This window comes from Tachypleus tridentatus, chromosome 10, assembly GCF_004210375.1.
Source record: "Tachypleus tridentatus isolate NWPU-2018 chromosome 10, ASM421037v1, whole genome shotgun sequence".
Classification (NCBI taxonomy): Eukaryota; Metazoa; Arthropoda; class Merostomata; order Xiphosura; family Limulidae; genus Tachypleus; species Tachypleus tridentatus.
Window position 1 is genome coordinate 54,517,891 of NC_134834.1, and position 144,179 is coordinate 54,662,069.

A 144,179-nucleotide genomic window follows, 5' to 3' on the forward strand; every position below is an offset into this window, starting at 1 on the left:
CTCACTGTACAGCTATGTTGACATGCACTTTAACTTCCATGGCTTACAATGCTCACCATTGAAATGGGGTGTTCTGTTAGATCACTTGTAGGTGAATAACCTTTCTCGTTTTGGATTACACCACCCATGAACTGCATGGATAAAGCTGAAAGGGACAGCTGCCTGTCCCTGTCATACTTTGTATTGAATAAATCAGTATGGTCTTCTTTTCAAAATTCAATTTTGTAGTCATCCATTGCACTGTCTGAGGTAATGATACTCCTCTGGACTCTCCAACATGTTCTCACTTCCCCATCCCCTTTTTCCAGTAGAGTACTGGAGACCTCCAGAGTAGAGCAGTGGTGTTCTTCAGGTATGTATGAGGTAAAATACTACATTATGGGTTATACAATCAGAAAAAAAGTGACACATTAAATTGCTGTTTACCACTTCAACTGGGAGCCCTTATTCTACCCCACTGTGGATGCCAGTACCCCGTGGCTAGGTTTTGGATTTAGAGTATAACCAATCAGCATAAACCCTCACACATGTTTATATTTGTCTATATTATTCCTTTGATCCTACTCCTTTTGTGTTGTGGGTCACAGTGGCGGTTGTTTCAGTTTTGTCTTTTATGCTAACTCTCATTGTGTCCTAGGCCAAAGATGTTATTGTTTTTTGGATGGTTTCAGTCAGTTTTTCTGTTGGGGAGGAGTTCATTTCTACACCTTTCAGTACTGGATATCATGTGTCATGCTCAGGAGTTGGTTCTAGATTCTCTCTGGTCCCTTGAAATTGAGTTGAAGACTGTATTATCCTCATTCTATGCTGCATGGATGTTAGTTCCCAGCAGCATGGGGTTTGGATATAGTTGATCTGCCAAGTATGGTTCATTTCACCCTAACTACTCTACACCTAGGGTCACGTTCATTTACTTGCGAACGTCTTTCTCTATGGGATTGAATTCCACATCCACTTCATTGTTGGGGTCACTAACCTGCTAGACTTCTTTCCAATTTAAATTCATTTCTTTCTTTGTCTGCCCTTATTTCTTACACATTTCATGGATGGGGAAAGAATTATGCCTTGGTTTAAAGTGGTGTAGTTTATCTCATCAAAGGTTTGGATTTGACTCTCTCATTTCCATGGGTATCCTTCAGATGCTTTTGTGGGTTACTTCCGTCATTTCCTTGCAGTGGTCCCACCTCCAATTCAGTCTGGGATTCTGGGTAATCTTGTGAGTGGAAGGAAGTACCATATCAGAAGGTATAATTTTCTATACTAAAAATCTATTTTCAATCAGTATTAACTTTAATTCACACTTCAATATCTTCCTTCACTCTTTTTTTTGGTGCTTACATTTTTTGTGAAACTTTGAAGTGATAGTTTGGTAGAGGTATATGGAGGGAGTCACGTGCATCACATCTCACACTCCTCCTCTTGGTGGAGAAGTGATATATGATGATTTACATGAGAGACATGTTGTAATAATTTGTTTCCAATATGAAGGAGCAAAAGACTTGTTGCACAGATGTTGAAAAATTTTTGCATATAGAAAGCAGCACTGGACAAGAATAGCTAATCTTGTGAGGGAAGTTAAGTACGTATTGGAGAATTGTAACTTCTCATCCAATTGTTTGGAAATACAGCACAAAGAAATCCTAGGCCTTTTCCTTATCCATCAGTCTCTTGAATAGTCGAGTAAATCATAACTTTACCTCATACTCATCATTTTTTTAAAGAAAATAAGTTAAGAAATCTTAACATCTCCTCATAAGATAATGTGATCATTTCTGGAATCATAGTAGATTTTCATTGAACTTAGTTGTTGAGATGGAATTATAAATAGTTTATTAAGGCTTATTGCTGTGCTTAGGTTAATATGTAAGGATGAGCATTTTGGATAATTAGAATTGTGGGGTCAATTCAGTGGGAAAAGGTAGCATTTTGTAATGGATGGTTTATATTTAAATATGGTAAGAACTGGCATATTTGCAAGGATTATTAATTCAACTGTAAGAACAGCTTTAAACTAGAACTAGACAGGGCTGAAGTAATTAAAAAGGTAGAGAATAGTATAGCATAGGAACTAAGTACAAGATTAGTTTTAATGGTAGGTTGAACTGTCATTATTATATTGCCCAAAATTTAAGAAATAAAATGGATGACATTAGAGCACTGGTCAGAAAAGAGGATTTGGATATATTTGAAATAACTGAAGCCTGTGTAAGTGGAAACATTTGTGATGACATGAATTTTTTTTTTAAACATGGGGCTGTAGGTTGTTTAATACAGATATAGTACTAAAAAGAAGGGGAAGAATGGTCTTATATGTAAAATGTGAATTAAATCCTTTTAAAAGAAAGGACATCAAAGCTAACAGAAAGAAGGTTGAATTTGTTTGGGTTTCTGTTTGTGGTTATAAGAAGAGAAAGTTTATATTTGGAATTTCTTAACAGATCACAGGATGAGTTAAATCATGATGGAAACAGGGTTTTAGAAGCTTTTCAGGATAGTTCCTTCACCAATTGGTTAGGGAACTTACTAACACTATTGCTATTTTAGATTTATTGTTAACTATTTTTAATACAGAAATGGTTGAAAAGATGAAAGTTTGGGAACATCTGAGTGCAAGCAATAATTTTTCAGTTAAATTTGTTACACATGGAGATTTGTTTCTTTGTTTATAGTTGAGCACAAAGCTACACAATGAGCTATCTGTGCTCTGCTACAATTGGTATCAAAACTGAGTTTTTAGTATTGTAATTTTGCCAACATATTGCTTTGTCCAGGAGGCCCATGTGTAGATAAGGAATAATGAGATTTTTGTTCCAAATTTCAAAAAACAAGCTTTGAAGAGGTGAGACAAGAATTGTATGCTGTGAATTGGGCAAATTAATTAATTAGAAATACTGATCAAATCTGTTTCTTAACTATTCAAGATACACATGTCACTTATGAACAAAAGGGTGGTGTGAGAAGAAAAAAAAAGGAGGTTACAAAATTAAGTAAGAAGTTTGAATGAACTGCAGTGATGAGGGATTTGAAGGATGAGAGAAGATTAAGAAAGGTGGTCAAACAACAAATTTGGAAATAAAGCTGTGTGAAGATAAGGTTGGTTGAATACGTGAAATTAACTGTCGTAAAAAGTTTGAAAAGTATATTTAGGGTAAGAAAGTGTACAGCAAATTTTGTACTTTTCCTCTAGATTTGACCAATATTCTTTCTCCTAAACAGAAAATAATTTAATATGCTCTAAACTTTCACTTTTCTTTTTATCCCAATATGATCATCTGAATTTAGAACAAATTATAAACTTATACTATGGATATTGCTAAGCTATATTATAAATTTATAGTTTTTTTTTTCTTTACTGAGATATAAAAAAGTCAAGTCTATGTACCACTTTCTCTTATCACATTCTACCCTTTAAAAAATGTCAGTAATTTTTGCTTACATTTGCTATTGGATCATTTATAAATAAGAGAAAGAGAAGATTCCAATTTATTGAAGTTATTTGTTGTTGTTTTTTTTAATTTCTCGTGTATCTTTGCGAGCCATCCCTAATTTAGCAGTGTAAGACTAAAGGGAAGGCAGCTAGTCATCACCAACCACTGCCAACTTTTGGGCTGTTCTTTAACCAATGAATAGTGGAATTGGCCATCACATTATAATGCCCCCCACGGCTGAAATGGTGAGCATGTTTGGTGTGACAGGGATGTGAACCCGCGACCCTAAGAATATGAGTCGAGTGCCTTAACCACTTAACTATGCCATAGGATTCAATTCTTATTTTAACATTCTTCTTATCTTAACATGTTTAAAATTCATTGCTCTTAATTTTAATCTTAACAGATAGCTGTTTCTCATAAACTCATTTTTAATTTACTTGTTAACCAAATTTCTGGTTGTAAATTTTTCATTTGATTGTGTTAATATAAATCTCTTAACCTTGTCCATTTTCTAACTCTAAGTTTTTTATAAGCTAATCAGTTTTTCTTCCTTGTTATCTACTTTTTTAATTACCTGTCTATTTTTCATTAAAAGCAGGTTTTTTATAAATTTCCTAGATTTGTCATCTGTGACTTTGTAAATGGTTATCCTATTTTGCTAATTATAAATTTTATTTCATGGCCTCAAAATTATTATATTGTTTTTCATTGTTTTATGATGTAACTTTTTTTAATAATATGCCTAAAGTGTATTATTACATTTCTTTTTTCATTATATCAATTACACATACACATGTAACTAAACATTGTTTCCAACCTTCTGAGGTCAAATAATGATGTTTTTGTAGCTCTTGAACAATGACATATATCACATATCAGTGCAAAGAAAGACAAGAATATATTGATTATCCATTTTACAAACATTTAGTAAAAATTTAAATCATTTAATATTGTGCTCTTAAAGAACACCAAAAATTTATGTATTATATATAATAAAAGAAGCTTTTTTATTACTGAATCATTATAAGTATTATTTTAAGAATTGAGAGAACAATACTTATCTATTAACCCTTTGATGACATACTAGTCAGTTTCTGTGTAAAGTAGAACACAGAGATTGATGTGTTATTCAGTATTTAATACTTGCATTTCAGGGAAGTTGTTTTCTAATTCATTGATATGTTCAGTCACGAAGTTTTTAAAACCAGGTTTTCTTATGTGTTTTTAACGTTGTTACAGATGGGCATGCAGAAAGAGAGATGGATTACAAGCTCAAAACAATTTTATGGAATTTAAACTTCATTGACTGTAATTTATTGAATTGTTACAGCAAGGAATTGAAAAGCAACAAGATACTCTTCAGTACACTTGAGAATATTTTCAACATTTATCAACCTGTCATAAGAAAGGTGAAGTAGGCATAATTTTCTGACATTATAAATTATATATTTGAATATACCCTGCAAAACAGTTCAGCATTAGTCCTTTTTAATATAGGTTTAGTTTGAACTGGTTTCTTAAAACCTGTTGTAGAAAGTGTTTGCTTTTCAAATATCACCATCTAAACAAATGACTTAAATACTAGTCATATACATAACAGAATATAGACCAAATTCCCTAAAGAAACGTCATTAAATAAAAAGTTATCTATGGTTGATTTACTGCCATAGAGAGATGAGGTCTTATTTATTCTGTTAAGCATTTTAAATTCCCAGTAGTGGTAACTGGTAAAAGTTGTTTGTTTATTGTTTCAGAGGCACAATTTCTGTGCCTTCTCCAAGGTGCTCAAAACTCATTATATAGCTATATTCTTGATCCTGTCTACTGATCTGAAATTTGTGAAGTATTCTCTAAAGATGGTGTATCATGCTGGGATTGTCTATGGAAAGTCCTTTCACTGTCTGGTAGTTTTATATAATAAATACTTTGTTATGCTATTTGCATTTAAATACTGTGTAGTAGGTTTAAAAAAATGTATTTGGGCCTTCCATGGAAGTCATTGTAGCAGAGTGTGACTTTATTTTATTACAATGTACAGCTTTTACAGTAAGTCAGATTAGTTTTCAGAACAGGTACAACATAAGCATTTAAAAAATTACCATGTAGTTGTTTTTTCTTCTCCACTGTGAAATATATGTCTTTATGTAGATTGTTTATGTGTTGGAAAATTATTATTTGCTCATCTCAGCAAGTAAAACTGCAAAAAACTCCATTTATGTATCTAAGCTAAAATGCAGGCTTGTATATGGAAGTGACTATGGCATGCTGTTCTATGTGTTGTAAGAAGGGAGTGACCAAAAGTACACAATAATGAATTTCTCATGGTAAGTTCTTCTAATTTAAGAATGTACAAATATTTGTATCGAAAGCAAGTAAATGTAGTATACAGTCGATTAGTTGTTTCTATTTTATGTTGATTCTCTTTTTAGGATGTTGTGAAATAATGTCTACAGTAAGATGTATTGCTTCATGACAAGGGGTTTGAGGAAATATGAATATGACATCAAAGCTAAATTTGATTGTGTTACTATCTAAACTCATGTTACCATAACCAGTAATATAAAACTGAGCTTTAGTCTTTACAAAGTGACCCTGTCTTTGTTATGCTTTAGTTGACTAGTAATATACAGTCACATTTCAATTATTATACATTTTACATGTGTATAAATAATTACTAGTTAGAAATAAGTTATTACACATTTTTTAAATGTAGAACAGTAAATAAAGAAGTAAAGCAAACAATTATCTCTTTTAGCTATAACCTTTGAACTCAGTTGCTCCTTGACATGGGTTGCTGAGACTTTTAAAATTTCACACATCGTAGATATGAAACAAAATTATATTTAACTTTTATATATACAGTTGAATAACCAAAAAACTATAAATTACTATATTGATAGCATATAATTCCTCTATAAGTTATCAAGCTTAGTAACTGAGCAATATTTAGGTCTAAAAAAATATGAAATTTCAGCTGACTAAAGACACGAGCTACCTTTTTGAAATCTTGGTTCAAAAGAATGAGAAAGTCTTCTAAATGATTAAAATGGCTGAAAAAACCACCAGGGAGCATTTCAAACCGTTAATTGGTTATTTGAATATCACATATTGAAGTAATTGTATATAGGAGACCATTTCCAGAAATGGAAAAGATTGAATGAGGCCACTGTGTTTCTTTATACTCTAGCTGTCAGTATTAGTAATTTGAGTTCCTAATTCGTACAAAACTAAAGACTTAGTATTTTGACATTATAAACATATAATTTGAACCAGTGCTGCATTCAACATACCATGTGGCTTACAAAAATCAATATTTAGGTGTGTTCTTTTTATATTAACTTTTAAACTAAGAAATTAACTAATGTATAATACTAAAATTTGAACTATAATTTACAATTTGATGCCAGATTAACTGACATAAATTCATAAAATTGTAGTTCAATCTAGAATTTCATAAGCAACTGTTTGTTTCTGTTATTTGAATTTTGGTCATTAGTTATAATTGCTGATTTAAGATTAATTTTATTGGTTTACAAAGGTTTTGAAACATGGCTTGGATGAAGTATGCTTATGCAAGAATTCCAAATGTTATTAGAGAATGATGATTTAAATTATGTTTTTCTTTATCTGATAAAGATTGAAGTAGACCTAGGACAAAGTGGGAAATTTCATTTTTGCTTGTTCCATATTATGGCAGCAAAGCTCAGAAACCAACCCTCCCATGCAACTCATTTGTGGTCATGTCATCTCTTAAGATGCCTTACACAAGTTGGCAAATGGCAGCAAGTAAGTTGTGGTTGTAATGTCTTTCAAATGGTTTGGTATTTGAGCTTTAGAAGTTTTAGAGATGGAGTAGTTGTAATGAGCTAACAGGATTAACATGCATCTTTCAACAAACTTTAGCCTTGTATTTTAATTCTTTGATGAAATTAATTGTAAATAATAAATATGTTGGAAAAAAGGATGTAGGTGACAAAAGAGATAAAAATAATCTCTCACGTTAGTCATTACTTTTCGAATATTTATTGAATGTATAAAATAAAATAAAAATTCAGATAAAAATAATTTGTTTGCAAATGAAATTTGTCACTTCAGTAGGCTTAAAGTTTCAAACTCAGATTTCCCTTTTTTGTTTTCAGATTATAATGTCTATATTTCGCTGTGAAACAGGAGTGTCACTGTTGCTAAAATGATACATTTTTAGGATAAGTTCTTGATGAAATAATGTTCATTAGATTATTTACTTTTAATGTTAACTTGAGGATATTTATAAATTTTGAAGATTTCTGGTATTACAATGGTATTTATTATTGAAAGCTTGTTTTTATACATATGTAAGTTTTATTGAGTAATATATTCTTGAAGAGTGAATTTCTTCAAGTAGTTTCATGTGAAAGATTAATAATAAAGCTCACTAAGTGTCAAAGTTAATAAATCTGTAATAACAACAGTTATTAACCTATTTTATTTTTAATTTCTCTTCCATTTATTCTTGGGAGTTACTTATGATTCATATTTTTCAAACTACGAAGGGCAATTTTCATTACTGAACAAATAATGCTTGCAAGTTTTGTTGGAAGGATGATGTACCATATCTTACAGAATTGTTCTGGATGTGCGTTTTGGCATACAAAACTTTAAATTTTCATTTGAGAAGTGTGTACAAACAACATTGTTTTTGAAATTTTAAAATAAAATGTTTATAAACAGAAGTGTTTTTGTTGATATAAAAATTTTTTACTGTAAATGCAAATTAACACTGTGTATTGAATATCTAAATTAAAATAGCTATGGTTTTTTCTAATAAATTTCTTTAGCCAAAAACTAGAAACATATCCTTGTCCTCTGTTAATAAAAGGTTTGAGCTGAAATAATATACTGTATGAAATATGCAAATTATTTCATAGTAATAACTTTAAACACAGAAATAAAAACTTCCAGTAAGATTTTAATTAAGATGGGAATTTGGTACTGTACTAGCTAACATATGTTATTCATATTTCTCTACATTGGCATGCAATGTATTTCTTTTCCAATGTTACAGTAGACATTCTTTACTAAAACTTTGATGGTTAAATAGACAGTAATGCAGTTTTATCTTAGTTTTCTATCTTTATAAAGAATGGTCACTAGATTAATCATATAAGATGTGCTTCTACAGTTTATTAGAGCTGATTAATTTAACTTACTTAAAGTGTGTTTATATTTACACTACATTGTAAATCTGGGTTTTTGTGAGGACAGACTTTATGCAAATCAAACTTAAAATCTTCAGGCAACAGTAGGCTATCTTGTAAATTTCCCAAGTATTTCAGCACAAACTTATTCAAACTGGCATTGATGAAAAGGTGATTGTGTTTGTAATAGTTGTATATTCAGTGAAGTTCTGTCAATTTGGCTACTAATCTTTTAAAGATAAAATGTTATACATCTTTAATCAATAACAGAGATAGAAATGCACAACATACCTGAACATGTTGAGCTAATGATTATGTGCATATTACAAGCATTTAGAATAGAGTTTACCACTAGGTATATTTAGTTTTCTTTTTCTATTGAAAAAAATATTTTAGTGTAGTGTGTGATATCTGTGGTAAGATGATAGCTGTTTATTTGAGTGGTAATGTCCATATGCCTTTCTTGAGTTATGTGGCGAGTGTTTCACAATAGACTTTTGCTTGTATTACTTTCACTTGGATTTTTCTCTTTTGTCATTGTAAAACAAGGTTATACTATGTCTATTTTCAAATAAAAATATATGACTAGTTTATTGAACTTAAATTATCATAAGATCATAGAAACTATATTGTATTTGGATATCTATCTTCTGTCTAGAAAGACAGGTTTTGTTGTGCTTGATGTCAGTGAATGCTAACATTGTTTTCAAATTACACAGTATAATCTTTTTTTTATTTTTATATATTGGTTTTCATTCATTGAATAAAATCAAGAAATAAAGGTGTTTTTTTTATCTTCTTACTTAGTATGAAGTACTAATTTCCTCAATAATGCAATTGAGTTTTAATTTATTCCAAAACTGCTGAAGGGTAGTTGTGCAGGATTATCTATATATGAAAATTGTAATTCATTAATGCAAGACAGTACATTTCAAATTATTCAAGGCCATTCTCCCAAATTTAAAGACCAAAAATTAGAGTAATGAATAAACATTAGATTTTTGTATTAAATAGTTTATGTCAGGCTAAACACAAGTTTTTTTGTAATCATTGTAATAAAGTATGTAGAATCTTTTCATTAGAATTTTGCCTGCATCACTGACATTTTTGAGCTAATTTAATACAAATATAGTAATTTATTTTATGACACATTATACTGTTTACTTCAAGAACAATAACAATTTTAAAGACAAAATAGCTACTCATAAAATATAGTCTATAAGTCAAGAGTTAATAGCTACTGTTATTTTTGTTAATAGAAATGTTTTATATGTACCTATAATCATCATTCTTTGTATTTTTGTAGTTGTAAATTAAGAAAATTAGAGTAAAGTTATTTATATAGAAATAACATGGCAACATTATTATTAATATAATTTATTCCTGTATAAAACTTGATTTCATGTGTTTTCCTAGAAAATAATGTGCTCCATTGTAGAATTTGATAAACAATACTTGTTTTGTGCAGGTATTTTGTAGTTAATAGGCCCTTGTGAATACTGAGAACCTTGCCTTACACCTCATACCTGATTAAGGCTTCATGCTGTAGTTATCATTCTAGAGAGTTTATACTTGCATGGCCATGCTCTATTCTCATCTCTCCTGTCATGTGAAAATGCAGTAGTAGTATATATAGGAGTTTGTATAAGCTGGGTGTTAAGTTTTCCTTTCCTATGAGGACTGACATATATAATCCAGGATTTTAGGATACCACACTTAATAGTGTGTTATAGCCACAACCTGTTCCATTTCCTTTGGGTAAAAGCGTGATACTCCACCTATTTACTCCAGAAGTCCAACCTGTTCTAGTATTACCTTGAAGCTGGGCAGTTCTTATATTTATGATTCAAGCAAGTTCTGATATAAAGTTTTATTTCATTATTGTACATATGTGTTTATGTCTTTCCTTTATTCATTTTATATTATTCTAAGCAGTTTCATTAAACTGTTTCATTATTTGCTATACTTAATTTTTGTGTTGAATATCAGACTGTAAAACATTGTAATACTACTAGAACTATAATTAAAAACTGGTAAAACAAAAGAATGTCTAATACTTGTACATTTTGGATTTATACATTCCATCATCTGAAAAGTTCAAAGATTAAACATTTTGTTTTACCATTGTGATCTTGTTGTTAATTAGACTTTGTTTTATACTTAATCAATGTATTTTAAAAGAATTCTGATTCACTGAACATGTGGTAACTTCAACTAGCTGTTTGTGCAAGCTGAAATAGTATCCATTAACAAATAAACATGTAGTGCATTTTCTTATTTTAGAAGTGGTTATAATTTGTATTACTATGAAACTACAGATTACCATCTATCAAAATCTTTTCATTTAAGTATTTCCATTGAAAAGGGTGTTTTTGTTTTATTTAAATGCATAAGAACATTTTAAAAAAAATATTATCAACATTGTTTTGTAGACTTGTATGAAAGTTATTATTTCAAACTTTACACCATCCACTAAATGCATATGATTGATTGATTGATTTAGTGTTTTATGGCACAAAGCAGCTATGCTGTCTGTGCCAAACATCCAGTAAAAAGGTAAAAATAAATTAAATGTAGTAAAATACATAAAAGGGAATGAAAGTAAAACAAAACATCATTGAAAAACAGAAAATGCATAAAATCAATGTTGACACCTAGTCTACAATGTTAAGAGAGAAAGCAGAGTAAGAGAAGTTGTAAAGAACTTTCTCTAGCAAAATGGTAATGATCATAACCCACCAGGAAGATTAACAGGTAAGTACAAGAACCACCGTCAGTCACCTAAAGTTGGCCTTTCCAGTCCTGGTTCCGGGTTACGTTGTCATAACAGCCATTATCAAAAGGTAAAATAAGAAAAGTGTTAAAAGACATACAGCAAAATCATAATAAAAAATGGCCAAATGTCCTGTAAAAAGGTAAAAGTAAAGTAAATGTAGTAAAATTCGTAAATTTTAGTGATTTTAGTGTTACACAAACTGTTTAACACACACAAATAGCACACACTGGTGCATCATTTACAGTAAAAGAAAATGATCAGTTAAAAAACTGTGACGAATGCATAGTCTAGTTAGAATAGCTTCCTCCTTCCGAACCTTACGGAAGCTAGACAGCCAAAGCCCATTATAGGATTTTATTTGAAAGAGCTTGTTGTCACGTTGCTCACTCCAAGTGGACTGCCAGCTGGCACAGAGCCGAGCCTTGAATACAGGACCATAGTCCATGTACGGAACAAGCACAGTGGTGATAGTGCCAGAGCAGATAGATTTAGCTGCCATGTCTGCAAGCACATTCCTGCAAATACCAACGTGGCCTGGTATCCAAAAAAACTGGATAGAAGTAGATGTTAATGAGAAATGGGCCAGTCGGTTTTGAATATCAGCAAGAGCAGGGAGTGAGCCAATGTGAAGTGATTCCAAGGCAAGAGAACTAAGAGAGTCAGTATAAATAGAGCAGTCGTAGTACTGCTCAGCTTCAATAAGTTCCAGGGCAAGAGATATGGTGTACAGTTCAGCAGTGAACACAGAAGATGTAGAGGGCATTCTGCATGAAATCACCGAACCACAACAAACCATGCCAGAGCCCACAGAGTCACCTGATTTTGAACCATCCGTATAAATTGGAATAGAAAAGTTGTTTGAAAGATGTTCAGTAAATAAAAGACGGTACTTCCAATTGGGAGTATCTGCCTTTTTCAGATGGCTTAAAGAAAGGTCACATTTGGGGGCTGTAATAAGCCATGGGGGGATGGACTGACCAGTGGATTCTGCAATGTTATCCAAGGACAGACCCAATTCATCCAATTGTGCCTGGATGCGAAGGCCAAAAGGAACAATGGTAAAATATCTGGCTGGATAAAGCACAAACCATCAAAGAAGGAAAACACAACCCCAGGTGGGATGCTTTAGTAAAGAGTGAAGTTTCAAAGCATATAGTAAAGAAAGTTGTAAATGGCAGAGGTGCAAAGAAGGTTCATGAGACTCTATGTAAAAGCTCTGAACTGGGGAGGAGCGGAAAGCCCCAGTGCAGAGTCGAAGTCCTTGATGATTAATGGGTCCAGCATCTTTAAGGCCGAGGGTCTGGCAGAGCCATAGACTATTGATCCATAGTCGAGTTTTGAACAAATAAGAGCACGATATAGCTTTAACATAGAGCATCAATCCGCTCCCCAACTGGCAGAAGAGAGGACACAGAGGATGTTCAGTGCTTTTGTGCATTTGACCCGTAGCTGCTTTAAGTGTGGTATAAAGGTCAGCTTACGGTCAAAGATAAGCCCCAAGAATTGGTCTCAGGGACCACTGGCAGCAAAACTTCACAGATACGGAGTTCAAGATCAGGGTAGATACCCCGTTGGCAGCAAAAGTGCATGCAAACAGTTTTAGAGAGAGAAAAATTAAAGCCATTCACAGTAGTCCACTTCAGTACACAATTGAGGGCAGTTTGTAGTTGCCGCTCAATATATCTCATGTTCAATGACTGACACGAGATGTGAAAGTCGTTAACATAGAGCCTGTTTGCAACAGTGAGAGGGAGTTGTTCAGTAATGGCATTTATCTTTATACTGAAAAGTGTGACACTCAAAACACAGCCCTGAGGGACCCCAAGTTCCTGTACAAAAGAACGGGAAAGTGTTGAACCCACACGAACTTGGAATCTCCTGTCCATTAAAAAATTTTTAATAAACATAGGTAAATGGCCACGTAACCCATATAATGGAGGTCTCACAAAATGCCATACCTCCATGTTGTGTCATAAGCCTTCTCAATGTCAAAGAATATTGAAACAAGATGTTGACGTTTGAGAAAGGCTTCTCTGATTGATGTTTCAAGTCAAATTAGGTGGTCCGTGGTGGAATGCTGTTGTCGGAACCCACACTGGGTGGGCGAGAGGAGGTTGTTTGATTTGAGGAACCAAACAAGACAAGCATTAACCATCCTCTCTAAGGTCTTACAGAGACAGCTCGTCAAAGCAATTGGACGGTAGTGTGAAGAAATCTTGGGATCTTTCCCAGGTTTAGAGAAAGGTAAGATAACAGCCTGGCACCAGGCATCAGGAAAAACATTCTCCTGCCAAATCCGTTAAAAACAGTTAGAAGAATATCAAGAGAAGCAGGAGAGAGATAGCGCAGCATGTCATAGTGTACATCATCAGGTCCAACAGATGTACTGCCAGACTGATGAAGGGCCATTTTCAGTTCTACCAGTGTAAAGGGACAATTATAGTAAAAAAGACAGTCAGTTTGAAAGGAAAGAGGTGAACGCTCTGCCCGAGTCTTGATGGCCAAGAAGGTGGAGGAACAAGCAGAAGTGCTTGATACCCAGCAAAAGCTTTCACCTAGAGTATCGGTGATGCTCCGGACATCAGCTACCTCTTGGCCATCAGAGAGTAAGATGGAGAGGGGGACAGAATTGTAGTGCCCACTGACCTTTCAAATCCTGTCCCCTATGACCTTGGAACTGGTAGTAGAAGATATGCTAGTTGTGAACTTAATCCAAGATTCCTTCTGGCTTTGACGTCTTACCCACCTAGCATGTGCACGAGCCCATTGGAAAGCGATGTGGTTTGAAAGTGTGGGATATCTACGGAAAGTGTCCCAGGCCCATTTTTTGAGCCTTCTGTGGCAAGCAGGATTCCACCATGGATGAGGATATCATGGAAAACGTGTCGAGGTTTTAGGAATACACTGAGCAGCTGCTTGTATAATACAGTCAGTTACTGCTGCCACACAGTCGTCTATTTGATGGCTGATTCACGATAGCAGGATCAAGTTCTATGAGAGCAGTGAAAGTGGACCAGTCTGCCTGATCCAGCTTCCTCCGGGAACGTGGGTAGGGTGGCATCGACCACGGCCAGTCTCTCTCAAAAGTATAGGAAAATGATCACTGCCTAGTGATTATTGTCCACCCTCCATGAAAAATGGGAAAATAATGAAGGGGAGCAAACCCAGAGATCAATAGAGGTAAAGGACTGACTAGGTGCATGAAAATAAGTGGAAGAACCAGTATTGAAAAAAAAAAGATTGTGATCAGAGAGCATATGCTCTACAGAGTGACCCCTCCTATCAATAACAGCACTTCCCCAGAGGGGATGATATCCATTAAAGCCCCCCAGGATTAGAAATGGAGATGGCAACTGTTCAATGAGAGCATCAAGGTCTGATTGATCATATGTCTCTCCAGGGCACAGGTAGAGAGAACAAACAGTGATGGTATGACCCAAGGAAACACGGATGGCTACAGCCTCCAAGGGTGTGTTGAGTGACAAAGACAGAGTAGGGACATGCTGATCAACCAATAGTGCCACCCCTCCATGTACTCGTTCATCACACAGCCTGCCATTTCTGTACAGAGAAAATTGCCGAATGGTGATTGTATCAGCAGGTTTTAGAAATATTTCTTGTAAGGAAAGACATACAGGATGGTAGGAAGCAATCAGTGTTTTGATATTATCCAGATTATAACGTAAACCTCAACAGTTCCATTGTATCAAGGTGGCCATTTTTAGTGACGAGTAGGCAAAGTGGCTGGAGAACCCTTCTGTTTACGACCACGTCTTTTTTCCTTACTGTCCTCACTCAGAGGAGGTCTATCGACTTCCATAGATCCTGCCCTGGGTCAATGGGGCAGGTCTTTGTTGTTGGAAGGGGATTCCAGTGACTGAAGATGCAAATGAATGATTGTTTTGCATCGTGGGGTTGGAGAAAAAGATGTATCAGAAGAAATGCCTGTATTTGAAACCGAAGGATGTGGATCTTGAGATTTGTTGGACTGTATGGGAGGAACAGAGATGGGTGTAGAAGTCGATTCATCAACCTTTTCAACCATGGAGGTCAAAAGGCTTTTCATTTGTTTTGAAAACAATTCTCTTGGAGGTACAGAGAGATCTGTCTGCATTCCCACTGTAGTTGTGGAACGAAGTGCAGCAGCATATGTTCGAGATGGAGTGGCGGACGGCAATTTCCGAGCCTCAGGATAACTAATGCTATGGGTCGTTTTTAATTGCTGCACCTCTTTTTCCTCCAACCATTTTGGGCAAGAACGAAAGTAGGAAGGGTGGGAACCATTGCAGTTGACACAATGTGGGTCCATGTGACACTCATAGGCATCGTGGTCCTTGCCACCACAACGAGCACATGTCAGGGAACCACGACAGGACGTCTTTGAGTGGCCGAACCTCTGACATTGGAAACATCGAAGATGGTTTGAAATGTACGGCCATACCCTACAAAATAGATAACCTGCCTTGATGGTGGCAGGTGCACGTGGTGATGTAAATGTCAAAAGTAGGATATTTGTCGGCAGTGTAACTCTGTCTTTGCGAGTGGAGATGCACCTCACTGCAGAAACTCCTTGAGTGGAGAGACCAGCAAGAATCTCTGACTCAGGGACATTCTTCAAGTCCTTCTCAGCAATAACTCCTCATGATGAATTCAAGGTAGAATGAGGGGTAACCTCAATAGGTATATCCCCAATTGCTGTTGAATTCAAGAGGAGTTCACTGTGGTGGGTTGTGGATGTTTCAACCAATATGTCTCCAGATCGAAGCTTCTTCAGTGACTTTGGAGTGCCAGCAAGACCCTCTAGTCCCTTCTGAATAAAAAAGGGGGACATTTGCCCTAAAGGTTTTTCTGAAAGAGAATGTTATGTAAGAAAATGGGGTACAGGTGTTAGAGATGTTGAAGATTGCTGCTCAAAGTCTTCAAGACATGGTTGTTTACCTATTGACTGTTTTTTCTCTATTGTATTTAAATTTTTTACTGGAGGATACATAGGAAAAAAGGAAAATTTTGGTACCCACTGACCCCACTCACCATGGAGCCCTACGAGGGGACGCACTACAAGTTCATGCAAAAACATTGCAGCAACGCCAGGGTTTCGTGAGCACTATACCCAAACACCAGCATCAGACACAATGTCCACAACACCCTTTGAGAACTTCCAACGCTGGTACTTGGTTGACTCTAACCCAAGTGGACCACCCGATTGACTCAAGGGGGGCCACCCAAAGGCTGCCTGTCTACAAGAATTCAAGGCCAAAGTGGTGTGTTAGGGTTGGACCCCTCAACCACCAGGATCCTCTTCACGGGTTGCCATGCACAGCAAATTCGTGGGTGGATGTTTAGATCCCAGAGGAGGTAAACTGAAAGAACAGAACCTTTCCTGGGAGGTCCCCTCACCATGTACAGGAATCCACACGGAGGGGGAAATGCACATGAACAAATTGGCAAAATCAAAGGACAGTTACATATTATACAACCTTTCCAGCACAGAGTAAAAGATTCTTGATTTATCAGGTGGTTTATTTTCATCTTAATAATTGTCTTTACTGAGAGAATTTTAACTTTTACTGTAAGATGTAAAGTTGTAGCTTTTTTTTTTTAATTGTAGGTCATTTGTTATTCAGGTTGTAGTTTCATAAATTTGTTTACTTTGTTTAACTTTCTCTTAAGGAAACCTAAAATGTTGCATTTCAACATTCATAATTAAATAGTAGAAACAATTTATGATATCTAAGAAATCACATATTGGATAGTATGATAGATATAAATAAAAAGTTTGAGGATGTTCAAGCTCTTTTAAACTGTAACATTTACACTTCTGATTGTAATACAGGTGAAAACACTGTTTAGCTAAAAATTAAGCAAAATGAAACTTAATACAGAAATAAAAATCAGGATTTTGTACACATACTCAGTTTCTTTTTGATAAAATACAAGTGTTCTTCACAGAGTTTGTTGTTTTTCTTATATTATCAGAATATTTTCATGAGGTGTCAGAGTGAAGCATTTGTTGAAAAAACATTATTCATTTTTAAACCAATTTTATCACAATGCAGTGCTCATTATTTCAGACTACAACCAAAATAAACTAGTGTGACCAAAATGTTACTACGTGAATAAATCTTTGGGACAGATAACATTTATGAACACCATATTGTAATGGTGACTGAATGACAGCTTATGGACAGATAATTGTGGCCTTATTCAAAAAATGCTTTATTCTGACAGTGAGCAACATAGGTGTATAACAAAAAAACATAGGCTTAGCATTACTGTATAAACAATACAATTAAATTATATAATCTCTGGTGTAAATACTTAGAAGCATGGCAGTTCTTGTATTATGTTTTGTTTATAATTTCAGGTTTAAAGTACTTCATTTTTTTATCATCCACTAATAGCTGAACAAGTTTTTACTTTGATGTACTAGATGTATAATCAGTGCAATTAGTACACAAAATTAATTTTTTCTATTAAAATTCTTATTTGTCATCTTGCATCTATTTTTCTGTATCTAGTTTTTGACCTTATTCAGGAATCTACATGTAGCCTAACAGTGGCAATGACTACTGAAGAAGGTCAAAATCTAGTTACATATAAGAAAATTAAAAAAAAATTGGATGCAAGATGTGAAACTATTCTAATTCATTTGCTTATTAAAATACTTTTTAATTGTGTTTGTTTGCCATTCAAATTAAATAAGAGTCTTCAGAGCTACAATTAATGTTTAATAGTAGTGTAACCATGATTTATAGGAAGAGGAGTGAGAGCACATGATAAGTTCTAAGTTTAATATTAGATGCACTATTTACCAGTTAATTATGAACAAGTATTACCCATTTCATAAAAATAAGTGTAAAATGTCTTTCTGAATTTTCATTTTATTGAGTGTAAACAATGAATGAAAAATGACATGAATGTAAGGAACATTTCAGGAATGCCCCCATAGTTACACTAGTGATGTTTTTCCTTGACTTATAACATTTTTGTAAGAGTATACTGTGTACTAAGTAGAAGTTATCACTAACTCAGTTAATACTTAAGTTACACCTACTTGACAATAAAGATGAAAATAAATGTATTACACAGAGCTAAAATGCTTCAGAAATTATGTTAGTTGTCTGATGTCTTTTTACAAATTTAATTTATCCAAATGCTTTGTTGTCATTAAAATTTTAGACATCATTAGCTTGGAATATCCTGAAACTACTTTCTGACTCCTGAAGAAATTCAGTTGTCTGCTACTAAATCCAAACGAAAAGGGAACTAAAAAAATTACCCACTTTGTAAGATACACTATACATAACAGCTTTCATCATGTAGGTTAAACTGAAGTAAATATATATTTACCTACATGTCACATACATATATATTTATTTATATGTATATACATATACACATGCAGATACACACACAAACACAGTGTAAAGCAAAGATGTGTTGAATGTTTTGATAATCACTTACTTTATACACCCTTCATCAATATCAGCAGAGGAAGCTATTTTTAACTGTACAAAATACTCCCTAAAGTTATGGTGTGTTAGATCTTTTATAAAATTGATGGTATAATTGAGGGAAAAGATTAAAGAAATCTCGACCAATAATGTTCTGGCATGTTGCTACACTGGCCTGAATTGCTTCTAAGGGCATGAAAGGTTGCTGAACATAACCCAATAGTGGGGAATGATAAGGGTGCACAGGTGGGTTTATAAACTGTGGGAGTTGGGGATTATATTCCGTTACATAGGCTTTCTTTGAAGAGTCTGTTGCTAGGAAGTTATTTTTTGAAGTTAAACAAGATTTTGATGTTGCATCATTTGGTGTTAGATGTTTTGAAAAATGAAGTTCATGATCAATTGAAGGCTTAATATTTTGGCTGCACACATGATTGGAAACTTTGTTGGGTACATGTGTTGTATGAAACTGTAAAGGGGCTTCATCACTAATGTTAATTTCTTGTGTGATATGACTCATTGTTGGAGTTCTGTTTCTACTACTTATGTATGATTTAGGTGTTTTACTATATACATTTGATGTGTATATTTGCATAGGTGCTTTGTTCTCTATTTGTGTTATATGGGCCTGTGTGGGGACTTTAGTGTCTAGATGTGTTATATGAGCTTGTATGGAGATTTCATTGTTTGCATGTGATTTGCAGTTGTTGACAGGCCATGCAGTGGAGTTGGTCTGAACAAACTGTGAGGTTTTTTCTAAAACAGGGAAATTAGAAGGTGACTTAAACTGGTTTATAATTTCAATTTTCTGTTTTTTCTTTACTGAAAGGTCTAGACAACCTTCTGGCTCAGTGGAAATGGTTGTGACCTTTTTATACTCTTGTACTTTTGTACATGATGGATCTTGTTTCAATGTTGAGGAATTCTTTTTCACACTAAGATCTAGTGCCTGGTAATTGTCATCACTAAAGAATGTAGGGAGAGGTTTAGCAAACCCTTCCTGAGGAATATGATGATGAGAGTCGAGTGGGGGCGATGGAGTTGGGGTTACTGGTGAGATGGGTTCAACAGCTGGACTTATGGCAAGTGCATGGAAGCTGTTCTTGGATTGGTGAGAAAAGGACCCATTTAAATGAGGCACTCTAGTCTTGATGGGTTCATACTGATAATTTGAAGTGGCAAAGGAATGTTTGTTATAATACTGAGTATCGGAAGGTAACATTCCATATGGCAAGGCTGAAAACTGATGTTTTTCTTCATCAAGAACTGTTTTAAAATTTTTAGGAAGAAAATTAGGTTGGCCTGTGTAAGAAACTTTTTGACTAGCTGCACCATCATTACTTGCTGGTGTAATATTCATATGATGAGATCTAGTGGGCCCTAAGGATACCAGTGAGCCTGCTGTAATTGAAGCTGTTGGTAAAGATATCTGATATCCTGTTGTGGAAGTCTTGGGAGAAGAATTCAAATGTCTTGATATAGATTCTGATGGCAAAAACACTGGTGATCCTGTTGAACAAACTGAAGGTAATAAACCAGGAGACACTGTTTTTAAGGCAGGTGTTAGTAATAAAGGGCATTCTGTCTTGGAAGATGTAAACAATGGTGAAAGGGTGTCTTTACATTGGTCTGTTTTAAAAGAAAGTAAAGACATTGATGATACTGCTGTTGAATTTGGAGGTACTGGTGAATGTCTCCTGATTAGTTCTGGGAGTGTCTGAGTCATATGTTCCATTATTTTATTGAGAACATTGGATTCTTTCTTCTCTGCTGGAGGAGGAGATGATGGTTCTGATGCTGGAGATATCCGTTCATAGATAGGTTGAGATAACCAATTATTCTGATCTGGAGGTGGTGATCCTACCTTTTCAGTATGATGAATCACAGATGGCCGAGGAAGAGGCAAGTCTAAAGCTTCCTTTCCCCCAAGCAGTCCCCCTCTAGCTGTTTGCTTACTTGTCTCACTGATAATGTCAGATACAGAAGAATGTAGATCTAAGTCTTGGCCTGTAATTCTTTGTTGAAGTAGAGAAACCTGAGTGTTACTACTGGCTGATGGAACAATGGCTCGAGGAAATGATCTTTTGCGAAATAAAAGTGGAGACATAATACTTGTTTTATAAACTGATTTTGACTCTTGTGTTCTATCTGCTGTGGAATACTCTATTTTTACAGATTGTGAGGAAGGACCACTCTTCATACCACTAGCTACAGAGCACAGTCTAGAAGAGCTTTTTAAAAACTGTGTGTTTCCTGAGTGCTTGGATAGAATTAGCTGTTTTTCAGAATTATTTTCTACTACGTTTTTGTTATTAGAAGGGAAATGTTTCAACTGAAGTGAGTAAGGTTGTTGAGAAATTGATTCGCTGTTTCTGAGGTTGCTATTATTTTGTGTTTCTAAGTGCTGTCCAGATAAACTAGTTTCAGCCTCATTCTGGCTTGATGATGAAGTTGTCCAAGGAATTTTGTCTGCTTCTCCTAAACTCCGAGTATCTGGCTTCACCAGCTGTTTGTACACTACTGAGCTGGACTTGGAAATAACTCTTGATGGTCTCACATGTTTGACCTGAATTGGAAGGAAAGTAGATATCAAAAACAATGTTTGAAAACACATTAATATACAAAGAAGTTATACGTAACAAAACAAAAATTTTGGGGGATTATAAGGAAGAATTCCTTTGCATTGAGCATGGTGCAATATTCATTGAAACCCACCTAGATATATACTATTTATACCTTTTTGTTTTTTAAAGTAATCAAGTTTACAGTTTGAGCAGTACATAAGCCAACTATATGCTAGATGACCATCAAAGTATTTTATAAATGGGTGACCATGAATAATAAAGATATCCTCAACTAAAAGCACCCAAAGCTCCATTTACTGTCATCTAGTTGGACTGGTAAACACTGATATTGTTTAAATCTGCAGTTTTCCAGCTGATGGTAATTTTTTGCTTGATGTGAAGCATTATATTTTTATTTCACTTCATATAAATAGCATAGAAGCTTTAAGATTGTATATGTATATATAAGTATAACACTAATTTATAATTTAAAATAAATATTACTTTATTTCATATAAAGACAATGTTAAAACAGTTTTTAATATTTATAATATACAAAGAAATAACTTGAGCATATTAATGTACAGTAACAAAAATTAACATTCACAAAATCATATATTTTGGGTAAAGCTATAAGAACTGCAAAAAATGTGCTCACCAAGTTACGGCCCACGGCGTTTCTCTTCCTGATTTCGTTCCATCTCTTTTCTTTTTCTAAGAGTATATCATCTTTCCTCTGCTGAATTAAGAGAATTAATGTACTTGGTTGTCTGATAAAATTCAACACAAATATAAAAAATTACTTATTTGGCATTACTCCTTATATATTGATATGAAAACCAAGACTAGTAAGATTTCTGAATACACAAATGGTTAAAAAGTAGGCTATAATAAAACAACACCCTTATCATGTATTAATCAACAATTTTTTTTCATATTTGTTCTTTCTGCAATAAGTTTTTTTTGACACATTCACAGATGCTTATATCTCCAGTTAAAATTCAAGGTAACATGTCCATAAATAAAATTACACTATGTAACAAAATTTTTACTTTTATTGTTCCTGGGCAGAAAGTGTTATTTCCCAATTGCTTATGCCTAAAGTAAATGGAAAAGACCTATTTTTCTCTTCAACCTTTGTTCTGTGAACTGGGTAATGAAATGTTCAAATTTACTCATTTTCAAGAACATTCCAAGTAGATTCAGTGCTGAGTAGCTGACAAAGAATTTTCTCAAACTTACAAGGATTTTAAAAAACTTTCTAGAATGTTGTAAAAAAGGAGGTAGATGTTGAAGATCCAGATTACAATTTCAGAGGTGCATACTACCCCAATCAAAGATATCTCAATGACTTGATCAGAGATCTTGGTCTAACAAAGTTGAATGCCGATCTTTTGACATCTAGGCTCAAGGAGTTGGATTTGTTAGATGAAAGTGTGGAAGTCAAAAGTCAGAGGAAGCCATCACTGACATTTTTCAAACTTCTTTACTCATCAAGATGGGCTCTGCTTCTGCCACAATGTATCCAGTCTGTGCAAGGCAATTGGAATTGCCTGTAACCTGAACAAGTGGTGCCTCTTCATTGATAGCTCATCCAGAAGCATCAAAGCTGTGTTGCTTCATAACAGAAATAAGTATCTGTCTCTTTCCCTGGCTCATTCGGTGCACCTCAAGGAGAAAACATCAATGTCAAGACCTTGCTAGAAGCCTTGAAGTATGATGAGTATAGCTGGGAGATTAATCGAAGACTTCAAAATGGTGGCATTCCTGATGGGTCTCCAAGGAGGCTTTACCAAGTTTCCTTGTTATCTTTCCCTTTGGGACAGCAGGGACACCCCAGTGCACTACAACAGGAAGCACTGGCGACAACAGACTGTATTCTCTGTGGGAAGGCACAATGTCAAGTGTGAGCCACTAGTGAACCTCCAGAAGGTGTTGTTCCCACCACTGCACATAAAATTGGGTCTTATGAAACAATCTGTCACAGCTCTTGATAAAGAGTCTGCAGCCTTCAAGTACCTTTGAGACTTCTTCCCTAAGCTGTCTGAGGCAAAGGTCAAAGCTGGTGTCTTTGTTGGACCACAAATAAAGAAGATTCTGAAGTGCACAGAATTCCCCAAGAAGCTCAGTGGGAAGGAACAAAAAAGCTTGAGGCAGCTTTGTTGCAGTGGTTCAGGGCTTCTTGAGCAATTACAAGGCTGAAAATCATGTGGAATTGGTTGAGGCTCTGGCAAAATAGGCTGCAGGATGTCCCTGAAAGTCCATATCCTTGATGCTCATTTTGATAAATTCAAGATCATGGGAGTATACTTAGAGGAGTAAAGTGAGCACTTCCACCAAGACATACTGGATTTTGAACGCTGCTACCAAGGAGCATATAACGAAAACATGATGGGAGACTATATTTGGGGGCTGATACGTGAAAGTGATTTACGTCACAGTTGCAAATATCGAAAAACTACTCACTTCTAAACATTTTTATTTAACTTTAGTATAAGTACATGTAAATCTTTATTCATATGTTGTTTTATTCACATCTTATGTAAATGAAAATGTGAAAATTTGCCTGTTTTTACATTGAAAATAGGCTAATTTCTAAATTTTATTATCCAGGTCACAAAAGTATAGTTTGAAAGGAATAATAGCCAAATTCTGTACTTTTACAGCATAAGCAATTAATAACACATACTATCGAGGAACAAAATTTGTGTTACATAGCGTTATTAATCTAACTGTACACAATAAAATGGAAATGAATATATATTTATGTGTGTGTATGCATACAGAATTCTCTTATTCTTTTCAACCCTAATAACATATTTTAAGAAGTTGGTTGGTTTACAAACCTTAACATGATCTTATATGTTTTACATTAATGGAAAACAAGCAGTTACTTAGTAAAATCACTACCTAGTGAACTAATGTTGTATATAGAAAAGAAACATTTTTGTTCACAGACTACCTTGATTTTTAAAAAATTTGACATAGGACAATTGGACCTATACACTATGTTGCCTCTTTCTTTCCATAATCATGTAACCTTTTCATAGACCACAAATGGAGGCCTGTAGATCCAAAACTGCTGCTTTAGAATTTTAATTAAATAGTTATTCACTTGAACCACACCTTTAAAGATGAAAAATTCAAAAGTTGCCATGCTTATGATATTGGGAAGAGCTTATTAAGTTACTGTATTAATTCAACTCTTGACATCTTTTTTTACTGGTCTGATAATCTTTCATAAAATGTCAATAAGTACATTAGTTAATTTTTCTCTTTCTTCACTAGTAGAAGTACCAAATTCCAGGTGTATTTTAGCTAACTGTGAGCTCAGAGAATGCTACCAATACCAGTCCTTCTCTTACCTTTTGTTTGGGTTCTTTTCTCCTTCGTGACTCCCATTCTTGCTCTTGTTTTTCAAGATCGCTAAGCCATGAGTTATTATAAAATGAATCATCTTTTTTAATATAAACAACCTGATTTTTTGGTCTTTCTTCCTGGGTGACAGATTCATTATAAGTTGATGCTTCGGACGTGCAGCTGTCATTGTCAAAAACAGTAGAGTTGGATGTTTCTAGTTCTTCTCTTGCATTATTTTTGTTCCTGGTGTTTATTATGAGGTTCTTTTCTGCTGACTGAATTTTCTCATTTTTAGAAAGAGTATTTGAGAATAATGGGTCTTTAATTCCTTTCATATATATCTCAAATGGTAGTAGAAGTCTGCAATTTAAAAATGAAGCTATAGAACTAAATAGTTATTTTGGAAATAACTTCATATTGAAGCTTTTTAATGGGCATTAGAAATATAATGCTTAAAAAACAAAATATTTGTGGAAATTATAACAACACAAGAGGTCAAAAGGAACCTGTCCATATAAATATTTACCTCATTTATACATGTACTGGTGATAAATCAGAACTTTCTGCATTAAAAGGTTGCTTTGAATTTCTCCTGTACGATATCCTGCTAATTTCTATAAATTTATTATTAACAGGAAAATAGACTACAAAAACAAATCATATTTACACCTAAAAACTATTTGTTACAAATACTCCAGTATACCATAATGTTTTTTGACTCTAAAAGTTTGTGTAACTTAAAATAATAAATTCATACATTAAGTATTATAGTATGAAGATTTTCAGTCGTCAAATGTTATTTAAAACATTAACCTTTTTCTTTAAGTAACAAAGACAGAATAAGCAAAATACAAATTGTTTTGTAATTACTGTTTGTTGTTTCTGTTCTCGCAAAACATTATCGCTCATGTAAACAAAAAGATAAACTACCGATTATTTTATTAGACTAGGCTAAACAGATTTGCGAGAGTAAGGGTCGGATAGCATATCATTTTCAATGTTTAAAAAAAATGCCTTATTTGAAATAACTAAGTTAACCTTTAGGGCCTTACTTAAGTTGGGAGATATCGGAGCCTGTTTATATAAAAAGAGAAAGAAAGCTTGTTTTTTTGTTATTTCATTAACTCTGAGATTGAATTTCTTGTAATACATGTGTTAAGGTACCCATTGTCTAGGAAAGGCTTACACATTCATTTGTATAGAGTTTTAAAATGTTTTTACTGCTTACGTACTTTTCGTAATGTCTACGTGTACAGGTGGCAGCACTAGTACTTTCAGGATTTCCTCCAAGTTCATCATATATATTCTTCCACAACCTTTTAGAAGTTATCTAGAAACGGTTAAAACAATAACTATAATATTATATATCAGTAAATAAATTTTAAGCATAGTTTTGTGTTTTGGTAACAGCATATACTTTATTTCGCTTAAGTTTCTTACAATTCGGAAATATGTGAGGAAAAGTAGTGAACATTCATGCATTCTCCATCTTTTATTACTCTGAATATTAATTTATCTTTCCTGCTAGAGTAAAGATATCTATTAAAAAGTAAATGAAATATTTTGCCCTGAAGGCAGACATCTGTATTAAAAATCATACTGATGTATTCCTAATGAAATGCCATTACAAAACGGATAAAGTAACCTAGAACAAGCTAGAATTCCCTCTTCAAAGCGACAGCAAACCTTTTGAACCAACTATTTTAATTTCATCTATGAATTACTTTAAGTATGTACTACAAAAACACAATCCGTGTCCGATTTTGTATTTTACTGGTACATTACATGCCCTTCATATAATGTTTTGTAAATATAAACGTACAAATTATTAAAAATAGGTCAGAATAAAAACTGAAAATAATTAGTTTTCTAAGTTTTGTAGTATTGAACATGATAATTCAATACATACACACACTTTAGATGTTTTTCGTTTATTTTGAACAAGCAGTTTCACCTCTTCCGAACGATCAACGTAAAGAAATATTTTCTAAAGATTGCCAACATTACTGAAAGTATTACAGCATCGTAACCCAACCATAACTTTTCTGGTCAAGAACACAAACACCGTCAGTTTAAATACATTCCGAGTGTCACATTAAAAAAGCAACAAAAGCAGTTCCTAAATATACAATATATCAGCACCAGTTTGACAACTTTTATAATTATTGATGTAGATTGTATTTTTGAGAAGCTTTTGTAATCTCTCTATATAATTGTGTGCGTGCGTGTTACAATACAAATTTAGAAAACGGGACAAGGACGAAAAAAAAAAACAAGCGATAACGGATAATACTAAATAATACTTATAATTTAAAATAAAACTGCTTCCCTCTCTAAAAGGAAAAAAGGTTTTGTAGAATAGAGTAAATGCTTACAGTTTTTATTCATATAGAGTTTCCAATAATTATCTGAGGAACTATTGTGTTGTGGAATTGTTATTGAATTGTGATAAATTACTCTTTACTGTAAGGACTAGATAGAGTCATGCAAATAAATTATCTTTGGATAAATACAAGTTACTCCAGCTCCGATGGCTCAGCGGTAAGCTTGAAGGCTAAAAGTTGAGATTCGATTTCTGCGTTTCACACAGCACAGATAGCCCTTCGTGGAGCTTTGTGTTTAACAAAATAATAATGAGCGAGTGACTTCGTATCTTCTTCTTCAATAGCAATATAATCAGTATATTCATAGAAATTAATTTTTAGAGGCATACTATCACAAAATTATTAAATTTATATATTTTGACATTCATTTTCCATTAAAAACAACTCAGGTAGTTCTTTAAGACAAAAAAAGAGAAAAATCCGTCATTGTTATAAATACAATTTCAACATTTTTGTGTCTGTTTTAGCACTTGGGAAGATGCAGTGGCAGATACAAGAGGTTTTGACGAAGTTGTTTTTAGCATACTTGTATTTGGGGAGGCTGAGTGTCGTAAGCACAGAAGGGGTGGATGTGGGAGGGGACACCCCTAACACCCTACGCATTAAGAATCCATAGAAAACGGCAGGAACGTGAGAGGGCGCAATTTATTGATTAATTTAGCTTCTGAAATTGTTCATTATTTATGAACTACAAAGCGTCTCCTTAATTCAAACTCTAAACACACAGCGCAAAACCTGTATACATCTTACTCAACAGCGCCGCCTCATATTTCTCGCAAAATCAAATACACTATATTTAGAATAGTCAATTTTTTATTGTTGAGCCAGCCAGTTACAGCGTACTTTTCTATAATTCAGAATACTTGAAGTATACGACTGAAATTGACTAGCCTATTTTACATAGGCATTTTAAAGTGCATATCACGCATGACATGAACACACACGCACGCATATATGTTAGCTCATAATTGTATAAAAATCATATAAGCAATCAATTTTCTAAGGGAGTTCGACGAACTCTTAAAACCCTATCTGCATCTTCCATAGAGATGTATCATATAATTTTCGTGAGAAACAACAATTGTGTTATGACATCAAAGTTAGTAAAAGTGACTGGCAACCTGGAAACAAATAACTAAATATCCTAAACATAAAGGTGTTTGTGAATATTTTATTAATATTAAAACTTTAATAAGTGAGTGTGTTATATTTTGTTTCCAGAAAATTAATTTAATGCAATCTTATCTCCTGTTTCCGGTAAAGAAATGTAATGCAATATATTATCTCCTGTTTCTGATGGAAGGTTAAAAATTAATAAATGATTCATAATACTTTTAAAAGTTTCTGAAAATACATGACGAGAATAATAAAAAGATAATCTTTAAGTAAACTTTACTTTGTAATAGTAAATATTTCCTCTTTGTTATATTCTGCTAATTTAACAATATACATCGATAAGTTCTTTTCAAGTTCCTTTTTTTCTCATTCAAACGAACAGTTTATGCACTATTCGTAAATACCCTAAACACTACTGCGTAATTTGATTTTAAAAGTTTTTCATTACTAATGAAATTGACAAAGATGTACAAAGCCCTCAAGAGATAACAAAGATGAAACTAAACAATGGTCTTTAAATCCTTTTTCTGAGCACCTGTCAAATAACGTTTGTAGTACGTTCAGAGATATTGATTTTTGCTCTCCGTGGAATATTCCTGCACATTGAATTTGTCCTTATCCAAACGTATTTTACGCATATCCAAACAACATCACTTAGGGAGATTATATACTTTCTATTATTATTCATAATTCAATCTAAGTCCATGCTCTTGAGAAAACATGGCAAGTTTTTAGTTAATGAGATCTTTACACGATAAATAACTCCCAATTAGCAGTACTCAGATACAACCTACGAGATTTTACGCAATTCGTGAGTGGGCAAATTAAATAAGAGTTTTTTAAGCTTCTAGAACTTTTCCTTTATTTGTTATCAAGTGCAAGTAATAATTTAATAATACGAAATTGAAAACCTACTTAACTCACACACAGTTTTATAAACATAGATGAAAGTTAAATTGTTTCCATGGTAATAAAACTAAACAGATTTGTTTGCTAAACTATAACGTTTCGCCAACATTACGTTAATATCTTAATTAACTTCTGTTGTAAGTTATATTTACGTTTGCCTGAAAATATGTCTTAATACTGCTGAAAAAATATTCCACAGTTAATAACTGAAATACAGTACTAAATAAATGAAAATGTAAATTAATAAAGAATATTGCTGAATATGAAAGATACAAAATGTTTCTATCGATAGTATAGTTTTGTTTATTTACAGAAAATTACAACTTTCTAGATAGTAATCGAAGATGAATTCCATGAAGTTTACCATATGAACACGTACTTCATGTCAACAGCAGAAATCAAAGAGAAACTTGAAAACATGTACCAACACCATGTTACAATGGAGATAATGCTTAATGAACCAGAGATAGTTAACACCCCATTGTGTAAAGAATACAAATAGTTTTCATCCATGTCTCACTTCACAAGAATGAAAATGAACTTGCATCATTTAAAATGAAAATATTTTTAACTCTGTTAAGTCGTATAATTAAGCATTAGGAAAAAACAACTCATATTTGATTTTGACATCATATTTGTATATATAGGTGTTTCAATACTTACCTTTTCATAACCCCCAATCTTTTGAACGCAAGTAAAGAACCAGTACAAGTCTACTGCAATGCAAAGAAGAAGAAATGTTAATGTGAATAAAATACAATTATTTAAAATGTACTTCTACGATTCATGTTTTTCTTATTAAATAATGTATATCTAATAAACTGAATAATCAAACTCACAATAGTTTAAATTCAAAATCAATAATATAAATCGCTCTAATATTCGACAACTAAAACTAAAGTATTTCATTATTGAAAGATTTATGGGTTGTGAGAATATATGGCGTTAGATAAATCTGAAACAATTACCTCGAATTAAAAATATCGTATAGTTTGTTTTCCATTATTCCAGCGGCTAGTTTCTGGGCTAAAAACGCTACACTTCGGGGTTCGGTACTCGCGGATAGCCCATTGTACTGCTTGCGTTAAAACAGACCATATAGTTAAAAAATATATAAAGCTATATTTTAATAATAATCATGTTCGGTATTCTGTGTGTTCACCACTAACGTCACACTTGACTACATGTTCTGAGACGCAGATACGAAGTTCTCTCGTGTCTGTCAATAACACTATTGTTCGTATGAACAAATAGATTGAAGACATCAACTGGATACTTATTTTTTCTCACTGGTCTTTCCATAAACAGTTTTGCGTTATGCTAGTTGAACAATAAACGTACAAAGTTATACAATATTTTGAGACTGTAAGTAGAGCGTCACGACCTTATTTATATATATGGAAATCTCAAGAAAGAAACAACAAGAAACTACGTTAGTAGGTGGAATGCTTGGGGATTGCATTTTTTTAGTACAAAACGCAAATTGTATTTAAATAATATATACTGATAAATATAAAAAAATGGTCTATAAACATTAACTAAGAAATATAACTGATTATCTTATTCTAGAGTCTATTTAAAGTTGTGTGTCCTCTGGTGACTCAGCGTTAAGTTTATGAACTTACAGTGCTAAAACGCGGGGTTCGATTCCCCTTGATAAACACAGTTCTAAGAAACAAATTGGGCTGTCTGCTGTGTCTAGCAATGACCTTCCGAATTTTAGGGTTATAAGTCCGTAAATTCACCGCTGTGCAACGAAGGGCGTATGTGAAATAATATATTATTGGGAACATTCATCTCAAGAAATTATTTATTACCCAAAAATATTATACTAATTATAAGTGATATAGTATCAATTTTTAAAGCTCCGATAATATTACCAGTTACTAAAATGATATATATTTATATAAAGATATAGTTGTTGTTGTTGTTTTGAATTAAGCACAAAGCTACTCAATGGGCTATCTGTTCTCTGCCCACCACAGGTATCGAAACCCAGGTTTTAGCGTTGTAAGTCCGGAGACATACCGCTGAGCCACTGGGGGGTAAAATGGGCGAGCACATTTGTTACACCCGGGATTCGAACCAGCGACCCTCAGATTTCGCATCGAACGCCTTAACCTTCCTGGCTATGCCGGGCTTTCTAAACATACAGATTAACGTTAGTTCTGTCATAAAACCATACATTTGGCATTGTTGTAAGCAAAATTATCCTACGTAATGTAAACTATACTTTAATTAAAGTACAACTGTTTCATTGAAACCAATACGTAAATCTTAAACAAAGCTTTTTTCTTTAAAGCGTTTCTCATGAATTGGTTGGATGAAATATCCGAATGCAGCACATAAACCATTATCGCACTGTTAAGGTTATCATCATTTTTATACACTCTTTATTACGAATTTTTCTAAGCTTCTAGAGATCTCTCTCTAGGAATGAAAATTTCAGATTATTCTGAATTATGGACTCTCCAGGAAATTATATAATAAATTTCAATGCATTATTAAAATAATTTCTCTTAAGGCAGCAAGCATATCTTGAGAAAAAGGTTTAACAAAAACCAACCCATATCATTCACATAAATAAGGACACTTTTTTTTTTTGGTTTCATAAATGTGGCATTCATAGCTTAAGCGTCCAATACTTCATTCTATTTAAATTACCAAACCTCATAAAAAACATAAAATGAGAAAATAAAATAGAAAGTTAAGCCCTCTTTAAAATTCAGTAGATCATCAGCATCACTTAATCAAGACGGTAAAAACATGGACATGCAAATAGATTCTTCATCTATAATAGTGTAAGTAAATAATGAAACTATAGTGGAGCTTATATATATGTTGACAAATTTATGAAATCACACTTAATTTGAAAAATGACAAAATGGAATAATGTAAAAACAAACACAGATTTAATACAGTGTCTGTCCCAGCTGATTATGAAGCCATTCAGTTATTTATCCCGAATGTTAAAAAAGAAAGTCTTGATGGCATAGACTGTCGATCAAATGTTGCAAGTTTGATGTAATTTTTTTAAAATTCAAAGTACTTGTTCTCACGACTGGATGTTACACGTACATATTATTTGTGTGTGTATGTATATATATATATATATATGACATAATTTGTTGAGTATGAAAGCTGCACATGGAAACTATTTCACAAGAAAAGCCAACTCGACTTTGAATACAAAATTTATAACAGTTGAAATTATATATACCAATGTATGAAAATAGACGTTTTGAAAACTTTTAATGCACTAAAAATTTTCAAACAAACAAATCATTAAGTTTCACCCTTATCATTGATTCGTTTCCACAAAATACTTGAATTATCTTAAAAATAAATAAATAAATGATAACAAACTCCAACCAATTCTCTCAATAAGTATGAATTCTTTAGTGAATTACGAATATTTTTTATTAATTTACTAATAGCTTTGTATAAGGGAACGCTAAAGAATTCACGCAAAGATTTCTGCTAAACTGTGTTATACTGAGGTCTAATCAAACATCACACTGTTCTTTAGTATGCTTAATAGTTCTAAGTAAAAACCAGCTTACTGCAAAAAATGTATGATGTATTAGTAGTATAATCGGAAAACTTACATCCATTATAAATTACCTTTGTTCATATATCACATTAAAATGCCTATAACTGAATTAAAAAAAAAACACAGAACTTTAAAAACAGTAATTTATGAAACTAACAGAAGTTCATTTCTATTTTATCATATAAATGTAAATTTGGAAAATGTTTGTTTTTTTTTCCAGAAAAATAGAAAAACTTAAATTGCCTAATATTATATAAAAACTTTCAGTTCAAGAACAATCATTGAAATATGTGGCATCATCTGCCTAATCAAAAAAGAATTTGATGGAAATGTCAGTGCACACATAATAAACATACTATTGTGTAGCTTTGCGCTTAACAACAACAAACAAACAATCCTACTTATAGAATTTTTTTTACTAATGTAACTCAAGAGCCAAATATGATACTTAGTGAAACTAGAAACTTAAGTTTACCATTAAATGTACATAAATTATATAACCAGAATCCTAATACAATGTCATAAATAAAAAAATAAATAAATTTGTGCAGCAGAAAAGTTCTGTACGAAAACTAGTTTGCGCGAAATCTTAACTTAACTCGACCTTAAATACAAAATAATTTATAATAGAGAACGTTATATAAATCATAGTAACTGAATCTTTAAAAAAGAGTTTCAAAGTCACAATACGATCGGTATACATTCTGACAGAAGAGATGAGACTTGAGTTGAAAATGGATTTTAGATTTGATTTTACGTTAATAAATATTTCCTGTTTTTGTTTTCCTTAGTAAAACATTCAATTTGCTTGCCGAATTTTAGCAAAGTTGTTTTAAAATTATTACGTTATGTTTACAATGTCATAATGTTATAGAATTCGTTCTAAAATCGTTTTATAATAAGTTTTTACTTTAATTTTTAAACAATTTCGTAATTAAACTTGAATTCTTCTTCTTTCATGTTTGTATCTAAAGGCAGGTTGTTATGTCACAGAATAAAAAAGGAAAACTATAGATCGATAGCTTTCAGTCTGTTTTAGTACACGCAGAAGTTTTTACATAGTTCTATCACAATAGTATTAAAAAAGGACCTCGTGTTCCAAAAAAGCAAAACGATCAGACTCTTCTCCTGCTATACTTTTCTTCAAGGAAATAAAACAAAACTTTCCAACATAACATTTCAGTAAATCGAACTCTTAAGACAGAAAAATGTAATTGTGGACACGTGTTTGATGGTCACAAGCTGCCTTTAGATAAGAACGCCACCGGTGGGACAACGGTAAGTCTTAGAATTTACAACGCTAAATTCAGGGGCTCAATTCCCCTAGGTGAGCATATCAAATAGCCCGATATGGCTTTGCTATAATAGAGCACACATGCGAAGTAATATCTGAATAAACCCGATAAAAGAAAGATGGGTGGTAAACAATTATTGCTTTAAATATGTCTACAAACTTATATTCACAGAGACGGGGTTTCAATACCCGCGGTAGGCAGAGCACAGCTAGCCCTCTGTGTAGCTTTGTGCTTAATAAGATATAACTCTGAAATCACGTGCTTGGTGATAATGTCACTTTATTTTCATCATAAAGTATAAACTAAGTAAAGAAATGTTCGAAAACAATTCTTAAAAGTTAATCATGCAAAATTAGAAAAAATTATCTTTATTTCTAAATTGGCAAAATATTATTATGCTTAAGTTAAATATTACAAATCCTATGATTAAAATAACTTGCCTACCCATATCTCTAACTCGCCTACTACAAATGTAATTTTTGATATTTCTATCTGTTCTAAATATGGGCTTGTCACTGATACAGTCACTAGGAGAACGTAAACAAGAACAGAGTCTTCAAATCTATTTATTATCTGTATTTCAAGTTAAATAATTTTTCGTTTTCGCTCTATCTTAAATAAATAATAATAAAAGTTCGAGAACATTGAATTCAATTTTTCGTTAATTAATTGACGGTATTTATTTGGGTAATTGGAAATCTAAAACCAAAAAATATAAATTTATGTACTTCCACTTTTTTTTCACCTTATCAAACTGCCATCCATTAACAGAAATTAGCCACTAATAACAATATGATCATTACGGTATAGAAACAAAAAGAAATTCTGAGCTTACTTTGCTTAAAACCGAGATGAGGGACACGATTTATGGGTGTGTTTCTTTCTTGCATGAACTTAAAAAGCTTTTGTAAGAACTCCTGTTCCTTTTTACTGGCTTTCCTTTCTGTTCCATTACTCGTACATTCAATCTTCATCTGCAGTAAGAGAAACATACATTTAATAGCCACCATGCCAAACGTACACACATTCAATAAAATCCAACGAATGTCTTTAATTCACAAGTCAGATTAGCTTATTGGCTAAGCAATCACTCTGACAACATGCCTATACCAATACAGAGTATTCAAAACTTCCAAAAAAGGTAAATGGTAGCTATGACACGTTTCCTTGCGTTTATCGATTATTTTTCTGAACATAGTTTAACACTTCCATAACTCAGCAATGATAATTATATAAATCCCCAATATAAAATATTTTTCGTAACCAAAGACAAAAATTCATGCACCACAGTTTGAGGAAATTAATAGAGCTTTACCTAAAGCCATAATATCATATGACCCATATTCATAGCTCAAGTTAATTATAGTGAATATATCAAATATAACGAGCAATCTGGATATATATATATATATTCATCAAGTTCCATATTATTAATGTTTGTGTCATTTATATTAAATCGCTACAGTGTAGTATTCCCATACAACTTAGTTGCTGCCTTACGTGACTAAACCATACGTAATTGAACACATATAATGACAATTATTTCTTGTCTTCAATACAATACATAAAACAATTTAACATAACCTTTCAGTTAAATATATTAACATAAACATCGTATTGTACTTACCATCAAGTATCTATTATATAACAATTTAATTTTATATTGTAAAAAACAACATTTAATATAATATTATAAAAGTTCTCTACACATCATAAAAGTGTAAAATGTAATTTGACAATAACACTTTTCTATGTATGAAATGTGCAATATAATAAACAATGTCATTCTATTTTTTTTAAAGAAAATATCATTATAACAGAAAACATCAGTATTTTGTCGGAAACTTATCTTATTCTAGGAGTGGCTATTGATATCCAAGTACGATAGTGATCATATGCTCAAACGTTTCTAAACCATTCAATTATAATGAAGGAGAGTACATAATGATTTAATTGAAACTACACCTAACTTTAACCACATGGGTTTTATATAACGTGCACTAAAACTGAATACGTTATACTATAATTATAATTTACAACAGTTACATTCATTATACTGCATAAGAGGCACATTAATCGTGTTACAATACCTATGGTACAATTTCATGATCATAATATTCAAATATAAAGTCTAATGCGTGTATTTAAATTGTATAGGTTAATTAAATACTACACAGGGTAAATATTATGTTATGTTGAAGACAATTAACAACATTGAGATGACTAACTTTAGCATCTCCTTCTTTAGTTTCCTCTGAGGCGTTAGACTCGCTGCTTGGAGAGTTGCTTCTGTTTATTTTGGCTTTCTTTTTCCGAGGTCTGCCTTTGAGATTGGGTGCTGTATCAACAAGAAGAATGCATTATCTTCATAAGGTACTTTAAACAAAGAACTTCATATGATATTTAGCAACAAAACCGTAACATCATAAAAACAGAGTTCTTTCCAAAGATTTGCAACTAAACAACTGTCGAAAATTATGTAAAAACGTTTTTTGAATTATATGTTTTCTTTTGCTCTTCTTAACCACATTCTAAATTATTATTCTCAATTTATTCTGTAATTGTTTCACCAAAGAAACCAAGTTCTTTTATAAAGGCATTAATATACTCTGTAAAATTATTTTTTTTATGTTTAGTGGCTTTTAGCATCTGAACGACATAACACAAAAAGAAAGTAGTTTTGTCCCAGTCATAGCTAGTCCCCCGCTAGTACAGTGGTAAGTCTATGGATTTACAACGTTAAAATCAGGGACTGGATAACCCTCGGTGGACTCAGCAGATAGCCTGATGTGGCTTTGCTATAAGAAAACACACACACAATCATAGCTAACAGTAACTTCAAAATCATGGGAAAATAATTCATACACTACTTAGGAGGCACTACTTAATCATCAAAATGTATAAACAGATAAGTAATCTAATTAATCATATCACTTTTTTTAAATTTCCAATAACCGAAATAAATTACAATTTTGCGACTTTAGCGTGCCAAAATAATCAAAGACGAAATGAAAAGTGATTTCGTGTTTGTGCGAATTGTGCTTGGAACGTCTGCAGTTTAAAAACTTAAATTCGTTTAAGTCATTTTATACAAAGGCTTAAGCATTTGTCTAATTTTTTTACATAAACACAGAAAAGAAAAAAAAATTATTTCAGAGTCTGATCATTTTGACATGCTGAAATCGCAAGACGGTAAATTCTTTAAGTCAGTAACTAAATCCTGAGATTGAGCGTAAGATATAATTTATGTAGATGTTTCCATAATCTATATACAAGAATACTTTAACACCATAGTTATTTTTCTGAAATACAATAATAATAATAATATAATAAACCTAAAACCTTTTAAAAGTTGTTGTTGGACTATGTGTACTGTTGTCCATCGCGTGCACATTGTTGAAAGGTGAGCATTTCTTCCCCAGGAACAAACTTTTCGCATTCTCTGCTTACTTATATATATATATATACAAAATATATTTTCCTGGCTGAAGCAAAGATTGTTATATGCTGATAAATTTGTTTTTCGTTTAGAATGGAAGATATTACTAATGACAAATGTATATCTGAATATCGACTTCGAATGACAGTTCTTCTCTCCCATGCCACGCGATTGTACGTCACATTACAGCCCCTGTGAGTAATACCGTTTAGATTAAATAATGCTATTACTGTTGTCGTGATTTTTTGTTTGTACAGCTCGAAAACAAATTATGTTTTCATATATAAAAGCTTTAAAAATCAAAGTATTTACAGTTAAACATTTGTATTGCAGATAGACATTTACATTACCAAACTTTTTACATTAATTTCATTTCACATCATTCTTAAAATAAGATCCAAGTACACAGATATCATGTCTTGCACTTACTTTCTGAATAGTAAAATGTGGAAGCCACGCGCGTACATATTCAGCACGCACAGAAAGACGAGCTTCCTAGTTTACCAATTATTCTGAGTGATAATAAAGTTAATTCAAATATAATAAATAACTGATGTTAAAATAATAGAATAAATAATAATATGATATATTTACTTACCTTAAAATCTAACTTGAGTTAAATAAATTTGATAATAATTACAATTTATCTGTATAATCTATTTTACACCATAATAGTTATTGTTCATGAAAACTATTGATATAAATATTACCCAGACCGCTACTATATACGACATATCCAAGCTAGCCTCATGAGCCCTAAGGTGTGGACAAAAGGCCTAAGCGGTACTGGATAATAGCAGATATTGGATGGTTGATATATTATAAAATATTCGTCCTTACTTTCACTCACACATTCTTAAAATTTTATAATAAGTGGCAGTAGTATCACTTGACTTTACAAAGGAAACATCTATGTTTTGGACAATCTGAGATCGAGAGTTCAAAAGTCTAGGTCAAATGAATTAATGTTTACTTTTAGATGGCTGATAAACACAGGAGCACTGAATTAACATTTTGTAATAAATATTTTGACATTCTGTTATTATAGTTGCATACTTTATTCTTAACATCAAATTGCAAATAGATAAAAATCATTATACTGAATATTTATATAACTTATAGTTTTAAACATTTTTTCTCTACAGCCGTTAAATAAAAAAACACCAAACACTGACATAGATATACATATATTTCCTTTGAAATATCCTGTGTTTCAACTAAAATATCAATCGTCAAGAGTACAAGTTTAGCTTAACAAAAACGAACACCCAAGACACACGTATTTTAATTTAAAAATTGTAATTTTCAGGTCAAACGTTGAACCTTACAGGAAGATAAATGTTGGTGAACAGTCCACTGCAGTGGCTAAATTATGGGCTGTTTTAATACAAACAGTTTCTGTATTCTGACTTCATCTTTGTGTCGCTCTCGAAGTCACAAAGAACAGTGTGAGGACCACGTGTTTACTACGGTGTGGAGCATCTTACGATTTAATGTCAGAACAAAAACATTTATTGTCTAGTTTACAGTGTAACTTTGTACGCAAAGGTAAGTTTAATACTGTGATTATGCTGTTTTACTTATGAATCATCATTAAAACAAATATATAATACTGAATATGTTCAAGATATATATTAGGTCTCTAACTGACGTTTCAAGATACATAAACTTCGTAAGGATTCGCTATTGCTGTGTTATTGTCCTTTTGGTTTGGTTTTTCTATTTTATATCATCAATATGCTGGTCCGACTGAAATACATTCCATGAAGCAAACAAACACAATATATGATACAATGGAAGCAAGTTTAACTTACCTAAATGATCGCAGTTAGAGTCGTTGTTTGCTAGAGCGTCATGATCAAACGTGTCTCGACAAAAGAGAACTTTTGTTTTTTCATTAGGCAATGTCATTCCTCCTAAGGCCACAACAAGTAAGTTTTTATAACACTGGTCATGCAAGCCATTCAATCGTATTATCATAGCTCGGTAGCGACAGTAACGGGCGTAAGAAAGAACCAAAATAGAAGGTTGTTGGTTACTTAAAACGTCACCATCTGTACAAAAAATATTACAATAAATATAATTATATATATATATACACAAATGGTTCTTACTTAAGATGACTAAGTACTAAAAACAATTACAAAATTAATAAACTTGGAAACTGAAACTTATGCATTAGAACACAAACTTAAACCAAAACAAACCAGCCTTTAAGTTGATCTATTTCACAGTTTGTCACGCATGATCTGTGTCTCCCAACGGTTTCGCTCAACTTGTTCTCTGAGTTTGACTCAGAGATGATACCACAGCCGTTATCAGATGAACGTATTAAATGACTATGTTGTTCTTGAGTTCCGTTTGAAAAATTAGAAACATGCTTATTTCCTGTGCACGATTACTACAAGTTAGTGGTAAAAAATAGCGCAGAATTTTAATTTTCCACATTGCGACCAAATTATTTCGTTGTTTGTGATTTTTAATTGTCACGATTGCGGGTAAGCAACTAATAATCGCATAACAGAAACGCAATATCTTTTTTTCACACACAATTAAATCAGCAAATTTTCTGAAATAATCATGCAAGACTCGTAAATGTCTACAAAATAATGCGAACTTTGGAACCTCAAATGTTGCAATAACCCAACATAATAATTTATTCCAGTTTTGCATATAAATTCAAAATCTATAAGCAGTAGCAGTTTAATATAAAGTTTATAATATTACTGTCATACTAATATTATAATGGTTCGATCCGTTGATGTACTTAACAATGAGCTGATACAGGGGCCTAAAACATCTTACATCAATTGATGTAGTATCTCCCCGTCAATAGCACACAGATGATAATAAGTGTATCAAAGGTTATCTTAATTATAAAAAAGGTAACTTGTGTGCTTCTTTTCTTCGATGACTTAATGTGGAGTTAGCCAAACAGTACTAATATTTTTACCCGCTACAGCTATTTTATTATATGGAGTGAAAAAAATGGTCTATTAATCGGTTAAATACTTGTATCTCTAGACCTGAAAACAATCAGACGTTGTCTTTTGAAAAGTATGAATAAATTATTAATAGTAATAGAATATTTGGAGTTTCGAGATTAAGAAAATAAACAAAAAACTTTGAAGTAGCCAGATCATGCCTTCATAATTGGTAACGGATGTATAACTGATTGTGGTAACAACGTCCAATAGCATAGGTTGGTCCTGGACTTTGGATCTGGCGAAAAAGAGTCGAATCTCTACAATACTACGAAAGATTCTTTACGCTTTAAGCTATGGGTGCATTATAAGTGTGATGGTTAATCAATTAATAATGTACAGTACAGTGCTCCTCTCTGGCTCTGGTTAGCAGTTCAGAATTATGGACGGTGGCAGAATAGCCATAGTAGCTTTGCTCTAAAAACAAATACAACTTCCTTAGGGTAAAAATTACACTATCTTTCGATACTGACGATAAACAATATCATATGTTATTTTTGAATTAAAGGCTTATTCTGTACAGTAACCCTTCATATAAAGAGAAATTTCCTTGAATAGCATCATAAGCGTCGTCTATTAACAAGTAAACTGTAAGCTTGAACCCCAAGGGTACAAAAATGTTATATATACTAAACGACCCTTATAGGTTACTTTCATCTTCAAACAAAATCATACAATTAAAATTCTCGCATAGTTCTTAATTAGCTTTAATATAATTTTTCCCTAACTAAAAAGTTAGATTATTATTCGATTTAGAACAAAAGCTATTAAAGAATTTCAACCACGTACTGACTGACATTACAGCTTCGCCAATAGAACTACTCATTATATATATATTAAAACTAAAGAACAATGATTAAAATAAAAGAAAATAGTGATGTTACCGTTGTTCAGATCTTTTATTATACCAGAATACAGTAACTTGTTTAAATGATTCCAACTACTAATTAGAAGTTAGAATTCGGAAAAGTACATGAATTTCAAGGACTCTCATAAAACAATAAGTTATTATGGTAATTCAGCATTTAGGTAACGACAATACAGAACTAGGAATGTATAAATATTAATAGGGCATATTACAAGTTCTGAATGTTTATCTTATATTTGTGCCAGTGGTAATAGGCTTAACAAGAGAAATGGAACCGGTTTGGCAACTCACTATTCGCTTTGATCCAAATCTTATTATAAGTACAATGCACATGCCCACTGGTAGCTCCGCAGTAAATCTGGGAGCTTATAACGTTATAACTTCGGGTTTCGCTTCTCAGGTGAACTGTTATGTAGTTTTACGCTTAATGACAAATAAACAAACAAAACCAACACACACTGAAAATTCATTCGATATTTAAAGCACGATTGTTTTGACTTCGACACATATACGCATAAAAGTACGGCAACATAAAATACTGTGAAACATAAGTAGAGACGTTCATAGATATGGTGACCATTCAAGGTCTACCATGAATCAAAGTCCGAATGTCTTATTCTTCTGCATTCTTAAGCGTAATACATTCCATCTGATCAAAAATCAGATACCATTTGATGAACTCATACAGGAAATCATTCAAACGTTTTGCCCACAGTGTATCTGTAAAATAACCTTAGTTACAGTTGAGAGACTGCTGACACATCAAACTGATCTTTGTATAACGTAATTTTATGTCAAGTGACTAAATCTGTCCTTCACTGTATTATCTTTTGTACTAAAGATGTCGCCATTCGTGTTCTGCATCCTTCGTAACTGTATTTCGAAATGCCATTACTAAAATTTTCGTAATAATATTTTTAAATTTACTTAATATTGTTCTTAAAACGCCCTAATCAATTTTTAAAGCGTCATTCGATATCTTAAAATACCAGCATTCGTAATCTATGTGCTCTTCCATGTTTTTTATATGTAATATCACATTGTAATATTTTCTTAACTTGTTAACATCTATGCTCAGATAGCCCTCGAGTAGCTTTGCGCGAAATTCAAAAAACAAAAACAAACTTAAAATTCCACTATCCGTTTTCTTAGACTGAAAATAACATTAAGTGTCTCTTACCTATAACATTGAGAAGTTCATATTTATATCTATAAAGTGTTTTATCTGTGGTTTTAAAGTGTCCGTTACCCATGTTTCTAAATAGCCTATATCCACATTCTTAATGTGTTTTTATCCATGTTTTTAAAATACTTTTTTATGGGTATCATTATAATCATTAGGTTTTTCACAGCTTCAGCTTTACTATTCTTCCAAATTTGTTGAAACATAAATTATTATTCTTGAAACAAATGTTATATAATAATAGTCAAATACCTTGTAATCTTTAAAAGTCATAATGTTTATTAAATATTAAATGTTATGAGTAACCGTTATATTTTTACATTATTAAACATTCAATTGTTATAAGATAAAATGCTAATAATATATGGTGATTTCCTACTATTTCAGCTGTTAAATGTTTATAACTAAAAAGTCTCTATTTCTTATTATTAAAGCGCTTTATATCTATATATAGATAGATAAATATACATATGTAGATATACACGAAAGATAACACCCACAGAACAGTTGTAAAATTTTAGTCATTACTTCTCGAAACGCCTGGTATCGAGGGTATGTAGCGTTATATGAAACGAATAAAAACTATATAAATACACGTGGATACATTAGAGTTATTAAACGTGCTCCCCACTGACTGCAACACATTTACAAGTGACATATATATCTATGTGCGTGTGTGCGTAATATGTTTGAAATGCACAAAGTTAAGTAGTTTGCATGTATTCAGTTGCTGGCATGCAGCGCATCACGTGAAAGGGCTATCATTTGAATTTAGCTGTAAGTAATTATATTTACTTAAAACAGAACTTCGAAATTCCCTTGATTACGATTATATATTTAGAAATGTTCTTCATTTGACTTCAGAAGAACATATATCGTTTAATAAAGTTATACATGTACCTAGGGTACGGAATCGAACCAAATAGAACAAACAACATATAATTAAATTAAATACAAATTCATTAACTTACAGGTTAGTGATTAAAATATGTTCAAATTTTAAGAGTACAGAGACAATACTAGACAGAGTTTATTCATTTGGAAATATTTTTAAAACATTTACAGCGCAGTTTTATAGAAAAAAAACTGCGAAAATAAATAAATTATCCTTTAAATGTAACTTAGTTTTGACTACATGAACGTAGTTGTTCTGTCATCGCGTCTTGTGGTTAGAGTACAACAAGCTTGAAAGAATTCTTCCAAAAACAATAATATTACAAAAGCTTTAAGCAATAAATATGACTGAAATAAAAAAAGGACAAATAACATTTTGAATTCAGTTCAGCTTTCCTAATGAAAACAGCATATTAAACTAATAAAGTTTCATCACGCACAAAACTAAAGCCGGCAATAAACCACTCTCCACAGCATCCAACCAAAAAATATTAACCCATCTATTAGCTTAAACTGGTTCTTTCCTAATTAACATTAAAGTATTACAGTAAAAACCACAACAAAGGACAATTTAATCATTAAAGAATGTCTAAAATGTATTTCATACCACTTCAAATAAAACATGTCAGAGCACGAACAGATAGTCATTTTAAAATAAAAAAAACAAAGTCAACTGTTGTAATAAAACCTATGGTTTAAAGATAAGACTTAGCATACAAACTTAGGTTAAAGGCCAGTCTTGAAACAAACTACTTTTAGAATACAAATGATACTCCAAATACACTATTTGTATGCAAGCTGTACTGTAAAACACTTTATATGCATTCATTATTGTACTTCAAAGAACACTTCAAAAACCTAAATATAATGTGAGAAAACACTCCTATAAAACAGATGGAGTTGAAAAATGATACTCAAATAAACTAAAGTTTAATGATCACTCTTTCAATATCAAATATCCTTGAAATACCACTTTCACGCCTTAAAAACTAATCCTAATAATACACACTTTAGTGCTCTTCGAAAACTACATTACGAACGCAAATCGGAATAAAAATCACTTTCAGAATAGTGACGACGTGCACGTTGCGTTGATAACATTAGTTTGATGAAAAGACAAGGCAGACACATTCTTATTTTCTGTAAGCCATGAACAAACCTGATTAGTCCTCACGTATCAGTTTTAATTTATGATTGACTTTCGAGAAATTTGGATTTATTAGAATTTATATAGTCAAACTTATAAACCTATTTAATATTTAATCCGAAGTCAATCACAACTGAAAACATATGCTAATCACAATGCTAAGTTACTATGCAAAAGTAAATTTGAGCCTACGCTACTGAGAAGAACAATGGCTTACTGCCCTTCGTAAAAATATCTACTCTAGTAATTGGATTATAGTTTGAGATATAAAAACATGAAATACTATCGTTTTCAAAAAGTAATAATAATGAATTTTGTTACTGGGAAAGTGCTGAGAGTACAAACATTTAGCAGCGCATTGCAACAGCAATAATAAAAAATAGCGATAAAATAAAGAAAGGCACGAACATTGACGATCGATATTAAAGAAAATTGAGCTCTAAGCAATTTTATCAAGCGAAAAGACATGTAGAGGAAAAGGAATTCGAAAGCATTCAAGCATCTCACGTACAGAAGTAAGTCCGAAAAGCAATGTAGTCAATAACCTTCTGACTGCTTTAGATGTTAGGTAATATAAGTTTTGTAAATATGTCTTGACTGTGCTAGTCTTAATGTTGCTTTGGAGTTAAATTGATTTTACTAGTTGAAAATTATTTGGTAAAATTGATATTTTATTGTATTTATTTTGCGGTTTAGTAATTCTATTTTCTTATTAATTAACTATTTTTTAGTCTAAATGTGGCTTACAGCACAGGATAAATAAATTTTGTATCAAGATAAATGTGACAGTAATCGTTCAAGAAAGATTAATTTGGTTCGATTACATTCAACGTACCTACAATACTCAAAATACAAAACCAAATGAAAAAATATATAAGGACTGTGACAACAACAATCAATAAAACAGAGTACAGTACAGGATGTAACGAGGTATCGGGAAATTACCTCGTACATCTCGATTTACAGGGTAAATGACCTTATTGATAAACATGAAGAAAGTCAAGATGCTATTAAATGTAATTTTCTCACTCATTCATTTCATGAAACTGTGTGAACATTTCATATACCCAATTTAAATTCCATTTCACATGTCCTTATGCGTAACTTCTTTTCTGTGCCATTCAAACCGAGTCCTTTGATTTCAAAACATAACAATAGATTCAAGTCTGATATTTTACGTGTTAAATACTTTCTTAATCCTTAAAATTATTTAGTAAAATGTGATGGGAAACACTTTAAAAAATAACAGAACGAAACCACATGAAACCTGCATGCCAGTTCTTTATCCGTAAAATGATGTTTATAGTTAAACTTCTCAAATCTAAACATAGAGCTATTACATTTTGTAGTTTATTTATTTTATAATTTCTCCTTACTTGCTGGTTAAGCTGAACTGAATTTCTTTATAATTCTTTTTTTTTAAATCTTAATGCATAAAAGTATATTGTTTCCTTTCAATTTTACTCTGTTTTATATTCAACTAATAATTCTATTATTTCTACAATATTCGAATTTTCGAATGTAAGAAATGATTTTTTGTCACAAAAATATACCTTATTGAGATTTGAACGATTAAAGACAATCATGGCTAGGATGAGCTACAAAGAACGATAACGTTATCATTTAGTTCTCGTTACATACACATACAGGAATTTCAATAACAACTTCTCAAATTAACATTAATTTTATCGTTTCCGTATTTCGGCTTAATAAGTCAAGAGTAAAAAAAAAAGCTTTTGTTTCAGCTTTAAATATAAATTAAATTATGGAAAAATAATATTTATAAATAAAATAAGCCCTGGCTGCAGGCATTCTGCATATAAAAAATATATTTCTTTATGGAAAGGAAAATAAACACATGTGGATTATTCTTTAAGAATTGTCTAGCAGTAAGTTCCCCAAAGTATTTTCTTTTTTAACGTGAGGCAATGTTTTGTTGCAATAAATATATTTTTTATGGAAAGGGAAATAAACACGTGGTTTATTCTTTAAGAATTTTTCAGCAGTGGGTTTTTCCCACAAATATTTTATTTTTTTAACATGAGGTAGTACTTTCCTACATACGTACTTAGAAAAAGATTTAGAGTATCTGTTTACAATACATAGTGTTGTTTTGCTTTATTTTGTTTGATAATGATTTCTGGATGATGGGAATGCATGTTTATCTCTAATCCGTTGCTTACAAGATATCAAATAAACCGGAAGTGACATTCTAAATGAGTTGGATTAAATCAACTAACATACTGGTTAAAAGTTTTAAATTCCTCACTGAACGTACATTACTCGTTCCATTTCTTTATTAACCAATATCTTGCTTTCATTTCATTTGGATGTTTTATTTCTTCCTCTAATTCCAAGCGTTGAGCTGAAGTAAAAAAAAAAAAATCTTAATTTACGAAAACTCTGGCTTTTTCAAATAATTTACTTCTCATTACCCAACGAGTGCATTCAAACTTATAAAAACTTATATATGTATGTTTATTTATATATTCTACAAATAGGCCTAACATTTCTGTATGTGTAAGCAGCTTTGAATTTTTCATCTGTGTTCCTAAATTCGAAGTTACTTATTATGTATACTTTACAGCTCCTAGAAGTGTTTTGCAAATTCACACCAAAATGCACCAGATAGCCATCGTGTTACGTTTTAATTCAGTGTAACCTATTTTATAGAGGAAGTTTACAATATGTTTTTGAAGTTAATTAATGGTGAAGAAAAGACAGGGTTTTGAATCCCCGAAATGGTTATAGCCTCAAGTTCAAAATTACCATGAAACATACCGTTACCAAGACTATTAGCATAGTGAGATATTTTTACATTTTTTTATTAATTATCGTTGCTTTGAATATCATGAATAAATTATAATGCCTTTTCGTTTTCAAATTAGTTATGCAAGAATTTTTTCGTACATTTATATTTATATTTACACCCATCAAGTCACTGAATACAGCAAAGGTGCAAGTTTGATTAATTATATAAACTGAGATATTGCTTAAAACAGGTACTATTTGCTTGCTTTAAATTTAATACATTTTAATCTGTTTTGTTTTTGGTTACATTCGAATATGGTAAACTAAAATTTATTTATGGTGTATAACGCCTAGGGTGGCAATAGGTAGTTGGAATGGGATGAGATATAATTATTTATTATACAGGGTGTTCGGAAAGTCACTGTGCACTTATATATTTATTAACAGACAAAACTTCACAGTGACTTTCCGAACACCCTGTACATTTAACTAGCAGGCTTAAGTATAAGCATCTAGTAAGATGATACAAAAATCCTATTCCACAAACAACGAAACCTATAACATATTATATGAATGAGCAAGTAGATCAAAAAGAGACAAAAATATCTGTGAAATATATATATATTCATTATTTCTTATCGAAAAGAAATCTGTAATTTATATTAATAAATGTTTAAAAGTTTCCATGACACAACAGTATATTTATCTGTAATAAAGACAATTATTATTTCAGCGTATCCATTCGCAGTATTTAGGTTAAAAAAAGGGGAAAAACCATTATATCCGACTGATATTAATCAGATTCTATTCGCTCATTATCTTATAGTATCAAATAATGATAAAATCATTTAGAGCACTGTCACAGGAATCATTCCATGCGGATCAAGCATACAATACACGTAATAATAAGGACTTGGCATAACTACGATATTACATGTGAAACAATCATAATTCCTGAAGCGTTCTTTATATGTCCCGAACTAGTTATTCGGGATATTGCCATGAAATAACCAGTTTAAATTGGGTGCTTATTTACATTCAACAAAGATGTATAACGTTTATCAGCTATTATTCTTGCTACAAGTTTCGCAAATATTACTTTTTGTTGAGCTCTTAATGAAAATAATTTCTCTATTCAAATTGCACTTTTGTTGATGTAGGGTTGCGCATTGTGAATCAGTAGTGATTACGTCATTCACTGACTTTTTATTATCCCTAGATGCAACCTTTAAATAGCAGTCTATAAAAATTAGTCACATAACCTTCCAATAAATTAATTCGTCAACAAAATAATCATGATTATGCACACGTAATTGAGTTTATAACCACTTTGCATTCAAAAGGGTGAATGAAAGTTCAATATCAGTATGTTATTATCTATCAAATTTAACCTGTATAAAAGTCACTGAGGATCACATCACGCTGGATTTCTCTTGATTTTTCGAAATAGGAGGAGTCATAAAAGCCTTTATGTATTTAATCCAGATAGAATAGTTCGATTACCGTCTGCCCATTACACTTTCAGTGACGAGGTTGAAAGGGGGTCGTGAGGAGGGGTGTCCAGAAACCTTATGAATGTAGTTAGTGTTGACATAATATGCCTAAAGTAAAGATGCAGTGTGAGATAACCTAGCTTACAGTCAAGTGCATACAATTTATCATGAAAGCAAAATATCGATTGAATTTTTAAACTGAAATCGCTTCTGAATTAAGCTATTTGTTGTTATATGATCAAAGTTTTTTAAAAAATTTCTTTCATCAGTGGAGAGTAAATTAATCAACAAATATATTCAAGTTTTATTGTCTATACATTTCATTTTATACATTCAGCATATACACTAAGAACTATAATAGGTTATGCTTTTGTTGCTGAGCAACATGGCATAAAAAACATTGTTGGAACGTAGTGTTACCTAAACGCACTGGTTTTTCTATATATTAGAAATTATTAATCTATTTAACCTTTGCCAATAAGTATTCCACGAATACGCCATGAATTTTTTCCATGAAGTATCTTAATTTTGATTGGCTCACAAAGGAATTTATCGACGTTTGACTGCCTTGACTAGTTATTCTTCATGAATTTCACCGGTGGGTCAGAGATAAATTTATACGAACTTACAATGCTAAAATCCAAGGTTCAATCCCCTGTGATAGGTGATCAGAGCGAAGATAGCCCATTGTATAGCTTTATGTTAAAAGGACAAAAAATTCTTCCAGAATAAGTTGTTTAGAGCGACAGTTGTTGTTGATGGAGGTATACGGCAAGATAAACCAGTAAATTATTCCTATACTCACAGGTTTGTCCAATTTCGCTCAAAGCTACACGAGGGCTATCTGTGCTAGCCGTCCCAAATTTAGAAATGATAGACTAGAGAGAAGGAAGCTGGTCAACACCACCTACTGTCAACGCTTGAGCTACTTTTTACCAATGAATATTAGGATTGACAGTTACATAATATCGTACCTACAGCTAAAAGAGCAAGTCATTTAACAGGTTTCGAACCCGTGACTCACAGATTGCTAGTCGATTGATTTATCTATCACAAGTTTGAACAAATGATACAGACCCTGACAAAGTAAACATACAATACCTATTCAACATCTGGAAAGTAGAGCGGACAGTACACAGTATAATAGACTGACCACGGAAACAGCTCATCAATGTTCAAAAAAAGTGAAATAAACCCCGTAAAACCATCTACTCTACCCTCATCCTCCATTCTGAAAGAGAAAGTAAAATATATATACAATGGAACTGTAAATAGCAAACCCATATTTGAAATAAATAATTTCTTGTGTATCTCTCTCTATATATATTGAATTAATTTGATTACAATTTACATTATTTATCAAAGAGAAAAACTCTGAAGTGTTTTGTTTGTTACTTTCTGTGCAATAAAACATTTGTTAAACGTTAGTTTGCGGACTGTATATATATGAATTAATGAAAAGTTACAGTTTAATGAAGTTAAATAGTAAAGTCATAAGGAAAGACTGCGTTAGAAACAGCAAATCCAAACCTCTTACTAATTAAATAATTTGTTACTTTTAACTCAAAAACAAGCCAAAACCAAAACAAATTGAACAAAAAACAATGTACCAACTGGGTGGTGGTTGGGAGCTGTACTAGTTTGGACGGCTGGATGGGGCGCTTCATGCTGGTATAGTTTGTTTGTTGTGCTCTCAGTTAGTGACTTTTCACCATATTGGGGGCTGGAATGCTAACATTAATAGGTAAGGTTTCATCTTACTTACCCCCAAATGATAACACCTTATTTCTTCATTTTATTTTTATTTCAATTAATACTTTACTCTGAAGAGTAGTCACCTTCCCACAACTGTCTACAGGCAGTGAAGGGTGAAATAAATGTGGGACGTTGTGGGCTTGAGCACCCACATTTCGCTCTCATAATTTCTATTTTAATTTCTGTTTCTAATTTCATATCTATTGCTATTCTTTATTTCTTATGTGAGACTGGCGATGTATCCCCACATATGTGGGTCCTATTTCCGCAATCACCTCCAAAACCTGGGATACATTTTATAATCCCACATTGTAACTTATATCCTGGGATCTTTTCAGTTAATGCAGCGTTTTTGTTTTGGTTTCGGCTTGTTTTTGAGTTAAAATAACAAATTATTTAATTAGTCAGAGGTTTGGATTTGCTGTTTCTAACGCAGTCTTTCCTTATGATTTTACTATTTAACTTCATTAAACTGTAACTTTTCATTAATTCATATATATATATATATATATAAACTAACGTTTACCAAATATTTTATTGCACAGAAAGTAACAAACAAAACACTTCAGAGTTTTTCTCTTTGATAAATAATGTAAATTGTAATCAAATTAATTCAATATATATCAGGTTTTTATAACAGTATTTCACCCTTCAGTACGAAGTAAAAAGTAACTTAAAACTCTTGAAAAAAGAGATAACAGAATAAGGCATTTAAACTTTTTTTAGCATTATAGTCGATACAGATATTTATCTCTGAAGGGCCTACGATAGGTAAAATGTGTTACGTCCAGATCCTGTAAAAAATTCCACGTAAATCCACACATATTTTCAAGCGCACTCTTATCATAAAGATGACTAAAAGATGACGTCATAGAAAGGCACTTAAATGTGTCACTGCTAGAACGCACGTGAAGCGTGTTCATTAAAGAAAGAGGAAAATATGGGGAACGTATCAAAACAAAGAATCGTTAGTTCTATGACTAATTTTAGAACAAAGGTACGGGAAGACACAAATACAAATTAATTTAATTGGGAAAACTCGCTGAATCTGAAAGATGTTAAACACATCGGCTTTAAAACTGTAAATTACACATAGAGATCTTTAGAACTGAAAATATCAACAGAAAATACAAAAGCAAAAAAAAAAAAACATATATCGAATTTTAATACGCAAATATGAAGCAAACAGAAAAAAAATTAATCGATTCTGAGAACGTGAATATGAAACAAAACAAAATTCATTGGTTCTGAGAATATATGTATTAAACGAAACTTCACAACAAACGCTCATCATTTCTAGGAATATGGATATGGTTGCACGTGGAATAAAACATTCACTGACCTTCAGAATGTATTAAAATTTCTAAAATAATCAATAAAAGTTTTAACATGCACGTTTGTTTTACTGTAATTTTCAAAATCTGTTGTTTTTACAGACTTTAGTATTAATTCTACTGCAATCACGAAGTCAAATTCGAGGTTTTCTTATTAACTAAGTCGATTTCAGTTCCAAGATACCTGCGAAAATAAGTATTAAAAGAAGGAAAACAAACTGCGAAATAGGTGAAAGGAATATAAATGATTATATAAGTAGGAGTTACAATTTAATTACGGGAATTTAATAATAGTAATAAGGAAAATTACTTGTTTGTTTAAATTTAGGAAATTAATTGTGAAAAATTATTTTATTTTTAGCCTATTTACATATTGTTCATTTATTATAGATTTCTAATTTCACATATTTACAACCATATGATTACCATCAATTACAGAATTTTCACTGTTTGTTGGCAAAAGAAAATAAAAACTGTCAGTAAAACTGCTGACAAAAATTATGATAAATTAATTTCCCAAAGTTTCACTTTGTAAATTATAGTAGTTTTCAAAAGAGCCGAAGAGTATATCTAACAATAAGAGCTAAAAAATGGCAAAAGGCTAGTAAAGAAAAAAAAAACTGTGTCGTGTGATATAATAAAACAGACATTGGAGAAACTGGCTCAATACATCGATCAACTAACTTATCTTCCTCTGCACACTGTTGTGAAGGCTAAAGATTTGATAAAACAGGTGGCTGCTATCTCTACTTTTACCACTATAAAGGAATGGTCAGTAGTCATTGATAGCTTAATTTCTTAACACAAAAACTGTTTAATACAATGAAAATCCTTTTACGTATAGATTGCTCACTATCTACAAAAGGTTGAGGACTTACATTGCACGTTTCTAAAGATAGCCACACCCACTGTGTTGTTACAGAATATTTCGTTGGCACTTGACAAATCATGTATTAGCAAGATCGAAAACTAATAGGCATATATTACATAAGGCTTCACTATAATAGCTCGACTTTTTAAACATCAAAACTTACTGAATTATGTTCATTAATAATAATTTCACTTTCTATTGCAGTACTTTTAGTTAATAGAAGATTACGTGTAGTATTTCCAATACGCTTGTATACAACGTATGGAATGTAAAGGATTATAATTTTTGCATGACCTAGTTCTCATTAATCTCAGATCGCAAAAGGTGTTAAATATTTCATTTTTAAAGAGACTTCATACACACAAGAGAAAATAATTTATAATAACTAGCTTTATTTATCTGGTTATCAAGGTCACTAAACAAACGCTGTTATCACGGTGAAACTGCTAGTTCAGGTGATTGAACTTTTATATGTGGTTTCTTTTATTGGGTCTATACGTGGTAATTTATTCAGCTTGTCTTTCTATTAGATAACAATACTATACGTCAATACGAAGTTAACAAATGCTACCATGTAGAAATTCAGATTTAATCGCTATGTTACACTTTGGTTTTCTTTAAAATTCTATTTACTATTATCATCGTTCACTTACGAAAATTCCAATAACCGTTCTCTGCTCACGAAATCCCGACATGGCTTGGTGGTTAGGAGACTCAACTTGTAATCTGCAGGTCAATGGTTCAAAACATGTAGGCGTTTGTTTGTTTGTTTTGGAATCAAGCACAAAACTACACAATCTGTGCTGTACCTACCACGGGTATTTTAAACTCGGTTTCTAGCGGTGTGAGTCAGGAGACATATCGTTGTGCCATTGGTGGGTAAATGGGCGTTATAATGATATGGTTAATCAAACTTTTCGTTGACAAAGAACAGCTCAAGAGTTGGTGATTGGTGGTATTGACTAACTGTATTCCCCTTAATCTATCACTTTTAAATTAGGAACGGCTGCTGTAGAGAGCCTTTGAGTAGTTAGTTCTGTGTGAAATTAAACAAACAAAAGAAAAAACAACAATATTCTCCTTTTATAAATAAGTTTGTAATTTTATATACTTCCAGTGTAAATGAAAAATACTTCTCTGTGTTTACAAACTACACAAAAAGTTACGAGTTTTATCTTTTATAGCTTAAGATTATAAAGCTCACATAAATTGCAGCTGTGCTTTCTTTTTGTATCACTTCAGACATTTTGTTATATACCTGCGTTAGCGACAGTAAAAGCAATGCCTTGCGTCATAGAAATGATATGAGAAAGTGAAAATATATTGATTTTGTTCAGAACAGATAAAAACAAAATACAAAAATTTCGATGTGATATTTCTACCTTTTTTTTACAGCATTTTGATATAATTTATATGACAGACATGATAGATGGAAGTATTAAATCAACAACATGAGTACTGGATGTAGAGGAAAATCAAGCGGTTGTTCACGAAAACGACTCAAACTTATTTCTTAAGTTCGAAACATAAATCTACAAACAAATTTAAACGTCAAGAAAGATATACGTGTTATTGTTCTTCGGGTTGATTTTCTAAAAGGATCTTTCCATTCTTATCGGTTTTAATATTTCAATATGTCTCACTGAAGAATAATTCACGTAATATTAGAAATAATGCAAATAGTTTTAAAATAATTCTTCGCATTATCGATATTATACATGAAATCACGTAGCGGGTTTGACAGTGATAGAAGATATTTGCATTCACTTTTCTTCTGCAGATTTATCTTTAAAACATATCAGTGTGGAAAAAAGTATTTAATGTTCTCAATGAAATAAATCTTAAGGCAGCAGGAAAAGTAATCATGTAACCTTTTAGAGATAATTTTTGTTTTATAACGTGCAACAAGGAGTTTATTAATGTAAGTTTGAACGTTACTTAGTGCTCTGTTACTGCAAAATACTAAAACATTCTCAGTTTTATCAAGATTACTGTCATCAAAGATTTTCGATTTCGAGTTTAATAATATTTGAAAGAGTCTAAACAATTTTAAAATATAATTAATAATTTAAAAACTTCTTAGCGTCCTCCGACAATGGAGACTGAAGATACCTGAATTTTGTTTGTTACGCAAAGTTTTTTAGATTTATATTAGAACTTAACGAACACTCACAAAGTGAAGTTGACACAAATATCCCTTAAAAATGATTTCCTATAATCAGGTAAACCTTTTTATGATACAACAATCTAGATAATACTAGTAAAAATCTGTCAAGGAAAAATTGAACAATATATATTATGTTTGTTTGTTTTTTGAATTTCGCGCAAAGCTGCACGAGGGCTATCTGCGCTAGACGTCCCTAATTTAGCAGCGTAAAACTAGAGGCAAGGTAGCTAGTCATCATCACCCACCACCAACTCTTGGGCTACTGTTTTAATAACGAATAGAGAGATTGACTGAAACATTATAACGCCTCAACGGCTGAAATGGCGAGCATGTTTGGTGTGACTGGAATTCAAACCCGCGACCCTAAGATTACGAATCGAATGCCTTAACCACCTGGCCATGCAGTGCCTATATTTTATGTCATTTTATTGTTTTGTCTCATGGAATATAAACAAGATAAGAATAACGCATGATTAAAAAGGTTTGAAATACAAAAACAAGTGGTGAGTGACAAAAACTCAAGCTAAGGGAATCAGTTACTCGAAATATACACTCAAAATTTGGGCTTATGAGTAAAATGTGTGAAAATGTGCAACTACAGTTAATACCTCTCAAGTAATATAAGTAAATACAACGCGAAATAAAATGCAATGTGGTAGAAATAAAAAAGCCATTGATGACTATTGTATACGTTATTAATCAAAGAGAGAGAGGGTTACGTGATCCTAAAACATACTGATTGTTTCTAAAACTCTGGAAAAAACGTTCTTGGTGGTAACTAATGAATACAAATATAACGTCTGTTGATTTCCACGTTAGAATAGCAAATTAATAATTTCTTATGGCTATTTTTTATTTCTATTAAAAGGCACAAAACAAATAGATAATTCATTTTCCTTAATAAGAAACAATATTTCTAGAAAACTGAGTAACTGTAAAACATCCAATTCCAGTAACTTGTAAGCTTATTCCGTGTAGCGCTGGAAACAGAATAGTGTTTGTTAAAGGTACGAGTAGTTAAAAGGGTAACTGAAGAACAGTACTTTATGCGGTTAATGCTACATTAATGTAACGCACGAAATGGGCCGTGTCTTTTCTTATTTCATCGATCAACTTTAGCACGGTAGAATCCCGAAACAACGCACGCAAAGCAATCTTCTCTTGGAAAGTAGTATTACCAAATTACACATAGTTGGAAGAATGAATAAAAGAGTTAAGAGTAAACCTAAAGCGTTAAATACGTCAGGAGAATCGTTCTATAAATCAAATATTTAAAATAATTCCAAGTACCTTTGTTATGTGAAACAAAGTTTAGTGAGTGTGTGTGTGTGTGTGTGTATATATATATTATGATTATTATTAAATCAAGATGCTCTAAGAATGACGAAAATCATGCCTTCACCATTTTATATCTAAATTCATTTATTATATGAACAAATATGTACGCAATCCAATAGAAGCGCGGCCTACTTTCTGAAATACATTAAAGTTTTGTACCAAACATGCCAGTGTCGGTCGAATGCTGTGAAATAGTTTTAAATATTTTTTTAACATCTAGTACGAAATAATATAAAAATAATATATATATACATACATGTATATTATAATTGTAAACAAATTCAATAAAAAATATATGCAGTTATAGCAGTTTTCTAAAGACAAGAAAAAAGGCGCAAATGCTTATACACGGTGTATGTGTGTGTGTATATATATACATATTTAAATCTATAAAAAAGTTACTTATGTAATATTTCACTCTTCATTTTCTTAAAAAATAATAAACTTTTATATATCTTGTGAATTTCTTACAATTTATTCATTCACTTTTTACCCATCAGCAAATAAATTGAAACTTTACGACTTTCACTGTTGATGTTGCCACGTAACAATTTTCCTTTGTTTCTGTTTAATCTATTACTCTATTGAACAAAAATCGTTTTTACTGAAAAACACTGAAAATCCTAAGCCTAAATTCAATTTTTCATTTCTCACTTGGTAACAACAAGACATAATAAATTGGAATGCAGTATAAATCCTAGCTTTGATTTACTAAAAAGCCTGTAGTAAACACACACACACACAAAAAAGCTCTTCAGACCAAACTGTTTCTTTCACCTAAAATTGATAGAAAACAAATATCAGACTAAAGTTCAGATAACAGCTCGAAATATTTAATTTGATTTACAAACCAACAGGTCCCCGGCTGGTACAACGGTAATTCTACGGATTTACAATACTAAAATCAGGGGTTCGAATCCCTTCGGTGGACACAGCAGATAACCCAATCTGACTTTGCTGAAAAAACACACACAAAAAACAACAGACGTGTATATAAATCAAACTTTCGTGTATCAACATAGATATTATACAATTAAATAAATTTTACACACCTATGTTATGGTTATTATTTTATAAAAAAATATAGTTCGTTTCTTGTTTATAAGAACCACCAGCAACTCTATATCACGTTGTGTTAGTGTGTTGTAATCGAAGTATCAAAGCATTTTGTTTATTTATTTATTTTGTGGTACAGAAAGCAGACCTTTACGCTGGTACCTATATTTTGCTGATAAAATTTAAGAAGTCGTGATAAGGACTCTTATTTACGTATAGCTTTGATAAGCCTCTGGATTTTAAGAGCTTTTTACGAAATACTGCACTCCTCTTAACTTAGAACCCACGTATTACTAACTTCATGAAAAAGAGTATTGTATTTACAAATTCTATGTCTTGTAGCAATATTGGCTTGTCTTACTTTTTGAAAAGGATATATATTTGTGGCCTATTATGCCACTTAAAATGTTGACCTTTAGAATAAATTATTTATCTATAAATCTTCGAAAATTCCATAAACTATATATGTATGACATGAGTTTCTTTACAAATAAATTATTAAATTAGCTGTTGAAATTTGAAATAGAACCTACGACATAGCAAGGTTATAAACTACAGAAATGAAAAACAGGTTTTGGGAAATGACAATAATTAAAATTCTAGTTTTTAAATAATTTTCATAAAACATATTTTCTAAAAAATATATAGCCTACAGGTGTATGATTTACCATCGTTATTTCAAACCTTTTTAGTTATTCGGCTTATTATGATTAGTACCAGGAACTTGGTTCGAGAAATATCACGTGCAATAAATACACCACACCAGCTTAGCTGGATTCGAGATAAGCATTACAGCTGCCAAGACTTCTTACTGAGAAGATAAAGAAAGATCGAACCTTCCTCTACAATAAATCCGGGAAGTTTACAAACGATTAAAATAAAAATATCAATTTGTACATCAACAAACATTGTTTTTAAACACATTATTTTAATTACTGATATTCTGACATACTTCACGAACTAAATAATATACATCATTTATCCATTCATAACTGTTATTGACTGATTTTAACTACTTATTTAAGTATCTTGCAACATCTTGCCAACATTTCCATACAATTGAAATTACTTTATATATAAATTTTATAATAATACTTACTTATCTTCACTCACTAAATGCCTTTAAATTAAATAACAATAAATTAAACACATGAAGTATTTAATAAACAAACCAATTTGATTTTGTGATTAGTTCGCGTTTGAAATATACCATGTGAAACAATGTTAAAAAAAAAAAAAACTTGATGATAATTCCTCCTACAGATTTGAGGACGCTTCTGTGTGAGACACAAATAATTCATTAGACCTTAACCTTTTCCCCCAGTCTTCCGCCTCCTTCCTTCTCTTTAGTTCATTGAAATTTGTTTAATCAATAACTCGCTGGCACAGGCTTTCCGGTTAACTAGTAGAAAAGGAAGTCGCATGGTGGGGGATAAAAGGAAGAAAGAGACATTTTACGTGACCCCTTTCTCAAGAGTAAAACGCTTTATAGGCTTCGTCCAAAAAAATATACTGTCGTGCATATGGGCATAAAATTTTGGTAAAATTAGATAAAAATTGTGTAGACACAGGTAGCGCCTTCTAGGAGGTGCATTTAATTTCTGAAATAATGAAACATTTCCCACATTACTTTAAAGTCAAACACAAAGCTACACAATAGCTATCTGTGCTCTGCCCATAGCGCGTATCGAAACCCGGTCTCTGACGTTGTAAGTCCGCAGACGTACCGCTATGCCATTAGGAGAGAGCTGTAATACATTGAACACAGCCGTAATTTTATTTACTTAAGTAACGTTGATAATGGCATGAGTTAAATTACTATACTCAAGTTATAGTCTTACTCACTTAATCGTTTTATGAAAAACGTAACCTGGAGCATTCCTGCCATAACTTGGAACGGAGGCCAACGAAAGATTACTTTTATTAGTTGGCTTTTATCACAACCTACACGAAATGCGCAATGAAATATATATACTTGTATTTCTCTTCACTAATCTTCTTTCGAAACCACATGTTTTGATAAATCACTTCAATCTGATATATCCAATGAAATAAATTGAAAATATCTTATGTAGATTACAACCATTCTGGGCGCTTCGGTCAGTGATAATATACCTGCTAGACCCCTGTTCGTCTGCGCGCGCACGTACATGCTACTGAAGATGCACTATCTTTGTTAACTATCTATTTGTTGCTATTAACGAGATAACCTCACTTAAGGTTATTAGTTGACTTCGTATATTTCAATACGTGTCATAAATGCAATGTCATAAATTATTTTATTCTATTACTGATTAAATGTTCTATTAAAATAATATGTTTTAACAATAAAATTTCATCCATGTAAAACAGTGAAATACACGAGGGCATCTAATTAACATGAAATAAATTACATGAAAAATGACTCATTCATAAATAAATACAGAACCAACAAGCATAGTGAGGGTATCATGAGCAGTATATTCGCGACCCATGTTGTACTGAGACTCAGTTGTTCTTTCGTAACTGCCCAAACCGCTTCATTCCTGGTGGAACATCGGTAAAAATCTATAGATTTACAGAACTAAAAATCCGGGGTTTGATTACCAGCGGTGGTCACAGTTGATAGACTAATGAGACTTTGCTCTAAAATAACAAAACCAAACCTAACTGCTTCTTACTTATAAAAACATCTTTACTTCCAGCACGCATTTAAAAATCTCGCAACTCAGCTTTTTTCTTTTTTCAAGAGAAAGATAAATAATATTCTTAACATTCTAATTCATGGGGAAAATGTTTGCTTATACTAAATTACTTAGAGGAATGTAAAAAATAAAACACGTATAATTCTTAACATGCTAATTTATGGGGAAAATATTCCCTTAAAAACCGAAATAAGTTACATTCAAGCCACTGGGAGACATATTTTAACTTCATTCTATTTGTTGAAACACTGTAGTTACTTTTATTTTCACTTTTACTTTTGTCTTCGTTTTGACAACATTTCAAGAACTAATCACTAAAACTGGCTGAAAATTCCAAATTACGAGACTAAAGTCCATGTCAACTTCTCTCAAACTGTACACTGCCTTCAATCTAAAGAATATTTGATTGTTTGTTTCAGAGCAAAACCACAATGGGCTATCTGCTGTGTTCACGAAGGGGAATCGAACCTCGGATGTTCACGTTGTAAGTCTGTAAACTTGCCGCTGTCCCACCAGAGGGCTGCGAGAACAAAGATTGCCTTAATGACGTTTCTTATGACTAAAGGAAACGTTTAGATATTACTGAGCTAGATAGCAGCACATCCAAAACAAAATAAGGAATATGACAGAATGGCATATAACAGTTTATGGTAATGTATTATTAATTCATAATTAATTACACTAATAACCTATGAATTCATAATTAATTTTATGATAAAGTAATTACGTTTATTTCATAAATGAAAAGTTTTATACATAAAGCACCACCAGTGTAATATTAAAATTATGTGTGCAATTATTTTTCTATACATTTATTCATATTAGAGAGCCTGCACAAAGAAAAAGTAGAGACTATTAGTTCAGATATAACGAACTTGCACGGCGCTTTTCTTTACTGTCACAGTTCTTGTGCATATGTAGGCTTAGATGAATAATCCTCGTTTGAAAATAGCCTTAGTCAACTGCTGACGTTGCTAGACGCCACTAAGCCTGCTACAACCAAACGTTGACGACTAAAGTGGCAGAGTCATGGCCTATATTGATCTCAGAGAATATCTTAAAGTAAAACTTTGAGAAAAAAAATGCTTATTAGAATTGTTATTATTACTAATGATGTTCTCGTCTTTTTTCATAAAGAAGTTTTTCTTCATCTTTTAGTATTTTATGTTGTATAAAAATTTAAAAATAGTTTATGTGAAAGTTTAAGTCCACTTAATATTAAAGAGATGATAATAACAGTAGGGTTATTTTATTATCAAGTACGTACAGTATTCTTTTTAATTATTTTATTACATAATATAAGCGCAAAATGTAACAATTAGTTCCTTTATTTCACTATTAGCTATTTTCAATTAATTAGAGATAAGTGGTTGTTCGTTTTAGTGAACATCACTTTACACAGTAACTTTGAAACGAGTAAGTCTACATGACATAAAACCATGTCTCTCTGATGCTCAGTTATCACAAAATTCCGAAATCGTTACCAATTTAATAATAACAAACATTATGAATCAGACTAGACAACAAAGTTGAAAAGAATGAGTCACCTTGAACGATCCTATTCTGTTACCGCGGCAACTAGGGTTGCTAGGGGTATACAAAGAAGAAGAAAAAAAAGTTTCCTGTAGAAATTTTCATGCTAATTTATAATTATGTATCAGATTTCGTAACGACGTATTGTGATATACAATATGCAAATGATAAATTGTGTGGCACGAATTATGCCTAAACATATTAGTTATTCCACCATTTCATAATCTGGCTATTTTTATAGTCGATGTATTTTTGTCAACAGCACTCTCCGCTAATTCTTGTGACACTCTAACCAAGCAGTGAGATTTAATCGTCACAATTACAACGCATCCTAGACAAGCGTGGCCAGGAGTTAGCCTACAGCACTGTTGATCCGAGGGTTCACGGTTCGCGCCCCATTGCCATAAAACCACGCTCCGCATTTTCGACTGTGGGTGGATTACAAAAGTAGTACTGAAATCCTAATATTCTATTACAATAGACTTTAAGTGTACAACTGGCTAGCTGATTCCCCTCTGACCTCTCACTTCAAAGGCGAAGATAGCTTTCATGTATCTTTGCACAGATAATTGAAAGAAACAAGCAAACTTACAACACACTAACAATCACAAAGTGTTTAGTGCGACCTTTCGACAAAAAGACGCGAACCATCGATATTGTGATTCACAATCCAGCGCGTTATAACAAGGCCACACCAGACACATTGTACTGTCATTAACACAAAGCTGCATAATGAACTATCTACGCTCTGTCTACTGCAGGGAATCCCCCACATCCTAAACTTAAGCCTTACTTACCGGGGATCCACATTTATGTGAAAAATATAATACGAATATAACAAAAAACAACAACATTAAATTACGTCTAATATTACAAAATTAAAAATGTCAAAAGTTTAGGTGAACATTCTTACAGATAACTTAGTGTCTATCTCAAGTGGTTCTGAATGTTTCAATGTGTCGTATCACTTTTGTTTCCATCACCGAACATATTCGCCCTTTCAGCTGTGGGGGGCATTATAATGTAACTGTCAGTTACATTATTAGAGTAGCCCAAGAGTTGGCGGTGGGTGGCGTTGACTAGCTGTTTTTCCTCTAGTGTTTACACGTATACATTAAGGACAGCTAGCGCCGATAGTTCTCGAATAGTTTTACGCGAAATTCAACACAACAAACAAACATTTTTGTTCTTTTTTCACTAACTCATCTGTGTACAAAGTTGCCTTCACTTTTACATAATAAAAGAGTTTTTATAGTTGTGAGAAGTATAACAAAAGAAAGACGGAAACCTTTTCAAGTTTCTCTTTTCTCTTTCACAAAGACGGGTGAATAAAGAGTGCTCATAAGTGTTCTATAGCGAACCTTTCTCTCCCAACAAGTTATTAAATTTCACAAACACTTTCCATATGAAGGTTTATTCTCTCAATAACCTTTGGTATTTTACAGTTTACTGGCCTCCATCTGTAGATATAAATTAACATTAACCGATGTCATCAAGTTTTCATTCGTATGCAATTTTATCAGTAAACTTTAGAAAATTTGGAAAAAAAACTTCATTTAGGAGATTTAACCACACTTTTCTTTAGTAAAACGTATTTTTTTACGTGCGTACAACAACACATGAATCCTTAAACACATTAAGGAACCATGATTTACGACTTTCTGGCCTTGAACTATGAAATATGTTTACAGCCTACGGTTTTATGAGATAAAAACCACATAGTTATAACGTTAGCTAAAGAAGTGCACGAACTAATATCAGCTTTGAAAACAATATACGAAACGGATGTTATTTGTCTACAGGCACTCTGTATGAATTATGTAAACGCATGTATAATATATGAGCAAACTGAATCAAGTTTTATATATCAATGGAAACTGGTACATAACATAATGAATACAACTTTTTAATCATATTTCTCAAATATTAATATTGTTACTAGAAGCTAGTAAAATATGTATATGAACGTACTATGCATTATTAGTATAATTTCTTATGCCAAACCAGCCGTCTCACATTTCTTTTTTTTTTTCTAATCGCGGTGCTTGTCATAGCTGAGAAATTAATTCTCGAAACCGGTTGAGATAAGCGTTCGACCCAGAGAGAGAGAGGAAAAAAAAAAAAACGGTTTCTTTTCACGTTATTTTTCTTTCACAAAATCCACATCTCGTACAAAGAAGGTATGTCGAAGGATAATTATTGTACGGTTCCACATTCAATAAACATACTATGATTAATATAAACGATATATGTAGTTTCGTTTCATTACTACGGAACTTATTTTTGTATGGACGGCAATTCACCCGATAAGGAAATGAACAAGTAGTTGTTTATTCTCTTGCATAATCAGGTTATCTACTTATTTGTTTGAATAATAGGTTCTATTATTAAATCGATAATATTAAAAACAAGCCATACAGACACAGAATTTGCGCTTGCTTGCTCTCTATTATAAATACACACAGCATTAAAAGTAAAAACAACCGGAATACAACTAGTGTACAATAATAGCTAAGTGGAGGCACAAAACAAATCTAGTACCGAGCAAGTGATCGTTCTGGAGTAATTAAACACGTTGTGTTCCAAAGTCACAAAGCGAAATGCTCCAATATTTTGCCGTAACCATGTCTTGAAATATCCTAATGTACCTTATCTAACAATAATGTTTGTGTTTATTTATATAAGTCATGTATATCCTCTCAGCTCATCTAATACAAGAAAATCGATGAACAAGCGCGACCCACATCCTGATCTATACACACAGACACTGTATGCAACATTACGAAGCGAAATATGATCATATAACTTGTTGAGACATAAATCTAAAATTAAAAAACCCTGAAAACGTCTTCACAGAAATGCAATGAAAATGTATTCAGAATTACTAAAACCCAACGTTTTTCTGACCAAATCTTTCTATGATGGTGATTTGGATTTCCACAAGATGCTTGTTTCTACACAAATGTTTAAAACTAAATCGTCCTCACCCTAATCAGTATACTGATAGGCAATATTGCATAGCGAAAAACGAAATATAAAAGTACAATACTCAAGAAACTCGTGAAACCATTTTGTTTCGAAATCTGTCCAAAGCACTTATTTCGACTCGTTTCATTTATTTTTATGTTATATTCCTACTGTGTTCCAAACGTCCACAGCCTGTCTTAATCTGATTTGGATTGTCAAGTACTTTTGTAACGTTCAGTACTTTATCACTTATACACAAATTTCCTCTTGTTTAACAAGTTCGAATGTCGACGAAGTTAAGGAAAAATCCAGAGCATCAGAAAACTAAGATACTTGAGAATAAAGTAAATCGAAGTCTAAAGTTGAAATATAGTGTTGTGTGAATATTATATAAAAACATTTTGTTTTCTAAATACTATTTCCACATTCTTTCTCTTGACAACAAATGTGTGTAATAAGTATAACAGAAAATTGAAAACATGTTTTTCTGTTTTTCAGTTTCACTCTTTATAAGACTGTAAAAAGTGTACTCTACATAATTAAATGTTACACCTACTTTTATCAGGTAAAAATTTCCTTATCAATATAGAACTATACAAACAGTCAGAAAAGACGTTTGGTATACGCACGGGTGCACGCGCGTTCCAGATACCATACTCCCGAGGGATGGAAGAAAATAGGCATTGAAAGAGTGACGTCATCGTCAAGGATTCGATTCTAATGACCTTTAAGTTCATAGTTCTCTCCACGTTAATTAACTCTAATACTAATTTGTTTAACGTAGTTATGTTTGGCTGAAATATTCTGTGAACTTTCTAGTGTAAAATTCTCTCTTAATCGTAAGATCGTAACTTATTCTGAAAGATCATAACGAAACGAAACAACGTATATAAAGCAAGAAAGTCTGTCTTCACATGTTTTAACATCGGCAAGTTTTCTCTACTTCTTAATTACGAACTAAAAAGGGGTACATTTTTGTTGCATCATATCAGTTCATTAATATTTCTGTAAGAGTGAAGCGGTCGAACAGCAAAAAGATAAATGCATAAAAATAAAAAGCATAAATTATATATATATATTTATTTATTTCGAAAGCTATTTCATTAATATACTCAGAATACTAAACACTATTCCTGTTTACCTTAACTTCTCGATTATCGTCAGTTACTTAGACTTCCTGTCGATCGACAAAACACAGTATTATTAAATAATTATACCTACTCTTTGTTGAATTATTTTATATAAAATTCGTATTACTATGTCAGAACAGAATTAACATTATATCGTACACACAATCTTCCTTAATATAAATTCTTTGATCTTGTAACTTGGCCCGGCATGGCCAAACGCGTTAAGGCGTGCGACTCGTAATCCGAGGGTCGCGGGTTCGCATCCCCGTCGTGCCAAACATGCTCGCCCTTTCAGCCGTGGGGCCGTTATAATGTCACGGTCAATCTCACTATTCGTTGGTAAAAGAGTATCCCAAGAGTTGGCGGTGGGTGGTGATGACTAGCTGCCTTCCCTCTAGTCTTACACTGCTAAATTATGGATGGCTAGCACAGATAGCCCTCGAGTAGCTTTGTGCGAAATTCAAAAACAAAAACATTCTTGTAAGTTTAAAAAACAACACCAATAACAACAAAAAACATTTTCTTAACCCCCACATTTTTAGAAATGCGAATAATTTATTTTGCAGAAACGTGTCTGTAACGTATATAATTGGTAAGAACAAAGCAGAAATTATTAAACATTCTCTTAAAAATGTTTCACTGTACAATTGCTTTATTACTATCATAGTAACATTTAAGTTTAATCTGTGCTATCATTACACACTCGTTCAAAGGTAGATTACAATTATACTTTTACACTAAGTAACGAAAAGTTTCATTTATTATTTTGTCACTTAAAAATATCAAACGTATCACTTTCTCTATGAATATTACATGTATAATATTACCTGTTTTAGAGCTTTATGTTGCAGACATTTACAAAATTATTTGATATTATCTAATTTGGAATACTATATTACATACCGGCTCTAACCATTTCTAATAGTTCAATACTTTTTAGAAGTCATTACAAAAATACGCTACCTTATGTTAACAGATGTGCTAATTCATAATTTTTATTATCAGCGACCCAAGAAGTAAAAGGTCGCCAAATTTTGATAACTCAATTTTTAGTACATATCTACTGAGTGAGTCATGGAAATTTCACATCGATAGGAGTAACGTTCTTTTAGCTTATAACCTCGCCTTTACTAACGTGTAAAACTTGCACCTTATTACAATCTTACCAGTCAAGCCTAACTGAATGTATGACAGCAAATTGGAACTGTTCACAACTTGTATAAAAAATATTGTTATGTAACAAACGTTTTTTACACAGATGTTCTGTAGCTTTCCTAATTTAGGATTTAACCATATTTACTTTTCATTACCTTTATAAGGTATATATTTAAATCTAAAGGGTAAAAAATACGAAGTCATTTTTGCCTGGAATGAAACATTCTCTGTATGTAAATATCTAAATTATGTTACAAGTATTTCTGTAACGAATTCATGTACACATCTCGTAAATGCCCTGCAAACATTTCAAAACTAGGTTAACAAAATGAATCGATTTCTTCATATTTACTTTTTATACATAACTGGTTTGTCCAACAGTAGAAAAGAGAAATAACGCGAAAGGCAGAATAATCGATAAATATTCAGAAACATCAATTTTTCCTACACTGATGAATTTGTGAAAGATAAACAGGACATAACTCATTAAATCACCAAATGTTGGCCAGCCTTCTTGTAGTCATTCATTTGTAATTCAGTTTCAGTTTTCACGTTCCTGTATAGCACACTTGTTTTCTTGTATGCAAATTCTACATTATTCATGAATTAATGATTGCTCGCATGCAATTAATGTGAACGCTCTAAACAGTAAAATATGCGGTTTGTGCTTTCATAATCTAGTGATAACCACAATTAACTACTTTCGGATATGAAGAATTCTTTCCGTGAGAGGGGGTGTATATATTGATGTTTAAATTACTCGTATTTAAGAAACTTTTAAGTTATAACACAGCTGTAATTTATGGATGATAGGTGCAACAGATTAACATATATAACAACTCACAATAATTCCCGAGCAACAAAAGATAGCATATATTATTAAACCCAAACTTTTCCTGGAGAACAACTATATTTATAAGGCCCGGTATGGCCAGATGGGTTAAGGCGTTCGACTCGTAATCCGAGGGTTGCGGGTTCGAATCCCCGTTGCACCAAACATGCTCGCCCTTTCAGCCGTGGGGACGATATAATGTGACGGTCAATCCCACTATTCGTTGGTAACAGAGTAGCCCAAGAGTTGGTGTTGGGTGGTGATGAAAAGCTGCCTTCCCTACAGTCTTGCACTGCTAAATTAGGGACGGCTAGCGCAGATAGCCCTCGAGTAGCTTTGCGCGAAATTCAAAAACAAACAAACAAACTATATTTATATATAGACTCACCATAACTTTCAAATTTCACCCAACTGATACATGTATATGCATAAGAAAAAGATACAGGATGTCCAAAAAAAATCTAAACCCAGCGGAAAATTAAGACTCTTCACACGATTTGCTCAATGTGCTGTCCCCGGAACTCTTTATCCTTCGGCGCCAAATTTTTGGAACACCCTGTAATTTAACTCACAAAGTAACCGTATGTCATAACCTATTTCACATCCCTTAAAAAAAAAAAAAAAATACCGGGAGCGCTCGAGTTAGCGAAGCTATCTTAACTCTAGTTTTTCTATTAAGTGTGCGGCTTGTATAACACGTCTTGCAACAGAACAAATTATGATTTATAATAACGAAACAATATTTCCACACAACAAACAAACACGCATAATAAACAAATGAAACGGTTTTATGTACTCACAATATTTCCATACAACCTTTTAATTCTTTCTCAACTAAACAGTATTTCAGTAGCACAAATGGTATTATTTACAATCAAATACCAATAATCTTATAATTCCAGTTAACTGATGAAAGAAAAGAGAGAAACTTATAAAGAATCATTGAAGGTAAATTCCAGTTAATATATTTCGAGACAAGATTCAATACGCCAATAATAAGCAAGGACATTACGATAAAAAGTAGTAACTATATGACATTTTACGTAAGGATTAACTGAAAATACAGTTATTTATTTCTCTTATGTTTATATAGATCGTGTACATATTTAATTCGACGACTCCAATATTCAGAAAAATGTAGAATTATTTTCTTTTGTAAGTTAATTTTCCAAGTATCGTGCGATGTTTAGTTCCTGTAAGGACGACTGCTGGTATCTCTGACCATAAAGCCCGTATACGAGATATTAATTACATACACAAACGTAGAATTTAATGTACTGTCTGAATTATACATCAGCCATAACAAGCGAAGAAAAGCATAATCCCAACCTACAGTACACAGCAGGGAATCTAATTAACAACCAACGACTGACTTACAGTGAACAAGACAGCAATTTGGAATACTCTTAAGCATTAATATTTAAGGTTATCTAAGCTACTGAGAAAATCGATAACAAACGAACTTTCATAACGTTTCTAAAATGAACCAGCAATTCTATCGGTTTCTTTATCAATGAAAATGCTCTACGATATTAATTCACCCTAAAATCCACTGTTCTGGGACTAAAATTTAGAAACGTTATTATAAAATTATACAAATTTTCACTCGTTACTCGTATACAATATTAAATACTATTTTTGTTATCAGAGCTCTCCATACGATCCTTTCGATCACGTGTATATATATATATTTTATTGCTGCTGTTTTGGAAGTTAAGCACAAAGCTGCATAATGGGCTATCTGTGCTCTGCCCACCATGGGTACCGAAATCCTGTTTCTAGCGTTGTAAGTCCGAAGACGTGCTGCTTGGGGAAACATGTATACATAATCAAGAATTGTTTATAAATCAGATCTTCTTGATGTCGATAAATATTTCCATAGAACAAACAAACATATAATAATCCAATAAAACGGCTTTATGTATTAACAATATTTTCACAGAACTTTTAAAACCCTTTACAGTAAACAATATTTCAGCAGCACAAAGCTACATTATTTGTAAACAAACTCTGGTAACTTAAGCGTGCTAAGACAACCAGAATAATAATGGCATTATTACTGTTTGTTTGTATTTTCAGCTGCACGAGAACTATCTGCGCTAGCTGTCCTTTATTTAGCAGTGTAAGACTAGCGGGAAGGCAGCTAATCATCACCAGCTACGCCAACTCTTAGGTTACTCTTTTACCAACAAATAGTGAGATTTATTGTAACATTATAACGCCTTCACGACTGAAAGGGCGAGCATGTTTGGTGTGACGGGGATTCGAAGCCGCGACCTTCAGATTACGAGTGGTACACCCTAACCACCTGGCCATGCTGGGTCTATTATTACTGTAAGCAAAAACATTGAGTCAAATAAGAAAAATATGTACAAAAAAAAAAACACTAACTAGGCTTAGTCAGATAAAAGTAGGTATCTGTTAAAAAACAAACAAAATCGCATCCGTGTATTATTGGCCAGATAGAAAATCTTGTCGTGTATTCATAATGACGTACATTTAATAATCCAATTTCCGTTATGGTATTTGTATTTGTATTTTCTTATAGCAAAGCCACAAAGGGCTATCTGCTCAGCCCACCGAGGGGAATCGAACCCCTGATTTTAGCGTTGTAAATCCGGAGACATATTGCTGTACTAGCGGGGGGCCTGTTATGGTAAGTATATGTGTGTCGCTAAACCAGAGGTAACATGATCAATACTACTAAGATACCTTAACATTCATGTGTTTTTGTGTGTGTGTATATACAGTGTATAAGAGCAAAAAAGAGCAGATCGAATACTGAGTTTCCCATCGATAAATGTATTATTTCTATATACTATGTGGCTGATTCGTTTTTAATGGATTTTTGTGATTAATATAACATAACCAAGGACGTCCATAAATCATAGAATGGATGCTACAGACTTCCATAAACATACTTATATTGATTGTTTCACTGAATATTTTATATACGATGATAAACAACTGTTTTAGAAGTTACGTTTTTTTTCTTTCCAAAATCAATAAAATTAATTAGGAATCACCATAACGAGTAAAATAATAACTTCTTAGAAAGAAACTCCCAGACATATATTAAGTAGGATATTAAATTTTAAGTTAGTAAACAGCCGAGACGATGCGCTGCACTGTTGAGTTTTATCAGTATTACTTGTGTACTTTACTCACAGTATAAAATAATGTAATTAAATGTGATTATTAAAACATTCGTTATAGAAAGCTCGTAATTCATAGCTTATGTAGCATTTAAGTAATTAGACAAACACTATGAACATTAGCAGGTAAACAATAAGACTGATTTAATGCTTATTTTATGGCTAGAAAGGTACTACATTTCAAATGTTGATTACAAAGTTACAAAACCAGACACTAGGTGGTGATGAAAATTGTTTACCCGTTCATAAATTTCAAAAGCAAAATTGTGGAAAAGAAAGTCACAAAGACTGATAGAGAATTAAACCAAATTATAAATAATAAATCTTGTTCTTATTTATTTAAATTTATAATAATGTCAACATAAAAGCCAGGTTTTCATCCCTCTGTACACTTTAAACATCGAATCGACACATGTTTTCGTACTATTTACAAAATATTTTGATCTTTTTATCCTACAAAGTATGCCAAGTGGTTTCAGAAATAACTAATCTTTAATAATATTCTTAAACAGCATGCCAAAAATCCTTTCTTTCCTCTAAAAGTTTGCATCTCGAGGTGCTTTTTTGTCCTATGAATTGGGCGATATGAGTAAAATTTGAAACGTGAACTTCTCTACAAATCATTAAACAATACAAGTTAGCGATAAAACACGTAGTTAATTAGTTTATTCTGTTAGTAATTTCTGAGGAATTTTACGGTCACAACCGCTGCTTGAATACAGTATGTTTTACTTTTTCCCCTTTGTTCGCAGTTCATTATTTCTTGTTAAAAATACAAAAACTTTGTTTTAAATTACATTATATGCTAGTTTGAAAAGCTGTCTTTCTGCCTAATGATATAATTGTGCATACACATAACAGTAACAAAGTATTACATAAAGAGAGGAAGAAAAAAAAAAAAACCCTTAACGAACCGGTTCAACTGCACAATATATTAAAGTCACGTCTATATAACATTTTTGTTTTAACAAGTCAAAACCGGTTTAGAGTGTAGTATCTCTAATCACACATAGTCTACGTAAATACTCGCGGAAGAGTAGATGCTGTGAGAAACCATGTTTTTTAACTGTTACATTAACTATTAAAATAATATTACCTTGCATGAATGGTTCGACAGGTAAAATTTGGATAAAACGTTTGCCCAAATAAAAGAAACAAATATGTTCAGGATAATTTACACAAATATTGAAATAAGTAGATTGAATTCACAAAAACTAGGCAAAAAAACGTATTACTTGGTCAGGTGTCATAAATTTTCATATTTATGCTTGAGCAAATGTCGGTCACTACTACGCAACTTAATCTTGTGTTTCTCTATAATTCTCATCACGTGCAAATAAGAACTGAAGTTAAAATTTCACACCTAACGAAATTTTGAAATATTTCTTAAAAAAGTGTTTCAAACACTTTTAACAAGAGAATACATATTGGCATTGCAGCAAACTTCCTAAAGGCTATCTGCCACTGTCCCCAGTTTTGGACATATGAACTGAGGGATGACAGATATTCAGAAGCACACTACCACCCACATTAAGAGATTTACTTGTACTCCTATTGCACTCACAAATTAAAGTGCTGGGAGTATACAGAACGGATTCTAATCAAGGGCCAACCTGGATCACATATAATTAATGTAAATTGTTTGAAAGAATAAATATATTTTTTTAACTTTCTTATAAAAAGTAATAGCATATGAATTTTGGAAAAAAAGTTTTTATATTTCGTGACAATATTATTCAAATATTTAATATTCTTAAATCAATGTTTACATAGCATGAAATACAATTTAAGAATGACAGAAACATGTTTTGGAAACAATCCTAATAATAGTTAATTTCGTATTCATAATAATTGTGCATTAAACTGTAAAATAACGAGCATTACATCATGAAATAATTCGATGCTGAAAAAAAAAGCTATTCGGGTCATAAACCAAATTCTTGAAACACGTGGGCATGTGCCTTAAAAACATAATATTGATACCAAGAACACGTGCGGCAATAGATAATTCGAAATTTCCTCAAATAGTTATCTTAGTTATGTTTTTATTTTTATTTTTCGTATTTCAAGGATAACAGCTCTTATTGAAGTTAGGTTAAACTACCCACATTGGAATGAATATAGACAAAAAATGACTCGGTCTGGTTGTTATACATATTAATTAATTGTCATTAATTAATCACGTTTATATATTTTTTTATTGCTGACTACAGAACAAGACATCCAAATGAGCAGTTTAGGGTTAACCTAAATAAATAATTAATTGAATGTTTAACTAAGTCGAGTTTCTTACATACAAATACTGACAAAGTATAAATGCTTCTTATAAATGTATTTCTTATTAATTTTATTGGGTGATCATTTAATTTTACAGCTATTTAGGTATTTTGAAAAAGTAACTAATTAGAAAGGACTCGTATAAAAAAATTATAAGTTAACCAAGAGATCTTACGGTTCATCTTCTTATCTTTTTCGACATCAGAGACATTTAAACAAGGAACGTTTTCTGAGGATGCCTTATTCAAGTTAATACCATTTCCAGTCTTGGAGTGAAAGTGAGATGAGTCTTTCTCTAATGATGACGTCATATAGTGAGCCCCATTAACGGAATCAGTAGAATTCGCTACCAATCCGTGCGACCATTCTACTTCTTCGGTAATCCATTGAACTAAGTCCACCAATCGCAGAATGACTTTTTCTGAAGCAGCCAAAACTTCGTGCTGATAAAAAAAGTACAAACTATTAGATTATATTTATATTTGCCTTTCGTACTTTAAAATTAAATAAATTAGCTGCTAAAGTACTGAAATATGCATCTTTTTTCAGCTTCGACACCCAAAACTGAGAAGAACGAAAGACGCTTTAAATCTAAACCGTAGCAAAAGCAATAAACGGGTCTTTATGTAGAAATATGGTTTTCGACAAGTGAGGGAGTGATGGAATTTGTATTACTAAGTTTTAAACATAACCGAACTATGAAAAGTCACAATCAACAATTGGAAACCTATCCATGGGCATAGCTGAAATACACAAGTATCGAAGTTTATAAGGGTGAAATTATTGTCATGGAGAGATGACGAAACTTAAATATATAACATATTACTTAATGATTATGTAGCTACATCAGACAGATCCGCGTGGATTCTAGGTTGTTCGGGGCGAGTCTCACGACGTCTTCTAGAACAGTAAAGATAACCGCCTCTAAGAACATAACTGAGCACTAGTATCGGGGTGAGAACATGAACCTCACCCTTCCAGATCCACCGTCAGATCTATATACCGACAAAAACTGATGGACGAAAGTAACTGTGGTATTTTTTGTTTTTAATCCTGATCAATCCATTATAGATACGACCAAAAATTTATAAATGATTTTACACGTTTACATCGAATTTTAAATGTTAGTAATGTTATTCATTTTAGGAAATTCTTCAGCGAATTATTAATATTTTACTCACTTGACGTATACAGTAACTTGTGACCTAACATTTTGTTTTCCTATTTTTGTTTACTGGCTCACACAACATAATACATTAACAATGGTTATTGCTACTCTGAACTATACTGACATAACAAACAAAGATGTGTTTGTTATCTAGATCCTTTTGGACGTTATTAATTTAATTGGTGATATATATTATTTCTCTGAAAAATAGGCTTAAACTGACTTTTGCTTTACACTCAGTTAACCAGGCGTTGTGGTATAGGTTACGTTATTCCTAGTCTGTAATTTATGTGTCTGCTCCGTGTGTTAGACTCCATTCATTCTTGGTCTAGTTGTTTAAAATTATATATATATAAAATACAAGATAATATCCAAAATATTCCTGCAAACGTAATTAGAAATAAAACAGTTAATGGGCGGCCTGTTTTTTTTTGTTTTTGTTTTTTTTACGATTACTTTCTCAAACCACAGATACTCAGATATCTCATCTGTTGAATTCGCGGTTGGTCAGTCACAATTATTTAGATTATCACGAGCCTAGAAGAAGCAAAACAAAACAAGAGTACTGCAAACATGTCAGACCTGAGAAGGAAATTAACTACGCTTTAATGGCAAACATGGAACTTCTTCTACATGTGAATAGACTTTTCTTTTTGCAGTAGACTTTCAGCTAAAGTGAATAAATCTTCGGCGCTTATGTCAATGTATTAAATTTATTTTAGCATTTTTTATTTATTTTTTACTTGTTACAAAAGATTTCTCATGGTTCTAAGATAGTTTTGCAATACTAAATTAATCGTACCCACATTCTGTATACTCATAATATTTTTGTAGCCCTTTTGGTATATATAATGTAACTAAATGCTTCCGAACAAAATTTAAGACCCAGCATGACCAGGGGGTTAAGGCACTAGACTCGCAATCCGCGAGTTCGAATCCCCGTCGCACCAAACATACTCGCCCTTTCAGCTGTGGAGGCGTTATAATGTGACAGTCAATCCCACTATTCGTTGGTGAAAGAGTAGCCCAACAGTTGGCGGTGAGTGGTAATGACTAGCTGCTTTCCCTCTTGTCTTACACTGCTAAATTAGGGACGGCTAGCGCATATAGCCCGCGTGTAGCTTTGCGCGAAATTCGAAACAGACCAAAACAAACGGAACAAAATGTATAGCTCAATGTAAGATATTTGAAAAAACAAAACCAAGATTAAACGCCATCCCTAGCATCTACAAGTAGCTTCAGCTGTGAGGAGCAATATGTAATGTAAGAAACCAACTTATTTCAAAATAAGTCAGATAAAAACAGAATAAAAAAATCTAATTATGTTTTTTTTATTTCTATGCATATAAAACTATAAATATAAGCAATATATGTAGTCATAAAAATATATCAACTGCTGTATGATAAACCAATAGGAGAATGCTTACTGTTTACCCATACCAAAATAATTATGTAGGCGTATACAGATGCAATGGTTGCAAAAACATAGGCCTCATCGTTATAAAAGTAGCTAATTCCACTTTATAAATCACATAGGTTTGTAATGGAAACGTTGAACCCACCCCCGATTTCATTACAAAATTTTGTTTTCTACTACAAACTTACTTTTCGCTTCAACAACAAAATTCTATGAAAAGTTCAGGATGTTCAAGGATAGTACATAAAATATGTATGCTACTACAAATGAAAATATCATAGGTATTTCAATGTCTCGTCACACTTTTAGAATTCATATTTAACATATGGTTTTGTTAATGTGTATCATAAATTTAATGTTGACAATAAACTACCCATTCGTTCAAAAACTGCCGTCCGCCTGGTGGGACAGCGGTCGATATATGGACTTAAAACGCTAACATTCGAGGTTCGATTCTTCAAGATGAACAGAATGGAGATTGTCCATTGTGCAGTTCTTCACGAAGTAAACAACCATAAATTAACATAAAATGGTAATTTATTAATAAAGACAAACATTCCTCATGCACTTAGAAATGTTACAGTTAAAAATTAACTTCACCAGTTAATAAGTTCTGTGATATAAATATTTTACAAGAGCATTCTGGACATTTCTTTTTTGTTATGATACCCATTTAAAGCCTTATTTAGTACCGATTATTATTACGAAAGAAAAAAAATCAAATAATTAGAGATGTGTATGTGTGTGGGTGTGCGTGATCCTAAAAATACAAAATTATAAAAATTATTCTAACATTGTCCAATGTGACTCTCATGAATAAATTAAAAATGTAAGTATTTGTACTGTTATTAGATTACGTTTGTGGACTGAAAAAAGATTGAAGTCTCTCTTAGTATGACGAATTCCAGTCACGAATTTTAATATTTTTAATCTTAATTTTGTTTTGAATTTCTCCCAAAACTACTCCAGGACTATTTGCAATAGCCGTTCTTAATTTAGCAGTGATAGACTAGAGGGAAGGCAGCTAGTCAATACCACCCACCGCAAACTCTTGATCTATTCTTTTACTAAAAAATAGTGATACTGACAGTCACATATAACGCTCCTTTGGCTGGAAGAGCGAACATGTTCTATGTCAAGGATTCGAGGCACACAGGTTTCGAGACGAGAACCATTAACCACCAGCTCTAACTTTGTTTATTTTAAGAAAAAACACATTGGGCTATACGCCGTGAGATCCGTAAGGATCGAACCCTGGAATTTAATGTTTTAAATCCATAAACTTACCGTTGCCCTACTGGGGATTTTAGCCCAACCACTATTGTACTCGTTGATATGCTTTGTCATATTTGTAAGCCAAACAGTAACCATTGAAATAATTCGTTTTTTAAAAAAATTTATGAAAATCGAATTTTAAGGGCAAGCATGTTTGGTGTAACGGGGATTCGAACACGCAACCCTCGGATTACGAGTCGAGTGCCTTAACTACCTGGCCATGCTGGACAATTTAACTAAGAATAATTGTATATAGTATCAAGCACATCTAGTACCTAAAAAATTCCAGTTTAGTATAAGGTCTAAAAATACCTTTATGAACTTTCTCTGTAGAGACAGATGAATAATATCTAAGGATTTTCATCTTAAACATTGAACAGTATACAGCATACATTAAGAAATTAAGTATAAGTAGCACGTTTCTGGCTCAGCAGTTTGAGCATGTTAACGTTATGAGTTAAAAATTCCGAAACGCAAAACCGTTATTCCTGTTTAACCCGTTGATGAAAGAAACTAGTTTAAATTCCAAAGGTACTTGAGTGATATGGATTTCTTGAAGTGAGATTTAATTAGCAAATTTGTTGATCTGATTTCAGAAAATACATAAAATGATTTGAGGATTATTTTCCAAATTAGTTTTTGTTACAGTACCTTTACGTATTGTGTAGAAATAACATTATTTCATCACACTCTAAAGTAATTACGTAAATCTCATTTTCTTTTTCACAATTCGATGCAGTTTTTCTTGTAATACAATTCTGATGAAAAAGATATTTTAATACTTTGTCTTACAGCCATTAAATATTTTACGTTTGCAAAGAAATACTAATTTTATCTGTAGTAAAAAGTTTTTTATTTTATTTTGTGGAATTACCACATCTTCTTTAAGTAAAATAATGTGACCTAATAACACTAACTGGTAACTCTATCTGATGTATGAAATACTGCCAGGAAAGAACGTGTTTCCTTGGAGAAAAAAAACAAAACATAAAAACATTTGTATAATATAAACCGGAATTTATCCTCTAGCCAATAGAGTATTAGACGGCTTTTGGCATTAAGCCCCTTGTATAAAGGCAAATTATTATTTTAACTTCTTTTTAATGTCCTTTCAATATACATCCAGGAATTTGAGTACAACGTAATCTTTTAACACACTTGTACAGGGTATTCCAGAAGTTTGAACCCATACGGGAAAAATACACAATTTATTCTTAATTTATATATTATTCAAATTATACGCCATTAACAATCATATACATATCAAGTCTTAGTATACTGTACCATCAGGGTGTTGTTTTTTTTTCTTAAAATATGTACAATTGACATTAGAAATGCGCTTGTTTACGAATATAATGTATGTCTTCTAATGGTTCAGATTTGTGAGATACCATATATGTGAGCAGTGTATTAAAAGAATATGAACAAATTATTTATAAAATAACTTGTAAATTAAAACAAATGAATCGTTAAAATTGATATTAACAATAGATCCAAGAGTTGTTGCTATGGGTTCTTTCGAGGAAGTAAAAAACTTGCAAAAACATAAGCTATGAAACTTCAATTGCACAGCCTCTTTGACTTTGAATAAACAAGTTATAAATTAAATAAGTAATAAATTTCAATATAGAGGTTATTTATTACTAGTTCACGTTTCAACAACCAATAGTATTCAATAACTTTCACTTGGTTTCATACCTGCAGGAAATATTGATTCATACTTGTTACCATGGTGAATAAGATTATTTGAATGTTAAGTAACATCATGATAAGAGAGCAGACATAAATTAGCAAAATAAACACATTTCACGTGAATCTTAAAAATTAATAAATAAGTAAAAAAGTATATAAATAAATTTCATCATTTTTATAGAAGAAAAGATATCATTATTAATTAAATAATCGCAAAGAGTTCGCATACTATTAGAAATCTGTGTTTTCGTGAAATACATGAGCCAATACTTCATATCAATTCACCATAAGTGCTGTGCAAGAGCTTTTATATTCAAAGCACAAATATAATTAATAAAATCAAATATATTCTTGTTATCACATAAAGCTATATCATTTGACTCAGTATTCGATAAAACTGTGTTTAATCGAAAGTAAAGTCGTATTACTACAGCCATATGTGAGCGTATGTACATCTATCTATCTATATATATGTTTATGTGTGTGTTTGCCTTTATGTATGTGTATGTGCGTGTAATATTAACTTCATAGAATATGTTTCGGTTGAAGATAGGACTCTATAGTAAAACACTACCATTGCTATATAATTTGTTCCTGTCAAGAAAATATGTGTTTGGAATTAAGCACAAAGCTACACGTGAAACTGTATGTAAGTATTATACACACATATGATCTTAAATTTTCCCACCAATATATATTGAATATATATATATATATATGTGCATTTTTAAACTGTTTACCTGATGTACATAGAATATTTCTATATTTTAAAGATATCATCCTTTTTTTCCAGTAAGCTGTCGATTCAAAATCTTCTCTACCTACTAACTGCAAGTCAAAGGTATGTATACTACTGAAAATTGTTATGAACAAACAGTAGACAACAAAAAGTATAAAATAATTATGATAAATGAGTTATGGGATCATAAGTAAGGAGCGTACTACATTTTGTCTTTCGTAAAACCGTACAGAAATGTGTTTTAACATAGAAATATTAGAAAACAGAAATGAGTGACACCTGGTTAACGTTCAGACTGCCTTTAGATCTGATGCTTATATATTCACTTATTTATCACTTCAAAAACTTGGATTAATTCTCTCATAATAATGTGGTTTTGGAAACTAAAAGCGTGTGCTCAATAGAAAAGATGTAAATATAACAAAACTAAACATAAGCTTTACACTATAATCTTATGGAAACGACTCAGCTAAGTGTAAACTCTACAATAATGTTCATAAAAATGTTCAAGTTAGGCTTAAACTCCACAGAAGAGATACTGTTAAGCATTAGCTCTATGTAGAAGAAAAAACGGAAACAAACAGTATATACTCTATGGAAGCGTTTAAAAAAACGACCTAGTTAAAATGCAAGCTATGTAAAAGATATCACAAATACAGTTTTAACGTTTTTTTTATTCATACTAAAAATACAATTCATACAATAAAATAGGTTTTCAAACCAGCTGCGTGAGTGAGCGAATACAAACCGAGTCAATAGGTGATATGTAAAATTTTCAACGTTTCCTGATTGGTTAATATTTAGTTGAAACAGCCAAACTGTGGTGACTATAATAATCGCTACATCAGAGATAATTGAATTTCTATCAAGGAAACTGGTAAAACAATTAAAATTCGAAATTGAAAAGGGAAACAACAACACAGGTTTTTAAAATGCATATAAATACTCTTGTTTCGTTGTTGTTGTTTCAATCAAACACTAGTAAATCTCCCAGTATACATTTTCGAATATCCTTTAAGCTCTTTGGCATTACACTGCTACAAAACATTCATTCCTTCCGCCAGTAACATAAATCGATAAAAGTTTCCATACAATAAATGCACGAGATTAAAGACGTAATGTACTCTCCTTCTTTCGCATTTCTCATTCTCTCCATTTTCACACACAAAAGAAATTCCCTTTTGAAAGTAGAGTTGTAGCAAAAGTGTATTGAAACACACAAATACATTTTCCTGAACAACGCCATTTCGTTTCAAATCATACTTTAACCACTTACTCAGTTTAATAAATCTACATTGTAAAAGGTAAACGTAATAAAACTTTAATCACTTTATCAATATAATTTTGTTCTATTTTTTCGTTTCCTGAAGAAAGTCATTTTTACTGTCATTTACAATCTCTGAAAGCAAATTATTTTCTTATTTACACATTGCACAGCTAAAGCATATTTTATGGCCGGATTTGAAATGAATAATGAATGCAACAAAATTGTGACATTTAATCACGTTTTCGTAGTTTCACGTAAAATGAATAAAACACTTCTTTACAAAAATATCTAATCATTATAAATCTCAACATGAAATACAAAGTTTTTCAATTAAAATAGTACATAAATTTTTAAAGACAAGGTTCAATTTATAATTAAACAAAACAATTGTTATATCTTGTTTTTAATAAGTGGAAATAATTCAGGATTAGAATACTTAAGGCTTAATAACTTAATTCGATTCTTCTATTTTCGATTTTAGCGTATAGAATGTGCATTAAAATAATCGAATACCACATTTTTAATATTTGTTTTGTTTGAAGTTAAACATAAAGCTGGATTTTAACGTCGTAAGTCCTTTTTGTTTTTAAACAAAGCAAAAATCTAACCTACATAAAAGCCAGTGTATGTCACGTCACGCTTGATTTCTCGAAATGAGAGTAAGTCATGAAAACAGTTGGATTACTGTCTGCTCATTAAGATGTTTAGTGAAGGGGTGCCGTGAAACCTTCTAGGTGTAGTGAGTGTTGATACAATATAGACATAGTGTGAGATCATCTAACATAAAGCAAAGTGTATAAAATTTATCATGAATATAAAAACATTAAACTTACGTCGTCTGAGAATCATTTATTTCCTGTTATATCAGCAATGTTACCTAAACACACTGTATTTTGATATATTTGAAACTGTTAATCTGATTTTTACCAATGCGTCACGAATTCTCTTAATTTTAACTGTCTCTCAAAGGAATTTATCAACGTTTGACTGCCTCGACTACACTTCTTTGTTGGTGAAGTTTGATTTCGCAAAATATATTTATTTCTTTATTTCAGTTAGCTTTTAAATGTAAAGTTATACGCTACTATATAAGAAACTCCAGTTTTATGGATACTCGATGTAAACAATTTTGTTATCATGATAGAACTGTCATCTGGAGGTAACGGAGTAAGTAAAAAAAATAAAAACTGTAGATTATTGACCACAAAACTATAGGAAGAATCCCGTTCCACACGTAGCCCTAAAGAACCATATCACGTCAGGAACGCAATTTACTTACCCTTCCGAAGATCCGTTTGGTCTTGCCGCCGAAAAATGTTCAAATATTTTTTCCTCAATAATTTTTGCCATAGAATACCTTCACGATAGAGGTCAATGTTCTCTCTTACCGAGGTGCTTGAGTAACTTTTGCCCTATACTTCTAATAAACCTCAATTAACAGGTTTCTGCCTGATACTCAACCTTTTATCATTAAACCTTTTATCATTTAATTCGTGAAATCAAGTGTTCAACCACCAGCGGCCTTGTACGATAGTATTTCCTTTAATAACAAGTACTTAACATCGGATGTGAGGCAACCTTTTTTTTTTCAATAAACACAATGATTTTTTTGTATTTTGAAATAAATTTCATTTGAAAAATTTCGAACATGGTTACTTTTGTTATACACACTATAAATTGTATAAATCATAGTTAAACTTTTTACATTTAAGTTACTATTTCAAGGTCACTTTTTATTTTCTTATTTTTTTCCGTACACATTATGATTCGTTTGTTTGTTTTGGAATTTCGCACAAAGCTACTCGAGGGCTATCTGTTCTAGCCGTCCCTAATTTAGCAGTGTAAGACTAGAGGGAAGGCAGCTAGTCATCACCACCCACCGCCAACTCTTGAGCTACTCTTTTACCAACGAATAGTGGGACAAACCGTCCAATTATAACACCTCCGCGGCTGAAAGTACGATCATGTTTGATGCGACGGGGATTCGAAACCGCGACCCACAGATTACAATTCGAACGCCTTGACCACCTGACCATGCTGGGCCTAACAAATGTTAGAGGGTTAACCCTTTACATTTAACTCATGGTCTGAGGTTCGCACTATTTTTAACTGAAATTACACACACTTATATCACAAAAGTTCAAGTTTTTTAATGGCTAACTATTGATATGAAACCATAATTAACTATTGATTTATATTCAATTTTAAGCAAAGTTGTAGTTGAAAATGTCTGTGTAAAAATTTGGTTCTGTTTGAAAATTGTTTGTTGTATTAAGTGAACCTTGTGAAATTTTATACGTTCTGCATAACTTTAAGTCATGTTTTATAATATATGTATTGAAAGGTAAATATCTAATATGTATTTTCCTTCAGACTGATTTTGGTACAAGACCGATAAAGATAAGCGCACGCGCTTTGGTAATAGCGAGAATATCCAACAGATAAAATAATGAATTATTATTTTTATAATCAGAAACGCAAAAATAGCATACTTATTACCAGGTTGAGTTTTAGTTTCGCTCTTAACAGGTAGCTTCCACTGATCGGAAGTTAATATTATATATAAAAGTATCATGAATGTTACAGAATAAATGAATCATTCTAAGACTGCAAGATCCGGTGTTGAGAAAACTGTTATTAGCACTTAAATATATCAAAACACCTAGTTCAATTATTTATTATCCTTAGGTAATACGTTCTACGTTTTCTGTGTTCATAATAATATAGGTCACTGTTACGTACTGCCCCAGATTACAACTATATATGCGCATGCGCATAACTAATCAGTAATTATTTTAAAAATATTTAAACGCACATACACATATATATGTGTACGAGAAATGTGTTAAACACAATCACCTTCAAGTACAAAACAATAAAAAATACGACTTAATGAAATCGTATAGTGGAAATCTCGTCGATTATAATGTATTTTAGTTTTGCTATTCAAGAGACTTAAATAGATTTAGGCTTCTATCAAATAAAATATCTTAACTAAAAACTATCTAATTTTTATCTACACGAATAATAAATTTTAAGAAACAGATAGTTTACTAAAATATTTATAATATTAAGGCTAAATAAACGGAAAAACATATGAACCAAGTGTGTGTCATTTGAAGATGCAAAGCATTCACATCGTAAACAAAAGGGCACTGCACTTTATACATTACACTAAGCTCCCACGTTCATTGAATACAGAGTTGAAATGGTCTCTGAAAACGTCGTCATGGCTACGACGTGGCTAAGAGAAAGATGGAAGGGGGGTTGAACCTCCTTGGGGTGTAAACGAAGAACGAATAGAGGCACCATGCTGCACGCTTATTGAGTTACCAACGTGGTTGGTTTCAGTGTCAGACAGTAAAATATATATAAATTACTTATTACAACGGGCGACCAGCTTCCTCCCACAACAGTTTTCTTCTTCTTTTGATTTTTATGAGGCTCATGATGATATCAAACGTAAGTTTGATGTTTTAAATCAGAACTTCATATAAAATATGTTGAAGCCCACAAGTGAATACAAACATGAACATCAGATCATGTACTTTTTTGAAGTTTTATGAATAAAAACAATTCCCGAATTACTTCCCCTTTTCATACTGACTATAATACACATTTCATAATACTGGAAACAACTACATGAAAACTTTAAAATTATTATAAATTACAAAATGCAGGAAGTTATTCTAAACATTTCATTACTCGTTACTTTAGAATAAGGAAAGTTTGTCATGTGTAAAAATGGAAAAATTTAATTAATTATACAAGCATGTGAAAATTAACAAAATTAGTATAGTGAAAAATACATATTCGATATTCACCTTCCAATACAAATAAACAAAAATATGACTTAAGGTTATACAGAAATTATCATACCTTACAAGGTTCATCTAATATAGTGAAATAATTTTTAGCCAGAACCAAATTTTAACACACATTTTTAACTACAACTAAATAATATGAATTTATTATAAAAAGACAATTAAAATAAATACATCAGGACATGTAACATCATGCATTTTATCCTTAAGTAAATCAATTCTGAAGAACATACAAATATAATTTTTTTTGCAGAAAAAATAAAACTTATGCTCTTCAACAGTATTACAACAGTTTGGTTAAAATTCCAAAGTAGAAGCATTTTTGGTACTGATTAAAAATTATTTTGCTTTTCCTTAAAGATGAACTAACAAATAAATCCTTCTCATGAAAAAGCTTTTAAAGGGGAGGAAAATTTGATGTAGTCACTTTATCCTTCGAATAAACTTGTCAACGTGGGTTAACATGAACTTGCCACCATGTCATCATTAAGCATAATAATGAATTATAAGAATACTTTGTAGAACAGTGAAACGACTGAACTGCTCACATAGCGAACGCTGTTATTTTTATTATTATATACAAATAAGCTCTTTACCCAACTCACGTGCACGTGAATAAATTTCTAACGTATTTATTTCTTGCAAAGTGAGCATATGGCTGGAGTCAACCGGTATTTCTCCCTACTCTGGTAATTTAAAGATTAGCGCATGCGCTTTGATAAAGGCAATTTCCTGTACGAAATATGTTATGCACACACACAAACATAAAAATGTAATAATAGCGATGCACTCTAACTTTGAAAATATAACAAGTAAGCTAAACCATCTGCTGTATGCATAGTGCTAGTGTGTATCGAGAGGTGGTAGTTTTAATTTGACAGGAATAGGTTACAATCATTAAACGAACCGACACTTGTTTCAAATACAGTTGTGAATAATTCAATTGTTATGGTGATTGTTTAACATTTGCAAAGTGCACGACTAGTAACTGGTTATGAACTTCAAACACAACTCACAACTATTTTATCCTCTACTAATTCAGCAGTAAGCTTAAGAACTTATAAAATTCGGGATTCGATTCTTCGCAGAGGACACAGCAAGGATAACCACAGTTTTTGTTTTAATACAAGATGAGACATAAGCAAAAAATTATAATCTAAATTTCAAATTTTATTTAATTAACTTGTAGTAAATATATGGCGAATTGGCACTTTCAAGTTTCTGTGCTAAGAAAAGTATAACAAAAACAGGAAGATAAACTGATAAACTACTTAACTTGTTTATCTTGTGTACGCAATATGCTATATATAAGAAAGTGTATTCGCAATCCAGAGGTAATACATATTTTTTCGTTTATTTGTTATAAGACTTTTCATGGTTATTTTTACTTATCATTACGATACTCAGGTAATAGAGAAATACTTTCAATTATCGACAAAAAATATTAAATCACCAACGGAAGGTTCAGAAACCTACGATTATGAGTAAGAAGTTATTAGATAAGACCCATAACGGAAGTGGTTTAAATAATCATTTCGAAACATTTACACAATTCGCCTAATTTAAGGCGTTAACATACAAACTGTTAAAGGATATGTATGTGTGTGTGCGTGCGAAGAGTAATATAATCAAGTACCGCGTTCCTTGTCCGCCCACGCGCATATTTAAATACAGGGTGTTACTTCTTATGCAGTCAATGGGAGCCAGTAATATAAAACGAATTTGGTAAAAAAAAAAAAAAAAGGTTCGAGTGTGTCATGAAGATTTGACATTCTTTGTCCTGTCCAATGTGGTGAGAGTACTTTTATCATCTGCCACGAACATATCTCAAATTCATAGAACACAATCGTGTATGGTGTATCTCGAATATATACGCTTAGTACACGTGTGTGTGTTTGTTTTGAATTTCGCGCAAAGCTACTCAAGGGCTATCTGCGCTAGCCGTCCCTAGTTTAGCAGTGTAAGACTAGAGGGAAGGCAGTCATCACCACCCACCGCCAACTCTTGGGCTACCCTTTTACCAACGAATAGTGGGATTAACCGTCACATTATAACGCCCTCGCAGCTGAAAGGGCGAGCATATTTGGTGCGACGGGGATTCGAACCCGAGACCCTCAGATTACGAGTCTAACGCCATGTGTGTGTGTAGCTATGTTTTTGAAAATACAAAGAAATTCATTATAGCCATTTTTATATTTTACAACATAATCCACTGACATGTTAGTAACAATACCTTGGAGTATTTCATTTCTACCAAATAAAGTTGGTTGGTTTAGAAATTTACGCAAAGCTACCCAAAGGATATATGCAACAGCCGTTTCTAATTTTGAAGCGACGGATTAGAAGGGCGACACCTAGTAAGTAGCACTGACTCTTGTCTCATAGAAAAGTGGGATTTGACAGTCACTGAAACTCCAATAGCTCATCTATAGTCATAAAGTTTTTTTTACGAATCCTCTAAGCGACAACACACGGACTATAGTTAATGTTTAAGAAGCCTATTAACGCACAAAAGTAAATCTCTCTTGAAATGTCTTATAAAATTGTTTGTTTGTTTTTTATACTGATAACACCATCTGTTTACAGCATAGATATAGGTTGTGAGACTATCTATAATGGCTTTTGATAAAAGAAACTCATATGTTGATAATTATATAATGACCTAGAAACACTCGCTCAAATATATTTATATATACCGTTGTTGGATGATTCTATAAATGAAACTTTGTAATTAAATATTTTTAGAATTATTTTAAAACTTTGTACTCTATTCCCAGTCTGCTCCCGACGGCTTAACGATAAGTCTGAGTACTTAAGCTAAAATTCAGGTTTCGATACATACAGCGGATAAAACTGCCTATTGTGTAGTTTCGCGCTTAACAACAGCGTTCGACAAATCGTCCTAAAATACTGAAAAATTCTTCAGTAATCAAGAATGTTAATGACAGACAGAAAGAGAAAAAATGAAGAGGGTTGTATATTTTTAAGCGTGAATGCATTTGACAAAAATATATTATGATGATAAACAAAACGTAGCTTGTTTCGTTAAACTGTATGACTTGATTATCTTGCTTTCCATGTATTAAGACTTGAATGTTTTGCATTAGAGATGGTTTATCTTATTCGTTACACTAAAAACGTTAGAAATACTCGACGGCCGTGAGCAACATTGATCAAAATACAAGGATAGCAGCAATTCCGTTATAACATGTAATCTCGAGTTCGTTTCAGTTAAATATCGATCCTCATAAAAATATAAAAGATAATCCTTTAGCCTATCTGAGGATCATTAATAAAAAATAGATCAATAGATATTTGACGGATTACAGCCTCATTTATGTAATACTTAGCGTGTGTATATTTATAAATATGTGTTTTATTGCTTTAGTCAAGATACCTACCTTCACATTATTGTCTCGTTTATTTCATTGCGAAAAGAGAATATATAAAGCGATTTATTGCTTTAAAAGCGCTTAAAATTTAATCTAACTCCTATACATCAGGATGTGCAAAAGATTAATATGTTTAGCTATATCCTTATATTATTATTCGATGTCTCACTTATTTCATGTTGTTCTTCAATCATGTATATCTCTATTATTAGAAGGGGCCTGACATGGCCTGGAGATTAAGGCACCTGACTCCCAATCTGTAAGTAGTGGGATCGAGTCCAGTCTCCGAACATTATCACCTTTTCAGCCGTAATTGCAATATAACAAGACGTTGATAAAGAGTAGCCAAGAGTTGGCGGTGGGTAGTGTTGACTAGCTGCCTTCCCTCCTGTTTATCAATTCTAAGGATGGCTAGCGCAAGTAACTTTGCGCAAAATCCAACAAACAATCATTAAATAAATAGATGAATATAATTTATTCAGTATAAGCAAACCGTTTTCACAAAGCCCTTATCAGGAGTATTTTGAGAAGAAAAAATTGCAATTTCTTTCCCGAGTAACGGAGAGACGCGATCGATAAATCAATAGACGTTTTGATTAGTTTTTGAAAATAATGAATGACTCAAAAAAAAAATCTGATTTATAAACAACATTGTATATGCAGCATTCTTTAGCTACCTCCTAAAACTGTATAATATATTAATTCTTGATTTTAAACTCAGTTGTGAAGTTTTAACGTAACGTTACCCACAAAGTAAAAAAAAAAAAAGGCCTAGTAATGATTATTTCGGAGCCACGCAACCTTGTGTTCTATAACACGCGTCGATAACAGTTTAATTTATGTCGTTTATCAAAGGCAAATATCAAGCTGTATAACAAAGCAAAATAAAATTATGCTTAGAAAGCTTCAGATAAACTGTATCGTCGACAGTTTCTTTACAAAGGTTTAAGTGCATGTCTCTAACGAAGCATTAAGATTTGTATAATTGCATTAGTTCAAAATTCACCTTTCTCAGTATTTACGTATATAACACGAGAAAGAAAATGAGAAAACTTTCAGTGAATCGTTATTCAGACCAATTATCTGCTGCTGCATGACTTAGCAATCTTTATAGAAATAATTCTTATTTTTGCAGTGTGATTTAGTAACATCTTAAACTTCCTTATGTGCTCATTGAATGACGTCAGTACCCCCCAATGGTTCGTTACTTTTATGTTTTCTATTTTTAACAATACTGATATATACAAAAAACAGTAATTACAAGTATATACATCTATAGTATCTGACATGTACACATATATGTGTACGTAACTTAAAACGGTATCCATTATACTTTGTACAAGCCAAGCTGTTAAGAAATGCAAACAAAAACCATCCATTTCCTCGTATCAGTTTTTGTTAGTATCATATACTTGTAGTAGTTTATTAATTATTATTTTATATATTTTGTAAGAAATATTTTAATATTAGTTACTAGGCTTTGGGCCTTTGCGATTTGTTAAATCAACAAGCCATTACGTCAGTCGTTTTTTTTTTAATGGCACATAAATAAAAGTCTATGAAATGAACTTGAAAGCAATCGTTACGAGCATGAAAAAGGCCGTTAAAATGGTGAAGAAAATCTATATTTTTAACACATAAAAGACAGCAAGTGCTATTCAGCAAAAGATAAACACGTGTAAATAACTGTTCATCATAAATACAATAGGAAAATACGCTATTAACTATTTAAACCTATTTTATACGATGTGGAGAATAAGGTTGAAGTGTAAACTTTGGTTGTAAACGTGCAGTATATAGCAATATAGGTTTATTTTCCTGCTAAATTTACATGTAAAACATCCAGTTTTGTCATTTTTACTCTGAGTGATATACAAGCCATTTTATGCAGATTAGCGCATTTTCCCTCTATATTCATAAGATATTCATATATTAGTAATATTAAGTATCTGTCTTGCGCATATAATTTGGCAATACTCCAAAAGTAAGTTTGCATCATCAACGCTGCGTGCTCCAGTGATGGCACGCAAGCTTATGAGAAAATTCGTTTCTAAACTCATTAAAACACTCATTTTAGAATCTCTTCTGGGTAATCTCTTTATCGCATAAAAATCGGGAAAACTTTTGTAATAGAGTAGGTTACATACTTGTAACATTTTAGCAATATTATGGTATTTATGTAATATATACAGTAGATGTATTCTAACTCGAATATACCACTTGCACGTAGTACTATATATATATATATACACACACACACATATGTAGTATTTATGTTTTAATTAAAATTTTCTAAGGGCTGTAATGCTAACTTCTTCCATAAAATTAATACGACAATTACTAGAAACGTCTGAGTTTTTTAGAAACCACAAAGGAGTGAAAGTTAATACAAGAACTATATATATATATATATATGCAATGTCATATGATTATTGTCTGTTTAACTGCTTTATTAACTATTTAAACCTATTTTATACGATGTGGAGAATAAGGTTGAAGTGTAAACTTTGGTTGTAAACGTGCATTGTATAGCAAGCTACCTTCATGTACTGAAACGTGCGTGTTTTAAATTACGAAATCTTTTTTAAATTTTCCTTCAGTTATCACTCGCATAAAAGCATTACCAAATAGGAATAAACAATGATTGAAACTACACAAGCTAAAATAAACGTAAAACAAAACACGTAGTGGATGATGTACATGTAGGAAAGAAAGAAAAAGATATCAGAAGAAAAAGAATGAAAGACCTAGAAGGTAGTCACATCTGCGCTGAGGTTAGATATATCAACTATGTTCTATTCTTGAACACTTTACAAGTTCTTCACCTAACGTAAAATCACAAAATTACTTCGTAGACCATGTGCTATATAACAATGGTCCGACAGTTGTAGAGGCAATAATTAAAAATGCATTTTAAGCTGGTAATAATTGGTTCAATATTTGAAATTTATAATCGTTACTAAATATTTGGTGTTCCCTGAAGAGGTTAAAAATTGATAAATAAAACTAGCCATTTTGAATCAAAACCAAATTATTAGTTTTTATTTCAATTTATTTACACACATTGCAACTACCAAAACAGGTTATCAGATAAGTATCTCTGTACGTAAATAATTTAGCTTCAGGTTATTCTATTGAAAGCTTACAAAATGTAGTTGTATTCTAAATGTTTTCTTTCATATCTACCCTAAATAAGTGATTTTAGCAAGGGCGTAGCCAGGAGGGAGGGAGTTGAATACCACCTCAATATCCTAAAAAGTTTAAAAGGTCGACTATCTTCTAAATTTTATTTTAATTAATTTTTTTGTGGGTAGAAGGAAAGATCCACATCTACATTTTTGGAGGGATTCCCCTACCCTCTCGGTAGTTTGTGTTCCGTATTTTTATAGACTAATCCATCCTGGAAAAAATTAAAACTCTAATATTTAAATATAATATAATATATTCTTTTTTCTCAAATATCATTTTTTCGATCGTTATGCTAACGTCTTTTGTATGTTCACAAATACACAATTCAAACACGCAAAAATAAACTAGTTAAGATCAAATAACGGAGAATATTACAATATATCGTTGCAACAAACTTTGGGTTTACATCTATGTTTCTTATACGCAACGTTCCTACATTTTTTTTTCTTTTTACAATGTTACGTCACTAATTGAGTGTTGTCCCTAATTTTTAGGATTTAAAGGAAACCCGCTAGAGAAGAAGAGAGGATGACATAGTACTCCCTAGGGGTAATTGGGCAGCAATGGAATCACGCATGTGGAACGCCACTGGCAATAGGAAAGATTTAAAGTCCTGGAATCAAAGCCGAGCAGTTGAGCGAGCACGTAGTTGTGGATATGTATGCACTGCAGAGAGGATACTAACCGAAAGAGGGAGGAGATTATATGAGAAGGTCTCTTCTACATTATAATGGCCATATTATGCTTATAATGCTTTTAAATAATACCTAATTTTATGTTTATTGCGATTTTTCTAATGTACAATTTAACTGCATAATGTGAAAATGTATGATGCGTTAGTATTTTATAAAAAATAATAATAAATTCTACTTTTCGAACAAACATTTAAAAAGTAACCCCCCATTGTTACACTGATTTGTCTTTTTTCAAATCTTTCTACCATTAATATTTATTTATGGAATAAATATTTTATATAAATTGGAATTTCTATAACCTATAGGTTTCAGCTATGTCACGGCAAGTTGATTGAAGAGTAAGGCGTTTCATAGCTTTGAAAATAGGTCATTTTTTTTTACTCTGAATGTTATGTCTGCTTTTTGTTTCTAGAATCGATGTGAAGCGATTCTAATTTTTCTTTTCACAACCGTGTTCGATCAGAACGCTCTTGCTGTGCCTTAGAATAATATATCAACGGCACTTGGAATTATATAGCAATAGAAGGCAAAACAGCTGGACACACAATCACAATTATAAAATCATAAAAGCTTTGATCTCTTAACATTAACTGTAAATACCATTACCGTTTAATTCTCTACACGTAAGGTAAACTAATGTTTTATTGAACAAAATTTTGTAGTTCACTGATAATACTGATTAGAAACACGAAAGGCATATAATTAATATTTCTAATAAGAAATTATCAGTAAAAGAATAATTACAATTAAAGCTGATGTCTTTCTTTTTATTTAAATGTCTTGTCCTGCCACTGCAATTTCAGAAAATTCCAAGAACACAGTGGAGGTTTTTATAAATAATTCATAAATTTTAGTAAAGTGACTTCAAATACAGCTTAATAGTTATGATACTAAACATGAGAGGATAGTTAATGCAGACCAAGTACAGAAACTCAATGGTTCTTTTGTATTTTAAATCATACACCAGAATATTAATATTTAAAAGCCTACATGCATATATATATATATATATATATATATGCGCGTGTATGTATTGTTACATAATTATCAATTATACCTCAAAATTTATCAAATACTAATTTCTTTTCTAAACAAAATTGATTTTTGTTCATATTATTAAAAGTCTTAAATATAAAAAATAATACTTTAACACATAAAATAAAAGATAACTATACATAAACACCAATTTACCTCCCCATGGTAAGACTTTCTCCCTTCAGGAGTTTGTTCAGGAAGGAAATATAGTCTCATACTTGACAACAATTGATCACTGTTCTTGTCCTCCCATAGTAGTTGCAATTCGCCTATGCACGGATCATCATCGGGCGGAATTCTCACAAAGAAAAATTCACCAAGCGTCAGAATCTTGTATTTCCCATGCTTCAAATATTTGAAAGCTTTATAAAATGTATATGATCCATGGTGGCCACACGAAGCACCTACAAACTGAGAAAATGTCATATTCAGAATCAATTCACACAGCCCGCGATAAACGCGTGTGCGTTCCAAGCCCTGAGCACATGCTACTAGTGGTTCCCCTAATCCAGCGAAACTACACCTACAGCAAGGTCGGTTCTAGTACGCAGCATTAACATTATATTATAAATTTATTATAAATAAATGGAAAATAAACACAAATTTCTAATAAACACATAACTTAATAGTCCTTTTCCAAAAAGATAAAATCAATCATACTTCACCTGAGGCACACTTGAACTCATTGTTGATGAAACTATTCGCAATCATTAAATTAATTAAGCAATTAAATTTTCAAGAAACATTCACATAGATATTTCATTAACCTTAACACCAGCTAAACGTTTATGACTAACAAGTAGATATTTAAAAGTTTTTTCAACTCATTTTCAAAATTGTTTCATCTTTTAGTATTACAATTTCCCTATGTCGTCAAGACTTGAAATGCAGCCCGTAGACGAAGTGATGAATAAATAAAACAACTAACAATATCAATGATGATTTGAGCCAATGCCGTTTGCTGTCATTTTCTAGTCCCATCGTGCACCTCGTGAAACAAAATGGCCTTTTGCAATGCTGTCGCCAATTGCGAGTGATATTTGTTGAAACTATCGAATCATTGGTAATTTTCAAAAGATTGTCTCTAATTTTCATTTTATTATGAAGTATGTCCTTGTTATACTCAAACGCTTTATTTTGTTAAGATATTAGTCTGATAAAATGGTCTTATTTATCTAAGTTATTATTTTTAAATGCAAAAAAAAAAAATTCTTCCGAGCTGCAGTAGGCTACACAGTAAACGATAAGAAAGTGTAAAATACACATAATGGGTTATTGATAATAATAATAAAAGTAACATTAAAACAAAATGGGTTGTGTTTTGGCCCAATAGATTGTTTTGGTGGAAATCATTTTTTTTTTTAATACTTTCGAATTGGAAAGAGTTAGATAGATTAATGCATAGACGTCGCTATTGTACAGCATCTAGCAACTTGAAATTAGACTTCAAATCTTAAGAACAACGTGATGTATGTTGTTATTGAGCAGATATAAAGCTATTCTTTTCTAACACAGTTTTAATTTGCCACTGTAAAATTATATTTAAATTTTAACTGTCGATACTATTAATAGATATCAATTACTTATTCGTTTTTCAACTCTTTTGTAATTCACCGTTAGAGAGAGTTCATATTGAAGACAATAACTTAACCAACACTATTCCTTCTGTACAGCATTACAGAGGGACAGGAAAGAAGTTGTATTGTTAAGCGTTTAAAGGTCGAAAACATCACTAACAGTAGCATTATCTCACTGAAGTCATATTAGTGAATGTGTTAATTTTGAACTTTAAAATATGTTTGGAAAATGTAAATCACACGTTTTGTGTGAGCTTTGAACTGGTATGACATAATTAATTTCGTTTGTAAAAAAAGTTGTAGGCAGTGGTTTAAATATTAAAGATTATGGAGAATTATTTTGTTAGTATAAAAGAACCTGAGGTTTCACTGTTAACAATAATATTCTAAATTCTACACAATAACTACCTAACCTGAAGATGACCTAAGAAGGTCAAAACGTTGTTTTCTGCTTTATTAGTAAAATTGTTAATTCCAGTACCAGCCATCTCGAGATGCATTTTTACACATACCAAATCATTTCTTTGAATTTGAAAGTTATGCATAGTTACTGACTGTTTTAAAAATGTAGGATACCTTTCTTAACAGTATTCTGTTTGCAAATTGTATTTATGATAACAGTTAATATCATGAATATTATAATTTTTTTCAAAATTTACAAATATTAGGTTGAGGAATAATTAGTGAGCGTTTTTAAATAATTTCATTCAAGCATTACATGCAAGACTATACAATACTTCAATGCATGAACACATTACACCCAAAACATTTATTATGATACTTTATTTCATGTAATACCTAGGTATATAGTATGCATTGTTTTAAACGAAATTGCAAGAAATTAAATGCGAAAAGCAGATTGTGTCGAAAATGCTCGATTTTGTCCACTTGACATTCCATTTAATGAGCTGAAAATGAAAGCAAAAATTAAAGACATATGAAAATCAAACACACCATCTATTAGAGCAAAAAATTATCTACCAAATGACATGAAATATTTTGTGAAAGCGTTTCATTTATGAATTTTTTTTTTTAACTTGAAAAAACGCTCACGAATTATTCCTCAACCCAATAGAATGCAACTTGAAATTGGAGTAATTGTAGTAGAAAAAATGTTACAATATCTAGGAGTACATTTAATAGGTATAATGTGTTAACAATGTGAATAGATGTCCTATATTCTTAAAGATTCAGTGAAATTGCACACTGTTGATATATCATAGGTTAAAATCAGGGATGCCCAAACTGTAATATAAGAGCCAGATTTGTTCTGTGGAAGGGTATCATACAGATCTTTTGTAAAAACTGTATTCACAAAAATATCATGTTTGATTTTCATGTAATAAAAAATTATATTGTTGCATTTTCCTTACGTTGTTTTAGAATTTACTTCAGTGAAAACAAAAGCATTCTTTTAAATCATTCAAATATAAGTAATAGTAAGTTATTGATAGACTTTTTAGGCAGGATATTCATGATGACTAAACTAGAATGGAGAGCAATTGTCTGTACTGAAATACAAGTGTAGAGGAAAACATTTTGAATGTCTTTCTTCTTCAGGTCTTGAAGATGGAAGTTTTTCAAAACATCATTCTATACACTTGTTTTTTTAATACAGGTAGTTGCTCTTTATTCTAGTTTACAACAGTAATTTAATTTTAAATTTGCTGTATTTCAAAGGGTATGGGTAAGTCTGTGGAATTTTTGACCGACCAGCTTTATTATAGAAATGTAAATGACCAAACAGGGTATAAGTTTGGGCACTATGAAGTACAATAAGTAAATTCTAAATCTTAAAGATTTCCATATATCTTGTACTGAGTGGTATGAAACCAAGATAACTAATATGTATATACTACTGTGCAAAAGTCTTTGACATTTAGCTTTTTATAATGCACGTGGAAACTAAAACTTTGTGTTTGATGTAAATACACCTTTGTGGCAAAGGAAATATGTTATCAAATAACAAATGTATACACAATATAATCTTGATATAAAAAATAGCTCACATGTCCACCTGTTTCCTTCAAAATTGTTAAAATTCTTTCAGCAACAATTTCAGATAATTTTGTTATGAACTCTTCCATGACTTTCCAAAGATTATTTAAGTAGCTGGAATTCTTCGACTCTTCCTTGTCCAGATAGTCCCATACATCCTCAATGATATTGAGATTTGGACTTTGAGAGTGTCATTACAGATATTGATGAACTCCACTTTCCTCTTTTGTTTTGCAAGTAAGGGTTAATGATCACAGCTGAGTGTTTTGGATTATTATCTTGTTGTAAGATGAAGTTTGGACTAATAAGTCTTGCACCACTGAGGACAGCACTGTGGACTCAAATTAGTTAGTATCTTGCCACAGTCACTGTATCACCAATCTTCCAGCATTACTTTATACTCTTCCATACTTAATTGTTGGCTTCAAGCAAGACTCTTTAAATTTAATTTCAGTTGTTCATTGTCTCAGATACTGCTTTTGAGTAGTTACAAATAACTGAAACTTGAACTTATCTGTTTGAAGCACCTTTGACCATTGTTTTAATAGTCCAATTTCTGCATTCTTGTGTATATTATAGCCTTGTAATTCTGTTCCTTTTTCTGAATGGAGGTTTTCTTACTTTAACATATTCTTTCAGTTGTGATTTCAAAAGTAAATTTCATACTTTTGATGGATGGGCAATGATGACTGAGTTTTTTGTCTCTTTTGTTGCCAGTTCAGTGCTGTCTTTATATATTTCTTAACCTTCATCAGTACACCTTGGGTCTATATGGACCCTGATGATAAATATTTTTTCATTGACCAATTATATTTTTATTCATTTTTATGTAATTGTTACACTATCATCCTCTCACACAAAAATAGTAAAACTTTCAATGTTTTGAAGTCAAATAATTATTGTGAATAAAAAGTTGCATGGGACCACTGCAGACTGTAAGTAATATACAGATTTGGAGCTCTGTGTCTTCATTAGGTATTGTGTGTATGGACTCAGAGGTTATCCACTGTGATAAACAGTGATTACGTATTTAGATCTCTCCTGAAGTGATGTAATGAGCATAATTTACTTTAGAGACATCTGCAGAATCACCTGTGCAGTGTACAAAGGCATCAAATCTGTCTTTGTAAATCTAGGATTGCTTGACACAAGACAGCATGCTGGTCAAGGTGTTCCTTAGTTACCTTTGTCCAAGAATCACTTACAGGTAAGTCCATCAAACCTGTACAACATGTGGAAATCATGTCTTCACTGATTACTCCACACCGAGTGTTACGGTGTGATGAGTGTTTGTAAAATGACTGGTAAAAGAGATGAGAAACTTTATGTTCACTCAGAATAAGTTTTGTTTACATGTTTTACAAAATTTGGTATTAATGTAGCTCTGAAACAAAGTTTAATGTAATTTGACCCCCTTGGGTCCATTCAGACCCCGAGCACATTTTCATACAATTTAGTGTTTTTTGTTACATGTTCAAGAAATCTGTTTCTTCATTCAGTATTTTAATAGATTTAATTGTGAGATGTCAATTAGAGAACTGGCCCTATGTTATCAAAATATATGTCAGTGATGACAATTTTTTTCTAAATATGAGAAAATTGATGCAAGAAAATTTCATATTTTGTAATAATCACATATTATATACTTATGGTACTCTGTCTTTTTCATAGTTTATCTGTACAATGCTATGAGAAGCCAGTATGCTAACTTTTCCACATTTAAATCATAGCTTCAACATTATGATCATTAATTATATACATGGTCTGTATAGACCCCAGGTATACTGAAGGGTGGCTATTTTAATGTGTACTGATGAAGGTTAAGAATATTAATTTTATGTTTTGCTTCCTGTTAGACAGTTTTTTTGGAGGGGGACTTCTATTCATGGAATTGTGAGTTACAAATGATGTTTCTCTACTTTGGATACCACACCTTAAAAATTGCATGATGCAAGCTGTTTTATTCAGTTTTTTTTGTAGTATTTTTTTCCATGTGTAGAAATACAATTCTTTTGTGAACTTCTGAAATTTTAACCATTGGTTTTAAACTAACAGTTTTATGGAACAAATGATGTTTGTAATGAAGATTATTGACAATGATTCATCAGCTAGTTTTGATTAAAATTGTGTTGATTAGCTACTGCAACACATTATATTTCCTGTTTCATTGATAGTTTAGTTTCATTTATGATCACAAGATTTTGAATATTCTGATTAATGGGAATTAAAGATTGCTAAATGACAAGTTGTATTAATAGTGGTCAAGATTGTGTTATTAATAGAAAATAGTAGTGGAGGCTATGAGTGATTTAATGATGTTCACAATGAAAATATATTATAACTCCTCAATGTGTCTTAGATTTATGTACATCAGTAAATATTTTTGTAATAAAGTTTGCTTCATGCTAGAATATACATGTATATTTGATTAAGATCTCTTATGTGTATTGGGTGGAACTTCTGTGAACTTAACTGCTGCATGAAGTTTGTAACTTTGAAATACCTTGATTTGTAATTGTGATTGTCTACTTTTTGTGTGTATTTTATTATGAAGTTTGTGTGAAGAAAAATTATTTTCCTCTGATATCACCGAACTCTTGTAAATTGTTATTAAAGAACTAAATAACAAAGTTGTATGAAGATAAGAAATAAAAAAGCTCATCTACTCTTTGGTTTAAGATTTAACATTGAATGGCATTTAATATTAAATAAATTAACATTGTAATAAATATTTTAAAAAGTATGATAACAAAAAATGAGCAAGTTTTGTTTTTCTTGTAGGATTTACTGTAAACAGTTTTGTAGTTAATTATTCTGTTCCATATAAAAATGATTCATAGAAATAATTTGTGGAAGAATAAAAAAATGATTAGAACATTAAGTTGGTTTGGTACTAGATTATTTTTATATTTAGAATCTATTAATAAAGTATTTATTTCCTTACGTACTAGAGAAGTTTGGTAGCCATAGTACAATCCAGTTGTGGAGTCCTGTTACAGCATGTTTTTCAGTGTTCAGTTCAGTTAGCACAGCATCTTATATACCTCAGCTGGTTTTTACCAGGAGTCCACAAAGCATTGCTATGGTGATAGAAAGAGGTATAGTGATGACAAGGTTTTATGCTATATTTATTACTTGCTGAGGAAATTTTATTTGTTGCAAACTTTTGAATGTGAAAGTGTAATTAATTATATCATTTGAGCATATTCAGTTTGAAACTTTGAGTATGCAAATATTGCATGAGTAAAGTTTTGAAAAGCATTATTTAACTAATACTCAAATGTATGTATCTTTTTTTACTTTTATATCTAGATCAATACTTCTTGTAGTAGGTAGCTGTTTATACAATATGTCTAGTTGTTAATTGCATACTAGATATGTATTACTACTTAAGTTATATCCTATGAGATAAAGTGTGTTTTGGCTGGTGCCAGTATTCAGTTAAGAGCTTTCTTGTTAGAAATACAGATATATATGTAGTAATTAAAAAGGTAAATAATTATTAATTAAACATAATTTAATATATATATATATATTACTAGCTATGATGACAATGGATATCCAGTTAGTATAACCTTAATGTAAGTGCTAGTAGATTTATTGATAACATTTTATTTTGTTATTACTGTACTTACCTGTAAATAGAGCTGGATAATTAGCTCATTTAAATTATTATGTATTTACAAATGAGCTTTCATTACTTCTGTTAGTGCAATTTCAAATATTTCATTCGAATTGTAACTAAATTGATTAATATCACAAATATAATCAAAATTATTTGTTTTTGGTTGTTACTTTTTAGATTATTCCAACTATCTAAGTAACTGAAATATTGCTGTTATGATTCTAATTTTCTACTCATTTTTAGTTGTTTGTTCAACTAGTATCACTACTCAAAAATAATCAGCTAATTAAAGTTAATATTTTTGATTATTACTGTATTCAATTTTTACAACTATTCAAATCTCTTGATAGTAATCAGTTTGTTGGATGTTAGTGCTGACCCCTCAATTAATCGATCATCATTTTCTAATTAATTGTCAAGCTTAAAGTGACAATGTTTTATTAGGATTTTTACAATAATAATTCCTAGTTTTTTATTACACCATAGCTTTCAGTAGTGCCTTAAAAAAATTACATCTTGTTAATTTTGTTAATCTTAGTGCACAAAGGTTTATATAGAATGTTTAACTTGCACATATTAAATAGATTATCTGTACTAAGTTTTCCTTTTACTTACCTTCAGTCATGCTTCGTTTGTATAGACTGATACATGTGCTTTTTTTGTTTTGTTTTTTTACATATTCAGGTTCAGTTTGTTTTTAGTTTTATAGTGATTGAACTAACTAGATGCTTAGAAAACCATGTATTACATCAGTATATGAAAGATATGTATTTTATGATAACAAAGTGGCTTTGTTAATATAATAATTCGGGAAAATATTTAGTGTAAATTTGCAAAAGAAATTAATAGCATGAAAATAGTAATGTCTTGTGATTTTTTCTTTATTTCTTTAATAGGAGGTAGGATACTTGAAGAAGATTTTAAAAAATGTGGATCTAGTCTGCAGTGTCACATCTGTCAAATATGTCAAGTGTCATTCCTAATTAGTGATTGACTAATACACTGTACTCAGGAAAAACTGAAGGATAAGTAAAGGAAGCATACTGAGAATAATTTATCAAATTCTGTTAAACCAGAGGCAGCATTAGTTGATTTGGGGTTTTATGCAAGGCCCTATTGAAAAGCCACCTTGGCTAAGGACTTTCTCTATCTTTGCATCTTTTGCACATACTGCTAAAGATTCCTTTCTATTAAATATCTTAAAAAGCCAAGGAATATACTTTACTAAATCAAATTAATTATCATGTAATGAATGTTACACATTTGTTATGTTTATAGGATATTCAGGCCATGTAAGAAGAATATTTTCATAAAGGAATTAATTTGTTTATAATATTTTCTACTATGTTTTATAAATACTTTGCCTAAATAGTGTGAATAAAACAGTAACAATGTGAAGTTCAGAATATGCAAAAAAAGGCTTAAGTACATGATATTAGAACTAGTATATTTTGCATAATTTGTGTAACATATAACATTTGAGAAATGACAAGAAGGCTTATTTTCTCCCTACACCTATCTTAGAGCTCCAGTTTAAAAACATTTTAAAGGATGTATCAGGGATTGTCTGGAAAAAGAATAAAAGACTCAAATATAATAATATTGATGTACAAATTTCCAGTTACAAAGTCTTTGATATTGTTATATCTTATTAATTTCTTAAAAAGTACAATTAATATTTAGTTGGCAAGTTTGCATCTTTTATTCATCTAATGTTTGGCACCTTATTTCTCAGGAAATTTTGTTATATTGGAAAAAATAAGTCCAAACCATGCTACTTAGTATCTTAAACAAACATTCAATGATCTGTAAAATTTTTAAACAGAACAGCAGTCGTGGTCAATCACATTTAATGTTTTCATTCTAACCAGCTTGGCCTTCCTGCCAAGTACAGTAAAGTATAGCCTGTAGTAAGACTAAACTTGTATCGGAACTCTCACATGTACTACTTTACTTTAAAAATATAAAATGTCTTAGTTCTGCGACGATTACACGATTACACACACACATTGCCAATATTTATTGTCATTTATAAATGTTGTTTCTATTGACCTGGAGATGACCAATTCTAGTCTTATTTTACTTGTTATTCTGTTTCATACTGATCAAAACTTTCAAAAAATTTTGTTTGCAGTTGTCATTATTATATTTTCTTTAAGTCGTAGATTTTCACACTTTTTCTAATCGTAGCTAGGCCTTCCAAGTTTCCTAGATTTGATTGTTTATGTCTGTTTGACCCTAGATGCAGATCTATATGTGCATAATCAAAATGGGGTCAGTGTTTCAACTGTGATGATTAGTGATGAAAATTCCAAGTTTGATTTTGTAAATTTGATCAATTTAGTTCTTGCTACAGGCTTATCTGTAAGAAGTTGAGATAGCCATGTTAGTTTTACTGCCATAAACATCTATACTAGAAATTAATCTCACTAAATATTCATGTTATCTCTGTGTGTTTGCATTGTAAATCCCTGCCCATCCACATATTTGCATACAAACATTGTGCAGTAAAATGTAATGTAATTAACTGAGCTGTATGTGCTGTACTGTGTTACTACACACACAGCCATTCATATTCAGTTGAAAACAATACAAAATTTGCATGCATAAAGCAGAATGGAGGTAAAGCTTGTCCACAATAGAAAGTTTTGTGACTGAGACAGCAGTATTAACCAGCCACAAAACCAAAATTTTGTAATAGTTTCAGCCCCTTTTGGTGGATTATACCAACATTTCTCTTTTACAATCTTTTTTTAAACAAAAAATGGATCAAAAGATATTTTTATGGGGGCTCAAATTTTCAAGTTCATAGATAGGGAAAGTAACGATGATTTTGGTTGATCATCAAAGTCAACATTATGTATGTAAAGTGGGCATGGATAAGTAAACAGTACACTGTTATGTATTGTTGTTTTGAATAGGGATCCGTTCTTGGGTACTAGTTGTCCATCAGTCAACACAGGTTTAAGTTGTTTTATCAAGGGCAATTTTAGTCATCTCTGACAATAATTAAAGTTGAGCATTGCATCTGCCTGTATCCAACTGTGATTTTTTAAAATATTAATTGATCCTTAATCATGATGTGTTGATTCTGTCTGAAGGTAATTATCCTAAAGGTTGACCTTAAAATATATTAAAATACCCAAAATCAGTGTTTTTAGTGCATAATTAAAATATTTATTCTAAAACCAGTCAAAGGTCTTAAAAGGCACACTACACATATTGACATTGATTTATATCATTCTCAGTAGCGAATTTTTAACATGTAATGATGTATTTGAAAAATAAAACTGCCTAATTTACAAAAAGCTACTATTCTGCCAAGTCTTAACTCTGTGTCCCTTAATCTTACTATTAAATATGAAAAAAAAAGTATACTACTTCAATGTTATATATATTCCTTTTATTATTATTAAAGACTTCAAACAGGTCTCCTTTAAACCTTCTTTTCTAAATAATATTATTTTTGAAGAACTTAATCTGCTCACTTATTGAAACCACAATTCCAGAAGACCTACTCAACTCCTCAGTTACCAAGGGTATGCTCCATTGTCTTAAATTCAACATTCCTATAGTTAAGTTTCTAAATCATATTTGTTTTCCCATTGACAATAACATACTGCCCAGAAGCCAATGATCGACCAAAACATCAATAATTTTTTTTCATGACATATTGAAGTGATTTCTATCAAGATGGTAATTATACTTGAAATTAAGCTAGTACTTGTGCATTATCTTTTTTAATAAACATTCCTTCAACATCCTTCAAAGTTCCATTTTCATTTTACATCATGTTTTCCTATAATAATAAGAAATCCTTATTTTTAGTTTGATATTTTCAGATAGTAACTCAACCATTCTAAGATCTTTTATAATAAACATTCCTTCAGCATCCTTCAAATTCCCATATTTCATTTTAACATCATGCTTTAATTTAAACAGATCCGTACTTCTAGTTTTAATGTTTTCAACTAATCTTTTTTTCTCCTACATATTACTTTTTGGTTTTCTCTTACACTTTGAAACCAAGTTTTTCATTTGGTACTTAATGAAAATTTTTTAATTTCTTCCTAATAATTTCAGTGAGCAGTGCTGGTTTGTTACTTACAGCTGCACTTTTTTTCTTCCATTTTTTATCTTGTGTCTACTTATTTTAACAATGTTCTTCAGATGTGAAGCATATTTTTTGTTTTTCTGGTTTCAGTTTTGAATGTACTGCAGAAAAAAAATATATTCAGTTCAATCTGAATATAATGTATATAAAAATGTGTAAACATTACATATAATTCAGATAATTACACATAAATAAGATAACAGGAGTATGAACAATTTCAGTTTTGTTGTCTAGAAATATTATGTGTTAGGGGCATTAAATTGTGCACATTCTGTTGCTGTTGTCTGCTGGTTTTTTTGATAATTGTAATAAGTTATTTTTATGTTTTTGGAAAAGGAATTTTAATGGAAATAATGCTCCTTCTTATAACATAAAGCAAGATTGATGAAAACTGGAAATTTCATTTTTACTCAACTTTTCATCAACCATATTATATTATTAATTGTAATATGTGATCAGAATTCAGAAATGTCTGAACTGTGAAATTAGAAAAAGAAACGCTAAGTATTAATTTTGTAGCAGGTGGATTACAAATTTATATCAGAAGGCAAGCTTTTGTTAAGTAATACAGCTGGAGAACTAGATTTGAGATGGTTTTCAAGTTAAGTTGACTTAGAAATTTCTGTAGAAAATTCTAAATATACAAATATCTCTTATTTAAAGGTGTTTGACAATAAGTGTTGAGTTTTCCAAAAAAGTTACCTATGTTATGAAATCAACAAAGCTTTGAATAATTTTATGTATGCTGGTAAAGGTATAAAATATTTAACAGTTGTCATTATTGCTAAAAAATTCAAATAAGGGCATCATTAGATCTACCAAAATGAAGTAAAACAGCAGAGGTGAACAGTAGGAATTTACTTTCATATTAAATGGTTGATATAATATTCACATGAACTTTTCAAATAGATTGTGGTTTCTGTTATAATTTATAGTTCTATTTTTTGTTTTTAACAGTACAAAATGTGATATTTTTTATATTGTGCTAAATATAAATCAGAGCTTGCAACATTGTTTCCTTTCAAAGGAAAGAAATAATCATTTAAGCTCAATCAGAATGAAAGCAAGTTTGTTAAATTTGTTTATAATGCACATTCAATAGTTTTTCTACATAGGTAAATATATTTGCACAACTATACTTCAGAAAGTAAACCGTCATTTACTTCATTTTTCTTATCAGCAGAACATGATTAATCTATTCAGGCAAAACTTGCACTTGATTTCTTGAAACTACATACAAATACATGCTATTTTATAAAAATTTGTAAAGTGCACATAAAGCATCAGCAAATGATGTCTTGTAATAATATTGTTGAAAATAAATCTCACATTATTGGCAATTCTGAAATGTCATTGGGTGGAAATTATTGAATGTAAAATAAAGATGTATTTATCAATTAAGTTTATCTATTATGTTTATTTAGAAAATTCTCGTGGAAAATATAACATTTTATGCTTTTAAGGTTACAAAATTAGGTCATGGTTCTAAAGAAATAATCTCTTTTTAGTTGCTATTGAAGTATATGTTTTTTATTATGTTTTTATACAAAACAATGAACCAGTATTATGGTGATGGATTTGATGTGCAAAATGTGTGTTTTTTATTGAGCAAGTAAATAATTTTTTGATACATGTTATATTCAAGTGAATGTAGATGTAACAATTATGTTTTAGGTTTTTTCGAGGTCATTTAGCTATTTTCATAGAAAGTTCCAGCTTAAAAGTTTTTGTGGAGCCATTACTTAAGTTTATACTAATAAATAACAGCATTGAAGTATGTCTTTCTGGTGTCTGTGTGTGAGGTATGTTTTTTTTAGGTTTTGGTTTTTTTTGGTTGGTACTTCATTTTTGCAAGTAGTGTTGAAACACTTGAAGGGATAATTATCATTTAGTATAGTCTTGAGTCTTTCTGTAGCAGTTGTTTTTTTGTTACATTTAGAATCAATATGATGTATTTTGCTCAAAACTTTCCTGGTTTTAATGTTTTTAAAATTTAAAAACACTGAGCTATCACAAGCCTTACAATACACAGAATTTTGAAAAATTGTATTTCAGTTCTAAATAGTGTCCAAGAAGGATTCTTGTATTGTTTTTTTGAGTTCTATAAGATGAGTATGTTGAGAGTTAAGGAAAGTATAAAGGTGGAATAAGTTTTAAATGCTTTCAAAATAAACTCCAAAATTATCTATGTCTCAATACCATATGTCAGCAGACATACTAGTTTGTTTGAGCCAGCATAACAACAGGTTTGTTTAAGAATAGAACAAAAAATGAACAACAGAGACTACATCAACTCTATTTTTCATAGTTTATTCTTCCTCTTAATGATACATGGTTGCTTTGAAACTGAAATAATTGTTTGATACCAGAAAATTCAATAATGTTTCTGTGTTAGTTAAGGATAAACTGTGAAGGTTAAGCATATCAGAGAAATCTTTAATGGTATCCTTGTTGTTTAATGCTATCAACGTTGTTGTTTTCTTATAAGAAATGACTTCCGTGTTTAAGAGTTGTGTAAGCTTGTTAGTGCTGATATTAAATAAAAATCTAATTATGGCCTTAGTAATGTTGAGTAACCATGAAATGGGTTTAGTGTGATAGTTGCATTCTGAAATAATAGGTTAGAGGCATTCTTTATTTATGAATTTTAGACAGTTTATAAATTTTAGAGTTCTATTGTTCAGATATAGAATTTTTCATTTTGAGAGGGAATTTACTTTCCATTTTTAAAAGTTTTATAAGTTTTCAATTCAACTTTGTGTTTTGGATCTTTACTGAGAGGTTTAGAAGAGTTGGTATAATTTAGTATTTTTTGTTATATTTAACATATATTTCACAATCTAAAACTAAATCCTTTACTTTTATCTTCTAGTTTAACTGTAATGATCTTTTTTTGCTTTAATTCCTTAAGGGTTCACTACTTGAAATATTTAGCTTTGTTTTTCAGAATTAATAAAATCTTAAAGTTGTTTTCTTTGTCTATGTGGTGCTTCTTAATGTTATCTTCAATGTTATTAATGCTGTAGATGGTTTGGATGTAGATGTACAAAAGTAGTGATATAAAAATGTGTTGACAGTTCTTGCAGGCTTTCTACATCAATGTTTGTGAATGATAATTCACATATTTCTAGAGAGGTTTATTTGTGGAAAAGGTATTCAATTCCTTCCCCCATGGACAGGTTCTTTTGAGAGAAACTTGTGTCATAATTTTAATATTGCTGTTTATTTTGGTTGAAGGAAAATTAAAACTTCAATAAATTATATGATTTGTTGTGTATATTTTTTGTTATTTTAAACTTGAGCTTTTTTCACTTTTTTTCAGTTAATTGGCAGGTATTTGTAACAGTTGTTTTTATGATTAGGTGGTCACAAGGTTCAGTAACATCTTATGGTCTGATTCATTTGAAATGTTGTTTTAATATTATTTACCATTGTTTTATGTAACCTGGTGGACACATTTGTGAACTAGCACTTGTAATTTTATGTAAGCGAAACAAAACTGTGTTGACCCTTGATGCATCAAGTATATATGTATGTGTATGTGGTCATGTAGATATATTTTTTAAAGGGTTTCAGAAAACTATATTGTTTTTAAAATTTGAATTTGAATTCCAATTATAAAATTGAATTTTAGTATTAACTTCTTTGTACAGTGAAAAAAATTAATTAATATGATTTTGAAGTTCATTAGAAACCACTTTAATTAACAATCCATTTGAACCAAAAAGGGCCAGTGAGATGGACAGTGGAAAGTTTCTCTTTGATCAGTCAGAAGATGTAGAGGAAAGTTTAGCATAGGAAATTAGGGTAAAAGTAGTTGTAAGAATAGGCTTTATTTTTACTATTGTAATACCAGCAGTATAAGAAAAAAAATCGATGACTTTCAGACACTGGTAGGAATAGATTTTGATGCAATGTGAATAACTGAAACATAGTTAAATATAGATGATTTTTAGGACAAATTTCTTTGAAGTACATGGTTGAAGGTTATTAAATAGGAACAGAGTAGTAAAGAGAGAGGGAGGAGTGGCTCTATATGTAAAATTGAGTTACATCCTGTTGAAGTTGAGAATATCAAGGAGATTGAATCAATTTGGGTTACTGTTGGTGGATATTGATGGGGAAAATCTCTTAGTAAGAATTTGCTACAAACATCCAGATGAAAGTAATGAGAAACTTTCCTGTCTTTTCAGTGAGATTAATATTTCAACTTTCATAATTATGGGTGATTGTAATTTCAGATGTATTGATTGGGAAATGTTAGAGTAAAACCATGAGGGAGAGAGATTTCTGAAAACTGTTCAAGATAGATTTCTTCATGACTGTGTCAAGGAACCTCCTAGAAGTAATGCTATTTTAGATTTATTATTAATTTCTAACATAGAAATAATTGAGAGGGTGAAAATTGGGGAACACCCATGTACAAGTGATCACTGCTGTATTAGGTTTGTTTTACTGCATATGGAAATCATGAATAATGATATTTTGATTCTAAAGCTTAAAAACCAAATTTTGAAGTGATGCAACAAGAATTATATGTTATGAATTGGGCAGCTGAGTTATTTGAAGAGACTGAGCAAATGTTGGAAACTTATCATTATTCAAAACAAATATATTTCTCACAGAAGAAAAGGGTGGCTACAAGTAAAAAAAAACAAACCATATTGGCTCAATAAGAGTATAAGAGGTAAAATTAAAGAAAAGCATCACAAATTTAACATATTTAAATTGACTAGTGCTACAAGTTTCAGGTTGGGGTTCAGAGAAGGGTTACTATAGTTGGTAAAACAGGATGTTAGGACATCCAAAAGGATGTATGAAAGCAATTTGGCTGAAAACATAAAAATTAGCAGTAAAAATTTGTTTTAGTACATTAGGGGTAAACAAGATGTTAGGATTGGGATAGGACCCTTGAGAAATGATATAGGAAGACTTTTATATGATTATTATGAAATGGCTAGGTTATTAAAATTTACTTTTTCTTCCCTTTTTACTAATGACGAGCCTCTCAGTGTGGATTCCTGTATGTGGTGAGAGGGCCTTCCAGGGAAGGTTCTGTTCTTTCAGTTTACCTTCTCTGGGATCTAAACATCCACCCACATGTTTGCTGTGCATGGTGACCCATGAAGGGGAGGAGTGGATCCTGGTTGTTGAGGAGTCCAACCCTAACACAACACTTGAATTCCTGTATATGGGCAACCAGTGATGGATGTTCTCAACAGGTGTTGTGGACATTGTATCTGATGCTGGTGTTTGGGTAAAGTGCTCACAAAATCTTGGTGTTGCTGCACTGACCTTGTTTGACATTGTAGTGTGTTCCTTCCTGGGGCTCCATGGTGGGTGGAGTCAGTTGGCACCGAAATATTCCATTTTTATTGTGGATCCTCCAAATATGAACTTAAATAATTAAAAAACAGTCTATAGGTAAATAACCATGTCTTGAAGTTTCTGAGCAGCAATCTTCAACATCTGTTGTACCTCGTTTTCTCATACTACATTCTCTTTCAGAGAAAACTTGAGAGCAAATGTCTCCCTTTTTCATTCAGAAGGGACTTGCTGGCTCTCCAAAGTCAGTAAAGAAGCTTTGCTCTGGTGACATATTGGTGGAAACATTCACATCTCACTCAACACAGTGAACTCATCTTGCATTCAAAGGTGATAAGGGATATACCTTTTGAAGTTACACCTCATGCTACTTTAAATTCATCACGAGGAGTTATTGTTGAGAGGAATTTGAAGAACATAGTCAGAGATTCTCACTGGTTTCTCCACCCAAGGAGTTTCTGCAGTGAGGCATATAATTTTGAGAGAGACTAGCTGCTGTTGATGCCACCCAACCCACATTCCCTAGTGGAAGCTGGATCAAGCATGACCTAGCCCTCTTTTAGAACTTGATCCTGCCATCAATAGATGACCGTGTAACAGCTATAACTGATTGTATCATACAGGCAGTTGCTCAGTGTATTCCTAAAACCTTGACACGTTTTCCACTATATCCTTGTCCGTGGTGGAATCCTGCCTGCCACATGGTGACAGCCATAACTGATTGTATCATACAGGCAGTTGCTCAATGTATTCCTAAAACCTCGACACATTTTCCACAATGTCCTTGTATGTGGTGGAATCCTGCCTGCCACATGGTATGGAAGGCTCAAAATCAGGCCTGGGATACCTTTTGTAGGTATCCTACACTCTCACACCACATCGCTTTCCAACAGGCCTGTGTACATGCTAGGTGGGTAAGATGTCAAAGCCAGAAGAAATCAATGTATCTTGGATTAAGTTCACAACCAGGATATCTTCTACCACCAGTTCCAAAGTCATATGGGATAAGATTCTAAAGATCAGTGGGCAATATAATGAGGTTCCCCTCTCGATCTTGCTCTCTGATGGCCAGGAACTAGCTGATACCTGGAACTTTGCCGATATTTTATGTGAAAGCTTTTGCCGGGTATCTGGCACTTCTGCTTTTTCTTTTACCTTCTAAGCCATCAAGACTCAGGCAGAGCAACCACCTCTTTCCGTTTGAGATGATTGTCTCTATGACTATAATCGTCCCTTTACACTGGTGGAACTCAAACTGGCCCTTCATCAGCCTGGCAGTACATTGGTCGGACCTGATGATGTACACTATGAAATGCTGTGCCATCTATCTCCTGCTTTTCTTGCTATTTTTCTGATTGTTTTTAACTGAATCTGCAGGAGAATGCTTTTTCTGATGCCTCGTGTCAGGCTTATGTCCTTCCTTTCTCTGAGCCTGGTAAGGATCCCAAGATTCCTTCAAACTACCATCCAGTTGCTTTGACAGCTATCTCTGTAAGACCTTAGGGAGGATGGTTAATGCTCATCAAACAACCTCCTCTCACCCACCCAGTGTGGGTTCCAACGACAGCGTTCTACCATGGACCACCTTATTCAGTTTGAAACGTCAATCAGAGAAGCCTTTCTCAAATGACAAAATCTTGTATCAATATTCTTTGACATTGAGTAGGCTTATGATACAACATGGAGGTATGGCATTTTGCAAGACCTCCATATATGTGGGTTATGTGGCCATTTGCTCATTTTTATTAAAATCTTTTCAATGGACAGGAGATACTGAGTTCATGGGGGTTCAACACTTTCCCATTCTTTTCTACAGGAACTTGGAGTCCTTCAGGGCTGTGTTTTGAGTGCCACACTTTTCAGTATAAAAATTAATGCCATCACTGAACAACTCCCTCTTCCTGTTCCAAACGGGCTCTATGTCGATGACTTTCACATCTGATATCAGTTGTCGAACATGAGGTATATTGAGCAGCAGCTACAGACTGCCCTCAATTGTTTACTGAAGTGGACCACAGGGAATGGCTTTACCTTCTTTCTCTCTAAAACCATTTGCATGCACTTTTGCCACTAACGGGCTATTCACCCTGATCCTGAACTCTGTATTGGTGAAGTTTTTCTGCCTGTGGTCTCTGAGACTTAAGTTCTTTGGGCTTATCTTTGACCTAAGCTAACCTTTATACCACACACCAAGCAGCTACTGGTCAAATGTACAAGAGCACTGAACATCCTCTGTGTCCTTTCTTCCTTCATCCACCACTTGAGGAACAGATCCATGCTCTATGCTAAAGATATATTGTGCTCTTATTCGATTGAAACTCAACTATGGATTACTGGTCTATAGCTTTGCCAAGACCTTGGCTTTAAAGATGCGAGACCCCATTCATCATCAAGGACTTCAGCTCTGCACTGGGGCTTTTTGCTCTTCCCCAATTCAGAGCTTATATGTAGAGTCTCATGAACCTTCTTTGCACATTCTCTATTTGCAACTGTCTTTAGTGTATGCTTCAAAACTTTGTTCCTTTCCCAAGCATCCCACCTGCATACCTTTTAAAGCAAAATTGCATGTTGAAAATTGGCCAGATTTTTTCATCTTTCCTGAAAGTTGCAAAGTAAACTATCTGCCAACTTCCTATAGTTCAATGTAAAAAAGAAAAAAACATTTTCTCTCTGCTTGTTATGTTATGAAGTGTCACAGTAGTATGTCTGTGAACCTACAATGCAAGAAACCGGGTTTCAATACCTGGTGTGGGTGGAGTACAGAAAACCTGTTCTTTATGTTCAGTAACAAAACTTATTTATATGATAATTGTTATAACTAAAAAACAATAGTTTTTAAATATGTTAAAATGGCTTACAGTATAATAAAAACATTAGTCCAGTGTATGTCTTTAAAATTAAAGACAACTTCTTTTTTTTTCCTTTTGTTCTGGGAACATGAATGTTACTTTTAGTAACAAAATGTTTCTTTGTTGGTCTAAAGTGTAGAAGACATTTTTAAGTGCCTTTTGTTTGTATACTTTTGAATTATCTTTCATCATCTTACTTTATTTTTTACATAAGTGTGAGCCAAGGAAGTTAAAAAGTTTATTATATACCTGTTTATCTATGTTCTGGATAAAGTGTGCACACAATAACTATTCAACTCTGATAAATTTCCTTTTGAGAGACGTTTTTGTTTTGAAGCTATAAAGTCTTCTTTGTTGTATCATTCCCTTCAACATCTAAATGGTAATCAATAAAAGTTAACATTTTCTTAAACTGAAAGTTGATTTGCAATATGTGCTTACCTCATCTCGCACAAATCTGTCATCTCACTGCTGTCCACCATTGGCAAATATACTCACCCTGTTATTTTTGCTCAATCCTCATTTTTGAGAATTTGCAGGAGCTAAAATAATAACACTGACAGTGGAAAGGAAGGGTGGGGGAGAGGTGGTTTGAGTACCTACTGGAAATACATTTTCAGTGTAGGAAAATGTTAACTTCTGATACAATCTCACAAAAAGCTAAAATCCCACATTGCAAAGGTAGAGAGGCCAGTGTAGATGCACAACATTGAAACTAAGTGGAAAGCAACCTCTCAAAATGTGGGACACTGAACTACTTCTGGAAGAGGTATTCTCTATGCCCTGACAAAGGAAATGAACCTGATATGGATACAAAAAAGTTTGTGCACTTGTATAATTTGTACTGAGAGGTCCAATCTAAAGTAAAAAATAAGGTCTAGCTTATGTAAATGCCTGACTTCAACTGGAAAAATAAGGTTCCACAACCTGCCCTCAGCATTAGAAAATTGAACCAGATGTAAACAAATACAGAGTAACATAAACAATGTGACTATTGCTTTGTTTTTCATGCAATTATGCTTTCTTCCTTCAAGTCCATGTCAACCTGTTCCTTATATAATCTCTCCTTTAAAACCATCTGTTGTATGTTCAGATTTATTTGTCCTGATGTCTCTTGCACATTATATCCCAGGACCTGTACAAATGTATATTATAATTGTGCTGTGTTATAAGGAAATGGTTGTTGCATGTAATATAGTTATTTTTCTAATTGTCTGAATCTTGAATATGCAAAGAGTGAAATATTTTAAAGATTTTTTGTTTGTGGTACTATCCAATAGATGGCATTATACATTACCCAACCCTCAGTCACTTCTGACATTGAGATCTTTTAACTTCGACACAACAGAAGACACTGTTGTATTTATTAGTTCAGTCACATTACATAAATATATAGATAGCCACACCATTACTCTGTTGTTGTAAAATAGTTCATGCTAGCATGTCAACCAATACCTATACATTTACTTCACATTATCTTCATCATTCAGTCATTTTCTACTCTACAGTTTACCAATTTCTGTATGAGGAGGTGTGTGCTCTTTTTCTTCTTTACAGAGGCCTTGTTCTTGCATTATACAGATCCAATTTAGTAGTAAGTGTTGCCTGAAAAGTTATTTTTAAAACTACACTGTATGACCATTATGGTCAATAATGTTCACTTTTGAAATTGGGTGGCAAATAAGACTGTTTGTAGGTTTCCCTTGGTGTTTTGCATCATAAATGTGTTTGCTCAAACTGTATACTCATGAACTAACATGAATAAAGCAGAAAGGGATTGCTGCATGTTCCTGCCACGCCTTCATTTGAAGGAATCAAAAACAGTCTGATTATTAAAACAGGTTTCACAGACACCCATTGCAGTTTTTCCAGTATTGCATTCCTCTGGGCTGCCCAACACATTTTTCTCTTCTTCCAATAGTGTATGGAAGTCCTTACCATTTACAAAGTAGTTACAAGAAATACTGGAGGATCTCATCCTGAGAGGATGATAAAGCTCCTAGAGTAGAAGAATATCGTTCTTTCTTCCAGGTCGTCTGTTGTAAGTTTTTCATTGTGTATTTCTCATTTCCCATAGGTGTGTACCCATGTTCAGGGAACTTATGTGAGTATGTTGGGATGGACAATCAATATTTGGGTCCTTCACATTTCTGTTTAATATTGGGCAAGTTAGATTTTTATACTTCTTTTTAGCATCTCAGTTTCAACTTGCTTTTGGAGTTTGGTTATTCCTTTGTTTTTGTTTAAATTTTATTTCTTTTAATTGTTAATTTTATTTAGTTTGTCATCCCCTTTTTCTTTATTACTAGTCATATTTATTTGGAGATTAGAATTGAGTCAATCTTTGTTATTGTGCCTCTTTATTTTTACGTTCTTTGTCATAGGTTTTGTTGCCATGCCCTTTTTTCATATATTCGTTGGGTAGACTTATCTGTTCAATTTTTCAAGTTTGTCTTTTAAGCTTTTTTTAGTCGTTTTATACTTTAGATGTTACATATTGTTTTATGTTTTAAGTTCATTATCATAGTGTTTTAGGTTTGTTATTTTTATGTACTTCGTAGACAACACATTTCTATGTTTTGTTAGTAATGAGTACTTTCTATAAGTATGTTTAGTTATTTTCTTTTTTTTTGGCTACAATTCATGATGGTTCAACAAGTTCTGTCTGAGAAACTGCCTTCCATTTTGTTGCTCCTCTATCCACTTCCTAGATCTTTTTCCCTTCTCCTTGGATTATACCTTGTCTAGTCATCTTGTCAAGTTTGTACAAGACCTACTATATAAAGGAGTTATCAAATAGGTGGTGTTCATTCAACCAGTACTTTACTCTTGTCTATTTATTTTCTCCAAAAATATGGTAGATTGGCATCTCATCATTGATTTGTCCTGGCTGTATATTTATCTTGAGGCACCTTGATTCACCATAAAATTCTACCTCTCACTTTGGCAGATGTTTGTTTTAGTGTCACGTTGTTTTTCTTTGATTTGTCCATGAGGATTCTGTTTTCCAGTGCTGGATAATAATGTTTGGCCTTTCTTCAGCTCCATATGTGTTTTGTTGAAGGGTATGTTCTTTTGCTAGGTCTTTGGACTCACAATTATATGGATGATTGGCTTCTACTTACCTGTTCCTGTGTCCAGTCATAGGAACACCCACTTCTTTGAGATGCTGCTTGGATGGGATTTCCAATCAAGTTGGAGAATTCCTTTACTACACCCTCTGGGTTTATATTCACTTGGAGGTCCTGTTCACTTTTCATCTAAGTCAAGCCTGGCGTTCTCCACTTTGGCCTTGGAATATGAAGTGGGTCACAAAGGCCTTACTTTGTCCATCCCTCATGGCATGAAATGTTCTGTCACTTATGGAAATGTGGGCTTGGTGGCTCAACATGGAAGTAAACCACATTGGAGGTTCCCATTCTTCTGCCTTGTCCTGAGTTTTATCTGTTTACATATATTTCCTTTGTGGGTTGAAGATTCTAAATCAAAGGTCAATCAAGAATGTTACATACTCTCTATATTCACATTCTGGAACCTTTGAAATTTTATTGGACCCTGTACCAATTCTTCATGTTTCTTCAAGGGGAAGGTGGTTACAGTTCATTCTGGCAATTCCAGTGTTCTCAACTGTATCACCAAGCAAGGGGGAGTCAAATCCTGATCTCTGTTTTTTTTTTAGATTCTGGATGCCCTTGACCACATCCTTATCAGGTTCACCCCAAAGAGTGGTCTCTTCATCCTCAGGGTTTTATGTGAATGTGTTCTTGACTGTGAACACTACATATATGTATTTTCCACTTACTGGAATGCCAAACTTCCTTCCATTTGGTCTTCATTTCCTCACCCCTCAGCTGTAGAAGTGGAAGCTTTTGTATCCCAAATGCCAACAATGGACCAATTTGACCTAGTTTTAATGAGTCTTTCTGCTTTCCAAAGACTCGTGGATGAAAATTCATACCTGAATTGTACTAACGTACTTTTTGCTTGAATATTCCACATCTACTAACAAAGTCTGTTGTTTTCTCCATCAGTGTTTTACTACTGGTGTCAAATATCAAGGCAAACAAGTTTTTGAGTCTTAAGGGTTCAATACATGAAAAAACTGTACAAGTGAATATCCAAGAATCCATAAACTTCTCAAACACAAGCAGTCTTATACACATTTGAAAGGTGTATGCAAATATAATGCTTATTTAGAATCAAAGTTTTCTGAGAAAATAGTAGCAGACCACATTAATGAATCTCACTAGCTGATTGTGGAAAATTGAGACTTACAGCTTACTGTCCAAACATAACTCAAAGTGGTTATCATGAATAAAACACAGTGAGAGAACATTTTGGAAATATTGAATTTCTTAAAGACTTATTCTGATATCCTAAATGAACAACTGTGTGAAGAATCTAAAAATGGCAAATGTAACATCACAGTGTACAAAATGCCATTTTGAATATCCTGAGTGATATAAGTTTGGATAAAATAAGAGATGCTCAGTACTTTTCAGTTATAGTTGATGAAATTAAAAACCTAACCAAAAAAAGAGCAGATGAGTTTGGTACTTCAAAAGTTCATGAAGAATTTCTTGGCTTTGAAATTGCTGATGAACTCAGTGCAAAATCATTGATCAACTATATATATTATGGAGGAGTTTAAGGAAAATGAACTTATTACAAACCTGATTCATCATAGATGTAAAAGCACTGCCATCATGAGTGTCAAAGTGCTGTGGGGTTCAACAGAAGATAAGAAATTATAGCTCAAGCCATCTACTTCTCTGTTTTACTCATCTTAATTGGGACATTTTAGAAATTTTTTAATCTGTTAACCCTCTGGCTGACTATTTCTCAATGCTTTAGGCATGCAACAATTTTTTTAAGCAGTTATAATGTTTACCCACAGTGGATTATTTTCTGAAGAATAAAAGACGTGCACCCAAATGAAAATCCTGTAGAATTTAAAACAATGTCAGAAACACAATGTGCTTGCCAGACGTGTGTTGTAATTGCAATTGTTGCAAGTTTTGACTGTTTTATTAAATTTCTTAACATATTGACAAAAGTGACAACAATCAAGACCATGCATTAAATGCCCAATCAGTTTTGGCACAATTTTATCAGACATTTATATACTGCATGTTGTTTCTTAATAACATCTTACATAAAGTTAGATTAGCAGAAAGCAGCATATCCCACTGAGAGTCTTCTACGAGAATTGCAAACCTACAGATTTTTTGAGAAAACTGCACTGTATTATCAGTGTTCTTGAATGTTCACTTCTACCAGAAATAATATTGGCATCAGTTACAGAGCTCCATGCCCTCAAACATAGACAACTTTGTAGTTCTAGGCATACCTAGAAAGTGGGATACCATACAAGTTTCAATTGTTATGTAACAAGTCATTTTTTTTTTTCCAACCATTGATAGTTTTCTTGGAGAATGAAAAAATTATTCAACATGGAAAATCTCAATATTCTGCTTCCTGTAGGCAATGGACCTCAAGTTTGAAAATAATTCCTAAATTTTTAGACAATTAAGCCTCTTTGAGATGACAAGAAACCCACTTGAAATAAAAATGTATTCTCAAGATGGCTGGTGTGGGTAATAAAACTTATATTAAAATAAAGTACAGAACAACATTTTGACCTTCTTGGGTCATTTTCAGGTTAAGGTTGTTCTGTACTTTATTTTAATTAAAGTTTTATTACTCATACCAGTTGTCTTGAGAATACATTATTAAGAACCAATTAAAGGCTGAATCTTGAATACATAAAAATAGAAATGAGGTAAGCTAAGAGGATGACTGAGCTTTCAGGTGTGACCTTTGAAGCAGTCAAGGAGTTTGCAGAACATCTCATATCCCTATTTATGGCTTTTAATGTACTTGACAAGGTTATAAGAACAGCAAAAACTCTCCATTAGTAGAGTTAGGTGTAAAAGGAGCTTTACCAAGTTAAAATTGATCAAAAATTATCTTACAACTAATATGACAGATAAGAGACTGAAGAGTAAACAAGAGCATGCACTTTCCATTGATGTTGATGGTACTATAGACAGGTTCATTACTAAGCTTCTAATTACAAGAAATGTTGGTTTAAAATTGAAGAGGAGGATAGTTCTAGTTGGTTTCTTGGTAAGTTAATGTTTTCTGTCATTATTCATCAATCCAATTTTAAAAGGACTTTTTATTCTCCCACCCTCCAAATAAAAGCTAGATATAGAATAGTCAAATTTATGATACCTTTCAAGATCTGTGAGTATCCTGAGGCTTCAAACTCATACAGAGTGAATTTTGAAACCCAACTTTGGCTGAATATAAGTTAGCATGTTATAATTTCAAGGGAATAATGAGTTCCTTTAAAATTACACTTTGGCATTGCCCTTCCCCCAATTTTTTTTATGCTGGCATCACCACTGGCAGTGTGGGACTTGGTGAGTATATGCAGGTTCCTACTGAAAGTGTTGTATAAATACTTTTGCTCTACCTGCATGGAGGTTCAGGGATAAGTGTGAGGGTTTATAACTCCAAAATTGGGAATTTTATTTGCGCTGTGAACTCAGCATTGATAACCTATTGTTCAACTTTGTGTAACATTGAAGTGAAAAAGATGATCTAAAATTATTGATTAAGTGTATATAATAAGTCTTGATAAAATTCATTATAATAACTAGATACTAATTTATTTTCCAAAAACTCACACTTCTAACTTAAAATATGTAAATGTGGTATTGTTGGGTAGAAAAGTGCAATAAATAATATCAAAATATTTGTGTTATTTGTCATGTAAAATCTGATCTTTATTGCATATTTCATAATGTTGCATATTATGTGTATTACTTAACATCTATTTTTATGGTTGTTATTTTAAAAAAAAATGTTTAAATATGGTAATTAGCAGATTTTAGTATTTTTACTTCTGTTTGATAAAATTTAAAACTGATGAAGTTAACTATTGAATTTTTCCAAAGTTACTTTAAAATAACTCCCACAAACATTTCTGTTTCATTTAAGTAATCATACACAAAGAAACCAGAAGAAGTAATGGATTATATAATTGTAATCTCTTGAGTCACGAAAGGCCCTTAAACTTTTCTTCAATGCTGAGAAACAAAAATAATAAAATGAAAATCATTGTAGCTATGAATGAATAAGGAGCAAATAAGAATCAGGCTTTCAATTGTTTATTGGCATTTCATCTGACCTTCTTGAACCTATATTGGTTAGTAATTTTAAAAAATTTGTTTATTTTGGGAAAATATAAATATTATCTTTTAAGTTAAATTAAAACAAGATTCATTTAGTTCAGTATCATTTATCAAACTGTGATCAGATTAAACACTTCCATGATCTGATTTGAGTGTATTAGTCATAGGGTGTGATACCCATTTAATGATTATTTCTTATAATATTAATACTTATTTTAGTTGAATATTTGTTCTTTTTTTGTTGTGTTGTGATGTATATAAAATTCTATTCTACATTCTGGCTGTGGACACCTTACCCTCTACATTCTGCCCATCTCTGCAACACTTTTCCAATGAACAAGAAGGTCTTCTGAAAGAACATGTGTGAACAACTTCTAATGTTGGATGAAGATTATTCCTTGTTATAGATGGATGTTATCTCTCACCAACAGTACCCACTAACTCGCCCCCTTCAAGTGGAAGATATATTCCATGAGTTTTCTCCTTCTTTTACTGTGTTCTCAGAAAGATAATCATCTTTTTAATTTCTTTCTTCACACTGGTCCCTCCATTACTTTTCTTCAATGTAGGATTCTAGCTAATTGTTTTATAGAGTAGTAAGTGCCATGGTCCAAAGTTAACATTTTTCCTACATGAAAATGTATTTCAGATACACTTGTCTCTCCATAGAACCATCAGCCATACCTCCCAACTTCTGATGTGTCTGTTGGCCTTGTTATGAATGAACTGTTGGTTTACACATTGTTCAAGACTAATTCTACACAAGAAGGTTGTCATGTTCTCCTATTGGTGAGGTGGAATATGGTCTGATTTTGCTTAGAAATGCATGTTATTACATGCAAGGATGAGAGCTCTTTCAATGGCTTGGCAACATATGCATAAAAATGTTTTGACAGTAGCCTCTAGATACAAGCTAATTGTTCCATGAAGAGGTGAAAGGAAAATGTTAATTTTCTTAAATGTTTCTTTTATGCTCCTGATGAAAGAAATAACACCAAAATATTGAAAAAAAAGCAACACAACTTCTAAGAATATTTCTGCAACTCCTAACTATTTACAACACTGTCCATTGTTAGACTAGATCTTGTTAACCTTTGGCTTATTAACATATAAAAACTGTCAGTGACATTGACTGTTACATAACGTTCCTTACTGCTAATTATGACTGTTACTTTATTCTGGAAAACTGAATTGTAATCCTGAAATTTTGTCAATTCAAAAGTGTGTGTACCTTGTATATACTTCAATAAATAATCATTATGATTACAAGAGTAGCTATGGATAAATTATTGTCTAAAGTTGTGCTTAAATATTAGACATGAATTAATGTGAAGCCATAATGCTACCAATGTAATTTCATTATGAGTTGTGGGATATATCCATATACCTTAATTGTTTGTAGTTTCAGTTGTGTTTATGAAAATTAGTAATAATAAGAGAATTATATCTGTGTTAGATTCATGTGTTTGAAATTGACTTCCTGAGCTATTATAGGATCAAAGTGGGAAATGCTAATGTTGATGACAGTGGCTGATATTCTCCATTATCTCAAAGAAAAGGTTAGTTTTAGAAGAAAATTTATTATTTCTAATTCTTCAGATTTGTTCTGTAAATTGGAAGAGATGGTTTTAATTTTTTTCAGGCAGATATTGAACCTAATCCACATTTCTTTATTATTGCTACTTTTACTATCCATTTAAAAAAGTTAAAATACGAACTCAAACTTATTTCTCTTTATACGTTTTGAGATCTTGCTCCTTTCTTCAAAATATTTCTTTCCCTCATTTGAGAAAGCCCCATTTCTTCCTTCACAAAAAGAAAGGTTTCGTTCTTGACAAAGCTTGTCTGAATCATTAATTCATTGAAAGACTTGGCTTCTCTGCTATTGTCTACAATTCAAGACCAAAAGTCTTAGAAGTCTATGTCATAAAGCTACAAAAATATAAAACGTAAAATGTTATTAAACGTTATCATGATACAATACACTTTTGTTTTTGCAGTTAAGCCTAAAGTAAAGACGGGGGATGGAACCACCTAGCCCAAGGCAAATTGTATAAAAGATCTCATGAAAGTAAAAACATTAATTCAATTTTAAACCTCAGTTATTTCCTAATTAAGCTATTTTGCAGTTTATATCACCAAAGTTATTAATAAAAAAATAAACAAACCTGTTTAAGTAACAAAATTTTTTCCAGCTTTGCTGTCTAGATATTTCACTTTAGACTTTCAGTATGAACCAGCCTTTAAACTAAGTATAACATTACATATATGTATTTGCTTATAAACCTAATTTCTGTGTTTTTTGGCATAGTAATGTCTGTTTTCAGACATATTCATTGTATAAACATATAATGTTACTATGATTTACTGATTGTACACCCCCCTTAGTGTGGATTCCTGTACGTGGTGAGGAGACCTCCCAGGGAAGATTCTGTTCTTTCAGTTTACCTCCTCTGGGATCTAAACATCCACCCATGTGTTTGCCGTGCATAGCAACCCGTAAAGGAGAGGAGAGGATTCTGGTGGTTGAGGGGTCCAACCCCAACACACCACTTTGGCCTTGAATTCCTGTAGACGGGCGGCCTTGTGGTGGCCCCCCTTGGGTCAGTCAGCTGATCCACTCGGGCTATGGTCAACCAAGTACCAGTGTTGGATGTTTTCAGCAGATGTTGTGGACATTATATCTAATGCTGGTGTTAGGGTATAGTGCTCACAAAACCCTGGCATTGCTGTAATGTTCTTGTTTGACTTTGTAGTGCGTCCCCTCGTAGGGCTACGTGGTGGGTGGGGTCAGTGGGCACCGAAATTTCCCTTTTTTATTATGGATACTCCAATTAAAATCTTAATAAAATAGTGAAAAAAAACAGTATATAGTTAAACGACCATGTCTTGAAACTTCTGAGCAGCAATCCTCACATCCATACCACCTGTTTTACCTCATTTTCTTATACTGCACACACTTTCAGACAAACCTTTAGGGCAAATGCCTCCATTTTTCATTCAGAAGGTACCAGGGGGACTTGCTGGCTCTCCAAAGTCATTAATTAACGAAGCTTCGATCTGGTGACATATTGGTGGAAACATCCACATCTCAACACAGTGAACTCCTCTTCCATTCAAAGGCAATTGGGGATATACCTATTGAGGTTACACCTCATGCTACTTTGAATTCATCACAAGTTGTTATTGTTGATAGGGATTCGATGAACATCCCAGAGTCGGAGATTCTTGCTGGTTTTTCCACCCAAGGAGTTTCTGCAGTGAGGCGTATCTCCACTCGCAAAGATGGAATTATGGTGCCAACCAATGCCCTCATTCTCACATTTACATCACCACGTCTGCCTACCACCATCATGGCAGGGTATCTTAATTGCATAGTACGACCATACATTCCAAACCCTCTCCTGTATTTCCAGTGTCAACGTTTCGATCAGTTTAAGACGTCATGTCGTGGTTCCTTGACGTGTGCTCATTGCAGTGACAAGAACCATGATGCTTATGAGTGTGAAACGGATCCTCATTGCATCAATTGCAATGGCTCTCACCCATCCTACTTTCGTTTTTGCCCTAAATGGTTGGAAGAAAAAGAGGTGCAGCGTTTGGAAATGATTCATAATCACTTACCCTGAGGCTCGAAAATTGCTGTCCACCACCTCATCTCGGACGTATGCTGCTGCACTTCTTTCCACAGCTACTGTGGGAGTGCAGACAGATCTCTCTATGCTTCCTAAAGAATCGTTCTCCAAACAAATGAAAAGTCTTTTGACCTCCATGGTTAAAAAAGTTGATGAATCAACTTCAACACCAATCTCTGTCCCATATATACATTCCACCAAACCCCAAGATCTACATCCTTTGATTCCAGGTACAGGCATTTTCTTGGATCCATCTTCCTCTCTTACTCCAAGATGTAAAACAATAATTTGTTCATGTCTTCAGTCTCTGGAATCCCCTTCCAACAGCAGACCTGCCCAATCGACCCAGGGCAGGATCCATGGAGGTCGATAGACCTCTCTCGAATAAGGAAACTAAGTGAAAAAGACGTGGTCGTAAACAGAAGGGTTCTCCACCCAGTTTGCCTACACGTAAATAAAAATGGCCACCCTGATCCAATGAATTCTAATCTGGATGACAACAAAACACTGATTGCTTCCTACCATTCTGTTTGTCTTTGCTTACAGGAAACATTTCTGAAACCTGCCGATACAGTCACTTTTCGGCGGTTCTCTTTATATAGAACTGACAGGCTGTGTGATGGACGTATGCATGGAGGGGTGGCACTGTTGGTTGATCAGCATATGCCCACCCTGTCTTTACCACTCGACACACCTTTGGAGGCCGTAGCCATCTGTGTTGTCTTGAGTCACTCTTTGTTCTCTCTGCCTATCACCGGGAGTGACATGTGGTTAATCAGACCTTGATGTTCTCATTGAACATATGCTGTCTTCCTTTTCATTCTGGGGACTTTAATGGATATCATCCCCCTGGGAAATTGCTGATATTGATAAGAGGGGTCACTCTGTAGAGCGTATGCTCTCTGATCACAACCTTTCTCTTTTCAGTACTGGTTTTTCTACTTATTTCCATGCATCTAGTCAGTCCTTTACTGCTATTGATCTCTCAGTTTGCTCCCTTTCATTAGTTTCCCATTTTACATGGAGGGTTGACAATAATCCATTAGGTAGTGATCATTTTCCTGTAATCTTGAGAGAGAGACTGGCCGGGTCATTGCCACCCAACCTGCATGCCCTGGTGGAAGCTGGATCAGGCAAACTGGCCCTCTTTCACTGCTTTCGCAGAACATAATCCTGCCATTGTCTGTAAGCCATCAATAGACAACTGTGTGGCAGCAGTAACTGACTGTATCATACAAGCAGCTGCTCAATGTGTTCCTAAAACCTCGACACGTTTTCCACTATATCCTCGTCCATGGTGTAATCCTGCCTGCCACAATAGCACAGAAGGCTCAAAAACGAGCCTGGGATACTTTCTGTAGATATTCCACACTTTCGAACTGCATCACTTGCCAGTAGTCCCACACATATGCTCGATGGGTGAGACATCAAAGCCAGAATGAATCTTTGAATAAGTTCACAAGCAGTATATCCTTTACCACCATTTCCAAAGTCATTTGGTACAAGATGCAAAAGGTCAGTGGGCAATATCACTCTGTTCCCTTCTTGCTCTCTAATGGCCAGGAAGTGGCTGATACCTAGAGCATTGCTGATACTCGAGGTGAAAGCTTTTGCCAGGTACCTAGCACTTCTATTTCTTCTTCCACCTTCTTAGCGATTAAGACTTGGGCAGGGCAATCACCTCTTTCATTTCGAGCTGATTGTCTCTATGAGTATAATTATCCATTTACAGTGGTAGAACTCAAACAGGACCTTAATCAATCTGGCAGTACATTGGTTGGAACTGATGATATATACACCATGAGATGCTGCGCCATCCATCTCCTGCTTCTCTTGCTATCCTTCTGGTTGTTTTTAACTGGACCTGGCAAGAGAATGTTTTTCCTGATGCCTGGTGCTAGGCTATTGTCCTGTCTTTTATCAAGCCTGGGAAGGATCCCAAGATTCCATCAAACTAGTGTCCAATGGCTTTGATGAGCTGTCTCTATAAGACCTTAGAGAGGATGGTTAATGCTCACCAAATGTGGGTTCTGACAACAGCACTCTACCATGGACCACCTGATTCGACATGAAACGTCAATCAGAGAAGCCTTTCTCAAATGACACCATCTTGTATCAGTATTCTTTGACACTGAGAAGGCTTATGATACTACATGGAGGTATGGCATTTTGCAAGACCTCCATATATATGGATTACATAGCCATTTGCCCATTTTTATTAATTTTTTTTAATGGACAGGAGATTCCAAGTTTGTTTGGGTTCGACACTTTCCCATTCTTTTCTACAGTAACTTGGAGCCCTTCAGGGCTGTGTTCTAAGTGTCACACTTTTCAGTATAAAAATTAATACCATCACTGAACAACTCTCTCTCACTGTTGCAAATGGGCTATATGTCGACGACTTTCACATCTCATATTAGTTGTCGAACATGAGGTATATTATGCGGCAGCTACAGACTACCCTCAGTTGTTCACTGAAGTGGACTACAGTGAATGGCTTTACCTTCCCTTTCTCTAAAACCGTTTGCATGCACTTTTGCTGCCCACGGGGTATTCACCCTGATCCTGAACTCCGTATCGGTGAAGTTGTGAACTTAAGTTCTTTGGGCTTATCTTTGACCTAAGCTAACCTTCATACCACATATCAAGCAGCTACGGGTCAAGAGCACTGAACATCCCCCGTGTCCTCTCTTCCACCACTTGGGGAGCAGATCGACGTTCTATGCTAAAGATATATTGTGCTCTTATTCGATCGAAACTCGACTATAGATCACTGGTCTTTGGCTCTGCCAGATCATCGGCCATGCTAGACCCTATTCATCACCAATGACTTCGGCTTTGCACTGGGGCTTTCTGCACTTACCAAGTTCAAAGCTTATACATAGAGTCTCATGAACCTTCTTTGTACCTCTGCAACTTTCTTTACTATATGCTTTGAAACTTCATTCTTTACCAAAGCATCCCACCTGGGGTTGTGTTTTCCTTCTTTGATGGGCCATGCTTTTTCCAACCAGATAGTTTGCCATTGTTCCTTTTGGCCTTTGTATCCAGGCACAGTTGGATGAATTGGGTCTGTCCTTGGATAACATTGCTGTATCCACTGATCAGCCCATCCCACCATGGCTTCTTACAGTCCCCAATTGTAACCTGTCTTTAAGTCATCTGAGAAAGTAGACACTCCTGATTTGAAATACTGTCTGCTATTTGCTTAACATCTTTTGAACCATCCTTCCATTCCTATTTATACAGATGGTTCGAAATGAGGTGACTGTGTGGGCTCTGCCATGGTTTGTTGTGGTTCGGTGGTTGCATGCAGAATCCCCTCTACAGCTTCTGTGTTAACTGCTGAACTGTACACATTTATCTTGCCCTGGATCATATAGAAGCCAAGCAGTACTCAAACTGCACAATTTATATTCATTCGCTTAGTTCTCTACTGGCCTTGAAATCGCTTCAAGTTGGTTCACACCCTGTTCTCGCCGATATTCAAAACCGACTGGCCCGTTTCTCTTTGACATCTACTTTTCTCCAGTTTTTCTGGATACCAGGCCACGTTGATATTCGCGGGAACAAGCTCACCGACACTGCATCTAAGTCTATCTGCTCTAGCACTATCACTGCTGTGCCTGTCCCATACGTGGACTATGATCCCTGTATTTAAGGCTTGGCTCCATGCCAGCTGGCAGTCGACTTGGAGTGAGCAACGCAAAAACAAGCTTTTTCAAATAAAACCCTAAATTGGACTTTGGCCGTCTTGCTTCCATAAGGATAGGAAAGAGGAAGTTGTTCTAACTAGACTATGCATTGGTCGCAGTTTTTTAACTCACCGTTTTCTTTTATCTGGAACTGATGCACCATTGTGTAGTTTGTGTAACACTCAAATCATTGTTAGCCACATTTTACTTTCTTGTCATCGTCACGATTCACAACGACGGCACCATTTTAAGCATGTTCTGTCCCAGGGTTAGTCCATAACGTTAGACAGTGTTATTGGTGATGGTGACACTATCCACCTTGGTAATGTTTTTAGTTTTTTAAAGGCAATTAATATTTTTAATGCCATTTAAGTTTTTCAACTTATACATTACACCTTTTTAATGTGGCTCCCTTTCAAAAATCACAATTCATCTAGTTTAATTTGAAATTAGAAACTTGCCGTAACATAACACGAAACCAGGACTGGAAAGGCCAACTTCAGGTGACTGACGGTGGTTTTATCACTTACCTGTTAGTCTTCCTGGCGAGTTATGATTGTTACAGGCACGTTTCAGAAAGTCCTTTACAACTTGAATTACTATAGTTTTTCTCTTGACATTGTAGACTAGATATAAACATTGGTATTATGCTATTTATGTTTTTTTAAACTTTGTTTTGTTTTACCTTCATCTCCTTTTATGAATTCTACTACATTTACTTTTACCATTTTACCGGACGTTTGGCGCAGATCGCCTAGCTGCTTTGTGCCATAAAACACTAAACCAACCAACCAATGTGTGTACACCATTCCATATTTTAGTCTATTGTAAAGAAAAGAAATCCAACAGTAAAAAAGAAAACAGAAAAAAAAATGACAGTTAGATTCCACTACTATTATACAACATAAAAAAGCACCCAAATAATCTCATGCTTGTCTTAGTGGGAATTACCATTACATCACTCTTTTGACTTATGAGAATAATTTTAACATTGATATTCAAAAGTTCAAGGACTTTGGTGAACCATATTCAACCAAGGAAGATACAACTTTTTCATTAACAGAATAGGAGGAATTTAAACAGTTGCATGTGTTAATAATATCTGTCTTTTTATGTATCGATTTGTTTGTCTGAAAAGATTATTTTTGTTTTATTAAATTTAGAATGGTAGAATTCATTTGCACATATTTCTCATTTGTATGCTTAAATGATTTCGCCCATAATGAAAAGTAATTGAATAAATAGATTAAATCGAACCTTATTTATGTATATGCTCAACAAGTGTACTCTATTTTACAAGTACTGAAGAATGAACATTGTGAAATCGACTATCTTAATTAAATTCGTCATTCTTCTAACATGTTAAATCACGATGAATGTGTATGGATATACTTGACTAGCATTTACGAGATTGACTAAGTTTATCTGTATTTAATCAGAATAACACAGTTGAATATAATAGGTTATATCAATGAAACTTTGTTAGATACTTTAGAGAAAGACAACGTTATCCAAGAGTTATTAAATATAATGTTTATGTATTCTACAGTTGAAGATTTTAAGAAGAAACGCAATCTGTAAAATAACTGTAATAATGATAAAAAAATCTTGAAATTATTTCAGTTGTTTCTTGTGACAAAAGATATATTTCACATTTTTATAAATCCAACATGTTTTCACTAACTTGCAGACCAGTGCAATAACACATGTGGTACATACTTGTTCTAACACATTAGTAGACACAGAATGATTCCCCATAAATGAAATATAAGGGTCATTCTCCAAAGTAATCAAAGTTTATTTTGAAAACTGTACAAAATCTGTAAATAAATTGATTTTTATAAACAACATAAAAGTTATTGCTGTAGTGCCGCGTTACCAGAAGCCAGACGCTGGCATTTATATATATATATATATATATATATATATATACTAATGTTATTAGTTAATACCTTCTAATCAGAATTAGTTAGTATTTAAATAACTAAGTGAACAAGGTGCACACAAGAAGGCAACATAACAAGTGTTTTTCTCATAGCAAAACCACATTGCCGTATCTTCTGTGTCCACCAAGGTGAATCGAACATCTGATTTTAGCGTTGTGAATCCGAAGGCTTTAAAGTGTGTAATTTTATTCACAAGCTCGTCGGAGAAACTAAGAGCGCAACTTTCTCGTGTAAAATTCGATACTTTTGGTCACTTGTGTGGCGACTAGCTTTTAAAATTGAGAAAACAGATTAAGTACTGTAAGAGTAATAACAAGTGTCACGGTACTTTGATCAGTAATAATAGACATTCTCCAACTTTTAAGTTGTTTAATAGAATAATGAAATGTGCGTGATTATGCGCGTCGTTATTGGTTTGAGAAAGAAATTGGTTCTAAATATATATTTAGAAATGTACGTAACTAATCTTGTTAAATGTGTCTTGCGCAAGCACTGCCTGTCCTCTAAATTTGTAGAAGATTCTCGAGTATAAAAATAAACATATATTTTACCTTGTTGCCTACTGAACGTTCGAGAATTTTGCCTACAGTTTATAAATCGACGCGCCAAAAGACAGTTTGAAATTGCTGTTAGTCTGCTACAGTCACTATACGATAACAATAATTATTGTTAACAATAATTGTGGATAAACGATTGGAAAACTACACATATTTGGCCAGGAATGTGTTTATATATTTCGAACATTACGAAATGTTCAACTGCAGAGAATTAACTTCGGAGGCTCGTATTTCTACGAGAACATTGGAAATCTACCTTCCTTTGTGAAAGTAAGATCGAAAAACCATGTTAGGACAAACAAGAATAGAGCTAGCTAGCACTCCCGTTAAATGGCATATACATATGTATCAACATGAAATCAATTCGCTTGTCGTGGACTTGGACTGTCGGTAAAATATTCAGTACCAGACCAGTGCATTGTTTTTTCATGTATCAAAATACGTTTTTATTAAGAAAGAATATCGTGTGTATCAATCTTGTTGGTAAATATCATAAATTTGATACGTATCAACATTTAATTAACTTCCAAATTAAAATTAAAATTTCTGGCCACTTTAAATCGTAACATAATAAATAAGAGACTCGTTCGGGATAAATTATAATACGGAACAGTAGTTAAATATGTAACAAATCATTGTCAGGATTGTGTCTTGGATGTCTGATTAGTTTTGAATTGATAATTTATTAATTTTGTGATTTAAATAACACTTATCCTGTTATTATTTTTATAATAAATGAATAATTAGACATGTATCTCAGCGTGAGCAGTACAAATATATTAACCTGGTTAAAGTCTGGCTTGGCTTTGATTATAAGGAGTACAATTCATGCGAAATTTTTTAACTTATGACGAAGAGATATTTTTGTTTCTGGCTGTATTTGGTTAGGCTGGAAATGTCTGTGAAAATTTTGTTCGTGGTATCAAAGCTACTATTGTGTGCCTATTCTTGATATGTAACTGTATAAAATATTAATATATATGTTGATTTTCGAGAAAAATAATATGGTATCAGCAGCTGTTTTGTTGTGGTTAATATAAAGACATTTTCGTTATTCAATGGATACAAAAATATGTAACAGAAATTTTCAGCAAGTCTGCAACGACGTTACAACAGGCAAGGATTAACTTATCTTGAAGAAACCTCAGCTCAGCAGTATAATACAAGGATGACAGCTATGTATAAAAACTAATCAGTCAGGCGTATGTGATTTAATAGTATGTAATATCCGCCCTTGCATACCAATCAGAATCACTAGTCTAAACGATAATAAAGTTTATTTTAGAAGGTAATAGCTGTTAAGATACATGAGCATTTATTTTGTGTAAGAATAGATTTTTATAAAACATAATAATGCAGAACTGTCAGTTCATGTTTGTTGGTTTTCATTTTATGTTAGTTTGTTGCTGCATTTCAATAATTTTAGATGTGTATTAGCAAAAGAAGAAATAAAACCAAGCTCGCAATAGCATTTGAATAACAAATATTTTTGAATTAAAGAAAAGAGTACTCAAAGACTTCTAAAAATATTAAAAACTGATGTTTCAAATGCTCGATTTTTAAAGGATATTTTCTAAACTTACAGAAACTAGTAATGTTTGAACAGAAATATCCCATTATATATTTATAACAGAAGTTAAAATGAAACCTAGTAGTAGTGCCCTCCATTTCTAACTGCTAATTTATTTAAAAAAATAAAACTGCTATTATTGCACAATTATAAGGCTTTAAGAAATAAGTCTCGAAAGTGTAAAAGAAAGAATACTCTTAAACGGTAATTGAATAATTCCGGTTAATTATAAAATCAGTTTGGGTTTGCAAGAATGTATGCGTATATAATAAAGACGTATTTTTAAAAATATAGATATCAAAATATCTAGAAATGGTAAAGCTTTGTGTTTAATTATAAACAATCAAACAAAATCTAAAAATATATGTGAAAAAACGTTTAAATTTGAGAGTGAACCAGGCTTGTTGTGAAATAACAACTTTATAATTTTCAAATTGATAAAAAATATTTTATCATAAAAGTCGTTATTACCCGTGCAGATAAAAAACAAATTTGACCTTATTAAAAATTAATTATACAAGTCTTTCTTCAAGCAAATTTTATTCTGTTTATCGCATATTTAAGTCCCTATAATATACCTATAATGATATCGAATAAGCGTATTTAGGTTTAATCTCTCTGACGTCAAATTTTTAGTGTCAATGAAATATTTGAAATATAGTTGTTTTTTTTCCACAGAAGACGGACCAGATTTTTGGTCTAATTTAAGTGGAAATAACGCCAGAACAATGTATGTGTATTTTATAATAGAGGTGTCCACCAAACCTTGTCGTGTCTATAGACAAACGAGATTAAATTTCTTATATAACATATAAGTTGAACGAGCGAAATTTTGCAAAAATAGATGGTTTTTATTCACTTTATTTTGGGAGGGAATAGGGGAGTTATGTAAAATGTAAGAGCAAAATGTTGAGAAAAAGAAAAACAATTCTGATTGCTAATCACAAGCTGCAAAACATATAAATGTATGCAACAAAAATTATAGTGAGACTTGACAAAAAACCAAAAATGTCGTTTATCTTCAGGCATTACAACGAATGTTGGGACGGTGGTAAACTATATATACAATAAATCCATGATTTCATTTAATTTCTTTAATTCTTAGGCTCTGAAGTAATTTATCTTGCAAAAATATGAGCATTTGACATGTATTGTTACATGAAATGCGAAATTCTAATCCTCTCTATGTAAAAATAGCTATATAAAGCCCTCTATTCGGGTAGGCCTGGCATGGCCAGGTGATTATAAAGTACTCGACTCGTAATCTGAGGTTCCCGGAATCGAATCCCCTATCACATCAAACATACTCGCCCTTTTAACGGTGGGAGCGTTATATAATGTCAAGGGTTGACAGTAGGTGGTGATGACCAGCTGCCTTCCTTCTATTCTTTCACTGCTAACTTCAGTAGTTTGGGGCAGATAGTTCTCGTGCAGCTTTGCGCGAAATTTAAACCTATTCAGGTAATACCAAGGTAAGTACTGCTAGTTGTTACCATGCGTATTGAGTTACCATACATATGTTAAGTATCGATGCATTTTTGAATTATAAACTTTTGAAAACATTTCTAAAATTTGATAATTAAATAAGTTAAAGAACTTCCAAGTATATAATGAACAAAATTACGTAACAAAATATATCTATGAAAAAAAACTGTAAATACGTAACACATTACCGTGCCAACATTCAGTTACTTTTTGCGTGGTAGTAGTAAAATAACAACCATATTAAACAACTTTTAATATTTTCTAAACTCTAAAATACTTTTAATCATTAGTATTTGTGTTTTCTTATAACAAAGCCACAGCGAGCTATCTGCTGGGTCCACCGAGGGTAATCGAACCTCTGATTTTAGCGTTGTAAATCCGTAACTTACCGCTGTTTTAGCGATGAAATTATTAGTAACGACTAAGACGTGTTTTATCAAATTCTACGTCCCCCAGTGGCTCAGCGGTCTGTCTGCGGACTTACAACGCTAAAAACCGGGTTTCGATACCCGTGGTGGGCAGAGCACACATAGCCCTTTGTGTAGCTTAGTGCTTAATTCAAAACAACAACAACATCAAATGCTACAAAATGTTTACATTCCACCACTAAATGAGGTCCATTCTATTTCTTAGGTTTGTATCCAAAGTAGCAATTAAAAACGAAACTGTATACCGTACTGCTGAAGGAGTAGCAAAACACAGAAGATTAGTCATCTAGATTATTCACGGACACAGATACAAATAACACCAGATTGGAAGTCACATGATTTTCGGCATGCGCAAGTGGCTGCTATTGCTCCGTGTTGAACTTTCAAAGCCCGCCAGTCAAACTGACAAAGGCAATGCGACTTACTCTCACGACTTATGGTCGTTTTCCATACAAACTAAATATTAGATGATCAAGCCAATATGATCTAAACCAGATTTCAACGTAGAAATTAATGCAAAGATTGTTCACAAAACACACATATCTGACTTATCATATAAAGAGTGCATTGGATTTTAGTTTAAAGAGAAATTTTAAGATCAAAATCTCCTACTTTTTCTCGGTGTTTATTATTATGTACCGCAGAAAAATATACTTATCAGATATTGTTGCTAAAAAAACAAGAGGCAGGAGAGAAATGTTATTTAGATATCTGCGCCTCCAAACCTTCAACATTCTTTATAGAAGTGGATGGAAATGTGGCAAAAAATGATACAAATGCCTTATATACATGAGGTGCACAAAAAAGTGGTCGCCCTTGAAAATGTTAATTGTTATATCTTTTATTAGATAACAGAAAAATAGATAAAACTATAAGTTTTTTAGAAATCACTTGACGAGATTTGTTAAAATATGATTTCAAATCCTAATTTTTAACGTTGGTTTTCTTAAATATCTGAACTTTTCATGATTTTAATTAATTTTTTTCATAAAACGTGTTGAGTTCCTGCTGTAGTTTCTTAGATCTTCTTATTCCAATTAGCCAACAAAATTTGTTTGTTTGTTTTTTGGAATTTCGCACAAAGCTACTCGAGGGCTATCTGTGCTAGCCGTCCCTAATTTAGCAGTGTAAGACTAGAGGGAAGGCAGCTAGTCATCACCACCCACCGCCAACTCTTGGACTACTCTTTTACCAACGAATAGTGGGATTGACCGTCACATTATAACGCCCCCACGGCTGAGAGGGCGAGCATGTTTGGCGCGACTCGGGCGCGAACCCGCGACCCTCAAATTACGAAGCGCACGCCTTAACGCGCTAGGCCATTCCAGGCCTTCCAACAAAATAATCAAATAAGTTTCTCTGCAATAATTGAACGTAAAAATGACACTAAAAAATAAAACACAAACCAGTTTCACAAGTTACTATTTAGTCGGCATTCCCTTGTATTTCAGTACTACTTCACGTCAACATGACATGCTTTCAATGAGTTTGTGCAGACATTCCTGAGTGACTGACTCTCATCCGGCCCGGCATGGCCAAGCGTGTTAAGGCGTGCGACTCGTAATCTGAGGGTCGCGGGTTCGCATCCCCGTCGCGCCAAACATGCTCGCCCTTTCAGCCGTGGGGGGCGTTATAATGTTTCGCTCAATCCCACTATTCGTTGGTAAAAGAGTAGCCCAAGAGCTGGCGGTGGGTGGTGATGACTAGCTGCCTTCCCTCTAGTCTTACACTGCTAAATTAGGGACGGCTAGCACAGATAGCCCTCGAGTAGCTTTGTGCGAAATTCAAAAACAAACAAACAAACAAAGTCTTTGTTATAAGAAAACACATACACATCTTAACTCATGTACATAATCAGTCTCTTTTTACAGTTAATGAAAGAAGATAAAGAATTCCTCATGATACTATAAATTTATTATTTTGGTGAAACGCAGTTTAAAATAATTTAGTAATATATTATTCGGTAATCAGAACAAAATATTTTGTTTAAACTGCTAACATTCTCTTTGCTCTCATTAGAACAGTAACACTCAAGAACACCATGAAATTTAGGCCAACTTTCATTACCCGTAAGTGGCAATGTTGACATAATAAAGTTAGGCTACCTGATTATGCAAAACATTTTATTTTACATCAAAATATTGTTGACATTTGATCTATTTTACTGATGCTGAATTCAGAAAAATATGGTAAGTTATGAAATTACAAATTATATAAACTTTCATGTGCAACTAAAGTTGTAAATTTTAAATAGTTCAACTTTATATATATATTGATACGAATTATTTCCAGCAAACGGCTGTATGGGTAGTGCAGTGGATTAGTTTCAAGAACCCTGCAGGAATATATTTCTCAACACCATAATTAACAATTGTTGCCATAAAATGTACAATTCTATTTCATGTGAAAATATAAGTACAAATCGGCATTGTTAAAAACATTTGTATACCTGATACACTTAAATGATATTTTATGTATACAATTAAACGTAACAAAACAGAAAGGCGTGTACATTTTCACTAAAATTAAATTAGACTTAATCTGTTACAATGACTCTTTATATATATATATATATATATCATAGTTACATTAATGTGTTTTCTTTCTTCAAGCAACACAAAATATTTTGGGCCACTTCATTTATCATAATAACACTGACAGCTCAAGGATTTTGGACTAGAGGGAGGTATCTGCAAAAATTTAATCTCTCATGTAATTCTGAGAAAGAGACTAATGTCAGTATTAGGATTATGTTTAAATATTTTCCTGAATAAGCCATAATGTAACTGATCAAAATGGACTTGTCATAGTAAGCCATACAAATTAGCCCACATTTCCTTTCTTATCCATTAAACGAAGTTATATATTTTATAAACTTTTACCTTGACACTCCATAAAAATGAATGTACACAAAACATATTTCTGTAGACAGTGTATGTTATGGTGACGTCTCTGTACACTTTGACTGGCCAGCAAGCGACATTAGAAAGTCAACCTCAGTTACTTACTGTTTTCAGGATTTCAAATCAAAATATATCAGATTGTAATACCAACTTGTGTAGGTGAAACATGTTCCAAAAAACACTCGTATATATGTATCAACTTTGAAACTAAATGTAAACAACACATCTATGCCAGTTCGATGTTACCCACTGTAACTTAATATATTATAGAGAAAAAAAAAAACGTTTTCACATTCTTATGTATTGTAACACCCTCTGCCCTCGACTTTTATTTATGGCATGTATAAGAGTTAATGGTATAGCATTATGCCTTCTTTGTTCTTTCGGGTCGAGACTTGGACGGTCACTGTCACTTCTAGCCATTTTATATTGTCTGCCAGTTCGAAATTTAACACGAGACACTGGCAGCCTCGTGCGCACATATCCCTCAATGATAAAAAGTAATGACTGGCCAGTCTCGTGTTATTTGTATCTATGTTCACTGATACTTTCTTCGTTTCATTGAACTACGTATGGTTCGGTGAAGAATAGAATAGTTTACAAATAAATATTAATTTGTCATTACACTATAAATCGTGGCATTTTTACATAAGCTGAAGAATCTAAAGAAAATTTAGGTATTGCTCAATGACGGCTCGCGAGACTGACGACAAATATTTATTATAAGAAATACTTTATTGTAAAACAGATGTTCTCTTTTTTCAAATGCTAACACTCATATGATAATTACTCTTTCCTTTTTTACCGTAAAATGTAAAACAACCACCAAGAACAACTGTAATTTTTTATTGACCTCCAAAGTAAGCTAGTGTACATAAGTAAATATTTTTGATGGGGTAAAGGTAATTCATCTATGAATTGAGAAAATTAACACTAACACACATTTTGAGAATATGAGTTTTTATTTTTTGATTCAAGGATTACATGAAAAAAGAAGGTTTGTAGACAGCAAAGGTTTTTTAAATAAATTTGCTAAATTTAATAATTAGCAAAAAAAATCCGTCATAAAAATTTTCGAAATTCAGTTAAAATTCTTTTTTTACTTAGTGAAATTACTTTTCTGATCTTGAAATTATATTTCCATAACCTTCAAGTGGTTAGCTTCATTAAAATTTACATTACAAATTACTGATTTTTTGATCTGGGAAATCCTTTGAGATTTGAATCTGAATAATCTTAATCAGAGATGGGAAATACAGACCGTTTGTTGAGCTTATTTGTTTGAGAATTTGATAACAGTTTATAATTCTGGAATAAATTACCGTTGAGTTTGCAAAAGAGAGGAAGCATTAGGTGATTTGGGGTTTTTTCCTTGGTGGGTGAAACAAGGTTTTCGACTTCATTAATCGGTGGTCCGGTTATAATGGGATCAAGCAGGTCTATTGTATGGTTTGAATTATCTCTTCTTTTAATATGATTTTGGCTGGATTTTATCAAGTTTTGTAGTTTACGTCCAGAATGTACTTGATTTAAATACTTATAATCCTGATAAGGATCACTGGCCAAGTTTTGACGCACAAAGACGGTTGTTTCCATTACAACAACACGTTCCATATTTTCATTGTCATTTATTATCCTTTCATTAGAGTTTCCTTTCCTTGGAGAGCTGATACTATTCCTATACATTATAGTATTGTAAGCTAATTTGGAGAAGTTGTTAGAATTAAATGACTGGTCATTTGTTGCATTTATATTGTTATTAATATTCATTTCTGGTTCTGAAATTGACTGTAGTAAAGAATTCCCTCTTTCATCTATTGCTAGTTTTCCTACATTTTGAACTGACTTCGGAAAAAGTTCTGCTCTCATCGAAGGTTTTACATTCCTACTTACTTTAGAGCGAATATTCTTTATCCAGCCATTGATGGTCTCTGAAAGGATGTTCAATTGCAGATTGACGTCTACTGTGTTATTCTTTTTGTCTTCTTGGTCTGACGTTGTTTTACTATTGCTCGAGTAATCAGGGATTGACTCACATGAAATCTGAGAAACTATTACAATTATTCCGATTAAGATCACTGATCTTATTCCAAACATCTGTAAAAAATAATAAAAATAATTTTGTTATGTATACATTGTGATTGTTTACATATTACAGAAGGAAAAACACATTTTTATCACTTATTTTTACTATCCAACGCAGCTATGTCTATTAATAGCGAAAAGAATTCTAGTTTTTTTTTCTACATGATTTGAAAAAAAGCTATTTTACTGTATATCGATAACATGGTGGTTAAGACACTCTGCTCACAATCTAAGAGGCTCGGATTCATATACCTGTCAGTGAACTTACTCGGTTTTTTTTTTAGTCGTGGGGGTGTTATAATGTTACGGTCAATTCCAATACTTGCTGATAAAAGAGTAACTCAAAAATTGACAGCTGGCCTTCAATCTAGTCTATCACTTCAAAATTAAGGACCAGATACTCCTGGTGTAGTTTTGCATGAAATTCAAAACAAACCAAACTGCTTGTGTGATAGGACGCTAAAACTTATGTACGGAAATTCCCATGTATTGAACTGATAAAAAAGGTGAGTAAAACATACTTAAAACGGATATAATTAATTATCTTAGATACCTTTCTAGTTTTAATGCCTTTTTTGTGCGTCACCAGTAAAAAAAACTTATTCAAGCAACGAAACGAACACAGTTAAATTTGACTACAGTTAACAGTTATTTCTTATGATTAATGAGAAATACATATATAGGGGAAGAGTATAAACAAAAAGATCATTGCTGTATAGATCAATTTTTTGATATTTGAGAGTGGTTCATGTATATGCCTCGACATGTGTAGAAAATACAACGAGAGTGAACTGAAATAAAAAAGTCGAATAAATTGTTCAGTGCAAGATGACAACAAAAATTATATAATTAACTATGGAAGAAGATATGAAGCTTTAGAAAAAGCCAACAATAGCCTTTGCAAGATAAACAGGCGAGGTTAGTTAAAGTGCTGTTTTTGCGATAATAAGGTCATGCGTGTCTGGTTGAGAAAGAATGAGTAACGGTTGGCTCAGTAATACAGGCAGTAGATCACTTGTATCATAAACCACAATAATGCTTCGTAACAGGGATCACTCATTTGTTCTTCTTTATTGTTATTTAATATTGCCCTGCCAGACTACAGCAACAGTGGTTAAGAGTATTGTAATAAAATCTGGGCAGAATTAAATATTACTAAACGCATCATTGCGCATTGTAGTTTTTAAGTTTATTTGTCTACCTAACAAATAACAGCGGCTGTATGACCGTTAACACCTCATCGTTTTAATACTGTAAATTCTGCTTTATATGAAGCCCCTATAGCTGTGTGTAGGCCGCGGATGTAATTTAATGTTAATATAGTAGGTATTACACATGCATCTAAGCAATTAACTTATTGTTCCAACTATACTGTTGTCACGTATCATTTCTTTATGTATAGGGTTCCCTTCATTTCAGACACGATATTGGTTACATGATCATAGTTGTTTTTTGCTATACATGATCGATTTTGGCCATGTTATACGTCTTAGTTCTCTCTCACAACAGAAATATTTAAGCCACAGTTTAAAAAATAACACCAAGTTCAACTTCAAGTTCAGGTCAACAATGATGGTGATGCTTGATGGTAGTTTTGAATTATATAACCAACACTACGTGACTGCGAATTTTATAGATACTGCAGATAGAATAGTCATTTTTGAAGCTGACTTTAAGGAGTGGCAAGAATCGTGCAAGAAGAGGATGGTGATTCTAGGCAAAGGAGGACAGAAATGTAGTAGTTACATATTGTATTTATAAAATATACAGTAGTGAGTGCCCACCAGTTTTAGGATCATCACAGTGAGGGAGGGTCATAGAAGTGTTACTACACAGCCTTCATCAGAAAAGAAGGGAAAAAGTGCATTAATGTAATTGATTCATAATTGTTAATTAATACTTTCCCGACTTTGTGATATACTGATCACCATGCGTCATAATGATCATACCTCTTGTACCATTATTAACGTTAACATTGCGGCACTGCAATTCCTATCCAAAGCTTCTCATTGTTTCCCTAGAGATCATCAAACAATAACTATGTATTTTATTAAACTAAAGTGTTTCAAACATGAAATAATTTCTATTATATAGATTTACGTTCATGATGGACATAAAAAAACTAAAGAAACAAGTTTATTAAAAAATTGTTAAGTTAAAAAGGTAGAATAGAGATCTTCAAAAATTACAGAAAAACGTAAGTACTTTAAAGTGAAAATGCAGTCGCAAAAAAGTAAACAGGCTCGGGTTTGAGACATAGTGATGAAATTATTTCCTCAAGTTACAAGTCCCCATTCTGACTTTCCTAAATATTATAATTTTTTGTTATAGAGTTAGCTTATTTGTTTACTTTTTTACGATTGCATTTTCACTTTAAGCTATCTATTTTGTTTCGTTTCGAATATCCATATTCCCCCTCTCTTAAATTAATAGTTTTTAATAACCTGATAATCTATAATAATATCAACAGGTTTTGTAATGATAGAAAATGACTATCAAAAGAAAATGCTTAAATATCTTGTAAACAGAATTATGATAAGCTGTCATTACTGCAGACATAAAACAAACAAGACGCACAGCAGAATCACACAGACTGATTTCTAAATTACACTGCAAGTGTAATTTAATATCTATTTAAAAGTTCTGTGCAATTTGTTGATATTTTTCCACTGAGCTGGACTGCTTCTAGAGAGAATAATTTGCAACACATACTGAAGCATATATTCTGTACGCTTGTACGTCATAGCAGAAAGGATAAAGGGGAAAATGAATGTTCAATTAATATTAAATTAGGAAATTCTATTAAACTATATTAAATGCTCTTTATCGATGCATTTAACGTTTCAGGTTGATACTGTGCTAAGTCCGGTGTTTCCTTCTTGTCAATATTCATTTAGATGTAATAAAAACTTTCAAAATATTTCACAATATCCTCGAGTCTGTGGTGAGAGTACCCGACTATGTATCAAGAGTTTGAATCCCCTCTCCGAACATGCTTATCTGTTCTGCCATGGGAGTGGACATATAATGTTACGGTCAATCCAAATATTCGTTGATGAAGAGTAGCTAAAGCGTTGGCGGTGGGTGGTGCTGACTATTTCCCTTCTGTCTTGTCTATCACTTCACAATTACGGAGAGCCAGCGCAGATAGCCGTCGAGTTGCTTTGCACATAATTAAAAACAAAGGTTTTTCTCAAATGTCTCGAACATCTCTCCTAAAACCGTTAGACTACAAACAGTTAAGTATTATGAGTAGGCTTAACGAACAATACTTAACCTTCGACGTTGGTGAGATGTATTGTCAAATTAACAGAAGATTAGTAACAAAGTCCAGACTCTATTTGTAGGTAATGACTTGAAACACTATCCTTTACATCTCGGCAAACTAAACAGTGACTTTCAATTTCGACCAAAAAAAATGCGAAAAAAACAAGAAACTATTTGACGTTTCTTTAGGAGAACAAGAATAACCTAAAATGTACAGGGATGCTATATAAAAACACTTCAGCATCCCAACATATGGTCTTTTCCTCCAAGAAAGTAAGTCTGGGTTGGGTAGCTTGGGTGGGCCTGGCATGGCCAAGCGCGTAAGGCGTGCGACTCGTAATCCGAGGGTCGCGGGTTCGCGCCCGCGTCGCGTTAAACATGCTCGCCCTCCCAGCCGTGGGGGCGTATAATGTTACGGTCAATCCCACTATTCGTTGGTAAAAGAGTAGCCCAAGAGTTGGCGGTGGGTGGTGATGACTAGCTGCCTTCCCTCCAGCCTTACACTGCTAAATTAGGGACGGCTAGCACAGATAGCCCTCGAGTAGCTTTGTGCGAAATGCCAAAATATACAAACAAACAAAAAAGGGTAGCTTGGGAAGTAGAATAAGATTAAGTCCTCATATAAATTCCCTACTTATACTTGTAAAAAAAACAAAAACAACCTGGGCTACATGAATAATTATAAGAAAAAAAAGACTGAAACTAACAGCGTTAGTAATTTGCCAGAAACAAAAAACACACGCTGTGAAGAGATTAAAAGCACAACCATCGAGATGGCCGATATTAATACTGACAGCCAAATTGATAACAAGCAGAATGCTGATGAACAACCAAAACTGATAAATATTGACACAGCTAACAGTATCACCCTAGATATTGTAAGACACGTCCAGACACGTAAAACAACATAGTCACACACAGAAACAGACGATTTCACACAATTAACAAAAACAACAATAAAAACCATCTAAACATGCGAGCACATGAAAACAGTAAACACACGCAACCAACCAAATAATCAGTCATTGCTACAGGTACTCTGGGCACATACAAAGCGCCGTATCTAGCAGCTGAAATCATTTGGTATAAACCAAACATCAAAATAGCAGCAATTAATCTTTAGCTAAGAGCAGAATCAAAGGAACTGAGGTGGCTAAACACCCACCATTCTTAAAAGATTGGACTCAACCTGCTTTCCAGCTAGAACATATCACAATATACTTACCAGGAGCAAAGTCCAGTGTCAAAGCATTTATTATTAAAAGGTATATATTACAGTATCGAAACTGACCATATTCAGAATGAACTCATATTTTATACAGAAGACGAACAATTCATTTCAAACAAAACACAAACGAACATGCTGAAAGTTAACGTACATGGAATAATAGATGTCCAGAGTATAATATTAAATACTTCTATTTTCCGATATCAGATATTTCAGGTAGAAAAGGCTAAAACGCGTGCCGTAGTCGTAATGCAATGTTTTAATGTCATTATCTCTCACGATGTGTATGATGTGGTGAAAACCACCATATTTCAGAGCTTTTCAAAACAGCACGAAAGTCCTTTATGTTGTAATTGTAAGCAACAACACACCACGAATTACAAAGGATGTCCTAACTACAAGACCATCAAAACAAGAACCTACAACATACACAATAACACTAAAACCACAGAAACAAATACACAATGAATGGAAATAAATCACGCACAAAAATGAACCACAAAACGCCACAGTTACTGACACCAATATCACAGCTCACAACTTCATTTACACAGTCAACATCCTCATTTACCTACGCAGTTTGCCCACAATCACTTAGTAAACGAGTATCTTATCCAAACAAACAAACTTAGCCACAACAGAAAAGAAGTATTGAACAACAATATAATGTACCTACAAATCAAACGTATGCTCAACCAACAAATATCACACCTAGATATATATCACTTACAAATACAGAAACAACTCTGTCAAGAAAGCAGTCAAAAACACATTTATTTACTTCATTAGAGAATATTAAAATCAACAAAATTAATATAAGCAAGACATCAATTGCCTTACTGTTCGAAATAGCTGAAAAACATTTCACACATAAAGGTTTTTATATATTTCATGTACGTTCATGAACTATCTACTCATCCAAAAATTCAGATACAATTCCTAAACATTTAGGGTATTGTACTAAACAAGTCATTATAGCCAGATCTTATAATATATCCTCGACTAACGTATCAAGAAAGTGAACTTATAGGGTATTTATGTGAAATACACACCTAGTAAATTGATGTAGTGGAAAGTGATGATTTACCAATGAACTGTATCTCAGAATGACTATTCTATCATTACAGCTTTTACGGTCGCAGACTCTTACATGAAACAAAAAACAGAATGTTTTTGTTAATATGTAGAAAACAATTAGGAACTAGAGGGACACTCAGTACAGTACATACTTCCGCTCTACAGCATTGATCACATCCAGCCCTAAAAAAATACGAAAATTAGTTCTCATGTCCGTCGTTATCAATAAACTACGATCTTTTTAAGCAGAACAATAAGGAATAACGTTATACATATATCCACCAAGTCTAATTGATGTCAGGTAATTTTGATTGGGTTACAGAGCAAAAAAGTGTAAAAACATCAGTCCTCATGTTAACAGAATTATTTTTTCATGGCCGTGCTGTGATCTTGACCCTCCGAAAACTAATCACTTCTGAGCTTGGTCATAGTGCAAATGTATACCAACTATTGTCCAAATCCATTCGGCCGTTTAAAAAATTTTGCTGACAAACAAACACGAACACATACACACACACAAGGGTGAAAGCATACTATCCGCCACCAAAGTTGATGAAGTTAATAACTGATTAGTAACGGATATAACCGTCATAACGACAACAAAATGCGATTTTAAATATTCTAATTTGGAAACAGCTTTTTTTTCTATTTTCTGTATCAAATACTTTAAAATTAAAAAGTATTAAGCTAAGAGGCCAGAAAACTTAAATAAATTGTTCGAAAAATCGCAGCGCCATATTTTTCTTTGTATTTTAAACTTCTAAACACAATAGCTTACCGTTGTTCTTCTATATTGCCACGTGGATTTTATTTTTCCCTTCGATTCACGTTTGAGTTGACAACAAGTTCGAAACAAATTGACCCATATATCCTGAAAAATAAATATCA

The 144,179-nt window shown here is 32.6% G+C and overlaps 1 protein-coding gene and 1 long non-coding RNA gene across 7 annotated transcripts; one reads left to right on the plus strand and one right to left on the minus strand.

Moving 5' to 3' along the window:
* Window positions 1-18,741: 18,741 nt before the first annotated feature.
* LOC143229303 (uncharacterized) lies at window positions 18,742-93,625 on the minus strand. 6 transcript variants are annotated; one of them, XM_076461440.1, is made up of 11 exons: window positions 93,391-93,625; window positions 92,882-93,136; window positions 73,208-73,475; window positions 39,273-39,512; window positions 36,248-36,357; window positions 34,855-34,993; window positions 29,835-29,887; window positions 25,995-26,092; window positions 24,768-25,122; window positions 22,061-22,141; window positions 18,742-21,404 (listed from the first exon to the last, which is right to left on the minus strand). In XM_076461440.1, exons 1-11 carry the CDS (start codon window positions 93,409-93,411, stop codon window positions 18,915-18,917), a joined length of 4,110 nt encoding a protein of 1,369 aa, XP_076317555.1. In that variant the 5' UTR covers window positions 93,412-93,625; the 3' UTR covers window positions 18,742-18,914. The 6 variants fall into 6 exon arrangements, with proteins under 6 accessions (XP_076317555.1, XP_076317554.1, XP_076317553.1 ...); XM_076461439.1 differs by having other exon boundaries at window positions 22,061-22,138; window positions 93,386-93,622; XM_076461438.1 differs by having other exon boundaries at window positions 93,386-93,622.
* Window positions 93,626-93,659: 34 nt separating this feature from the next.
* Window positions 93,660-103,233, plus strand: LOC143229304 (uncharacterized). The gene is made up of 3 exons (XR_013015784.1): window positions 93,660-93,788; window positions 99,252-99,398; window positions 100,822-103,233. It is a non-coding gene; the product is annotated as an uncharacterized LOC143229304 (long non-coding RNA).
* Window positions 103,234-144,179: the final 40,946 nt, after the last annotated feature.

Coding starts and splice junctions, on each gene's coding strand:
- LOC143229303 (XM_076461438.1), bottom strand. CDS start 93,436: ATGATTGCGAATAGTTTCATCAACAATGAGTTCAAGTGTGCCTCAGGT. Junction 39,513..73,207: donor AAAAGATAAGAAGATGAACC/GTAAGATCTCTT, acceptor TTTTTTGTACAG/ATGGTGACGTTTTAAGTAAC. Junction 29,888..34,854: donor TCATCTCGGTTTTAAGCAAA/GTAAGCTCAGAA, acceptor TTTGCATTGCAG/TAGACTTGTACTGGTTCTTT.